General features: G+C 33.6%; 6 protein-coding genes across 7 annotated transcripts; all 6 read left to right on the forward strand.

Moving 5' to 3' along the window:
- The first annotated feature begins 15228 nt into the window (after positions 1-15228).
- Positions 15229-60576, forward strand: LOC144843826 (sodium- and chloride-dependent glycine transporter 1-like). 2 transcript variants are annotated; one of them, XM_078700782.1, is made up of 14 exons: positions 15229-15400; positions 18506-18593; positions 19840-19984; positions 23618-23749; positions 46607-46847; positions 47461-47593; positions 48204-48338; positions 51153-51256; positions 52956-53080; positions 53741-53853; positions 54162-54393; positions 54856-54962; positions 55586-55759; positions 56729-60576. In XM_078700782.1, the coding sequence occupies exons 1-14, from the start codon at positions 15348-15350 to the stop codon at positions 56852-56854; spliced, it is 1908 nt and encodes a 635-aa protein (XP_078556908.1). In that variant the 5' UTR covers positions 15229-15347; the 3' UTR covers positions 56855-60576. The 2 variants fall into 2 exon arrangements, with proteins under 2 accessions (XP_078556908.1, XP_078556909.1); XM_078700783.1 differs by lacking the exon at positions 19840-19984 and having other exon boundaries at positions 15383-15400.
- A 3560-nt stretch (positions 60577-64136) lies between these two features.
- On the forward strand, positions 64137-66248 carry LOC144842194 (arylsulfatase A-like). The gene is made up of 3 exons (XM_078698594.1): positions 64137-64814; positions 65019-65271; positions 65653-66248. The coding sequence occupies exons 1-3, from the start codon at positions 64297-64299 to the stop codon at positions 66163-66165; spliced, it is 1284 nt and encodes a 427-aa protein (XP_078554720.1). The 5' UTR covers positions 64137-64296; the 3' UTR covers positions 66166-66248.
- A 167-nt stretch (positions 66249-66415) lies between these two features.
- LOC144843284 (arylsulfatase A-like) lies at positions 66416-71084 on the forward strand. Its single transcript, XM_078700079.1, has 5 exons — positions 66416-66540; positions 67175-67446; positions 69112-69750; positions 69847-70099; positions 70519-71084. Exons 2-5 carry the CDS (start codon positions 67181-67183, stop codon positions 71035-71037), a joined length of 1677 nt encoding a protein of 558 aa, XP_078556205.1. The 5' UTR covers positions 66416-66540; positions 67175-67180; the 3' UTR covers positions 71038-71084.
- A 229-nt stretch (positions 71085-71313) lies between these two features.
- On the forward strand, positions 71314-83448 carry LOC144843287 (arylsulfatase A-like). Its single transcript, XM_078700081.1, has 7 exons — positions 71314-71412; positions 78168-78211; positions 78515-78795; positions 79427-80065; positions 80162-80414; positions 80856-81204; positions 83168-83448. The coding sequence occupies exons 3-7, from the start codon at positions 78521-78523 to the stop codon at positions 83446-83448; spliced, it is 1797 nt and encodes a 598-aa protein (XP_078556207.1). The 5' UTR covers positions 71314-71412; positions 78168-78211; positions 78515-78520.
- Positions 72053-75794, forward strand: LOC144843285 (arylsulfatase A-like). The gene is made up of 4 exons (XM_078700080.1): positions 72053-72318; positions 73852-74490; positions 74588-74840; positions 75283-75794. The coding sequence occupies exons 1-4, from the start codon at positions 72053-72055 to the stop codon at positions 75748-75750; spliced, it is 1626 nt and encodes a 541-aa protein (XP_078556206.1). The 3' UTR covers positions 75751-75794.
- LOC144843288 (arylsulfatase A-like) lies at positions 82465-86987 on the forward strand. The gene is made up of 7 exons (XM_078700082.1): positions 82465-82503; positions 83749-83792; positions 84096-84376; positions 85013-85340; positions 85436-85571; positions 85766-86001; positions 86451-86987. Exons 3-7 carry the CDS (start codon positions 84102-84104, stop codon positions 86916-86918), a joined length of 1443 nt encoding a protein of 480 aa, XP_078556208.1. The 5' UTR covers positions 82465-82503; positions 83749-83792; positions 84096-84101; the 3' UTR covers positions 86919-86987.
- Positions 86988-118449: the final 31462 nt, after the last annotated feature.

Here is a 118449-nt window from a genome sequence, read left to right on the forward strand (position 1 = left end):
TTTGTAGTTCTGAACGTTTTGAATAGGTCTACAAAAATAATAATTTAGTTATATAGATACACTCGAGTGGCTCGCTTCAGTGCAGAATGACTAATAGTAAAAAAAAGAAAAATAAATAAAAAAAATCAAACTAAAGTATGTACTGTAGTATTAAAAAGTACCGTACTGCATGTAACATATGAATGTTTATCCTTTCTGCTAAAGTGTCTTTTTACTTGGAATATATTATTACTGTAATATATATATTGTACAAGAACAAAATCACAAAATCAAAATAGATTCAGGAAAACCCAATTAATTGGTTTCCATTGGGGTTCTTAAACATTAAACATATTCGAGTTTAACAATGGTCACTATACATCAGGGAAGAGTGAAATGCATGATATAAGCAAAATTGTTTATAAATTATTACCCATTCAAGGAAAGTTCTGTACGGCATAGAATCGATTTTCGTTGCTAGGTATAAATTGATTAATAAATAAACAGCTGGCCCCTTAGCATCGTTTGGCTTATTAATAATATATAATAAAAGACAATGGTCTGAATTGAAATTACGTCTACACTACCCACAGTGTTTTTATTACTTAACTCCCACAATTGAACATTTCTTTATTAGAATATTTTTGAAATAGAAAATTAATACTGTCTTGTTTTTCCGTTCACGAATTCATGAGAAATAAAACGGTCCATACATTAATTAATTTACAGCATGTGGGCGTATGTATAGTCATGGAGGAATTATTTATATAAACAATTCCTCCATGGTATAATGAATATCCTGTCCTGCTTTAACAGTAGGCCTAAGGCCATAGGAATTATTGGTAGCAGTAGGCCTGCCCGTTCCTATCTTGCCTTCGCGACGAAGGCCTGTATGTATTGCCATTTCTCTCTATATACCGTAATAGTTTACTTTTTTGTTTGGCCTAGCGTTTTTAGTCGCGTGGACGCGACTCTATAGTTCACTATGTCGGTCGGTTGGTCGGTCTGTCTGTCTGTCTGTCTGTCTGTCTGTCTGTCTGTCTGTCGGTCTGTCTGTCTGTCTGTCTGTCTGTCTCAATGAGGCCCAGAGACTGTTACCAATCTTATCTTTTTTGGTCAAAAATGTGCATTTAGATTAATTTTATTGTGTATTGAAATAATGATAAATAAGCCATTACATAAAACAATTTTTCACTGTTTGAGATTTTGTTCTTCATAGAAATACTATTTTGGTAATGGTTATATAAACTATAGTTCTTTGATATAGCTCTCATGCAATGCCATTAAATACTTGTAAAAATATCTCCACCCCATGATTAGTTTAAACATGGAAGTTACTAAACAAATTCTACCTCAATGGTTGGAGTTTTTGGAAGAATCAGTATAATTTATGAATTATTTAGAATTTATAATCATCACACAATGTTTTATGTCTAGAAATGAATATTCAAATTCACAGAGCAGGCCTATCTCATTTAACGATTGAAATCATCAAATGTAAAAAAAAAAACTAACTAACATATTTTTCAACATAGGATTTTACAATATCTTTGAGAACAACACTTGGCCAAAATCAATTTAAAACAATAAATAAGAAAATGGTAATGGGTTTGGTTTGTTCGCGCACTGATCATAATCATTGTTATTATCATGATTGTTATTATAAAGATAGCCCTAACTGTTTGGTTATTCGTTCGATTGATGGTGCAATTGCTGGTTATACAAACTGAAGGGGATGGTTCGTCTCTGGATGTAGGCCTCGGAATTAGTACCGTATACAGTTCGACATAGTGCATCCGATGAACCGACCGTGCAATACGGAAGAATTTGTAGGCCGTAACGTACAATACAGCGCCAGATCATAGATAGTGAAAGTATATGGAAAAAGGTCGATGAATTTCAAAACAGATTTCAAATTTAAAACACACATGTACGAACCGTTAAGGGAAGGGGCCGCTAGGGTAAGAGAGAGTACCCGTGTGTTTAGCAGTCATATTTAATTAATGTTACTGAAATCATAAAGCAACTTTGAAATCGAATCATCCGATTTGCCGCATCCGGTGTTACACGCTCGTCTCAAAATCAAATAACATTTTACATGTGTGTATAAGCTAGGAATAAGGATCTAATTTGAACACATGGGAAGGCTGAATAATGTGAGTAACTCTCGAAATGAAGACTACAATGGTGTGAACCTGTGTTCCCACACAAAAATACCGTACTAACTTTCTAAACGTAGGCCTATTCTAAAGTATTTGTTAAACGTCACACAGCTGCCACACCCCGGCACACCCAGTCATATGACAGTAGCCACAGCGTACTATTTCTGTTTAAAATTAACATTAAGACTCATAATCAGTGGCGATTACATAATGTCGTAACTTGGTTGAAATAAAAAGTATTTGATTGTTTTCTAAACTTTAAAACAAACATACTTTCTAAATTTAGGCACTGAACATTTTAGTTATTTTGATAAATATTAGTTACGGTACAATCATTGGGTGTAACACCTTTTCCGTTCCACGGAAAGACGATCTTTCATTATTTAACATAACGTTCAGTTCCATGAGTGCAAAGCTGCAGGTATGAATTAGTATTCATGATTATTATATCAATAATAATCGACAGTATTGTAGAATTTCCAGTCGACTTGTATATTGAAATTTTAAAATATTAAACCTTTGACAATTACCATTCAATAAAAATAACATGGCTGCAGTCGCGTGCTTAAATTTGAGTTAGTGTTTACCGACCGATCGACCAACCTACCGACCGACTGATCGACCGACCGACCGACATGGTGAGCTGTAGAGTCGTATATATAATATTGGCTTATTCTCTACTAACGAAATTTGGGCTCTCCAAGGTGCACGGAGATTATTATTATTACAGTATTCTATATTGAATGTTATTTTATGAGAAAATTACACGTGCTGCTATAAAACATTTTTGCAAGAAAAGTAGTGCAGGCGATGACATCAAATTGACAGCACGCGTAGAACATTATAATTCTGCAGATTAATATCATAATACGTAAAATAAATTATTATGACAAGATTATACTTTTTGACATTTATGTATTATTGTCATCAAATTTGACAAAGAAGCATCAATTCCAATCAATAGTATCATCCTTCAATAATTATCGATTTTTAATCATTGTATGAGTGATATAGTATGTGTTGATCATTTTGTAGCGATATAAATACACGACGTAAGAGAAGACTGTTATTATAAAATAATGATTATGCTATGGGGAGTTTTAATTCCTCTATATACGGTATTTTCTTCTTCCTATATTTTTAGTAGACTCTATAGCTCACTATAGTCGGTCGGTCGGTTGGTCGGTCGGTCAGTAAACACTAACTCAAATTTGCGCACGCGACTGCAGCCATGTATATGGCCTTATTTATTTTAAAATTACGATTACGGAACTCACATCTTTTTTATTCATTCATTCATTCGTTCGTTCGTTCATTTTCGAACTACCATGATCACATAATAGGCCTATATTCATAGCACATAAAAAAAGCTTAATCTAAGAAATCGTTTTTTTACATATGTTTATTTGTTCAAATAAAAAATTTAGATTTTTTTTTCTTCAATCGTGATAATCCATGACTTCAATAACGAAGGGCATTCATGCTTAATAACGCTCAATAACGTTTAGTTGGCGTTACTCGGTATCACCTTGTCACTGGTATCCACTTTTCGCCGTGGCATCTCCTTGCCACCATAATGAATCAGTATAGGCTACGTTTTTGTACGTTTTTTATGTTCTTGTTATATTATCGAATTTGGGTCGTGTATGTACAAATGTTAACTGTACAGTTTTGACAACATAAAGCTCTGTCTACACTATCACATTTTGATCAATGTCAATGTGATGTGCCCATGAACATGATGATGTCATATCACCGCCATATTTAAGCATATCACTGCCATATTTGGGCACTTCACACTTTTTTGTCAAACTAGTTTGATAGTGTAAACAGGGAATAGTGAAATTTCTCTATTTCCTGGTATAGACAGAGCTTAATACATGCTAATTGTGATTCTAAGTTTGAATTGTTCTAATTTTTATGTTGCGTAATTCTCCTTCAAATATTGACAATATTCTGCTCATCATTTAACATCATTTGAGAGGTCATAAATTACTTTATATATAATGTTATTATCATATCAATATTTATAATAATGTCAATATATTTGTAATTGTCCTGTCATCTTGTGCTCGTTGTTCCACGCATCGTTAATTATACACGATCAATAATATGGATTAATTAAAAGTGTTTGTTACTATTGTAGAGCAACAGAAGTGTATCAATAAAACATTAAAACATCACTATATGAGATGAGACTACAGTGCTCATGTAATCATTCATGTGCATCTGTTTAAATATAATATCTAAAATAGTGATGTTTTCTTCAATTGTAATCCATAAATAGTAACGAAGTGAGTTTATGTTAGATACTCATGCAACGTTAACGGCGTTACTGGGTTGTTCCATATTTCACTACAATTTAATTTTATTTCCACAATATAATAACCTATAGGCGAATAAATACGATGAAGTAATTATGTGGGGGAGTCATATAATTCAGAAAGACTTTAAGTTTGACCCACCCCAAGATATAGGCCTAAATAAAAGAAAACAAAGTTCATCCCGATGCGAAAGTCGCTCATGTTAATGCTAAAAGTTTTTGCGAGTAGTTCACACATAAATAGTCGAAAATTATGTTTTAAAAACAAAGTTCTGATAAAAAAATCCCAAAATTGTCTTGACCATAGGCCTAATCCTAAAATATCAACATAGGTCGGACCGACAAGAAAGAAAGAAATTTGGATCACCCGCAGCTCTGAAAACGTCTCTTATAATCTGTATTATCATACGATTGATTGTTCCAGTTCTTCAAAGCTACAACATACACATGTTACCAACCTACATTTTTTATTACATTCTTTACTAATTAAATATATTTTTTCAGTTAGCAATGGAAATATTATTGCCGTCGTGTGCCCATGGGATGTTGTTGATGCGTTTGTAAGTGGTTTGTCGACATATTTCAGTTAGATATAAAAGATTCTTACGTTGTCTTCTAAATATGAAGATTCTTAATGCACATGAGGCCTAATTTGACTTACGACCGCGTGATGTGCTTGTCTAGGCCTACTTTTGTTAAAAAGTATCTGATAAAGTTGAGTAATATGTTGCCATGTTGCCACCGACCCCTGCCTCCCACCACCGACGTACGTCATGGTTTTGATGAACATGCGCATAAACACAAATGTCGTCTGCATTATTTCCATTCGTCCCCGATGGTGATAAAATTGAAATTTCACCGCAAAGATATTAAGAAATTAAAACAAAAGAACTGCCGCCTCGCTCAACCTGGGACAGTCAACAGGTACAAAAATGGCGAGTTTAATTTAATAAATAGTTTTAATAAATTATTATTTAATTCATTATTATTTATCTGTAGTCCGTAGTTAATGGTATGCTTTTGTGTTTTTTAAGGATTTTCCAAATAAGTCAAATCAAGAGAGTTTCATACAGGTGTCTTACCCATGGAGAAATAAGTTAGGCCCCTCTGATGTTTGTTCATGGAGAATTATTTCTCAATGGTCTGCCTCTTATATTATTTTATTAATAATAATTATTACTATTAATATATTTTTGCAATTAACTTATGTCATTACTTCTTTCCACTTTACAATATCATGAACATAATTTCACCTTGATATATCAAATAAAATGATGATCTCAATTTATCAAGTCACTGTTCGTAGCTTACACAATTGGGTTGCCTTCTTCAGTAATTAATTGTGTTTGGAAAATTACATATAAAGGCAAAACTCGGATCGAGTTAGAAAATTAAGAAGAGTGAAATTACATATTCGTATTTACATTGGCGAACAAACCCAATATGCCAAATACCTATAATTGTATTGATTATTTATATAGTGACATTATTATATATACCATACTTTTTAGGAAGAATGTTACAAACGCGATATTAATCTATTTTTATTGATCCATAATAAACTATAAATTCCTTCATGGTACAAAGTAGTTTTTCTCACATTAAATTAAGAATTTGAAATGAAGTAAGTATATATACTGTAAAATGCATCATTTACATTCTGAAGAATGATAATGATACTCGAAATATAGTCATTTTGACAGATAAGACGAAAGTATGCAATTGTATAGAGTTCGTTCTTCTGTATTTTAATGGCGTTTCACTTCATTACCGGTTCGTTAGCAGTTAATGTATATTACCAAAGTATCTGTTTTAAATAAAACAAAGTATGTGTGATGCCTGAACTCAAAATATAGAGACCTTCTTTATTTTGAGTGTGAATCAAATAGCGTATGACGACATGGCTAGAATAATACATTTAATAATGTACCGTAGTGTGTTATAATACCATCAACATAATACAAACGACAGATATAATTGAGATAACATGAATGAATAATAATATTTATTGAAACTGCACCTTTACATTCACACACGGTGCGTTCTTAAAATAAATTTATAGACAACACACAGATACAAAATCAATACAACAAACAGATACACAAATACCAACCAATACACCAATACGATCGTTTCGGTTTCATGCAACGTATGTTGAATAGTTTTAATATTCTTATTGCTTGTGTTTGCAAACATATGATCCATAACTCAAACATGTAGATGGAGAAGTATCCTTTATGTTTAAGCTTAAAGTTTGTGAATTTTCTTTTTTCTTTTTCTGTTTGTACGTTTGTTGATATGGATGAAATTTGTACGAAATAAAATAAATTGAATTCAAATTGAATTGTTAATAATGGTTTGATATATTGGATATAAATGCTTTATTTTTGTTTGTAATATCGAAATACTTTATATGATCTTATCAAGAATAAAAACTAAAGATTATGCAATCTGAACTGCGAAATTGAAATATACATTATTTAGGCCTACAAATTCATACCAAATGAATGAAGACAAGACATAAACCGCTTTAATAACATTATTATAACAAAAAATATTGTATTTTATTCGCGCCCTCTATAATGTATTGTATATTTTATTTGCGCCCTCTCTAATTACAATTACGATAAACGTACCTCATTCGTAAATGTCATCATCTGAAAAATATTAGTCAAGTTGTTGTTATTGTTATTCTTTGCTACTCACAGAACATTTACATAATTTATATACAAATCTTATTCATGAGAAATAATCATCAAATTCTTGTTACGCTTTAGATTACGTCATGACACAGAAAATACGACATGGATGTTTGACTAAACAAATGTAAATGTATTGTTTGAAGGTTTGCATGGCGAAATCAAATGTTGATTTACAGTTTGCGGTACACCACGTATATTAGTTTTGAAAAGAACTGTTGAGTTTCTCGATGTTTCGATCAATATGCTTTGATCGTCCTCACTCCTGAGGACGGTCTGTAATGTAAATGATGATATAATTTATTATAATAATGACTGATGTTCTAATGATAGATCATAGATGCTCTAAAAATATTTGTTATGAAATGAGATAAAAGAATACATGAATAGCAACAATCTCTGTGAGGTGCATCAAGACAAAAATAATACTGTAATTTCCAAAAATAATACTGAACCGCTTTTTAATGATCCGTTTCCGACGAGAGAGGCCGCGCTATTTAATTTTTCTGCTCATATTGAAGATACAAATTAACTCGAGTTTTTAATAAGCTTTTGTGATGTCACCAATATATCGCGTTTTTCTGAGAATCAATATAGGGCCTATACATGGTGTGTGGTTAAAAAATCAGAATGATAACTTGAATTTTGTGAACTTTATCGTACAAACAAACAAACAAATTAGTGCATGTTGCGAATCAACCTGGTTAATGAGGTTTCGCAACCTTACGAATACGATAACGAAAACGGATACGTCACACATTTGTGAAACTTTTGAGCTGATCCCCAATTCATATTCGTAAAGCGTATTCGTGTTGACGAATATCACCAGTCATATTCGTAACTACAAAACGAGTATAGTTTTTGATAATTTTGCACATTCTGAATTTGAATCAGGAACGATTCATGATTATAATATAATTATAGATTTATTGAAAGTAATTTACTAAAGTAATTTACTAAAATGCTAGGTCAATTTTGATAAATAGCAGTTTTTAAAGTCCTCACTCGCTTTGATGTTACGCTAGGCCTAGGCAGCCAAGCACCAAGCAACACGTACACGCGCTTCGCTCAAATTTACCGCAGTCATATTTTGGACGGCGCCCTCAATATTTCGTTGCCATGCGAAACAGATTTTTTTATGGCTTACGAAAACGAATACGTGTGCGTGACGTATCCGTTTTCGTTATCGTATTCGTAAGATTGCGAAACCTCTCTAATAATATTAAATCGATGCACACTGGTTTTAAACGCAGTCTCTGATTGCTCTTTGACATGCACCAACAATTTGTCAAAGAAATATAAATAAAAATCGGAAAATGTAAATTTCACTTTTACAACCGTAAAAAAACGATTTGAAAATGTTTAGACACCTATACATTACAATTTGTTTTATGTACCCAAAAATCCGGGCGATTTCCGCTAAAGGGCACGAAATCACCAAAAAACAGCTATTTTTTTAGGTTTTTTCAATGTAACTTTGTTATTAATTGACCGATTTTTATGGCTGTTTCGACATTGTAATGCCTAATTAAGTACCTACGATGTCATGTTATTTTTAATTTGAAAAAACTTAAACGTCGTCGGCATTGATTTTTAAAGTTAGACGATTTTAAAATTGCCCTGTGTTAAAGAATAGGCTTGTTTTGCCAATTTGTTGAGATCTTTACAAAAACGTTCATAACGTTTGACCTAGTTATCCAATGATATTGGCTGTTCCACCATGCAAAAGCTAATCAATCAAGCTTTCTAATGACCTAAAGTAAAATGTGATTGGTTCAGATACTTCGTCGGCACAGCCCCTTTTTTGAAGCAGTGTTTTGGTTTGTCAGTGACCGGCTAGTGTTAAAGGATAGGCGAAAATTTTCGAAGTCGTCCAACCTTTCCTGAGCAGTCAGAACGTAACGTTAAAACTAAAATTACAGTTGTAGACCGGCAGCCCAGAGACATTTGGTTAGATGAGCTAGGTACCAATATCTGACTATTTAAGTGTGTTGGGGGGTCACTTGAAGTCAATGAAAATGGGAGTCTGCCGGGTACCCCCTGCTGCGTCTAGACCAGGGGGACCCCGAAATGTGCTAAAAATTCGGAACCGGTTAGATGAGAGAGATACCACCTAATTTTACCACCGCGGGATGCCCATTGGCATCCTTATACCAGTATCACAAACGACAGACTTTTTGTCTGCTGCAATAGGCCCGCCAGACCCTCCGAGGGAGGGCCTAAAATGGGGCTAGCATAGATGAGTGAGGTACCACTCAAAATTAATGCCAAATGAACAAGTTGTGTTCATACAATACGAAATGGATAACAACAGACTAATTGTCTGCTGCACCGCAAGTGCCAGACTCCCTAAAGTTAGACTAGAGACCCCCCTTCCCCCAACTAGCCCAGCCTAGATATTGTAGATACCACCACCAGCAACCAATTTTATATGATTTAGCACAATGTAAGCAATACCAAATGACCTATTACAGACTATCTGTACACTGCCTTGGCCCTGGCAGACCCCTCCAAAGGTAGACTAGAGACCCCCCTTTCCCCAACTAGCCCAGCTTAGATATTGTAGATACCACCAGCAACCAATGTTATATGACTTAGCACATTGTAAGCAATACCAAATGACCTATTACAGACTATCTGTACACTGCCTTGGCCCTGGCAGACTCCTCTAAAGTTCGACTAGAGACCCCATTTACCCCAAGTATAGCCTACCTTAGATATTGTAGATACCACCAGCAGCAAAAAAACCCAAAACAACATGTTTAATTTAATAAAGTTTAACTTTAATCGAACTAACACAAAACAATTGAAAATATATCCCATCAATGACGATAAAATGACCATTACCATTCTAAAGGGAAAAATAGTTTAAGAGTTTCACTTAAAACTTATATAAGCCAAATAATAAAAACTTTTCAACGTATGATATGGTTGGAATCTACCTAAAACATATTTTACTGACTAAACGCTGTAGTTTTTTTTGCTGCTGGTGGTATCTACACTATCTAAGGTAGGCTATACTTGGGGTAAATGGGGTCTCTAGTCGAACTTTAGAGGGGTCTGTCAGGGCCAAGGCCAGGGCACATAACATTCATAATAAATGGCACCTCTAATTGGCCGGAAAAACACTGTCATGCAGCATGCTACCATTGAACAAAACGATCGTACTTTTTATCATTGTTGAATGTTTTGATATTAGCCTAATTGTTAAAACGACCTTCACAACCAAAATATTTCTTTGTAATAACATTTATTTTAAATGGAACGCTATAAAAATAATCCTCTGCTTCATCAGAGCATGAATACCTATCAATCCATTTTCATATCACGCAATCCATTTTTCAACAATATAGTAGTATAACAATAACATTTTGATTGAATAGTGAGGGATTAGTTACAGTTTGACTTTGAATAAACCATTGGTAATTTACTGAAAATCCAAAATGAACTTGTGTTATAATACAAACAATATTATTCAATCAAAGAAACGCTCTACTACACATGAGAAATAGATGTCGGTCGATAAACTTCTGACGACGACTAAAACAACGACAATCAGTTAATGTTAGTGATTTTATTTCATCTCTGGCTTGTTACATTTTTCATGACACATTACCGGACTTCCCCCTCCTCTCGCAATGAACTACAGTACAGATCTTCCCTATCTAGGCTTGTGTATGTAGCATACTACGCTATTCACAAATTACCCACGCATAGCAGTGTTACTAGAGCCATCACAGATTACCTCTAATGGATCAATCATTCACACATGAATTCAAAAATTCATCGACAAACGAAATATAGCCTATATTCATTCCTTTTAAATATTAGGCATATTGCCAAGGCTAATAATCGATTTGTCCATAATTATTGCGTTTTGCCGGGGGTTTTTCATAATCTAAGGCCAATTTTTAGGCCAAATCATAATTGTGCGTATAGTTTTGTATTTCCGATGCGTGTAGTACCCTATTTATCTTCATTTCCGTACGTTCGTAAATATTAGGCCGAATTTCCGTAGTAATTTATAGACGTTCCGAAATTTGAACCGTGTTATACCGGTAGCAGAGCAAAGTTTGCTTCTTTCTGCAAATGTCCTATCATTATTTTCTTTGTTTTATTTGGAGTGTGGTTTAAAACAACACTTTTGTAAAGTTTATAGTGGATAAATAAAAATGAATTTTGGGAAATTGTGGTTTTAACATCTGAATTCCAAATTATACAATTTAACCTTTTGCTCAATATATTTATAGCAACAGCTTCATATTTTTTGTATAACTTTTTAAAATTATTAATTGATAATTAATTTACATTAATTGAGTACAGTTATTAGAATGTATTACCGTACCAAAAGTACCTTCATCGGGGACTTCCATGTGACGTTCGCATTGAACGAAAACAAACTTATCATGAATTTTACGTGCGAGAGTACCATTTGCGGCCATCTAGGGGTGTCATTTAACAATTTGCTTGCTCAAATACTCAGTGTCTACAGCCCTGGAGTCTTTGAGCAACCCTCTTAAAATAGTCCTGCGACTGCCCCTGATAGCTCTATCTATATTTATTTACAGCAATTTGTTGAGGAAACTAAATATATCAATGTAAATAGGTGGTATTGATACAGTTGAGTAGGCCTACGTATCGGCTGGTGGTCTAGAAAAAAATAATCGAATGCTATAGGCCTAATGTAAACTACAGTACATGATACCATAGATATTATAGTGTAATATATTAAATTCACTATAATCCTCTATGATGATGATACACTATACTTCATAGTCACACATAAATATTGTAGGTAACTGTAACCGCAGCGTTCCATTTTTTGAAGGCTATATACTTTATACATGCTGACTGCCAGTGATAAACAATAGGTACGCGTTTGTCTAGACGGTATGAATTATTCACAACGAGTTTACGAATTTTTCAATTTACAAATAACCTTTTGTATTGTGGGGCACGCATTTGGAGGATTTTCAGAGATGAGGGTGGTGAGGTATTGGGGATGTCGGGGATGGGGGTTCGCAGTCGGTTAAGGGCGGGGGGGGGGTCGCTGTAAAGGGGGGTTCGCCCGAACCATACCCCCACCCCCTGACTACGGGCCTGCAGTGTACAGATAGTCTGTAATAGGTCATTTGGTATTACTTACAATGTGCTAAGTCATATAACATTGGTTGCTGGTGGTATCTACAATATCTAAGCTGGGCTAGTTGGGGGAAGGGGGATCTCTAGTCTAACTTTAGGGTGTCTGGTACTTGCGGTGCAGCAGACAATTAGTCTGTTGTTATCCATTTAGTATTGTATGAACACAACTTGTTCATTTGGCATTAATTTTGAGTGGTACCTCACTCATCTATGCTAGCCCCATTTTAGGCCCTCCCTCGGGGGGTCTGGCGGGCCTATTGCAGCAGACAAAAAGTCTGTCGTTTGTGATACTGGTATAAGGATGCCAATGGGCATCCCATGGTGGTAAAATTAGGTGGTATCTCTCTCATCTAACCGGTGCCGATTTTTTAGCACCTTTCGGAGTCCCCTCGGTCTAGACGCAGCAGGGGGTACCCGGCAGACTCCCATTTTCATTGACTTCAAGTGACCCCCAACACACTTAAATATTGGTACCTAGCTCATCTAACCAAATGTCTCTGGGCTGCCTGTCTTTATTGCTGAAAAACTACTTATCCAAAACGCTTTATTTTTTCACGAAAGTTAAGAGTTATTATCCCTTATTTGTAATATTTAAATGTATTTAAGATAAAGGAACAGGATTTTTTATATAGTAGTTTTAAAACACTTGGTTTATTTGAAAACCACCAGCGTGGTTTTGCCGTATTGGCGGACTCGTCCATTTTACTAATAGGAAAAGGATTGTAGCACAAAACGTTGAATTTGACCTATATGGTTTCCATTTCTGTTTTCTAATGTCAAATTAATATTATATTATTAGTATCTCTATGTAATATATAATATATTCATATTGTACTAGTTAGCATCTACATACCGTTATACTGCACTTTAAATTTGTTTTGGTGATTTTTCAATGATTTGTATACACAGGGAGTTGGTATACCCGTTCTACTAAAATTATTATTACTTTTATTTGTTTGTGCAATATTTGAAGATTGCTACAAAAATAGAAATAATTTAAATATAATATATTTAACAGATTAAGTGTACGCACTATGCCTATGGAACAGATTACCTATCGGGCGTAGTTCAGTATGATATTCTATTATTACCTTCTGTATCAGCCTCCGCCCTTTTGGGCTTTTTTTTTCTACACAATACTTATTGTTAATGTACCATAGTTATTAAGGGGAGTAGTCTCCTAATAAATAGTTCTTAGCACTCTAACCTTGTTCTTTTGTACCTATTGTATTGTTTTCTTTTCTTTTATTAAAAACTGTTGTTAACTGTCTGAAAGTTACCTCCGAACGACCCAACATGGTTCATTAAACACCACTGTGTTAGGGAGCAGATTGAGATCAACTGATAAGAGCCCGACGCACTAAAATTAAATAGGCCCAAAAAACAAAACAAATTGTAATGTATTTGATTTTCTATAATTGTGGCATAGGTTATATTAATGTATTTGATCATACTGTCTAAACTGGTTTGATAAAAAAAAGTGTGATGTGCCCAAAATGATAGTAATGATTATGAGATTATCACACTTTTTTTTCACTCCTATTTTTCACATCAAGTTTGATAGTATACTGAGCTTTTGTCGTGCAGTGTACACACATGTGTGCAAAGTGAAACGGTCTATTTTCTGAACATTATGGCAAGAGACATTGTACCATACGTCCGAATTTAGGCTTGGTTCCAGACGGAGTTTGGACTTAATATTAGTAAAAAGATAAATATTTTGGCACATATGGCGTTTCATACGTATACTACTTGAGCCAAGATAGTGTACAGTAGTATCTTTGCTTGAGCGCGGTAAAGGCCCGTTTACACTATGATGATCGACTATAAATAGATATTTTTCATACATAAAACAAAAGAAATCTAAAAAAGTTTTTATCCTAGAACGTCCAATCAAATAACGTCGTGATTAGTAAGAGCAATAATATCGTGACAATACAACGATTTTGTTATTTTTATTGATCATGACATCATTTTTGATTAGATTTTTAAAAATATTTCAAGATTGTATTGTCCCCCTGAAAAAATATTTCTTTAAAAAATTTTTGTTGAATATTCCATTTTAATGTAACATAATAGTTATCCACTTTGACCAAAAATTGGATCGAACAAAAATGTATTTATCTGAAAAAATGTAATTTAAAGCAAAAAATGTTCAAATTGGCTGCCAGTCAATGGATTTTTGGTTGAATTTTAACATTTATTTTGTCATTTTATAAGTGAAAGCATGATTTGTTTTCGTTTTTTTTCTATTGAAGTGATTAACTTTATTAAAACTACAAAATAACATATTCAAAGTCTGATTTAATTAATCTTAATTTTTCATGTTTTTGAGGGACAATACATCTTTAATTATCAAAGACAGGATTATATGATTATCATATAGTGCTAGAAGGAAAAATTTCCAATTGATTTTGTTTTATATAGAAAAATATATGTTTATCTATTTATCGTCGATAGTCCTGGTGTAAACGGGCCTTTCAGGTTCAGACAAACATCGAAATAACTACCACTTGGGGAAAGCCTAGTCCGAGTTTTATGCAAATCTCTAAACGGCGAGTTCATTACAAAACATACAAATACAGAATATTAAAATGAATATTATTTGATTTTCTATCTAGTAGTAGTAATATAGGCCTAATTTGGCCATTTTTTGATGGGAAAAAACCTATTTCTATAGTAGGAATAATAAAGAGCATATAGAGCAAAGATTATTTATTTTATATATATTACAGGTCACTTTCTTTTCTTTTAGACAAAATTAGTAATAAACCGCGGGGGTTAAAATTAACGTGAAGGAAAATTACTAACAAAAACCCCATGAAATAATAGAGTAGCCCAAATCGCCGTCTCAACCAATAAGAATCGCGAGTTCTTACACAGGGGAGATGGAATTTACATTCCGTCTTTTTAGCTGATATGAGCTTGAGATTGGATGTGGTACCATATCATTAGCGAATATTTAGTATTTTTATAAAGTCATTTTTAAATACAACATCTAGAAGTAGGAATTTCTTTTCAACGTTGTTTAGAATATTTAAAATGACCACTGATAAGCAAGAAAAGGTGGGAAAGGACGTCGGAGATTATCAAAGGTTTGTAAGCCTCTCTTCGTTTGTGAAATGGGATACCGTTTTGGACATTCTTAAGACGTGATGATGTGAGAAAGCTAGGCTAGCAGCATGATATTGTGGTCTCCTCGTGGTACTTGACAACGCGATCCGGTCGAGCATGGCAGTGTGTGCGGAGGGATAATCTATTCGTTTTTTCTCTTTGTTCGCCCAATATTTTCCATTCGTTATTGTAGAATTAATTCATTTGTAATACAATTTAGCCAGCTTGATTGAATTGGAGCATGTTTTTCCTCTATCTATAGTCTAGCATGTCATGAATATTATGTTTTATTTTACTACAATTTATTGATAAAATTAATATTTTTACCAAAAAAGGAGGAAACGTTTTCTGTTTTGACTATTCCGTTGGAAAGGTCAGATGTAAATTCAATTGTTGACTCATTATTTATTATACAAACTGTTCTTTGTCACTTACCAAGCCCTAGCTAGTAGGTGGTATTGTTTTAATGTAATGATTACTGCTGCAGAAATAATAACAAACCCCTCATCACAATTTTGCAATAATAGGTAAATAAACCCTACTGTACTACTCTACTGTGATGCCTCATTATGTCAAATTTTATTTTAAAGTGGAGCTCCACCCAGAAAATTGCTATTTTTCATACATTTCAACTATTCTTTAAAAATATCATCCCTCATACTTCATATTTTTTTGACAATTTTTTCAATGAGTATGATTTTCTTGAAAATCACGCCTTTTTGCGTTTTGGGGGGATACCTTGTAATTTCCTATTCTTTTACATGCAAAAGGGGGGTATATTTGAATATTCCTAAAAAATTAATTTCTTCACTAAAAAAAAAATGTAAAATGTTTTTATATGTAATTTTTCCAGATCTTTTTATTTCTGGTATTGTTATTGCGTATACATTGCGCAATTTCGCGTAAATAGACACTTTTCCCCGTTGGGTCCAATTGGGTTTTTTACTTTGCTAGGGAGTATGATCACGTGACATTTCTCACGACATTTTTCACACTGCAGCTGGCGATCTGTTATTGTCACGATGTTATTTTTGACGGGCGAAAAGTATATTAAAACATTCTGGATGTGACCCTATCATGTTTCACAGTGTAATAAGTGATTATGAGATTATTACTAAAATGTCAAATTTAACGAGATTTGAGAAAGACGTGGCTATATATTCAATAAAGCTAGGCCTACTAGAGTCTAGGTATGTAACGATGCTGCTTGGCCTCTAGCTGGCTGCCCGATAGCCTTACAGCAGTGAAGTTTGTTCTGGCACCCAATCTCGGCCTACCCATGGGCCATGATAGGGTGCCTGAATAGTTGCTTTTCAGTCAGACATAAGCTTCCACATCCGTTACTATTCTTTACTATTCTGAGCAATACCAGTCTTGTTTTGTAGAGAATTTTGTGTTTCACAATTCTTAATGTGCGAGAAAACCCAGGAACGATAAATGGGACGAAACGACCAAGCATTTTCGAACCCATGACTACAGTCCTACCTAGACATGAATTCAAGCCTAGCTAGCTAGGCTGAGTAGACGATTTAGCTAGGCCTAGCTTAAAATTAATAAGTAATTTGATTAAGATTATTATGCTGTTGTTGTTGTACAGTGCAAATCATGATGTTACATGTAAATTATGCTGACATTTTTATATTACTTGGGCCTAAACAAATCGTATTAATTGTGTGTATAAACAGGGAGTTGTAAAAATTATTTTACAACTCCCTGGTATAAAATTGATTCGCCATTTTCCAACACATAATTTACCAAAGGGGAGAAATTTCACCAACGCGTTCACCGGCGACTAAAACGCGTCAGTCGCTAAGTGTAACGCGTTTTGCGACGTATTGTAAACTAATAACCCCTAAGTTACTGGAAAAGTGTAATGTAGTCAAAAAAACTATTTTCTGACCGATTTTTTAGAAATTAGTTTTTGGAAAATGTTGCCATATCTTCCCTGTTTTTTATATGTAATCACTTTCAATTAAACATACTTAAACATAATATAAGCTGAGAAAGTCTGAGTGTAGCTCCACTTTAAAGCACAATAATGATGTACATGTTGTTAAGCTGTACACTAAAAAATCCTAATAATTCCTAAGTACCCCATAAACCTCAAACTGTTCTAATTTTAGACATTATTATCATCTACTGTGTTGACATCGTATTGCCCAGAATGCAGTTCATTGAGGTCAAACAAAGTGATAGTAATAATCCATTTTATCGATGTGTATTTTTAAGATATACATTTTTTTTGTCGCATAAAGTTTGATAGTGTAGACAGAGCTTCACACCATTTTGAATACTGGTTGGAGCCAATTTAAACCGGCAAATCACAATAGTACATGTCTTATACATTGGCAACATAGAAAATACTGGTATTTCAGTCTCGGTTATGGGTGCGTCTTATTATTATACATATGTGCAACTTGTTCACCAATATATACGGTTTATGCTTAATAATTTAAATTGAGAGTGGTTGCGAGGAATAAAGTGCATTTTCGGTTAGTTGCATGTGGTGTTTAGTAGTACCCAACGTACTCACAAATATTAATGCAAAATAGTTGAATAGAAGTATACGGTAGTAGCTATACAGTATTGTCAGCAACTATATGATAATTAACATATTGTAAACCATGCCAATGTGCTAATTTACTACTACTGTATACCTTAATAATGATTAGGTGGCAGAGTACAAAAAGAATGTGGAAAATAAGTTACAGTATTTGAAGCTGTTGACAAAGCAATATAGTTAATAGTGTCTGTAGCAACGACGAAGAACCAAACAAAGAAATTAATTATTGATTTTTACAGTGTTGGATATCTTAATACTGTACACATGTTAATATATCCTTTTACCTTCATTCCTCAAGCGCCTTTCTTTCCGTTTATGATCTAGGAACATACTGTATAGGCAGACTTGTGGTAATGATTTTGTATTGTACAATAGCAATGTTTATGATGATCAGAATTACGCAGCTATCTAGTAATGTACAATTATTGTGTTGTGTTTCTGTGTACACGAGAGAATGGCTGTTGGTTATGTACACTGTTGAAAATATACCGTTGACTTTCATATTTATGTATTTTGATTTCAGGGTACCGTCTGCAGAGAAGACTCCTTTGTCTGAAGGGAATTTTGATAAGATGGAAGCAGAGAAAGTTCCAGTAAAAGATACTCATATGGTATGATACAGTACTACTTTAATTTAAAGATTGTATTTGTAGAAACTAAATCCCTCTTAACATCTCAAAAATGTGTTTAGAACTATCTCTTGACCAGGACTCTTGACCCCTGGACCGGAGGTAATAGTACAATTTAGTAAATAATGTAGTCCGATACTTCTGGTTCTTGTACTATGGAAGTTAAAATATACATTATTATGGATTGTGGATTTCACTATCTTCTCTAAACATGATGATGCCAATTCACATGTATTCATGATCTTCTTCCCTATTGGTTTACTATACATATCGCCTTTAAACAGTTCTTGATTCGTAAATCTAAAAATAAATGAGCTATATTACTTTAAAACAATAAAGTATTCTTCGAGTTTAATACCAAGAAACAATAACGACAAAATAGCTTAAATACAGGTTAGTCCCACAGGAAGTAATTATGCAAACATACACTGTAAGTTGCATCTGACTTCCTGTTTAACCTTGAATATCAATGGGCTCTAATCTAAAGTGGTCATCAACAGATGAAAATAATAATAAAATTATTATATACACTGAAAGTGGAACTCAATAGCGCACATTAAAAACTGTGTTACAATTGCTTCCTTGTATTATCAGAATATTGTAAAGTAATTAGCTTTAGGTGCAATTTCCAAGAACTTGTTTGTTTTTTAGTATCTTTTTCACAGGTCCCTCTGATTGAATATCCAGAGACATTAAGTATCCGGAGACTTTATAAACATAAACGCTAATAATTTGTTTTAAAAAATCCATATAAAAAAAAACATTATCTACTGTATATGTTTCCAGGCGTCGCAGATGTTGATGTGTATTATGGAAAATCTTATTTAGTTGTCACCAAAATTGGCCTAGAGTAGCTAGCAGTAGATTCTAAATAGTTTAATGCACTCATTTTGTGTATTAAACCAATCGGGAGAAATTGTGCCTTTAAACTTGGTTCCCACATGGACTCAACACAAGGACGTTCAGTGATTCAAATTGTCAGTTGTCATTGGTCAACTTACTCAAGTTGCGTCTACCTCCTTGCGCTGCGTCTTAGACTCCAGATCAAAATGTTGGGAAACTTGGTTATTTGAAAGAACTCCCAGAAAGTACTAAATGTGGTGTGTTTCTTTTCTTACATTTTGTATAACTAACTTGTTTCCAAAGTCTATATAAATCATAATTTGTTGTTTGATAGGTGACACATAAAAATTAGAATAACAAAGTCATTATTTTTATCTTTTAATAGAATAATGAGATGGTGGGAACGTCGAAAGTAGAAAGCCGCGGTTCATGGGGCTCGCAAGTAGACTTTCTTCTAGCTTGCATAGGCTATGCAGTAGGACTTGGAAACATTTGGCGCTTCCCGTACTTGTGTTATAGAAATGGTGGAGGTAAGTGCTTATCTGGCCAATAGCAAAAGAAAATCCCAACTGTTTAAAAAAAGAACTTGATTATTATAACCGTTTATAAAACATTCTGTGGAATATTTTTTGTAACTGCAAATTGTAGACTCAATATGGTTTATTTCTAGTATAAATTTTATTTCTTAAATCTCTGAGATATTACATCAGAACCTGCACCGCACGTCCGTGAAATCATAAAATAATTGATTAAATTTTAAACGTTAATTCTCATTTAATCTTTCTAATGGTACAATATGATATATTTAACAAACTACAAAACCCAGTTTTAAGGATTTGTCGTTTTTATGGAGTTTACAATATGGCCCAACGTCATCGAGAGAATTGTATGTAAATTTTTGTATATTTGGGTGAAGCTGTCCTAATTTATATATTTATGCTGGTTGACTAGTTTTATGACTAGACAACTTTTATCATAAAACAAACTATTGTATTGGTTCTTTTTAATAAAATTTATTATCTTAATCACATGTTTAAATTTCATAATCTAAAAATGAGTGATATATTGAGAATTGTAATCTTTTACTGTGATGTGAATCTTGGAATAGTTCCAGATTTTCTGAAACTTATCTGTGGTCTTGTTTAATTTTAAGCTTCTGAACTGTTTCAACAAAGACAAAATATTTGATTATTTTATATGTTTAATCATTAAACACATACCTGTAAAGTTAGGCAGCAGAATCAACATTTCACTTAATAAAATACAGTAGAACCTTCGTTTTACGTACCCTGATTTTACGTTCCCTTGATTTTGCGTACGCTTAAAATGACCGATGACGTCATCATTTTCTTACATTGAGGGCGCAATTTAACAACAACAAAGCACAAAGCCATGGCTGTGTGAGGAACTCATGTGGATTCCCCTACAGCAGCGACTGTTTTTATTGATAGAAAATACAACATTGATATTTTTATTTACAACACTTTATTTAAACTAAATCGCAAAGCCTGTAATACTGTAATTTTCTAGGCCTCGCATCTTACTAGGCCTGCTAGCCTGGCCTAGATTAGTCTAGGAAGGGCCTAGGCCTAGCTAAGCTGGTGACCACCTACATGCTGTAGGCAAACACGGCAGCCTTTTTAGCTACGATCTACGTATTTGGGGGTCAATTTAAGGTCAACCTTGATTTTATGAATCCCTTGTTTTACGTACGCCTTTCGGTCCCGTACCGTACATAAAATGGAGGTTCTACTGTAGTGCAAATGTTTTGTTACTAAGTTGCAAAACCTATACAAGTTTTTTTTTTCATTTAAACACCATAAATAAATTTAAAATGGTCAAGACAAATTAAATCAGTCCATCAAGAAAAGGGCAGGAGAGCACTAAATTGCTCTCCTTGTGTTTTCGTGAGAGCATTTTGCTCTCCTAACAAAATTATCCATGGGTCTCTCTGTGGAGCTCAACCAACATACTGTACTACAGTCGTACGATTTTTTAAAATAAATAAATCAGGCCATGGCCTAACTTGGCTGGGAGTCAACTAGGTCTACTTGACCTGGCTGGGCTAGCCTATTATTTTAGCCCTAGGCTTAGCCTAACTATCTAGGGGCTAGTCCTAAAAATTGGACAGAAATTGTTATTTACCTGCATTTCACAAAGTAATACAATTCTAACCAGTAATAGTCAACAAAATATTGATAATAAGTTACTAAGTATCATTTTAACTATAATATTGTGCCTTTAAAAAAGGTTATTTGATTGTCAATTGGCTGTGTTTACATACAGCGATCACACATATACTGTACGAATGCTGGCCAAGATAGAGCAGCAGCTGCTGGAAGGAAGGCTGACAGCACATTTAGTAACCAAAATGGTTGACATTTTTTTTTGCGGGAAAAAATTCATCTAAAAATAAAGACATAAGTGAAGAATCTTTCTCCAAATAATAAACATGTATTAAAACCTACTATTAAATATTGTTTTTATTAACTATATTTTTTACATAAAAATTGCTTTGTTTAATAAAAGAAACCATTTGGTTGGTACTTGTTCTGCTTGCTCTAGAGGAGGCGTTTCTGTGACACCGCATTGGACACACTGTGTGAGGTAATGGAAGTAAATTCGCAGGCAGGGGAATCCCCTTTTTGGCGATGCTGATTGCTGATTTAAGGAGCATGATTATTTGCTCTCCTTAGAGATCAATAAGGAGCGCAGAGGAACGCGATCGCGCAGAAGCTCCTTAAAAATGATATACTGTTAAATACAAAAAATTAAAAAAGAATCTGTTATTTCTTGCCTGTACAGTACAATTAGGTCTACATTTTTTCACAATTGACGCACTTGCGTAGTTGAGTAGCACGACTTTAAAAACCAAGAAGCGCCCTCATTATATCTGAGTTCAACAAACTTGTCTGATTACTGTAATTAATAAGATTAGGAATGACATTTTCTGTTGTATGGTATACAAAGCTGAAATTATAAGCTAACCTAACCCAATAATCAATTGTGTACTGCAATGAGTATAAAGGTTAATCCTTATTATTAACTGGAAGGAAGTCCAATTAATTAAACAATAAAATTATCTGTCAGCAGTCTATTGTATGTTGGTTATTATTGTAAAAATAAAATTAATAAACAAACATTTGTCAGAATAGACAAATTTTCCAATTATGTACCAGGTTTTCTTTTCCTTGCTCATGTGCAATTACAATGTATAAGCTAGACTAATTTGTGTTGTACCAAAAGATCAAATAACACATTAAGTATGATCAGTTATAAAACACAGCAATTGCATAAATAATATAGATGGACATATTCGGTCAAAAAATCGACTATATATTTGTTTAGCTTTTTTTAAACTTGGGTGTACACTTGGAACAGTACTACTAGTACTAGCCGGACTGTGCGCCTTAAATTGCGGGTAAATGGAATGCAGTTATGTGGGTTTTTTTTTATGTTTATGGATTCGTTTACTTGGTTTTTTTACATATTGGTGGATATGTGCACTCAACAAATTTTATTATTTTTTAATAATATTATTAAACATGAAACATACAGGTTGCATGTTGTACCTATGCAAATGCTACAAGATTTGTATGCGTCCAAATAAAGTCTACATGTCCAGATGTTTGTTTTGATGGTGATTAATAATAAATGATATAGCCATGTTCTATAATTATTTGTGGTACTGTACATCGTGGCCTATTGTTAATTAAACAATATATGGGCTTATTCTATCAACAATAAGCCCCTATGCACACTCTGTTATCTTACAGTTAGCACAGTGTTGTCTCTGTTAGCTTTTTAAATATTCAATTGAGAGAACATGGCCATAGGCATTTTTGGCAGGCTGTAATACAAGTTATTGATCTTTGCACATTTTACAATGGTTACCAACTCTTCATAAAATTATTAAATATCGATGAAATTCAATTCATATGAAATTAAGTGAAACCTATCAATTATTATCAATATAATTAGTATTGGAAGGTTGACTTTACAATACATGTCAATATTTGGAAATTTTGTGACTTATCAATTCATATTGAAAATATTTGCATTTTCAATTCATATCAATAGTTATTGACAATGAAATGTTTGACTGGTTATACATATCAATATTATTGAATAATTTGTAAAAATGTTCATTTTCTATTCTACAGGTGCATTTCTGATTCCTTATTTTCTGATGATGGTAATTGTTGGCATGCCCTTGTTTTTTATGGAGTTGGCATTTGGCCAGTATGCTAGAGAAGGCCCCATCACTATTTGGAAGGCTGCTCCACTATTCAAAGGTAAACCTACTGTTGTTGGTGATTGTATATTTTTTTTCAGGTCTCTACTAATTTAAGATGATATGAGGGAGCTGAATTTGACAACCGTGATGTCGTCGTTCGTTGCCTGGACCCAGAAAACACCAAAATGGTTTGCATTCACTCAATGAATTAACATGACCTAACTCAACCTAGGTCGAAGGTCATAGAAAGAAATCTTCCAATTTAAGATAGTACTGTAATTGACCATTATTTAGGGGTAGGTGGTAGGTGTTTTTAATAAATTATTAGGCAAGGTGAAAAGACCTTAAATAACATAAAGGTGGGTGGAAGATTATGATACATCCATGTTTTGTAATACAGGAATCTTCTGACTGTAAGTAATGTTATCAACATTTAATTACGTTTGAAACATTACTTTGCAAGTTAATTGATAATTCATGTGCATTTTTAAATGTCGCTCTGTTACCATCACACAAATGGAATGGTAAACAAATCTATTCAATTGAGTATTTAACATGTGTGGTAAAGTAATCAATTATTTCTACATGTTGAAGAAGCTTATGCTGGTGTCAAAGGTTAAGGTTAACTTTTTTTTTATATACATAATCTGTCCACATTACTTACAGTATTTAAAGTTTAAGTACCAGCAAAGTTATAATGTGTACAATTGATGTAAATGTTTTGTTTTAAAACTAAATATTGATTTGTTTTTTTATTATGTTTGCACGTTTAATTCACTAAATTAAAGAGGTAGGCGTTACTGTATTCTTCATTATTCAATTCTGAATGAATTAATTTTAACAATTAGTGAATAATTCAACATTTATGAAAATCATAGACCAGTCAGTAGGCCTATTAGTACTGTATAATTTGTACTAATTAATTGTGCAATTTATAACTTGAAAAACAAATGTACAAATTGGTCTAGGGTGGGATTTTAATATGACCTTCTGAAGAATGCTACTTGGCAACAGATGGCAGAACATGCATAACTATAATCTAGCTATTTAATGTGTTCTCTTTGTCTTTAGTTCATATAAATTATATTTATTTCGGCCTTAGTTTTGTCTCAGTTTAGTTATTTCACTACATCTATTGCACAACTTTATATGATATTCAATAACTACTCCATTCAACTCTTGCGTCATTGAGAGTGCCATTTTGATATATTGCGAGTGCCATTTCGATATATTGCGAGTGCCATTTTGGTATATTGCGAGTGCAACTTCTTGTTACACAGAGAGCAACCGGAACGTGCAACATGAGGCTAGGTTGACGCTCGAAAATTAAGATGTAGTGTGCTGCTGTGCGTTGTCATCTTGTTATGTACTCCGTGTCCAAAATTGGAGCGATGCCTTTTCGAATGGTTTTAGGTGCCTCATTTAAAAGTAGGTTTGTTGTAAATATAAAATATAACCTTTCATCTTTCACCTCATGAAAGTATTTGTACCAGTACTATCATAAACATTTATCATTTGTATACTTTGTGGTTATTCTTAGGAAATCAGTTATTTACTTAAAAATTAATGATATGATAATGAAACGAAAAGTCATAAAACAAACTAATTACCAAGTCAAATAATTAAGTAACTGGTAACTCATTTTACAGTCCAAGGCTTTTCATAATGAGTCGTACAGTAGCGTGATGGAAATTTTAACTGTGTATTTAACTGTTATATTGCCATTTAAACCGGCTACTGAAAATTAGTTTCTACTGCCGAGAAATAAGGGTTAATTTATTGCAGCAGAAACAAGACCGTAGTGGTGCACTTTTTATCTATCGGCATTGTAGAGCCTGTTGGTGGGTCCTAAATGCCTCAATCATCTTCAGTCCGACAATTAATTTACATCCGTTTATAAAAAGTACAATCTATAAATGCTTTACTTTGCTTATTTCAAGTTACACAAACATTGTGAGAGATATCTTGTAGCACTGATAATTGTTGTTTGACTGTATGAATAGCTGATAGCAAGTGTAAGTGTTTATATCCGGTGCGTTAACCTATTTGGAAGGTCCAGGTCCAAAACTATAACTCTAAGGGCCTGTTTCTGCTGCATTAATCAAGAACTGTTTATTTTGAAATTGATTAAAATAGATAATTTTTATATTGACAAAAAGTCCCAGTTTATATCAGTGATTGTTCTTAGTATGAAAAAGAATTCATTACCCAAAATGCAATACACTCCTGCATTCATTCAAACGTTGAACATATTATTATTCTATTATGTTAGTTTCCTTAAAAGTTTCCTTTTGTCATCCAACTGACATGATCATGGTCAGGGATTTTGACCAATGACCAATGATGACAAAACTTCTATTTTAAACATTAGGTGTTGAATACCTTGACTTTTAATGCCACAGATTATAATATTCCTTGCTTTTACTGACATAAACACTGAGTCAGAAAATAACCTTTAAATCAACTGGGCTGGTGATGTTGTTAGTGCTTTAGATTATTAAACCATGTCATTCCTTGTCCTAAATGTATGTCATATTATGATAAAAAAAACAACAATGTTTTACCTGGTAGCTTGCATCGAATGTCCTCTTATGCACTGTCGTAGGCCAAGCCTAGCTAGGCTTAGTTTTGTAGGCCTAGCTTTTTACCGTTTAAAGACGAAAAAAAAAACCATCGCAATAGTTTTTGATGTACAGGGAAAGTCTTAAATATGAATATGTAATACATATTATACAAAGATCACAAAAGGCTATAACTAGAATCGGATAATATTGATGATGACAATGTATGCAAAATAGATCCATTTTACACATTTTTTTGACTAAATAAACAATGTAGGACATACAGTAGTAAATAGTTAGAAATACTGCAATTTGCCTGATGTTTAGTATGCAAAGAGCACACATTTTGTTCAGGTGGAAATAAGCAATACAGATTTACTTAAAAATGACCTAGATTTAAATAAGAAACCTCACCTTTTCCTGTCTACAAGGACACCATTAAGTCGATGTTGGCATCAATAGGTTCTTTCAGCTTGGATTAATAGGATATTCAAAGCACAATATGTTATCTTCTGCCTTAACATGGCTCTCTTCCTGTTACCTTAATTTTTGTTGCATGCAAGGCAAAAGCAGATCTAAGGTTTTCAAACGTGAAAGCACTATTAACTTATCAATAGTTTGTGAAAATTAATTATTAATTTGTGCATACCAAGCAAATCCCTGTCAATGCACTCCTGCAAGGAGCGATGGGTTAATTATCATTGGCGATATTTCTTTCTGATCTGCTTTCCTCTTCAACCTGATTACCCTGGCTGGGGAGGCACCCCAAATATGATTAGGCTTTTTGAAAAATTTGTTTCCTTCCGAAGATTAAATTATTACCATTTCAAATATCGCAAAGGTATAAAGCATAATCGACCTTTTAGAAATAATTTCCTTCCACATAGATTATATTTATATTATTATTAGAAAATAATATTGTTCATAGCAAAATCCATTATCATACTGTACTTGTAACAAGTTGTAACATATTTTGAGATTTTTTACACATTCGCAAACCTTGAAAAAATATAGTTTGGGAGCTGTTTGATTATGCATCTTCTGCGATATGCGCAGATCAACTGCAAAAACACACCTCTCGCTAGTGTATTTTTCTTCCTTGATTTTACATGGTTGCCCTGATTATAAAATGTCCTTTTTGTGCTTTTTATTTTGTAAATCATTGATAGAAACTTTTGATGGGCAACTGGTGCTAAAGTACAATATAAGTGACACAATGGATTAGTTGACTCTAGTTTGCTGAGTGATTAAGGCCGACATATCCCAACCTACTGTATACCTATAAATCGACACCGTTTAATTTTACATTATATAGCGGGCGCTATATAAGCTAATATTAAGTTTAAAAGATCCCGAGCTTACATCATCTGGGGATATCCAATACCAAATTGCTACCTGCCTATGTTCATTAATAAACAATTGGTAATGCCATACGCATTTTTAAAGCGTAGTATAGCCTAGTCCCCCAGACCTATGGTAATTTTGTTAATAAAGTAGTCTTTCAATAAAGAAGTTTTTCACCTACAGTATGTTTGCATATAAAAAATCTTTTAAAGCAAGTCCTTTTTCACCTGATGGGTGGACACCGCCCGACTCGCGCATTGTTGTTACATGTGACACCAATACAACAAAACAATGTGTACTTGGCTTTGGCAGATGGCTGTTAATTCGTGAAATAAAGACCTAAGAAATGCTTTTGTTTAAATACTGGGTGTGTCATAAACAGTTCCACAGGAGTGTTAATTTTGAAATAACATGTCTGTAGCCCTTTGTTCTTGGAGGGTTTCTTTTGTGCGAGTTGCGAGTTGCAAGTAGAAAAATGCGAGTTGCGAGTCGGAAAATGCGAGTTGCGGGTCGGAAAATGCGAGTTGCGAGTCGGAAAGTGCGAGTTGCGAGTCGGAAAGTGTGAGTTGCGAGTCGGAAAGTGCGAGTTGCGAGTCGGAAAATGCGAGTAGCGGGTCGGAAAATGCGAGTTGCGGGTCGGAAAATGCGAGTTGCGGGTCGGAATGTGCGAGTTGCGAGTCGGAAAATGCGAGTTGCGAGTCGGAAAGTGCGAGTTGCGAGTCGGAAAATGCGAGTTGCGGGTTGGAAAATGCGAGTTGCGGGTCGGAAAATGCGAGTTGCGGGTTGGAAAATGCAAAAACTTGTTCACTAAAATTCATTTTTCAAGGAGGTCGTATCATTAAAAAACAATTATATACTGTACAGATACAGGAACCAAACAATCAGTAAATAAATTACAATTTAAATTTAGTTTTTAATGATTTATTAAGGGTATTATTAGAGTGTTTTTTTCATATATGACCGGTTTAAGCACCTGTTTAACAATTACAGACTAGTGATTGTTTTATTTAACATGGATGTTTAAGAATTGTTGAAATGAACTTATTTTGTATTTCAACACAAAAAAATAATGTTACTTTATATTTTGAAATAATATAATTGTAAATATAGTAGATTAAAGTTATTATTTAAACTTTTGCCTTGTTAAATGAGAAAATAATAATAGATTGGTAAGAAAAACTCACATTAATTGTACAGTTAGTATTGTTTACAGTATTTAGTCAAGAAGGCAAGATGGTTAATGATGATTATAAACAGGCATGATTTAAAAAGCAGATCCCATAAATAGGGCAAGGAAACACATACCATACCTACAGATAATGGTCAAATTTTCAAAGCTATATAATTTTGTTACAATAATAGTCAATTCTTTATGTTTATAATCATTTTTTTTAAACTTTTATTTCAGACAAATTGTCCATAGACACATATAAATACAAAAGAGAAGATATACACAGTATTATGTGTAACACCCATCAGCAAATCATAGAGAGAAGACTAATTGATTAATCTGTTGAATTATAGTGCCTCTCTCCAATTAAAATACATTCTGGAATACATACAATGTAACATTTTGTTTGCTTTTCAAGTTTTCATAATTTTGGAAAGAAAACTGTAAATTTTCAACCTCCAAAATTCATAAGAAGATGGAATATTGTTTTCCACAAATAATTTTCTCTCACTTAGATATCTGAGTTGACAACAACAACATGCGGAATAAACACAAATACATGCTTTGGTATGTTCAAGTACACACACAGTGCAGTAGGCATCTGTCAGATGTATTATATGTTACTATTTAAAGTAACTTTAGCAGGGTACAGATTTAAATACAGTACATTCAAATCACTGGTTAAATATAACTTATAACTAAAATAATTCAAATTTACAATTAAATTGTTGAATTTAGGTAAAAATAATCATTAATCTGGGCCCACAATTACATAGGAGAAGGAATTATTATTACTTATACAGTATTGTTTGATGAAATGTGTGATACAGTAGGTGAAGTTGTATTTTAGTTGTTGTTCAACTCGATGATAAAATATAACAAACTAAGAATGTAAAATTAAACTGTACAATTTGTATTGCAAGTGAAAAGATGCAGTAGTCTAGAGTCGCATATAAAAAAACACTTGATCCTCAAATAAATGAATACACAGAATACATTAGAAACTACTGGAATCAACACAGTGTTGCTTGCTTATGAATTGATTAAACTGACTGATTAAATGAGGACAATGCACCCTTATTTATATTATCTTACGGGTATATGGGGGTGCCAATTATAACCTCATCGCATAACTTTGAGATGAGCATAGTTAGTAAGTTTTTAGATGAAACTTAAATGACATCACCATCTTAAGAAGAAATTATAGATGACATCATACCAACTTTAAGTCAGAGTCCCTTATTTGATATAGCACACAACAAGTGTCCATGACAGGTGAAAATAATTGTACAAACAATAAAGTTAAAAGTAAAGTATAAAATTAAAATGCATTAAAAATCATGTGGTGGGCTAAACTGTCAGACTTCTTATATTTATTAGTAGGTATCAGACACAAATCTACAATGTGGACCTTTATCAAAAGTCATTAATTGTTTTAGTAAAAGATACCTGTCCCAGGGTGGAAGTTAATTGCTTCATGGAGACCATGGTTGCAGTGATTGAAATCACAGGCTTAATCCTTCACAGAAAAATTAATATTGATATCCATTATCTCTTAAAACTACCACCAATTCCCCATCTCAGCTCCTCCTCCCAACCAAGATCCACCCATACATCCCCTGAGATGGTTTAAATGTAGTAAACTTTAAATCAGATTATTTGATACAACATTACCTCTAAATGCCAGTATTTCCTTATACATGAACATTCAAACTAACAAAATATGAGAGTTAAAAAAATATCTGCGAGTTCAAAAAAATATGCGAGTTAAACAAAAATCTGCGAGTTTAAAAAAAAATCTGCGAGGTAAAAAAAGTCTGCGAGTTAAAAAAATCTGCGAGTTAGAAAAAAATCTGCGAGTTTAAAAAAAATCTGCGAGTTAAAAAAAATCTGCGAGTTAAAAAAAAATCTGCGAGTTAGAAAAAAATCTGCGAGTTAAAAAAAAATCTGCGAGTTGGAAAAAAATCTGCGAGTTAAAAAAAAAATCTGCGAGTTAAAAAAAAATCTGCGAGTTAAAAAAAATCTGCGAGTTAAAAAAAAATCTGCGAGTTAGAAAAAAATCTGCGAGTTAGAAAAAAATCTGCGAGTTAGAAAAAAATCTGCGAGTTAAAAAAAAATCTGCGAGTTAGAAAAAAATCTGCGAGTTAAAAAAAAATCTGCAAGTTAAAAAAAATCTGCGAGTTAAAAAAAAATCTGCGAGCTAGAAAAAAATCTGCGAGTTACAAAAAATAAATCTGGCAGTTACAAAACAAATACTATTTATCAATTATAATTGGATAACCCTTCTCATTTACCATTTTGGTGAGCCACTTGAGTGATTCATTTCGCTTTTTAATCTTTTGGATTTTGAACTCTTACTTTTGTTTTGTTTTTTTCTGAAGTAATAAATGAAAAAATATATATATATATACTCTGTATATATTGTTTTTAATTCTGTACATTCTATTTTTATGAAAGGTTTTAGAATTTAATATTGTCTAGAAAACAATTCTTTTTTAAGGGATTTACAGTACAATTATGTCAGGGATACAAATTTAAACTTTCATGATCTTAAAATATTACTTAAGAGGGTAAATCTATCACTAACCGGAATGCGGAGGGTGGAAGATGGTCCTTGTATCAGGGAATACATTTTTTTTTCTTTCAGCATGCTTTAATATCTAGTATTTTATGAAATTATCTTTAAATTAGTGCATTAACTGTGTACAGCACTGTACTATCAGCATTATCTTGTAGTAGGGCCGAGGTGGTAAAAATTACTGTAACTACTGTAATGCCTACAATCCCATACAGGGATAAGGAATAAGAAAGTTTGTTTAGTTCATGCTAGCTTTTCTTTTCTTGTGTTCTACAATGCAGTGCAGTGACAATGTTCAAATATTTGAATGTGGTCAACTATTTAGTCATGATCGTTATGTTAAAAGTTAGGTTTTACCTAACCCTTTGAAGACATTGAGTGACTGTGACTTTCTTTTTGGTAGTGATACATACTACAGTATACTACAGTACTATGTGTTTACCAATTTGGTATGGATGACGTGGGTTGAAATTAACATGAAGGGGTCACTTTTAGGTAGTCTGACATGACATTTCAGACCTAATATTTTGTCAGTTTTTTTTTCTTATTTACTCACATACCGTACCACTATGTTTTGACAACATTTAGTTCCTGGATAAAGGGGGCTGACATGACCTTTCCAACCTGATATTTTGTCAGTTTTTGTTTTTTTTTGTTATGTCCTCGCACACTTCTACTAGCTGTGGTATTCACAATAAGTTACTTAACAAGTTTGGAGTCAAAAGGAAGTCGAAATAAAAACAGGTGCAGAACGGAACTGGGTCGTATGGGGTAAAATCATATGTTACGGGCTCTTGGCCTATACTCATCTGGTGGAGTTTTTACCTGAGAAACAGTGGCTCTTCACCGAATGAGTCTAATCAAGTGTACCTCTAGTGCTTAGCCTAGAACTGTAGACTAAAATAAAACAAGTTGAGCATTCAGAAACAAACAATGCTAAAGTGAATAATAAAACAATATTGTAAGTTAAGACAATAATTTAATGTCATATATGCCACAAAAGGTTAATTTTGGTGATCATCCTATGTACAGAGTCTACATTACCTGGGTGGGTTGCATCATGTCAGACTGGTCGCACATATGTGAGCAAAAATGCAGATCAAATTTAATTATTAATTATGTCATCATATCACATGCTCGAGGAATTTCCAAAAACAATTTGGTTCTAACATCCATAATACAACCCACTTTATTTTGTTAAGGTAGGACTGGCCTCATTTTCCGACCCGCAACTCGCATTTTCCGACCCGCAACTCGCATTTTTCGACCCGCAACTCGCATTTTCCGACCCGCAACTCGCATTTTTCGACTCGTAACTCGCATTTTTCGACTCACAACTCGCATTTTTCGACTCACAACTCGCATTTTTCGACTCGCAACTCGCATTTTTCGACTCGTAACTCGCATTTTCTGACTCGTAACTCGCATTTTCTGACTCGCAACTCGCATTTTTCGACTCGCAACTCGCATTTTCCGACTCGCAACTCGCATTTTCCGACTCGCAACTCGCATTTTCTGACTCGCAACTCGCAACTTGCATTGAAGTAACACTCTTGTTCTTGATAATAAAATTCTACCTAGACACACACCTTGAAAGTAATGACTCATCTGTTAAAGATTGTAGTTATAATTAACATATTGTATGCTACAGATCCAGATTATCATGAAGGAACAACTTAATTATTGTGAAGATGAACGGCATTTAAACGGGGAAAATCCAAGATTTCTAAATATATTTAAAGATTATTATTTTTGGCAAAAGGTTTTAGTGTGCCAATGGAGTGGAAAATAATGCCAGAGTTGAATATTTTAAAATGGCTGATGCAGTAATAAAAATGAACATTTTGTTTCACCTAGAAATCAGAAGATACATTTTTTTTATTTCATTTTTTTTTCATTGCAGTTACATTTGGTGCTATGCCAAATTAAAGATCCATATTTTTGCAGCTAATTTGCTGTCGATCAATTCTAGAATAATTTTATTTTATTAACTTATCTATAAATTTACAAGATCAGTTCCTGTTTTTATACTGTACACAGAACATTACATTTAACTATCGGTAGAACCCCTTACATGGCAGTGACTTGATATTTATAATCTCTATTACTATTATTATTTTGTACTTCTATTTATTGATACAATTTTTAAATTTTAGTTGAAATATTAGTTAAATTGTGGACATTTTTTTAAAGAGTGTATTGCTGCCCGTTCAAAATTGTATCTTCCATTCCATCCAAATAAATTATAACTGTTGAGAGAGGCACAAGAATATTGTACACTAATTTGGAAAATATAATGCAAATTCTGCTGTTTATTGCTAACAGTTGTCTTTATATGTTGTTGGAATGACTATTTAATTTATTACTTGAGGCTATAATAAGCTAAATGAAAAACCTCTTAACGTAGTCATATATCTGTTTAGAATATGTGTCAACGTATCATCATAACGTCATCGTTTTGCATAAAAGGAAAAATATTTCTTGTAAAAACATCAGACGCTTTTACGAATTTGACGAAAGTAACAAAATATTTATAAACTTAAAATTATTTCCGCGGCTTAAAAGCTTATTTTCTGTATCGTAAATTTTACTTCTTTCAGGATTTTTAGATTGAGAACTTTTTCTTTTATGTTATCCCTTTTATGGATGTGTAAAATATTGTGAATTTCAGATGAATATTTTAAAGACTAATTTCTCTAGGCTCCGATGTTTTGAATAGTTTTTATTCTTTAATGTTTGGATACATTATAATAATTTCGATGCTTTCATTAAAATATTAAATAATTTTCTATTTTTACATGAATTTGATAACATTTATGAATAGTTTTTATTCTTTAATGTTTGGATACACTATAATAATGTAGATTATTCATTAAAATATTAAATAATTTTATATTTTTACATGAATTTGATAACAAAATGAATTAATAATAAATAAATATTTGTTTAGTTGTACCATGGAGGTACCTCCATGGTTGTACAGTACTACTTTTGGTGGTTAGAATAGAAGGATCTTTAAAAAAGTTGCTCTCCCATCTCCAGACCACCCAGCATATTAGTCCTTCAAATTCTGTCCTCCAGGCCTCAAATTTTCAAATTTTACTCTCCAGGCCTCAAAATTTACAACAGCCAGTGCCCTAGATGCTCAGTTGGCCTTAATGCCTTTGAAATTGACAAAAAAATAACCATGGCCACTACCTGCCTTTTATTTGATTTGATAAACCTTGCATGAACATAAACTTTTGTTTTCTTTTACCTTGTTACTTGGCCTTGTTGCCACTTAAATAAAATTCGAAGGCCATCCTTAAACCCCTCAAATTTAAGGCCTGTGTTACTGAGGAAAATATGTTATTTATAACTTCTTGAGCTGTGCAAGACCGAATGCTGTAACGTGTGTATTTGAACTCGGCTTTGCGTAATAATTCTTTATTAGTAATCAATGTAGGATTTTTTCTAAATTGACAAATATAATCATTAATGGCTGTCAGATGACAGAACCCGTGAATCTCCACAAATTACATTCCATAATATTACTATAATCTGTCATGTTACTTGTAATAATTGGTGACATATATCATCAAATGGTGACATATTCTTTAATAGATCCACAAATACTAGGTATTAATAACCATTTGTCATGATCAGGCAGACAATCCACCTGTTAGTGTTGCCGCCTAAATTTGCCTCGTAAAATGTATTAAAATTGATATTCAATTTCATCTCAACATTTTTCCATCATATTGCAATGTCAATGACTCGAGATGTGGACATTTTTGTTGTGAAAATTTCACATTCCTGAATGTACATTTTTTATAAAGTGAGCAGATTAATTTCTCTTAAAAAAAGTACAAAAACAATATTTTATTTGCAAATTTCAAAGTTTCAGATTAACTAAAGTGTCACATATTTGGGCAAACATCTGGTATGCAAGAGTAAATCTTAAATTTCGTATTGTAAGCGTTGTTCACTAATCTTGTACCTTGAGCTCTTGTAACGAACATTAGTGTTCCACTAATCTTTTCCTGGTTCAGACCTATGAAGTTATACGCTGCGTGCGATACGAAGGCATATCTTCGTACTGTACAGTAGGTCTGAACAGGCCCTAACTGTAACATTTGGAGTTCCGTAAAACACAGATCTTTCTATGTCTACTCTACAGTATAAATGCTGCAAGATCTAAATCACGAAGTAGTGACACAATAAAACTAGGTTATTGTGACTTCAGATACCATACTGTACAGTATGCCAAAAAATAATAGCGTATTAATATTGTATGTGGCAAGGCTTAATATGAAATTATATGCTATGGAGCTCCTATTAGATATGGTATTGGGTCCAATATCAAATTTCCTATCTTGAAATAAATACCAGATGTTGTGTACTTATTAACTCATTTTATTAATGCCTGGTGAAATATTTGAATCTAATTTTCACTGATTTTATGCAAAGTGACCAAGACTAAGTAATATATTCACCTAGAGATTGTGTTGTTGTTGTTTTGAAGTGACCAAAAGATAATAATTTTCTTTAAAAAAGAATAATATTAGTTGTTGACATTATGAGGATATTTTACAGTAGGTAGGCGTACTATATGGCAACCTGAACTGAAAGCAACTCAACTCAGCGGCAAGGAACTAATTACACAAGCGCTCGCTTATGTCACCTTCGAGCAACTGCACGGAACTGAAAGAAACCAATGCGAGTGCTTATGTCAAAATATTGAACTGATGGCGATTAGTTGTGGTTACCCATGCCGCGTGCAATGTAAAGTAGGAGCCGATAATGAACTGATCGCTACTGGTCGCTTTACCCACACCGCATTGTCATACATGACACGATTAGAAGTTTTCAGTTACATTTAGTTCTTTTATTTCTAGTTCTGCAAAAGTAGAACATGTTCAACCCAACACAGCTCAACATAACAGAGCCATTTTTCATGTAAACTGTTCGTTGCTTTGAGTCAGTTTAGTTGCTCAGAGAACTTGTGTCGATACAGTTGTGTTCCATGTAAAGTGTAGCATAAGCACAAGTTTTATGATCTCAAATGATTTTGAGTACGATGTGTCGTTCCACCAGTAAGCATCCATCTACAACAGGTTGGAAATATCACAGATGCCCTTGGTGTACCAATTGAAAATCGAGAGCTCCCAAATTAAGAAGCAAAATTTATCATTCATTATATATTTACTTGTTTAATGAGTATGATAATTGAAGGTGTACTGTACAGAGTGGTATAGTTCTGTGGCTTGCCCAGTCTTTCTGTAAAATTCTGTCCTTTCTAACAATCTTGGAAGAACTACGAAGACTGAACTCTCCAGAATAGATGATTGAACCAGTTCATTTTGTGAACTCTTTCTTTCAGAATTCTCTTCTTTGTTTTACATAAGCAAGCATACAGTATTTCACTCATACTGTAGTAGGATGTTTTCTTTTCTCCTAAAATGTTTTATGAGGCAAGAGTTGTATTGAGACTGCGAAAGATTCATTCTGTGACAGCTGTGAAAAGATGTTATTTTTTTTTCACTAAGAATATCTGATGTGTTGATATGTACCGGTTCAATAGGTTCCTGGAGAATTAATAAATTATCTTACATTTTCCTATGTGCTGTGCAATATGTGCTATATATTAATGTGTGATGCATAGTGCCAACTGCAAGCATGTATTGTTGCCAGAATATTAATGTTGACCTTGTAACGTGTAAAGGTTAATTATAATACCTTGCCAATGTTATTATGTTGTCAAACTTTTCTGTTGCAATCATTACATTTTAGTGCGTTATAGTGTTTTTAAAAACACTTCAAGCGACTGTTAAAGGATAAAATATTCATTAGACATAACATTTCCAGACTCACCCTGCTGCATTTCCCTGTGTGTTACTGTACTATACAAGAGTTTTAAATAATTGTAATAATAGTTGTGCTCCTGTCTTTACATATTATATTATATGTGTGACGTGTCATTCCAATCAGTACATGTGTGACATGTCATTCCAATCTTTTTTACATGTTTACAATATTTTGTGGCATGTCATTCCAATCAATACACATACTGTACGCGTGTGACATGTCCTTCCAGTCCGTACATAGTGTGACGTGTCATTCCAATCCCTACATAGTGTGACGTGTCATTCCAATCCCTACATAGTGTGACGTGTCATTCCAATCCGTACATAGTGTTACGTGTCATTCCAATCCGTACATAGTGTGACGTGTCATTCCAATCCGTACATAGTGTGACGTGTCATTCCAATCCGTACATAGTGTGACGTGTCATTCCAATCCGTACATAGTGTGACGTGTCATTCCAATCCGTACATAGTGTGACGTGTCATTCCAATCCGTACATAGTGTGACGTGTCATTCCAATCCGTACATAGTGTGACGTGTCATTCCAATCCGTACATAGTGTGACGTGTCATTCCAATCAATACACATACTGTACGCGTGTGACATGTTCTTCCAATCTGTACATGTGTGACATGCCATTCCAATAGTCTCTACATATGTGGCATGTCCTTCCATTCCATACATGTGTGATGTGTCATTCCAATTTTCTTTCCATGTGACATGTCATTGAAATTCATACGTGTGACGTGTCATTCTAATCGTTAATGTGTTACTTGTCCTTCCAATCCGTAAATGTGTGACATGTCATCCCAATCCATACGTGTGACGTGTCATCCCAATCCATATATGTGTGACGTGTCATTACAATTCCGTACATGTGTGACGTGTCATTACAATTCATATGTGTGACGTGTCATTACAATTCATATGTGTGACGTGTCATTACAATTCATATGTGTGACGTGTCATTACAATTCATATGTGTGACGTGTCATTACAATTCATATGTGTGACGTGTCATTACAATTCATATGTGTGACGTGTCATTACAATTCATGTGTGTGACGTGTCATTACAATTCATGTGTGTGACGTGTCCTTACAATTCATGTGTGTGACGTGTCCTTACAATTCATGTGTGTGACGTGTCCTTACAATTCATGTGTGTGACGTGTCCTTACAATTCATGTGTGTGACGTGTCCTTACAATTCATGTGTGTGACGTGTCCTTACAATTCATATGTGTGACGTGTCCTTACAATTCATATGTGTGACGTGTCCTTACAATTCCGTACATGTGTGACGTGTCATACCAAAACATGAATGGAAGTGCTTTAACAATAGGAAGATAATGTAATTTAATGTTGTGTTGACACAATTTTAATAGGTTTATTAAACATGGTCTAGGCTAATTATATGAGCATATAAAGTGTGTTGTGTTTTTATTATAAAATTATTACTTTGGCTATTTTCCATAAATGCATTAATATTGTTTTACAAGATTGGCTCGGTTAATTCCTATTTAATGTATTAATGACAGTGGTTTTTTATGACCATGCCCTCGGCTAATTTCCATACGAGTTGGCACCAACATTTATTGAGCGTGCTCAGTTGTACAGTAACAATCGCTATTTTAAATTGGAATCTTTTGCATCTTTTGAAGATTTTATATTGATATTTAAGAATCAAATCAAATTTCTTATGCTAAAATTGGTAAATAAAATAAATTAAATAAACTTGTGTTGAATATTGATACACTTAATAGAATTATCATTTATTAATAAAAATAACTACATTTGTCAAAATTTACTTTAAAAAAATCGGTGCAAATGCTACTGTACAGTACGTTAAAATATGAGCTTGAGTAAAAACATAAGTTTAAGTATGACTTAATTCAAGTATTGTACCTTTATCAATACTATACAGATATCCAGATGAACCTTTCACTAAAGTTATGAAAATATGATTGATATGGTGAATTAACAAAAATCGGTTGAGTGATCACGCTGAGAAGCTTATCATCATGGCCAAGTTTTATTATGAGAAAGTTATTGGGAAAATTTGAAAATCATTGATGTTGAAAATTTTTTAGATAATCGGTAAACAAAAATCTGTACATAAAGAAATAAAAAGGTTTTGCACAATCACAATAGCTGATCTTTAAAATTAAAATTATTTATTTGTAAAAAATACTTAGTAACAGCAGCACACAAAATCAACATGCTTTAACAACTTAATTGGCTTCTACCAATTATACCGGACACTCCCAAAACAAGGTTGAGGTTCAAAAGGTACCAAATCATTTTTTTACAATTAAAAACACATTCAGAATTTCCAGAGAATCAGACAAAATTAGGCATGCCCAATGGTGTCTGGTATTGGGAGAGTTGACTGTATTCTTTTTCATGATGTGTTGCAGACCTTTTCTTTTGAGGTGAGCGAATGTGATCACTGACCTAACACACTCCTAAACTGCCCTTGAGGAGTGTTATTTACAACACACTTTAATTTGGTAAACTTCTACACACCAAAATACAAATGGCACACCTACAGCACCCCTGAATGTATTGACAGTGCAATTTGTAGCACACCTACAATTTTTAAAAGACAAGGCCTGGTTGTGTTTTCTGTTTGCATTTCTAAACAATTCATGTTGGATTTGATGAAGAAAAGTGTGTGAAAATTTAGTGCTTTTCACTTTAAGTTTGTAACTGATATCTATATGCTGGCTTGTTTTACTATCATTTGAACTATTCAGTAATCTATGTTTTATAAATTTATTCATGAGTAAGTCTACAGTTACTGTAAATTGTTTATATTTTGTAAACTGTTTATATTTTGTAAACTATAAAATACATTCTGTTGGTGCTTTACTGTTGGACCTGTTTGATAGGCTCACTGTCGAAATGTTTTAGTATTGTGTGATTTTATTTAAAACAGTGGATTGAACTAAGGCGGCCTTTTTTTATTGAAAAATCCTAAATGAACAGTTTATGTTGGAACCTATTTTGAAAAAGATCATGTTGCAGCTAAAAATTTCTCCAAAAAAATAAAACTGGTATTTGACGATTGAGTTTAGAATTAATTTGTGTTTATTCATCCGTATTTTAAGACCTGTTTCTGTTGGCAAAACCGAAGCAGTACGCGCCAAGAGTCACATCGAAGTGCATTGCACAGAGCTTGAAAAAGTTGAATGCTTTGTGCTGCCGAAATTTTACATTAAATTACTTATAAAAAAATATTTAATTTGGAATTTTATCATTATTGATCGAGTACATATTTTCAATTTCTACTGAATGTTCCTAGTCTATTTCCAAGAGCTCAAGATTTAAACTGCTCATTCTAATGTAACTCTTTTGATATAATTAAGCTGAACTAATAGCTTCTTCATTTTGATGATTTCACTATCGGGGAAGCAGCATGTGTTAATACAATACAATTTATCTGTTCTTAAGATGTAAAATGCTGTTTGTTATTAAGTGAGAGAAAATGCATGAATACATGGATTGATTTTGTGCAAGGTAACGGATGTTGCTGAGACGCTCACCTATAGATCACATCATAATTGAGTAGTTTACCACTAATCTTGATAATCTTCCATGGCTTTCTTTTACTACTGTCAAATGTGCATCCAAAGTCCTTAAAAAAAAATTACTGGTATTGGTTCATCAATTAAATTTGTTTTTGTTTTGCTGGTTGTTCCTAATATTAACCAAAGGTTACGTATATTTTTTAAGTGTCCAACTTAAAGGCTTATAATATAAATATATGATAAAGATTAAAACTTGACTTAAAGCTAGCGCCTTTATGCCTGGTAGTCTTTCGACTTCTGCGCCTGGACTGCTTTGGCAAGGTTTCGAATGAGATCTTTTCAAGATGACCTGTTTTGTGCAATTGGTACTATCCTGAAATAAATGCTTGCTATTTAAAGTGGTATAAGCACAAGCTAACTTGCTTTACTTAAAAAAAAGACAATTTGGATGCCATTTTTTGTCTGGATTATACAATGAATGAATTCATCTCTTTTGCATCAAGCAGACTGAAACTAAGCATTAGAAAGTAGATGTTGCAGTATATTTTCTGCCACAAAGGAAAAAAGCCTTATTTCATTCATTCGAGTTGACCTGATTTTTAAAAAATATATTTCTATACAATACAGTACAATGTTTATCATCTCATAACATACACAAACTATTATGATATTTGCCTATTAATAACTGAATTACTTCCCTGATGTATTGACCATCCCTTCCCATCTTCCTATGTAATATGTTAATACAATTTCTAATACAGTGCCTTATATAGTATAAAATTTTAACCAGGTTTAAGTAAATCTTTCCTCTTAATATACTTTTTAGCCTTGGGTATAATCCCACTTCGGGTCTATTCCCACCCACTACTTTATATCTGATTTCACCCGGGTATTGGCTTTTGGTATTGATGTAGGCCTTTCTCTAGCCAGTTCAGATGAGTTTTTACAAGAAATGCTTACTAGTCCATGGGCCAGGTCCAGTTTTTTGCGAAAGCAGTATCAAATTGGTGGCAAATGCTACCATACATTTTTGGAAATCTTAATATGTCTACTTTTCAGAAATCCATGATAGCAATGCCAATTGTACAGCTTAATAGTCATTTTTTAGGATTATATAACACCGCCTACAGAAAATATGCAACACAAAATTTTGGGGTAGGGGGTAACATTTTTGCTAATAACTTGGGATTGAGTGAACATACAGTATTTGCATTTTCTTTGTGTCAGTATGTAGTGTATAGACTGCTTAAGCATAATATATTTTTATAAGTAAATCCAACAATTATTGACGCCATTAGAGGTCAGAAGGTCATTGAACTTTAATAAAAAATGAATTTTTTTCTAATATTAACTTATAACTTTCAGTTTTTAACAAAAAAAATACAATAGATGTTATGCAAACTGATGATGAACCAGGATTCACCTCCAAAGTCGGCCCAATTCATAGGATATACGGTGTAAGTAACCGTACTACTGATAAAATACAATAGAACCTTAATAAGGGAACACCTTTGGGACCTTTAATGGGGTTCCCCCCCCCCCCCCCCCCATGAATATGGATAAAGTGTAGGAAAGTGTCCCAATAATATGGTTTTATCTTAACTGTTTGTATTGTATGGAGTGAGTGCACAATCTGTTTGGGCTTTAGCCTATTCTCATTCCTGGTTATTTTTACATTGATGACCGAATAAATAATATCATTATTATTAATAGGGATGACCCAAAAAGTTGGTTTTACTGTATATTGTTTGACTTGCACTAACTTTTTTCCGTATGTCTCCAGTTTGTTTGGTGATCCAATAAACGGAATTTGTTGATGATGAAAAACCAAATAAATAAAAAATGTTTTTTTGTTCCATAAAAAGCATACTGTATTTTGTGCAGAGAAAGTTATTAACCCTATGTTAATTTCAGTAAAAGGTGTATTTTTAAATGTGGATGTTTTGAAATCTCAAGTGAGTTTTCCATCAAGTGCTTGTTTCGGAAGCACGGCATAGTAACATCTGCACTCCTTAATCCATGATCCATTGTTTAGTTATTTATTTAGTATTTAGCCTGTTTAACCATTCTGTTATCTTGGATACGCTATTCTGCCAAGTGTACTGTAAGTGATCTAATAGAATCTAATATTGATTAGGACTTGTACAGCAAGTAGAAGCATTCTTATAAATATTGGTTCTGTGTGAATACATTTTACATAACAATGGGAAATGTGTAAATAACAAGGAATACATTATTAATAAGGTTTGTTTAAGTCTCCCATATTGGTTAAAACAATTCCCTGCCAAGTATTATGTTCCCAATGGAGAATAGGAACGTTCCATTTACATTTTAGGTAATAATATAAAGAATAATAATACTCAACTACAGTGCACACTTCCTGTTTAGTTTGAAATTTGAGAGGAGGAAATTTGAAAGCTTATAATACCAATTTATGTCCATATTTATACTGACAAAAATCTGTTTTGATTAATTTTGTAACTGCAAAGTCTCAACACTATATCATGATTCATTATGACCTTGTGTACAATATGACATTATATTTCTATATATTATTTTGTGATGGTAAAGTAGTAACCATGGAACTATAATATAATAATATTAATAGTTCTATGTAGTAACAAAGTCTCAACACTATAATTATTATCACGCTGCTGCTCTAGCCCGCTACGTCCCATTAGGACTACTCAATCAGAAGCTAAAGCAAGCAGCAGTTATAGTATCTAAGGACGACAGAAATGCGAAAATGTAAACTCCACTATAATTTATAGATTCCAGCTGCTAGACCCAAAAAACGTCTGGGAAAAGAGTCTATTAGGACATGTCATGCTAAAATTACAAATCCCAAAGCATTTCTTGTATTTATGAGTCCCATTTGACTATAATACTGACTTTTGACTGTAATTTACTGTCAGTGTCAGATATTCATTGAATTATTATCAAAACAGTCAATTAAAGTTTGTGTTTTTTAATAGGATACTTCACACTTGAAATATCTAGGGTGATGAAGTGACCCCCAGACTTGACCTTCAAAAAAATTAACTAAAGTGACAGAAATTGAGTATTCACTTCTGTAACCAAAAAATAATATTTATTCACATATAAAAAGAGAAAAGAAACCCAAAAACCATTGTCTGACAGACAATTTAAGTATTTGTTGCTTTAAATTACATTTTTTCAGGTAAAATAACTATTATGTGACAATAAAATGACACATTCAAAAACAAATTTGAAATAAAAAATATTTTTCAATAAGCGAGCACCGTTTTTTGTAAGAAATATTTCTTGTTTAATATGACCATCTGTATGATATGTCTAAAAGTCTGTAAAGTAATTCTAAACAAACCTTAAACACAGTTTCCATACATTGTTCTCAAGGATGTTTATACAGTTAACTAATTATCTGTTATCTGATATAATTCAATTTGTGTTATGAATTTGATGATGCGCAAGAAACGTTGCGTTGGTAACATTAAGTTCCATCTGAAATGTCAAGCCTCCATTTAACAAAGTCTTTGAGTACGCATCTTTAATGTGCTAACTGTAGGTGTTACAACGGTAGTAACAAACACATTAGATGATTATATAAACTGGAAAAATTGTTCCAAATTTGGACTCTTAAAATTCCCAGATTTTACAAAAATTGTTTGACTAAAAAAGATTGACTAACCCCATTTTTTTTTCAAAGGGAAATATTGCTTTAAGTAGATTGACTATAGCGACATTTTTTTCCCTCCATTTTTGGCCCAGTAGTAGGTCAGGTTTGCTGTCTTGGTTTTGTTTGTACATTATCTTAGAGTATGTACACTTCCAGTTTCATTGTATACAAGCCTACACTATGACATTATCATGTAAATTTAACATTACACATGCTGTACAGTATGGCTGTCTATAGAGGTTCTCTGAATGTCAAAAAACATGATTCAGACAGATTTCTGACTGAAATTTTTTGTTTTCCTGTTTTTCTTCATTTTAACACCTTACTATCTCTAACATTAACAAACATAATTTTAACACGATTATTAACATTGTCATTTTGATATTATGTTAACCAAGATTTCAAACCATCACGGACGACAGTAACTCGTTATTATATAAAGTCAATCTAAAATTGGTTTATGTTACAAGTTGGTTGCCTAAATTCCTACGCATGTCTTGGTAAATTACATTAAATGCGTTTTAAAGATATTAGTTGACCGTATTTTAGGTCAGGAATGCTATGTGTTAATTTTCTTTTGCGTCATTTACTACTACAGTACATTGAGAACATCAAGCACTCTGTGGTGTGTCTTCCTAATTTATTTGTTGATAATCTGCTTCAGAGATGAAGTGCTTCCTAAATAAGTATGTGCAATACAGTAGAAGGGGACACCTAGAATAGCCAATCAAATTTTCAAAAATAAGTAGATAATAATCTCCGTAAACTATTCAAAATATTTGCAGAGTGAGAAACAATTTAATGTCGTAGAAACGATATCTCTTTAAAAAGTCATTATCACGCTGATGCTCTATCATTTTGTGTAGGCTTGATATATTGTTGTCTAATTAACATTAGTATACACTAATGTTCAATATTGTGTGCAATTGACATGGTGAATTTTGAATGAAACATTTTCCTTAAATCGACTAGAAGTGCAGTAAATCATGTTTTATAAAGTATAAATCAATTTTATGGTAGCCTTGGAAAATATTTGTTCAAACCTAAATAAAATAACTTTATTGCATGGTTTTGCTTTTTTTTAATTGACATTGTGAATTTTGAATGAAAGATTTTCCTTAATTGACTATATAAGTGCAGTAAATCGTGATTCAAAAGTATAAATCAATTTTATGGTCGCCTTGGAAAATATTTGTTGAAACCTATTAAATAAAATAACTTTATTCCACGGTTTTGCTTTATTTTTTTAAGGAAGATTAAAAATTTGATTATTTTAAATTATGTTTTTCTTGTAATTATATTTTTCAATACCAAAAAAAGACAATGACAATTTTGTTTTTTTAAAAGTTTGTTTTCCTTTTAGTTAATTTTTTTTTCAAGCAGAAATAGGCCAAATAAACACATAACATTTCCCAATTGTTTACTGTACTGTGCAATTACTATAGCAAACCGTTTATCTTTCTTTTAATTTATTTCAAAAGGTTCCTGAATAAGGGATTTTCATTGGAAAATGCTAATTAATTTGAAATATGAGATTGTATTGTCATGAATTATTGTGGTTGCTTTGGTTAAATTGATCGTAATGATAATAATAATCTCCATATGTCCTGGTGCCTAATAATAATAACTTAGTAAAGATCAGAATGTGAGATACTGAATCTTATCTGATTATATTAGCAGTGAGTAACCAATTATTAGAAGATGCTTTACTAAATGCATTTCAATTTTTGAAAAAGTCCTAATGGACCGTCACTCAGAATTTCAGTATAAGTATGTCATCATAAAATCTTCCAGCGCCCGTTTTATTGATAAATCTTCGATGTTATGATTAGCCGTAATGTTTTAACTGTCTATTTTTTCATAAACATTATTTAATTATATTTCATTCATTACTAAAAGGTAAAAATATGATTGAAAAAAGAAAGATTTCTGTTTGTATTAAGTAGTTTTCGAATTGCGACATGTCATGTTTGTGCGCATGCAGGGATATTGGGATGCGTCACAGGTTAAATGATTTCTAGGTCCAGGCGATGACCGTCATCGCAAAGTCATATCTACTGTAGGTTCTTGTTTTTTTAAACATTTTATAAAAAGCTTTTTATAAAAAGCTTTTATTAATTTACTGTATTATAACAAATAAAAGGGGTTAATTAATACAAAGACATCTTATTATTCTATAAGTTTTAGTATGTAATTAATATCAATATCTATCTGTTTTCTTGCAGGAATTGGATATGCAATGGTGTGTATCTCCGGCATTGTTACCGTATATTACAATCTGGTTCTAGCCTGGGCGTTATTTTACTTCTTTAAATCTTTCACAAAAGATTTGCCGTGGAAGGGCTGTGAAAACATTTGGAACACAGATGCCTGTGGGTATGCTAATGGCACCAATGGTATCAACTCTGACAATGAAACGGTGTTGATTTCAAATGTATCGACCATTCCTGCTGAAGAATATTGGAAGTAAGTAAATTAATATACGATTATCGTCCAAATTCATTAAATTCAAGATTTATATTTTCCGTTGTAATTTCTATTACACATTTTTAACATACAGTATGTAGAGTACCTTTAATACTATCTGAAATTCATGCCTGTAGCCAAGCTTAAGTACAAACTGTAAGAGTATCGGTGTTCATTAAACAGCCAGGCAGATTCATGTTTGCGTAGTATTCTTCTAAAAGATAATACCCCAAACTTTATGGAAAAATGTGGAGTAACTCAATATGAAATGCTCGTGAGTAAGTGCGTAAGTAGCTGCTTGTGAGTAACTGCTCGTGAGTAGCCCCTCATGAGTAACTGCTTGTGTGTAACTGCACGTGAGTAACTCTTTGGAGCAGCAGCTCGTAAGTAACTGCTTGTAAGTAGCTGCTCGTGAGTAACTGCTTGTGAGTAACTACTTATGAGTAATCCTCCTTAACTCAAAAGTGACTTGAGCAGCTCCTCATGCTATACTCCTCTGCATAGACTACATGAAAACCTTTTATTTTTAATTTACTGTGATGGTTTAATTGGACCACCATATTGATTTATGACAGATTCTATTTTTCCTAAAACCTCTTTTTTTCACTTTAAGGAATGAAGTTTTGCAAGTTAGTCCTGGTATTGATGATATGGGGAGTATGAGGTGGCAGTTAGCAGCCTGTCTTTTCTTGGCCTGGGTGATTGTCTATTGCTGTATATTTAAAGGCGTTAAATCTTCAGGAAAGGTAAATTGTCGGGTTTTTTTTACCATTATTGTGGAATTATTATGTTTTTATAAACTGAAATGAACTATGCCGTACATAATCAAATTCGCAAATTAGCTCTAGGAAGCAAATCCTTAAGATTGTCAACTATCACAAACAAACAAAAAAATTCATCAATTGAATGAATTGTTTACAGAGCACACTGTAGGCTCATCAGTTCAGTAAATATTATTGCAGATTGTTTAACGTACAGAAAAATGTCTTAAACATTTATAAGAACTTGTTTCTTGTGGTTTCCATAACAAAGTTATAGTGATGGAGTTTTATTTAGTCCACACTATCCAAATGATTGTGCTCTCTGTAATCTTAATAACTTTGTATGTAGATTTAAGTCATATTTTTAAAATTCTCAACAACATGTATTATTATATAGTTTTTTATTCATTTTTATGGATTGTACTTCTACATAATGTCGTAAATTTTAGGCTGGGACTTCTGGCTCACAAGCTTCATTATCTCTTTAGAAGCCCCAGACGTTTTCAAATAAATGAAATGGAATGTGAATGCATAATCTTTTCTACACAACCAAGTTAGATTGTATGTATTGAAAGTATATGTTTAATCTTGACAGGTTGTGTATTTCACTGCAACATTTCCATATGTTGTGCTTACGATTCTTCTGATACGTGGACTGACACTGGAAGGCGCATGGGATGGAATCTACTTTTATTTGAAACCAAACTGGGAAACTTTAAAAGATGCAAAGGTTTGTTGTTTCTCTACAAGGTATCACAATGAAAGCACATGGAGGGGTGTCACTTTTGGAATATTAAAAAAATTTGAATAAAGTAGTATGACTTTGATGGAAGAAATCGTATCCACTCATAATTAATACTTACAAAATTTATATTGTTTGAAAGTACTAATTTCAATTTGCGATTTTAAAACGGTTCTAAAATCTTGTCGTAGATTTCCGCATGTTGAAAACCTCATCGTAAAAATCTCATACATATTTTTGTTGTATGTTGTCAAACTTTAAATGAGCTTCAATTTGATACGTAAATCGTCTTCTATAAATAAGTTTTTCGTTATGCTTTGAATCACCGTTTATAGAAAAATATTATGGATTTTTAATATGGTTGATCCATCAGAAATTCCTTTGATCACTTCATGTATTGTGAAAATGCCTGGTCAGTAAGCCATCCTTTGAGTTCATAGTGTCCCTACACAAGGCAATATGTGCCTTCCTGTGTCCCTGTTATATAAGCTGTCATGAGACTTGGGGACAAAATCTAGGCTGTTGCAGTTTATAAGCCAGGGATGAAAACCTATCCATGGGAACAATGCAAAATAGCACATCAGTCAACATGCATGAATGAAGACTTTATACAGCACAGCCAAATCACAGTGGGTGCTATAATTTTTAACAAATACATCCAAACATAGAGGGCGTTATTTAAAAAAATGAATTGCTTATGAACTGAGCGAAATACTTAACAAAATGCAGAGCGATAGAGGGTGTGCTAAATAATATTTCACCTCGTATATTGGGTTTCTACTTTTATAAGCTGTACTTCTGAGATTCCCCTTTTCCATTCTTTTTTTTCCTCTTGGTATTATGCTTATTTATGTATGTTTAATAATTAATAATGAGTGTTTATGAATGGCAATAAAGAAAGAAAGAAAGAGGTACCTTTTAATATAATAAACATTTGTGAGGACACCAATATACCAATTTTCCTGAATATCGGGCATGCTGTGTAAGTATAAAAAAAAGGAAAAAACAAGTACTATATGGCAACATTATGTTTCAGCAAGTAAAAAATCTCTAGTGCCTTTATGGGGTAAGCTAGGCATTAGCCAATGTCTGTGTGGAAATGTGTGGCATTATTATTTTTGGCCTTTTTTAGTTTTACAGTAACCAAAAGGGGCATTAGTACTAGATTCTCAACGATAAATTTATAAATACAATATAATAGCGGGTAGTGCACATAAATTATACAGCTTCAAGCTAATTTCTTGCCTGAGGATTTTTTTTATGCTTAATTTTTAGGGAATTCTTTATTTTTCAAAAATTTGATTTATAATATCATGACTCGGATGTGTGCATAATAACAGATGTGTTGACATTATTTTGTTTTGTGCATAGCATACACCATTGGTAACCAATTGAATTTACTTCCCGTCATTTAGTTACTGGAACGTTCCACAACTAGTTCTACCCAGTTCTTTTCAGTTCTTTCCTCATTTTGTTTGTCAAAGTTGACACAACCTCTTTTGGAAATCAGGTGTTATCTTTTTGTCATGAAAATGTTAGTTAGTGTTTGTGATTACCTGGGGTTCTGGCACAATTGAGTTCAGGTGCGTGCATTCCTAGTGTCCAATCATATGTTGCCAATTTCCACATTATTACAACATCTTAGCCTGTGCTAACCTGAAAGCACTAAATTTAGATATTGTCACCCTCTGTTTTCTCAGTTTCTGTTCTTTTTAAACATAGGATTTCCGCTTTAGATTAAGTATTTTCTAAATTAATATGGGAAAACTTGAATTTGAAGAGAAAATAGGACTTTAGAAGAAGATTAACCAAACCCAACATAAATTGTAGAAAATACAGGTTTTTCTCGGGTGGAACCAATGTTTAGATTTAAAATATAGACTTTATACGTATACGATTATGAACTACTTTTTAATATCTATTTTTGTCTATTAATATTGTTAAGCTCTGTCTACACTATCAAACTTTATGTGACAAAAAAATGTGATGTGCACATACTATATGGACATGATGTCGTATCACTACCATATTTGGGCATATCACTACCATATTTACTTTTGTTGTCAAACTAGTTTGATAGTGTAGACAAAGCTTTAAAATGTTTGTTTGTTCAATCCAGGATCCACCCCTGCTACCCTGAATCTGGGGACTGTGGGTCCAACACACACAACATAACCTACAATCGTTTCTGATTAATATGATAATTTTAAGTTGGAACTTGAACCCCTTTAAACCTAAATGAGAATTGACAGTCATGTAGTTTGTTATTGAGCAACATGGCTCCAAAGAGTCGAAGCAGTAAAGCATAGCGACCTATCGGAGCATGCTTAAAAACCAATCTAATTATTTTTTTAAATTGTATTATTTAAGGTTGAAAACATTGCCTAGACAAGTACTTCTACAAATAAATAGATTTAGTATTATTATTATATTATTTTTGCTGGTGCTGTCATCAAGATTGTTTATAAAATCTATACATTTCTTTGGTTTTTTAAAAATATAAAATCACAACCTTGTATCCAATCTCCACAGCCTCCCTCCACAGCCTTTATAAAAGAGCCTGGGGTATTTATTTTTTCCTTGAATGAACGCCCTGCCACATTTATATACTGTTCTGTATTATGACACATTTCTATTTTTTGTAAAATTTATTGGCTGCATTTTACTAAACATATCCATGCCCTACCCTGCTGAAAATCACCCTGAACAATAAATGTCCAGGGGAATTTATTCTAATAAATATGGTTGTGTATTTTGAAATATTTTTAAAATAATGATCATTTCTCTGTTTTTGTTGTTTAGGTTTGGAATGACGCTGCCACGCAGATATTTTATTCGCTCGGACCGGCTTGGGGAGGCATTCTGACATTCGCAAGTTTCAACAAGTTCCACCACAATTGCTATAGGTGTGTTACGTTTCTCGGGGTTTACATTGATTTAGGGATGGGAATTTTAAGTAATGCCTTATGAACTTAGTTTATTATAATATTATAAGACAATAATGTACATTTAATGAATTAGCCAATACATTTTTTTTGTATATTGTTAGTACAGTGTTTGTACACTCCTGAACTGTGTTGTAATTAATTAAGTTTATTATCTGATTATCTTTTGTCATCCAATAGTTTGCTCATCTGCATGGCACAATTTGTATGATATATTTCGCTTTAGCCCTTCCATTTGCATTTCGTTCCATGTATAAGTGAACAATTTGAATTTTTACTGCACATAAATCTAAATTAAAAATGCTTTTTATTCATTATTTTATTTATTCAATTAAATTCAAAATTATTTTTGCTGTGTCCATTTCAAAGCTTTTACAGAGGCAATTTATTATCTATAAAATTTTAAATTTAATTACGTTATTCCATATTAAATCTAATATAAGCAAAACTTTTCCCTCCAATTTAAATACAATTTTTTTTGTAATGAATATGGCCTGTACACTGCATACCTAGACATCTTTTTAGTGACTCTTAATAGTATCATCAGTTTTGCATGATAATTCGTAGCTTTTATGCATGATACAGATTTATTGCTTGTTATTATGAAATTGCTATATTGCTGTTTTATGATTTCCATATTCACCAATTTTATCTTTATTCACTCCTTGTTTGTTGTCTTTCATACCCCCTAAAAACAAAGCTTAAATGCACAATTGCCAAAAAATAAAATAAATGAAATTATCGTAGTACCCCACCCTTCCAACCTTCCCATTGTCAGCGTCTCATCCCAATTACTAAAATATAAAAAATAAAATTAAGACTCCTTAAAAAAAAATTGTAAAGAGTTAGCAACAAAAGCATGTTGCTTTATGTCTACTAACGTTTTGAAATAGTGCATATTTTCATTTTCTAGTCACCGTCATAATAACCATAAACATAGTAATTTGAAATTGTTAAAAAATTGTTTGTATTATAATATTGATTGATAATTGACATTTTTTCCAGTGGAGACTTGGACAATGTTGCGGCAGATACTCTGTTTAATTCTTCATGAATGTATATTTTTTTCATTTACTCTTTCTTTATCCTAATAATTAAATTAAAAGATTAAAAGACAAAATTTTCCATCAAAATTCACCGACACATTTCAATTACATTTCTTCACCATTTTATATCGACTATGTTAATCCTTTTAAACAAATAAATTTTATCAAAGTAAACTAAAAAAAAAGATTGACAAATAATACAAATTAATAATCAACTAAGTTAAAATAATTGTTTAAAATAGTTTTAATACATTTTACATATTAACTAAAACAAGTTTGAAACCATTTACAATTTTAAATAAACCAAATTTAAAATGTTACTTGTTGGAATAGTAATAAATTATTGATATAATCTTTTAAAAAAGAGAAAAATAATTTTCTTTAAAAATTAAATTATTTTAAGAAACATTTGTAATTTAGGAAAAATAGAAATTCTCTTAAATTTTGCCGATTTTTCTCATGTCTTGCGTAAATTATATATTAATTTAAAATACGTAATGGGGAAAAAATTTGTCAAAATGTGACAGCCAGCCATCGCCTCTGGGCTAGCCATCACCTCTGGGCCAGCGCCCATCTTTGCCTTCCAGGTAGATTACATTTCTTCTTCCTTACAGAGATGCGCTGGTAGTTCCATTGATCAACTGTTTTACGAGTTTCTACGCTGGATTCGTTGTGTTCTCAACACTAGGTTTTATGTCTTACAAGACTGGCATTCCCATCCAGAATGTCTCTACAACGGGTGCGTGTGCCACGTTATGCTTGATTGATTCCAGCTTGGGTTAAAGCGTGGCAGACAATCGGTCGCCGCCGCAATTGAAAAATCCCATGGAGTCAGCAAGTTCAACATTCGTTCATTATGAGTTTTAAAAGCCCTTTATCTCTGTTTATTGGTAACAATTACTGAAGGAATACATTTCTAAATGCATTCTTTCAGTATAGTAGTTTATAGTTCATAATATTCCCAGTTTGCCTTTAAATACAAAAACCAAAAAAAAAAGGGGTAATTTACTCAATTTGATGAGGATGTGTGTGTTGTGTTTTTCCCTTGATTTTCCACCAAATCATCGCCATTAGAATACAGTTACGTTTGCTTTGTGGGAAGGGGTTTTGATAGAACACCAACGTCGTCGATGAAGATCAACGCCCATCATCGCCTGATAACAATAATTTATTTAATTAGTAAACTAGGCTATTTATAATAATCTGTATAGTATATATATTATGACAAATTGTAATTTAATAAAGTTTAGTTTTACTAATAATATTGTATATTATATTATTATTTTGTCTGTTTATCAGTACCAGAAAAATGTAAGTATTTTATTTATATATATTAAATTTTGCTGTCTAGTTGAAACATTTGTTCATTTGGAATCTTTGTTTTTTCGATTTTTTGCAGGGCCTGATCTGGTCTTTATCACTTATCCTGAGGCTATTGCCCAGATGCCTGTGGCTCCACTCTGGGCATTCCTTTTCTTTTTCATGCTGTTCCTTGTTGGTTTAGATACGCAGGTAAATGTTTTATTTTTGCTTTTATCTATGTTACACATCAAAGAGTATAAAGCCTTGTTTACACTAGCACCTCAAGTTTGTCATTTTTCTTTCTGAGAAAAGAAAAAAACTAGTCTTTTTCCCACCTGCAGAATCACATGACTGTAGAGAGTGATTTGATTGGCTCAAACTTCGGCAAATTAGTTGAGTGCCGAAGTTAATCAACTGGTCTACATTAGCAAACTTTTCTTGCCAAACGCGTGTTCAATCAAATGCCAAAGGTACACTCAGGTTTGTTATAATATCTACTATTTATCTTATTCTTCCAGTTTGGTATGTCGGAGACATTTATCTGTGGAATTGTTGACGAGTTCCCCAAGTACCTGCGTCCACACAAGTCCTTGTTTTCGCTGGCCGTGTGCGTGATGTGTTTTCTGCTCGGTCTGCCGTTGTGTATGGAAGGAGGGATCTACGTATTTGAGCTGATTAACTGGTACTGTTGTTGGCTGTCCTTGATGCTGGTTGGAATGTTCGAATGTCTGGTGATAGGATGGATATATGGTACGTAGTATTCAACATTATTTATGTACTACTTGGAGGTCAGCAAGATGCTGATATGAGGCACTGTGTCCATGCCCACATATGTAAAAATAAAAAATACTCTTATGACAACATTGTCTTATGTTTAAACTATCAAACTAGTTGGACAAAAAAGTGTGATGTGCCCAAATATAGTAGTGATATGACATTATCATGTCCATATATGGGTACATCACATTTTTTTGTCACAAAGTTTGATAGTGTAGACCTCTCTTTATTTGATTTAAATTGCGGTCTATCTATCTAGTTACTTTGCCATTTAGCCTGTTCTGCATTGAAACGCAAAAATACATACTTTAAACTTACTTACAGTTAAATCTGATCTGAATCCTATTGGAGTTATATCCAGTACATCAAAGTTAACTGATCGCTTGAGAACTTATTAAATATTGAACACTTTCCTGTTAATTTTTCATTTTTTAGGTGCTGATAGACTTTTGAGCAACACTAGGGAAATGATAGGCTTTATGCCGTCAATTTGGGCACTATACAAAGCGTCCTGGTGTGTTCTTACTCCAGCCGTCATTTTTGTAAGTACATAAAACGAAGCAAACCTGTTTTAACATTGCAAATCTGTGTCTGTAGATCTATCTATACTTGAAAACAATACAGTATAGAGATTCAGGTGAACCTTATATTCTTTCATATTAAAATTTGTAATCTCGAAATCTAGGTTCTAAACAATTTGACTTAATATTTGTAAAAAGAAAAACATTTTGGCACACATGGCGTGTTATACTTAAACATTTTATGCCACATGCTTAGGGCATTCATTTCAAGGTATAAGCATAAATCATCAGGTGACTCGCTTGAAAACCGGAAACTCTCCCAAAACCAGACTTTTTCTCAAGCTACAAAAGGTCCCAAATTCGTATTTACCATTAAAAACACATTCCGAATGCCAGACTTTTCCATAAAATATTAAGCCAGTCAGAATGTATTCGGTATTGAGGGAGTTGACTGTTACAGTCCAAGCTAATACTTTAACAAAATCTTCACCTCTACCTTATTCTACGCCAGATGTAACATACTCCCGGAGACCATCCAGCATAAGTTAGCAATAGTAAATAAAAATCATCTTTAAAATGAAATAATAACTTGTATACCTAACATGCATTATTTTGATGATTGAATAATTTTCATTGTAAAACAGTGTATTGCGGTGTTTAGCATGACGCAGTATAGTCCGGTCACCTATGGTTCGTATGAGTATCCTGGCTGGGCAGAATGTATAGGTTGGATACTAACGTTTTCCTCGCTTGTACCTATTCCAGTCATGATGGTGTATCAATATTTTTGCTATGGTGAAGGCGATACACCGTTGGAGGTATGATAGGTTCTTTTTATATCCATATATTGTGGCCTTTAACCCTTTTCACACCAGATACGGTTCGTGTATGTATGAAAACGTGTAATAAATTGGAAGATCAAACCTAGTTACAACTTGTTGCAATTTATCCTGATGTGAAAAGGATATAAATTGCCTTCCTTACTAGATGGTCATAGATTGGTATATACCAGAGAAGTGTAATAAGCTGAAGGCTAGAGAGCGTACTCCAGACTGAAAAGTGATTCCAATTCCAACAAGATGGCAGAAATGTGTTCAAAAACATTATTTAATATAAAAAATAATAATCTAATACAATACATTAAGACCACATAAATTACAGTTCACATATTCTTGTCAAAGCACAGTGAAGTTTTTATAAAATTAAATATATTGTTTATCGCAATGGAATGAATAATTTCTTGGTAATCTAGCATTTTTTGTAAATGAGGACCATATAGAATGCATTCGTTTTTATACTCTTAACATGCTGTGTTGCGAATCATTCTCGCGCAGATAGGCTCAACACAGTATAGTTGTGCGTATTGCGTAGGGCATATCTGATTGGTCGATTGCAGCCGCCATCTTGTTGGTTCCTTCTCCATGGAGAATCACTTTTTGAAGTGCGATAATATTGCAGTTTGCTATCTAGCCTTCGGCTATATAAAATATTTAGTATATACCGATTCTACTGTATCTACGGTATGCATGGCGCCATTTTTAAAGTATGGTGGGTAATTTCTGTGATAAAGTCACAGTACTGTCTTGTCAAATCACCAAAGTTAACCCTTTCACTGACCAGTGTTAATCCCATCTCTGTATGTAATTTTTGTTTTTGTAACTTACAATGAAAAATGGTGATTTAAAAAAATACTAAACATGTTTTTTTTAAATTGTTATGAAAAAGAGGTTGGTCTGATGGGGGAGACGAACAAAAATTGATAATTTTTTTAAATTTAATTTTTGTAGAAAATTTCAAGCTTGCTAAAACCTACATCAGATTGGGAGAAGGGAGATGGCATTGAAGTGAGTGATGATGACTACGTTATGAAATCCGTTAACAGCAATGGCCTCCCAGATCCAGCCCCTGTCTGAACAAGAAGAAAATGTCAAAATGTGGAGAAACTCTTGCCTTTGTCTTTTTAATTTTTCGTATAAAACTAGGATAAACTGGTTCTTTCAGTTGAGATTGTCCAGCAGTAGTAATTAGCATGTAGCTCAAATATAATGCAACTTTTTCTGTGAATATTGTACATATTGCAGGCTTGGTTTAGGAAGCCTTCCATGGAAATATTGAGTCACAATTTATGAAAAATTAGTTAATAACCTGGCTATTATAGTTTAATTGAATGAGGTAATATACAACATTGGGTTTTATCCAACACTTAGTCTTGTATACAATAATGTTGTTTTCATTTCATTCATGCATTTTGGACATATACAATAAAAACATTTCCACAAAAACAGCAAACATCTGTTAACAAACATGTTTAAAAATTGAAAACTTTTGTTCATATTGTTTAAATTCTGAATTTCATTTAATAAAATTCATTATTCCTAACTTTTCATAAAATGTGAGTTTTCCACTGAGTCGATATTTAAAGAGAACAATGATTGTTGTCTTGGATATGGTCTTGTTAGCCAAGAAGAAATCTCATTATAGCTTGCACTTACTGCTTTTTGTATTTAAGTTCTCGATTTTAATTTGTATATATTGATATATTTTTCTGTCGTGATGTGGTACACTTTATTTCATTTTCGAAATAAATGAATTATGCTCGTGGAAATAAGTTGATTTAGTAGTCTTATTTCTTCAGGCGCCATATGATGAACAATTATCTAAGTATGTGTTTTTATTTTAGATACAATACTGACTAGAAAATGTTTGTAATTAAATAATATAGTGTATAAGTTCAAAGTTCCTTATTTATTTTGTAAGCAATTTTTGATTAAATTTTATTGACCTTTTCTAGCTACATACTTTTTTGTATCAATGTTATTCAAATTCTATTTATTGTTAGTCCCTAAATATTTAAAGTCTACTGCACATCATCCTAAAGCGTGTTTTAGCAACACAACATGTTCACAAAACCTTTAGAAAAATTAAAGATGCTCCCCAAAAACCTCTATTAAGGGGACACCTTCAAAGTGTCCCTGAATATTTTCCTTTGTTTTTTTCACAATAAGTGCTTAATAGAGGTGTTCCCCAAAAGATAAGTTATACTGTACTGTACTTGCTTTTACATTCAAACTGTAGGCCTAGAGATTGGAGCACTCAAACTGAATATCCACGTATATATTTTGTTTTATTGAAACCAAATTTTAAGTAACTATAGTTAAGTAAAAACCCATCGAAATTAGAAGCAGTTCTGTTTCATAATTTATATATTAGTTCCATTTTGTGATAAATTTTACAATATTTATCAGCGTCAAGGATTTTACAAAGAACACTATATCCGCTACCCTCTAAATAATTCAGTTTATTGTTGCTGGTAGAGTCACCACCAGAACAAAGCACTAATAATCCATAATTATACTGTTGAATTTTAGTGTTGATTTGATCCATATAACAGCACGACATAAAAACAACTCCGTTACTGATAATTAGTTATAAGGTTTTACTTGATACCCAGGTACTTTAAATTCAGTACTAAATCTACTAAAACAATATTTTTTTACAATCCATTTTATCAGAATGATTCAATTTGTTTCTGATGAAACTATAGACTCTGGTGATTATACTACTGTATTAATAATAATTGCATTTAAAATGTATGTATTAACTTAGTTTTAATTTTAGAAATGGTGTATATAGAAAATAATATGTTAATACATATTTTCTACACATATCTATCTATGAATTCTTTTAAGGTAGGTTTATATTATATTGTTATTTATGCAAACTGTTAAACATATAATATTGGTAAAAATAATTTTTGTTTTGTTGATTTTCAGATAATAATATTTAATACGAATTTAATAAGAAATATGTTATTGAGAAATTGATAAGATTATATCTTCAAACGAAATGTTAAGATCATCTAAGCATGTGGCTACAAACCAATATGTTTCATCGCTCCTGTGAATTTATGAAGGTGCATGCACAAATGACTTTGAACTTACAGTACTGTCGTGTTGTGCGTTTATATTATGTTAATTCATAATGTTTAACTAAACTACCAGTATATTTCCGTAATGAATGCATTCATTTTACTACCATTTTCGTATATTTTGTTTACATATATGCATAACAAAACAAATACAAAACCATACCGCAGACCAAGAGTCGAGACAAAAAATTACTTTTTAACTAAGCGCACACAATTATTTATTTAAAATGTTAATATGAATTTGGTCTGTGCTACATAAGAGATGGATTGAATAAAGTCTCTTCCCGTCCAATAGAATAAACTGTTGTAAGGATATTATAAAAGTATGCGTCTGTAAAATGTAACATTTATAATAGTAATATAAGAAATATCAAGTGTACTTTAAATTGTAGGTGTATGCAAATTAAAAATATTCTGGTTTTACCTAAATTGAGCAGAAATAATGTAGTTAGAAAGGTGTATACTGTACAGTAACTGTAGTTAGCGTTTGTGCCTGTACGTAACTAATTGACAAATGTACGCCGAATTCCTCTATGGAGTATGTTATCGTTCAAATTCCCAATTTTCTGATGTAAATTTAGTGTTGCATCTACACAGAAAATAAACCAAATAGGACTTATTGTGCTATATTTATTTATTTTGTTTAAATTGGTCAAATATTGTTGCCTTGCTGAGGTTTTTTTCCCATGGCCAGTACGCTTTAACTCTGTGATTTGTTTATAATTTTTCATTTGTCTAATATATGGATATACAAGCAATAAAGGCATTGCATATTTATTTTGTGTGTTGGTAGTTTTGCGTTTTAGGGAGACTATATTTGTAAACATACAGCATGCTATAATGTCCGAACTTAAACAATGCATAGTAATGTTAAGGATAAAATAAGACATATTTTTGGAATTTTGCTAATTTTATTTGTATGTAAGTAAATGTAGTTTGACGCTTTAAAAAAAACAGGTTATTTCTGTTTTCTATCAAAAAATGTTCATCTCAATTGAATAACGTGAGAATCGAATAATACTGTATTGTAATGATCAATAGTTTTGTTTACCCTCATGGCCATTTTGTTCGAATCCTGAAATAGTCCAAACATTTAGTTATTACCTAATATTGTTAAAATCTACATATTCAATTTGTGCAGCAGGTCCCTCGTTTAATTTTTACTTCACCGGACTACATTCTAGAATTGGAAACACGTTTCTCTATTATATTGTACACCATTTACCTTTTTAGTGTGCAATAACTGCTAACTACAGATTTTACTATTTTTGCTGATGCGAACTTCGTCTACATGTTACCAGGCTGTACACGCGGTTTATGTACTTGGCATGTACCCTGTATTTACTCAGTACTGTATAATTGAATTAAAACCATATTCCACTAAAATAAAAAGGAACTTATCTAACAAACACCACGCCCTGCCTCGCTATTAATGATATCGCTGTACAGTATTGCAAAAGTGATTTAAATATATAAACGGTCAAATAGTGCAAACGTTGTCCGGTCGGTATTGTAATGATCGACCATCTTAGTGTACTGTATGTGTTGAGCATGTTGTGTGTAAACGGGTTAAATTCGTTTAAACCATGCAAGGTTAAACAGGGTAGGCCTATTACCTATGTAATTATTCTAATATATTGGAACGTTAAACTATAATGACGTTATTTTTGTTGTTGTTTTAGTTCAATAAATTTGACATAGAAGTAATGTTTTGTTGTTGTTAAATTTTGTTTTACTTCAATCAAGCAGGCGTTACATTACATCAAATTTCAACAATGTACATTTGGTCCAAACCGCGGCTTCTTTTCCATGCTTCCAGAGAGCCCTCTGGAAAAAAAGAAATTAGGAATAAACTTTTCGACACCTAGTATTGCTTCATGTTTAGTGTCTCTATCCTCCCCTGGCCCAGTCGAGTTATACTGTTGTATAAATAATCTTGTTCATTTTTCTGAACTTTAACCGACAATCCATGTACAACCCTTATTATCACAATAACCAATCTTTTCTCCCTTGAATTAGCTGTGGCTTTGTATACTGCTATTTTGGCCACTTCATCCGACCGCTTAAAAGGCTTATTTTAGGTATATAAAAACATTTTACGTCATTATGGTAAACAGTTAATTGATTTATTTACTTGATCTTATGTACATAATTATGGATGTTTAGTATTTGTGAGGGTATGTATTGGCATTTTTGTATTACAGTATTGTAGTAACCTACACTGCGAACCGTATAGTACAGAGGAGGACTTGAAAACTACACACAAGTAACGCTCGGGTAATGTATTGTATTGTATTCTTTTATTAGGCCAGGCCCATTCCCTCCGTAATTTCGTAAACAAATATTTAATAGGTCTTATTAGTAAATTTCAAACACATTTTGTTCCAATTTGAACTTAGAAATTAATTAGCAATTGAATTGAAGGGTGTTAGAGAAGCAAAGCTACTGAACAAATTTATACTACGCATGCCCAGTATGAAAATTCGACGGCCAAATTATTTAATTATAAATTATTAAATTTAATAGAATAATTACAACAACAACCAGAAACCTTGGTATAATATGGAATATTTCAGATTCTGATAAATGTGAGTTTTGTAACAATGGCGAAGTACAAAATGAATTGTGTTCTGTTATTGTACAAATGTAAAAGTTCTCTGGAACCACATTAAGCGTGTTCTTAATATGTGAAACGCTTCTCAATGCTCAGTAAGGACACACAGCAACAACCCTTGGCTGTTGCATGTACAAACACTTACAAACGAAAAATAATTAAAATGTTAAAAACAATAAACTGCTCCATTAATTAATAATAGCGATCATACCCGGCCCAGAGCGGTTTCAAATTTAGTTCAAACGAGATTAATTTATCCAAGAGTAATTCGAAAATGTTTAGATTTAACTTTGATGACCGTAACAAACTTGTTCTCTTTCCTCTACTGAGCTGCACCTGCGGCCCACCAAGTTTGAAGACTCGATATCAGATTCATTCTCCACCTTTCAGCTCGATCAGAGAAATTTAAACATTTTGACATTTGACCTTGACGACCCAACGAACGCAAACCTTTTCTCTTTGATATTAAGCTGCATCCGTCCACCAAGTTTGAAGACTTTTCCAGGTTTCAGGTCGATCGCGCAAAAATAAGTTTGAAAACTTTTCCCAAGTTTTAGCTCGATCGGAGCAATTTTTAAATTTTACCTTGACATCGATGACCTTAAGTGGCACCCTCCTCGATATCGGATTCATATTCAACCTATCCTCAGAATTATTTTTCATAAGTTTCAGTTTCATCCGAGCAATTGGAAAATGTTGAGATTTGACTTTAACCTTAGACCCTGACGACGACCTAACGAACGCAAACTTCCCCATACCGAGCTGCCTACCATTTTGAAGACTGTATGACAATTATACTTTAATAAACCCGGACAGACAGACAGACAGGCAGGTGAACACAATTCATTTTGTACTTCGCCACTTTTACAAAACTCACATTTATCATAATCTGAAATATTCCATATTATACCAAGGTTTCAGGCAGACAGGCAGAATGCAATATTTTATCGTATAAGTTACATTGTGTTTAAAATTGTTTATAATAATATGAATATTTACGGTAATTCATATTTTTAAAATAATATTATTACTAAAGGTGAACATTATGTGTATGAATGTATGTTTACATGTGTGTATGTGCAGGTTCATACTTGAGACTATTAGTGTACACCATTTAATGCAGGTAGTTTAAATAAATAAAATCAGTTTATGAGTTAACAATTTGTTTGTAATTTTATTTAATATTAATATACAATTGGTATTGTAAAAAAAAAAAAAATGAATGTTCAGAGTAAGTAAGTAATTAATATTGTGTATTGATGTTTAGTAACTATCCAGAAAACAATACAAACAGATGTTTTAACAAAAAATTAATGTTAAGCGAAATATAAATGAATGTAATTTAACAAAAATATTGTTCAGTATTATACTAGATTAAAATTATAAATTATATTAAAGAGGAAAAAACAGAAAATAACAAAAAAAGGTATACCATTTTATGTTATACAATCATTATTATTATTATGGTGAGTGAACCATAAACGATAGAAAAAAAGGAAAGGTATCGTCGATATAGTTATGGTAAAATACCGATAATTACCAATACAATAAACAATAACAAATGTTTTGTAATAGACCGTTAGAAAGACTACATTAGGAATGAATATTATTTTTGTACCATCCATTTGGAAATGTAGACACATAGCTTTACACTTATTTAATTATAGGTCTATTTAATTTAATGTAAACATATTTAAGTAGGCCATACTTATGTACAGGACAACAAGTATTTTTAAATATAGAACTGTTTTTCCTCACACCAAAACAATAATGTAGGCCTAACTGCTTTCTCTTTTCAACGCAGAATCGGAAATGTGGTTCGAGTTGTTTAAATCGGGAAGATCTTTGAACGTCACAAATTTGATTAAACTCGTCATTTTTCTGTTGGTGATTAAAGTTGATCTTTATCATTGCAAGTCTCCAAACATTGTTATCTTCTTGGCCGATGACGTCGGTTATGGTGATTTACAGTCGTTCGGAAATCCACTGGCATCGACACCTAATATTGATGCCCTTGTCAGAGAAGGAAAAAGGTTTACTCAGTTTTACAGTGCTTCTCCCGTATGCAGTCCAGCAAGGCAAGTTGTTTATGTGGTTCTGTTTGCAATAGTAAACCTAGTCAATACCTTTGTTTGAGAAGCTTAGAATTCTGTCTAGTCTTACACTAGCAAACATTGGAACACTTGTAACAACAAACTCCGAGTTTGCTAGAGTTTACAAACTAAACTTGGTAGCATAGGGGACAAGTTATCCGAAACAAATCTGTCTGAGGACATTGTAATTATGTCAAATATTTTTTGTGCATTTTTGGATTTTCTACCACATATTTGTGTAGAAGTAGAATTATAACAATTAAATATAGTAACACGACATATTCTATTCAACTTCACCTAGAGGTTCATTATGTTGAGTGCAGTTCGAGATTGAATCTTTGGTGTATTGTTTCTTTTTCTCTTTATCCCCTTCTTTTTTCCTGTTTATTTCTATTTTCTATCTTATTCTTTTCTCTTTTGTATATTGTGTTTTTCTGTTTCCTCTTGTTTTCTGTTAATTGTTCTCTGTTATTTTTACTTTTTCTTCTTCCTTGTTTAAGTTTGCAAAGACAAGCTAGGGATACTCTTATTTCTTGATATGCTATACATCAGAATCTGAATAATTAGAAAGTAAAATAATAAATAAAATATTTTAACAGGGCTTCACTTCTAACTGGCCGCTATCCGGTACGTACAGGTGTATGGAATGATATAGACCCAGCTGTGTTTCTTCAAGAGAACATCTATGGCCTACGCCATGAAGAAATAACAATTCCAGAAATGCTTGCCAGTAATGGTTACAAATCAGGTCTTGTTGGAAAGTGGCATCTTGGTGTTGGTAAAAAGAAAGAATTTCTACCCTTAAATCATGGCTTCGATTTCTTTTTTGGACTTCCCAATACACTTGCTGATTGTCCAAACTTCAAATGTTATTATCCGGATGATGAGTGTGAAGGAGTAGATGAAGCTCCTGATAAGGCACCCTGTACACTAGTCTTTAACAGTGACATTATAGAACAACCAATAGACTTGATAACGTTGGCAGAAAGACAGATAAGAGCTGCTAAAAGCTTCATCCAGACCAATGCTTGTGATGGGACACCATTCTTTCTTATTTACTCTTCATTGCATACCCATAAACCACAGTTTGCAGGACGTCGCTATAGGAACACGACGCTTGGAGGACCGTATACGGACTCACTGGCAGAACTCGATGGTGAGGTTGGAGACATTATGCAAGAACTTCGAGAGAGTGGGGTTCTTGAAAACACACTGGTGATTTTTACTTCAGACAACGGGTAAATATTTTCATTATATGTGATAACGATTCATATATTACGCATTGACTATTATAGATGTACGCACGTAGCAATCAAATGTTAACGTGCAGTAGTAATACTGAGAACGTCGAATGTACATAATTTAATCATCCAATTAGATAGTAGAATACACTCACTCGTGTTGACAATGAAATGTTTGCACTCATTTTATTATTTTATTAGGCCCGACCGTCGTGAGGGTATTTTGGGAGGATTTAACGGAATATTTCGATGCGGGAAATCAACAACTTTTGAAGGTGGTATTCGTGTTCCAACCGTTATATACTGGCAAGGACGCATCAGCCCTGGGATATCAACCGAGTTGCTTAGCCATCTTGATATATGGCCAACAATTAGAAGTATAACTGGGTCGTCAACAGATGATATTATATTAGATGGGATGGACTTCTCCGATGTGTTATTTCAGAATGGAGAGGTAATTTATATAGTTTTGTTTTGTTTATTTTACCAGTATCGAGTTTTGTACTCTTTTTCTTTAGTTAACCCTAAATTTTCGTATCGTTTCACCTGGATGACATAATAATTCGGTTATATTTTAGTTATAAACCTAATAAACATTATTAGATATGAAGTTTTTGTATGGTTTAATTGCGAGATGGATGTGTGTAGCCAATGAGAGAATTCTTTTAAAATGATTGCAGATGTTTGTCTTGAATTATGTAATATCATCACCAATACAATTGTTTCTTTGATGATTAGTTTGGAGAATAATGTGTGAAATTATTATTATTATTATTACTCACAAATACTCACATCGTTTGGTATTTTAATACATATTCTAAATGTGTCTTTGCAGAGCCCGGTACAATCTTTGTTGATTTATGACATAACACCGTCTCCAGTCGAAGGACCATTTGCGCTTCGGACATCGCAATATAAAGCACATTATTTCACAGAATGTACTGACCGATGTGAAGCTGACGCCATTGATTATATGTGCAGTGCAAATGCAACCTTCCAATCGTATGACCCTCCGATTATATACGATATATTGCTAGATCCAGAAGAAAGAGATGACATCAGTAATACTAGTTATAGCTTGGTTGATGAACTGGCAGAACTATTAGCGATGGAAACGGCAAAGATAAGCTTTTCTCCAAGTTCAATGAAAGATATAGATTGGAAATCTCAGTTATGCTGTAACCCCGAGTGCACTCCTTATCCACACTGTTGCAATTGTCCATCTAATTATACAAATACTATCCTACCATTATACGACGATTGTGAACTACTACCTGTAAATAATCGTCATTTGTATCGTAAAAAGAACTGTAAAGATTCTGATAAAAGATACAAAGAAAAGAAATAATGTATTATAGCAATTGCAATTAATTATAGTGCAATGTATATTTGTCGGTCATAAAGTGGTAGCTTATTTTTAACTAGGTTTGAACTTGACGTTATACACAACCCCTCTTTTATTCAAAACTTGAACCATGACGTAATCAAATTCGTGATGTACTTGTACTTTATTCATTACCGGTACACGAAACGATAGGCAACATAATTTTATTACCTTGAACATACGTTAATACAGTCTATCATATAAAATAATAGCGACATCTTATCATTCGTTTGTGAGAGTAGTTAGTATAGTACAGGCCTGGTATATGAGTTATAATCATTGTGACTACAGATAAGAGAGAAGAAACTACGTTTAAAAACTGAGCTAAACTACAAATTGGTAATATACAATTTTATAAAACTTTAATTAATGTTTAAAAGAGAAGTAGAATAATATAAAACACAAATGAGGCATTGACATGAATCTCAGTAACACGTGTTAAAAACCGACTGAAATCGTTTATAGACTTGTTTTCAATATTCAGTAGCCTAGTTGTTTTGTACAAACAAAATTGCAATTTAAAGAAGTTGATGATTCCTAGTTTATGTAGAGTCAATACAATTGAAGCTATATTATATAGAGTGACGACTATATTTTATTTGTGGATAGTAAGAAGTGTTAGTTTATATTCATTGTGCAGTACAGGTACGAGAGAAGAAACCACGTTTGGCAACAAAAGTGATATAATAATAAATAATATAATAATATACTATCTTTTACTTGTTAAAAAAATAAAATACAAATGAGACATATACCTAAATCGCAGTAACACTTGATCTAATACACTTATTAATTAATATTTATTTTTTAATGTAATCTATCATAATGATTTTGTTCATACATTCTTTCAACCAATTATAGTTTCATGTAATATTATTTTATGCAAAAGTCGATGGTCCATTAGTTTACAAGGACTGAGTAAAAAGCCTCTACCTAATCATAGTCAATAAAATGTTTTCTTTGTCCGATGAAGGAAATAATGGGATTTGAGTGTTGTAAATTGGGACATGTCACCGGGTTGATTAAACTTATTATCTGTCTGTTGGTGGTTGAAGTTGATCTTCTTCATTGCAATACCAACAAATCTCCAAACATCGTTATCTTTTTGGCCGATGACGTCGGTTATGGTGATTTACAGTCATTTGGAAATCCACTGGCATCTACACCTAATATTGATGCTCTTTTTAGAGAAGGAAAAAAGTTTACTCAGTTTTACAGTGCTTCTTCACTTTGCAGTCCAGCAAGGTACATAATCTAATTTATTTATCTTATTTTGTTTAAGATGATCTATCTATACTTAATATTTACCAGCTATAGCTATCGGTCAACTGAGTACCTATGTTTGTACGGAACTTAACTAGTCCAAGTAACACTAAACTCGTCCTAGTCACACTTAATACGTCCAAGTGACACTTTTACTCGTCCAAGTGACACTTAACTAGTCCAAGTCGAACTTAACTAGTAAAAGTCATACTTAACTAAGTCTAAGTCACACTTAACTCGTCCAAGTCACATTTAACTGGTCCAAGTCACACTAAACTCGTCCTAGTCACACTTAATACGTCCAAGTGACACGTTTACTCGTCCAAGTGACACTTAACTAGTCCAAGTCGAACTTAACTAGTAAAAGTCACACTTAACTAAGTCTAAGTCACACTTAACTAGTACAAGTCACACTTAACTAAGTCTAAGGTACACTTAACTAAGTCCAAGTCATACTTAACTAAGTTCAAGCCACATTGAACTAAAGTCCAAGTCACACTTAACTAAGTCCAAGTCACACTTAACTAAGTCCAAGTATCACTTAAGCCCCTTTCTCACAGAGCTGTGTGCCAGGAATATTGCGTGAATATACCATTACCATGCCGGTATGGTTTTCTGTGAGAACGGGTCGTCTTGGCATCATGCCGGCATCGACATGACCTGCTTTAGACCTAGTAATATTCTAGGGATATTCCCCGCAATGCCAGACGGGCATTCTGTGAGAACGTAACGCCGTTATATTCCGGGGTTCCCGGCGCGCCCGTCGAGGCTTTGACACCTTGCGCGGTCAAGTGTATCACTTTGGCGCCGATTCAATTCAATTAACAATAATAATGTCGAACTGGAAGGATAATGAGATAAGAGAGCTGCTTAAAATAAGGGGACAAGAAGAAATTTGTAGCATAATCTATAGGCCTATAGGTCATAGCTCTTTGTTTGTTGGTGCCTGACCCTTCGTCGCCTTGTAAATTGTACAGCCTTCTAAGGTGTTTTACAGATTGCCGATGACGGCTAATAAATTGCTGTACCTGTATAATATAAGCACAATATACTGTACATAGCATGTATTGCATAAATATGCTATAAAGGAAGATATTAATCTGTAACTTAAAATTCGCCGCCATACATCGCTAGACAAAAATAATAACAATAAAGGACGCCCTCAATAATTATTTTGTCAGAGACTTTTTATTGGCCGAATATGCCCGACTCCTTTCTCCCGATAGTCCGATGAGAATGGGTATATGCCGGTAACGATACCGGCACGACGCCAGCACTGTACCGGTATATTGCAGGCACATCTGTGAGAAATCTGTGACACTGAACTAAGTCCAAGGCACACGTAACTAGTCCAAGTGACACTTTACTCGTCCAAGTGACACTGAACTAAGTCCAAGGCACACGTAACTAGTCCAAGTGACACTTTACTCGTCCAAGTGACACTGAACTAAGTCCAAGGCACACGTAACTAGTCCAAGTCACACTTAACTTGTCAAATTGACACTTAACTCATCCATTTGACACTTAACGTATCCAATTGACACTTAAATCATCCAAGTTAAGCGTTTACTGCTTATGATTTTTCCTTGGTGATTTTTCGCTTATTTATGTTATATACATACGTATATTTGTTATATATTAAAACAGGGCTTCACTTCTGACTGGCCGATATCCCGTACGTACAGGTATATGGAATGATATAGATCCGGTTCTGATTTTTCAAGACAACATCGGTGGCCTACGCCATGAAGAAATAACAATTCCAGAAATGCTTGCCAACAAAAGTTACAAATCAGGTCTTGTTGGAAAGTGGCATCTTGGTGTTGGGAAAAACAGAGAATTTTTACCCTTAACCCATGGCTTCGATTTTTTTTTTGGTGCTCCCAATACACTTGGTGATTGCCCAAACTTTAAATGTTATTACCCGGATGATGATTGTGAAGGAGTTGAACATTCTCCTGATACCGCACCCTGTACACTAGTCTTTAACAGTGACATTATAGAACAACCAATAGACTTGATAACATTGGCAGAAAGACAGATAAGAGCTGCTAAAAGCTTCATCCAGACCAATGCTTGTGATGGGACACCATTCTTTCTTCTTTACTCTTCATTGCATGCCCACACACCACAGTTTGCTGGACGTCGCTATAGGAACACGACGCTTGGGGGACCGTATACGGACTCACTGGCAGAACTCGATGGTGAGGTTGGAGACATTATGCAAGAACTTCGAGAGAGCGGGCTTCTCGAAAACACATTGGTGATTTTTACTTCAGACAACGGGTAAATATAATTTTTGTTGTACAGAAATTGAATAAATCGATGCAAATCAGATGAACCGAACGTTACCATTTTTTTATTGTATACAAATTTTATTAGGCCCGACCGTCGTGAGGGTATTTTGGGAGGATTTAACGGAATATTTCGATGCGGGAAATTTACAACTTTTGAAGGTGGTATCCGTGTACCAACCGTCATATACTGGCAAGGACGCATCAGCCCTGGGGTATCAACCGAGTTGCTTAGCCATCTTGATATATGGCCAACAATTAGAAGGATAACTGAGTCGTCAACAGATGATATTATATTAGATGGATTTGACTTCTCAGATGTGTTATTTCGGGATAAAGAGGTATTTAGTAGTTTTCTCTTATACATTGTAATACTGAGCCCCCAATGTAGGGAAATTATAAGCTGACATTGGGAGTCGGAAATTGAATCCGCGTCTTTCTGTCAAGAACTACTCTATGTATGTATAACATCAGACATATAGAATATTATGACGCTGGTTTTAAACATGTTCACACAATTGAGTTCATTCATCAATGCTTCTGTGTTGGCCATTAATTATTTGGCATAATTAAAACAGAATGCACATCGTCTTAATCGACGCATATAAGTGCGCGATATGTCATTTTGAGATTGACTGTTTTGCCTTTAAATTGTCCAAAACTGCGTATTATACAATAAAAATACAGGATTCCGTTCACAGGTCGGTTTTTTTACTTTACCAATATATTGCTGTAGACCTATTGTTTTTTTTCTTTACAGAGCCGAAGACAATCTATCTTAATTTATGACTTATCACCGTCTCCAGTCGAAGGACCATTTGCGATTCGAACAACTAAACATAAAGCACATTATTACACCGAAATCAGTATCTACTGTGAACCTGATGGTATTGACATAATGTGTAGGTGTAATCCAAATTCAACCATTCAATCGCATGACCCCCCGATTATATACGATATATTGCTAGATCCGGAAGAAAGAGATGACATCAGTAATACTAGTTATAGCTTAGTTAATGAACTGGCAGAACTATTAGCGGTAGAAACGGCAAAGATAAGCTTTTCTCCAAGTTCAATGAAAGATACAGATTGGAAATCTCAGTTATGCTGTAACCCCGAGTGCACTCCTTATCCACACTGTTGCAATTGTCCATCTAATTATACAAATACTATCCTACCATTATACGACGATTGTGAACTACTACCTGTAAATAATCGTCATTTGTATCGTAAAAAGAACTGTAAAGATTCTGATAAAAGATACAAAGAAAAGAAATAATGTATTATAGCAATTGCAATTAATTATAGTGCAATGTATATTTGTCGGTCATAAAGTGGTAGCTTATTTTTAACTAGGTTTGAACTTGACGTTATACACAACTCCTCTTTTATTCAAAACTTGAACCATGACGTAATCAAATTCGTGATGTACTTGTACTTTATTCATTACCGGTACACGAAACGATAGGCAACATAATTTTATTACCTTGATCATACGTTAATACAGTCTATCATATAAAATAATAGCGACATCTTATCATTCGTTTGTGAGAGTAGTTAGTATAGTGTAGGCCTGGTATATGAGTTATAATCATTGTGACTACAGATAAGAGAGAAGAAACTACGTTTAAAAACTGAGCTAAACTACAAATTGGTAATATACAATTTTATAAAACTTTAATTAATGTTTAAAAGAGAAGTAGAATAATATAAAACACAAATGAGGCATTGACATGAATCTCAGTAACACGTGTTAAATACAAACTGAAATCGTTTATAGAGTTTTTTTCAATATTCAGTAGCCTAGTTGTTTTGTACAAACAAAATTGCAATTTAAAGAAGTTGATGATTCCTAGTTTATGTAGAGTCAATACAATTGAAGCTATATTATATAGAGTGACGACTATATTTTATTTGTGGATAGTAAGAAGTGTTAGTTTATATTCATTGTGCAGTACAGGTACGAGAGAAGAAACCACGTTTGGCAACAAAAGTGATATAATAATAAATAATATAATAATATACTATCTTTTACTTGTTAAAAAAATAAAATACAAATGAGACATATACCTAAATCGCAGTAACACTTGAGCTAATACACTTATTAATTAATATTTATTTTTTAATGTAATCTATCATAATGATTTTGTTCATACATTCTTTCAACCAATTATAGTTTCATGTAATATTATTTTATGCAAAAGTCAATGGTCCATTAGTTTACAAGGACTGAGTAAAAAGCCTCTACCTAATCATAGTCAATAAAATGTTTTCTTTGTCCGATGAAGGAAATAATGGGATTTGAGTGTTGTAAATTGGGACATGTCACCGGGTTGATTAAACTTATTATCTGTCTGTTGGTGGTTGAAGTTGATCTTCTTCATTGCAATACCAACAAATCTCCAAACATCGTTATCTTTTTGGCCGATGACGTCGGTTATGGTGATTTACAGTCATTTGGAAATCCACTGGCATCTACACCTAATATTGATGCTCTTTTTAGAGAAGGAAAAAAGTTTACTCAGTTTTACAGTGCTTCTTCACTTTGCAGTCCAGCAAGGTACATAATCTAATTTATTTATCTTATTTTGTTTAAGATGATCTATCTATACTTAATATTTACCAGCTATAGCTATCGGTCAACTGAGTACCTATGTTTGTACGGAACTTAACTAGTCCAAGTAACACTAAACTCGTCCTAGTCACACTTAATACGTCCAAGTGACACTTTTACTCGTCCAAGTGACACTTAACTAGTCCAAGTCGAACTTAACTAGTAAAAGTCATACTTAACTAAGTCTAAGTCACACTTAACTCGTCCAAGTCACATTTAACTGGTCCAAGTCACACTAAACTCGTCCTAGTCACACTTAATACGTCCAAGTGACACGTTTACTCGTCCAAGTGACACTTAACTAGTCCAAGTCGAACTTAACTAGTAAAAGTCACACTTAACTAAGTCTAAGTCACACTTAACTAGTACAAGTCACACTTAACTAAGTCTAAGGTACACTTAACTAAGTCCAAGTCATACTTAACTAAGTTCAAGCCACATTGAACTAAAGTCCAAGTCACACTTAACTAAGTCCAAGTCACACTTAACTAAGTCCAAGTATCACTTAAGCCCCTTTCTCACAGAGCTGTGTGCCAGGAATATTGCGTGAATATACCATTACCATGCCGGTATGGTTTTCTGTGAGAACGGGTCGTCTTGGCATCATGCCGGCATCGACATGACCTGCTTTAGACCTAGTAATATTCTAGGGATATTCCCCGCAATGCCAGACGGGCATTCTGTGAGAACGTAACGCCGTTATATTCCGGGGTTCCCGGCGCGCCCGTCGAGGCTTTGACACCTTGCGCGGTCAAGTGGCGCCGATTCAATTCAATTAACAATAATAATGTCGAACTGGAGGGATAATGAGATAAGAGAGCTGCTTAAAATAAGGGGACAAGAAGAAATTTGTAGCATAATCTATAGGCCTATAGGTCATAGCTCTTTGTTTGTTGGTGCCTGACCCTTCGTCGCCTTGTAAATTGTACAGCCTTCTAAGGTGTTTTACAGATTGCCGATGACGGCTAATAAATTGCTGTACCTGTATAATATAAGCACAATATACTGTACATAGCATGTATTGCATAAATATGCTATAAAGGAAGATATTAATCTGTAACTTAAAATTCGCCGCCATACATCGCTAGACAAAAATAATAACAATAAAGGACGCCCTCAATAATTATTTTGTCAGAGACTTTTTATTGGCCGAATATGCCCGACTCCTTTCTCCCGATAGTCCGATGAGAATGGGTATATGCCGGTAACGATACCGGCACGACGCCAGCACTGTACCGGTATATTGCAGGCACATCTGTGAGAAATCTGTGACACTGAACTAAGTCCAAGGCACACGTAACTAGTCCAAGTCACACTTAACTTGTCAAATTGACACTTAACTCATCCATTTGACACTTAACGTATCCAATTGACACTTAAATCATCCAAGTTACGCGTTTACTGCTTATGATTTTTCCTTGGTGATTTTTCGCTTATTTATGTTATATACATACGTATATTTGTTATATATTAAAACAGGGCTTCACTTCTGACTGGCCGATATCCCGTACGTACAGGTATATGGAATGATATAGATCCGGTTCTGATTTTTCAAGACAACATCGGTGGCCTACGCCATGAAGAAATAACAATTCCAGAAATGCTTGCCAACAAAAGTTACAAATCAGGTCTTGTTGGAAAGTGGCATCTTGGTGTTGGGAAAAACAGAGAATTTTTACCCTTAACCCATGGCTTCGATTTTTTTTTTGGTGCTCCCAATACACTTGGTGATTGCCCAAACTTTAAATGTTATTACCCGGATGATGATTGTGAAGGAGTTGAACATTCTCCTGATACCGCACCCTGTACACTAGTCTTTAACAGTGACATTATAGAACAACCAATAGACTTGATAACATTGACAGAAAGACAGATAAGAGCTGCTAAAAGCTTCATCCAGACCAATGCTTGTGATGGGACACCATTCTTTCTTCTTTACTCTTCATTGCATGCCCACACACCACAGTTTGCTGGACGTCGCTATAGGAACACGACGCTTGGGGGACCGTATACGGACTCACTGGCAGAACTCGATGGTGAGGTTGGAGACATTATGCAAGAACTTCGAGAGAGCGGGCTTCTCGAAAACACATTGGTGATTTTTACTTCAGACAACGGGTAAATATAATTTTTGTTGTACAGAAATTGAATAAATCGATGCAAATCAGATGAACCGAACGTTACCATTTTTTTTATTGTATACAAATTTTATTAGGCCCGACCGTCGTGAGGGTATTTTGGGAGGATTTAACGGAATATTTCGATGCGGGAAATTTACAACTTTTGAAGGTGGTATCCGTGTACCAACCGTCATATACTGGCAAGGACGCATCAGCCCTGGGGTATCAACCGAGTTGCTTAGCCATCTTGATATATGGCCAACAATTAGAAGGATAACTGAGTCGTCAACAGATGATATTATATTAGATGGATTTGACTTCTCAGATGTGTTATTTCGGGATAAAGAGGTATTTAGTAGTTTTCTCTTATACATTGTAATACTGAGCCCCCAATGTAGGGAAATTATAAGCTGACATTGGGAGTCAGAAATTGAATCCGCGTCTTTCTGTCAAGAACTACTCTATGTATGTATAACATCAGACATATAGAATATTATGACGCTGGTTTTAAACATCTTCACACAATTGAGTTCATCCATCAATCCTTCTGTGTTGGCCATTAATTATTTGGCATAATTAAAACAGAATGCACATCGTCTTAATCGACGCATATAAGTGCGAGATATATCGAGAATTGCGTCGTTACATTTTGTGATTAAATGTTTTGCCTTCAAATTGTCCAAAACTGTAGCCTATATTATACAATAAAAATACAGGATTCCGTTCACAGGTCGTTTTTTTTTACTTTACCAATATATTGCTGTAGACCTATTGTTTTTTTTCTTTGCAGAGCCCAAGACAATCTATCTTAATTTATGACTTATCACCGTCTCCAGTCGAAGGACCATTTGCGATTCGAACAATTAAACATAAAGCACATTATTACACCGAAATCAGTATCTACTGTGAATCTGATGGTATTGACATAATGTGTAGGTGTAATCCAAATTCAACCATTCAATCGCATGACCCTCCGATTATATACGATATATTGCTAGATCCAGAAGAAAGATATGACATCAGTAATACTAGTTATAGCTTGGTTGATGAACTGGCCGAACTATTAGCGATAGAAACGGCAAAGATAAGCTTTTCTCCAAGTTCAATGAAAGATACAGATTGGAAATCTCAGTTATGCTGTAACCCCGGGTGCACTCCGTATCCATACTGTTGCAATTGTCCGTCTAATTATACAAATATCCTTCTACCATTATATGACGATTGCAAATTATTACCTAAACAAATTCGTAATTTCTGAAGTAAAACGCGAAATTGCAAAATAATAAAAAAATATAATAAACAGAAATAATAGTGATTGCAATGAACTATAATAGTGTAACGTATATTTGCCGATCATGAAGTATTAAAGAATTTAATTTAACTAGATTTTAATCTCGTTTTTAATCTCGTTACCGGTCAGACTAACTAGCCATGGCGCACCGTGACGAGTTAGTTGATCTGTGCTAACTTTGAGAAGTTAAGAACCTCCACAATATTTTAACACCCCACCCAACCGTTATCGACAACAGCTAGCCTCAGTGCTCCTCTTTTATGTTTCGCTGAAATAAATATATGTTTACGTGAATATCGTTTAATTTGCGGTCGTCATTTCAAAGTTGTTTTCGAGGCTAATGATTCTATAATATGAATTTGGCCATTATATTTTATTTGTGAGGGTACGGTAAAACCTTGAATATTGTTCCGTAATTTTCAATTCAATTTCTCCATGTCAGGCCCGTCGAATCGACGTTTTTCAACGGAGGTTTGTACGATTCCTGTCTTATAACTGTGTTAATTTTGCCTTTTCCATTGATTCTGTCATCAATCGTGGAACGATATCTGATTTTTTGTTTATATAATATCTTAAATTCTAAATATGACTGTTCATTATTTAGCTATTTAGTTTAAATGCCCCTGGTCGTACATGTAATAGACATTTATTGCATATTCCTTTTAGCCGTGTCAACTGTACCAGAAGGGGAATTTTTCATAGACTAACATATACATCATTTAATAATCTAAATTATAATCATATTGATATTTTTACTGATATGCTTGGTTATTTTAAGAGAAAGATTATGTCTTCACTTCTTGAACAGCCTGCATAACCTCTTTAATACATAAAATGGTAGCTTATTTTTAACTAGGTATTAACTTGACGTTATACACAACTCCTCTTTTATTCAAAACTTGAACCATGATTCATGATTCAAATTCGTGATGTACTGTACTTTATTCATGACGGGTACACGAAACGATAGGCAACATAATTGTATTACCTTGATAATTATTAATACAGTTTATCATATCAAATTATAGTGACATCCTACAATTCGTTTTTGAGGGTAGTTAGAATAGTACAGGCCTGGTATATGAGTTATAATCATTGTGACCACAGATACGAGAGAAGAAACTACGTTTTAAAACTGAGCTAAACTACAAATTGGTAATTTACAATTCTTTTTAACTTTAATTAATGTTTAAAATAGAAGCAAAGAGAATAATATTAAAAACAAATGAGGCATTGACACGTGGTTTTTCCACCACTCATTGTCTTATTGAAATGTTAGATAAACTTTATAAAGGGCTAGATAAAAATTATTCAGGAAATATGGTAATTACTGACTTTACTAAAGCTTTCGATTGTATCGACCTGTTAACAGACCTTGGGGTTAGAAATGAAATTATTCCATGGATCATTGATTTCTTACACTCTCGTCGCCAAAGAGTGAAGTACAGCCTTCTCGAGTTGGGAACCTCTTTCCTGTGGAGTCCCACAGGGAACTAAATTAGGCCCGCTTATATTTTTATGTGTTATCACGTAGCTTTACACGAATCTAAATGTGATCGTTTCAAATATGTCGACGATATTACTCTAGTTGACACTTCTAATCCTAGCAACTTTAATTGTATAGTTAATGATGTAGCTAACCTTGAAAATTTGAGCAAAAATAACTTTATCAAACTTAACTGCAAGGTTATGCAAGTTTGTTTAAAAAAATAACCACACTTACCACCTGAAATTGTAATTAACAATAACAAGCTAGAAAATGTCAGTGAAACAAAAAATTGTTTGTCTTTGTATTCAAGCTAACCTTAAGTGGGATACTATGGTTAATAATGTAGTTTCTAAGAGTAGTAAACGTTTACACATCTTGTATAGACTTAAAGGTTTTGGTGTTCCTACCACTGACCTTGTGTCAGTTTGCATTGGGTATATCAGGCCAGCTTTGGAGTACGCCGCTCCTGTTTGGCATTCTGGAATAACAGAAACTCAGAATTCTAAAATTGAGCGAATTAAAAAACGAGCCTTGCGAGTTATTCTCGGTAAACATTATGAAAGTTACAATAATGCCCTAATACTGACTGGTCTAAAAACCCTCTGTGCGTTAAATTTGCAAAATCGTGCTCGAAATCTCCTACCTAGATTTTCTGAATGGTTCGAATAAAAAAAAAACACGTATTAAATACCGACTGAAATCGTTTATAGAGTTTTTTGTTCAATATTCAGTAGCCTAATTGTTTTGTACAAACATAATTTACAGAAGTCAGTGATTCCCAATTTATGTCGAGTCATACGTTAATAAAATTGATGCATATAAATTATATAGAGTAACGACCATATTTTATTTGTGGATAGTAAGGAGTGTTAGTTTATACTAACTGTGAGTACAGGAGGTACGAGAGAAGAAACTACGTTTGGAAACAAAAGTGATTGGGTAATATACTATATTTTACTTGTTAAAATAATAAAATACAAATGACAAATATACCTAAATCTCAGTAACACTTTTGAGATAATACACTTATTGATTATTATTTATTTATTTTTAATGTAATCTATTATAACGATCTTTTTCATACATTCTTTCGACCAATTATAGTTTCATGTAATACTGTTTTATTGCATGTTATATTTATATTTAAAATGTAAAAAAGTCGATGGTCTATAGTTTACAAGGACTGAGCAAAGAGCCTCTACCTAATCATATTCAATGAAATATTTTCTTTTTTCGATGAAGGAAATAATGAGGTTTGAGTGTTGTAAATTGGGCACAGCTTTACATGTCACCGGTTTGATTAAACTTATCATTTGTCTGTTGGTGGTTGAAGTTGATCTTCTTCATTGCAATACCAACAAATCTCCAAATATCGTTATCTTTTTGGCCGATGACCTCGGTTATGGTGATTTACAGTCATTTGGAAATCCACTGGCATCTACACCTAATATTGATGCTCTTTTTAGAGAAGGAAAAAAGTTTACTCAGTTTTACAGTGCTTCTCCACTCTGCAGTCCAGCAAGGTACATAATCTAATTTATTTATGTTATTTTGTTTCAGATGATCTATCTATACTTAATATTTACCAGCTATAGCTATCGGTCAACTGAGTACATATGTTTGTACGAAACTTAACTAGTCCAAGTAACACTTAACTTGTTTAGGTGACACTTAACTAGTCCAAGTCGCACTTAACTGGTCCAAGTCACACTTAACTTGTCCATGTCACACTTAATTCGTCCATGTCACACTTAACTAGTCCAAGTCACACTTAACTAAGTCCAAGTCACAGTTACCTAAGTCCAAGTCACAGTTAACTAAGTCCAAGTCACACTGAACTAAGTATTTACTGTAACTCATCCAAAATTAACTCGTCCAATTGACATTTAACCAGTCCAAGTGACACTTAACTCGTCCAAGTGACACTTAACTAGTCCAAGTGACATTTAACTAGTCCAAGTGACACTTAACTAGTTCATATCACACTTACTGTAACTCGTCCAAACTCTAAGTGACACTTAACTCGTCCAAGTGATACTGAACTAAGTCCAAGTGACACTAAACTAAGTCCAAGTCACACTTAACTTGTCAAATTGACACTTAACTCATACAATTTACACTTAACTTAACTGGTGATTATATATATTAAAACAGGGCTTCAATTCTGACTGGCCGATATCCTGTACGTACAGGTATATGGAATGATATAGATCCGGTTTTGATTTTTCAAGAACACATCGGTGGCCTACGCCATGAAGAAATATCAATTCCAGAAATGCTTGCCAACAAAGGTTACAAATCAGGTCTTGTTGGGAAGTGGCATCTTGGTGTTGGTAAAAACAGGGAATTTTTACCCTTAACTCATGGCTTCGATTTTTTTTTTGGTGCTCCCAATACACTTGGTCATTGTCCAAACTTTAAATGTTATTATCCCGATGATGATTGTGAAGGAGTTGAATATTCTCCTGATACCGCACCCTGTACACTAGTCTTTAACAGTGACATTATAGAACAACCAATAGACTTGATAACGTTGGCAGAAAGACAGATAAGAGCTGCTAAAAGCTTCATCCAGACCAATGCTTGTGATGGGACACCATTCTTTCTTCTTTACTCTTCATTGCATGCCCACACACCACAGTTTGCTGGACGTCGCTATAGGAACACGACGCTTGGGGGACCGTATACGGACTCACTGGCAGAACTCGATGGTGAGGTTGGAGACATTATGCAAGAACTTCGAGAGAGCGGGCTTCTCGAAAACACATTGGTGATTTTTACTTCAGACAACGGGTAAATATAATTTTTGTTGTACAGAAATTGAATAAATCGATGCAAATCAGATGAACGGAACGTTACAATTTTTTTATTGTATACAAATTTTATTAGGCCCGACCGTCGTGAGGGTATTTTGGGAGGATTTAACGGAATATTTCGATGCGGGAAATTTACAACTTTTGAAGGTGGTATCCGTGTACCAACCGTCATATACTGGCAAGGACGCATCAGCCCTGGGGTATCAACCGAGTTGCTTAGCCATCTTGATATATGGCCAACAATTAGAAGGATAACTGAGTCGTCAACAGATGATATTATATTAGATGGATTTGACTTCTCAGATGTGTTATTTCGGGATAAAGAGGTATTTAGTTGTTTTCTCTTATACATTGTAATACTGAGCCCCGAATGTAGGGAAATTATAAGCTGACATTGGGAGTCGGAAATTGAATCCGCGTCTTTCTGTCAAGAACTACTCTATGTATGTATAACATCAGACATATAGAATATTATGACGCTGGTTTTAAACATCTTCACACAATTGAGTTCATCCATCAATGCTTCTGTGTTGGCCATTAATTATTTGGCATAATTAAAACATCCACATCGTCTTAATCGACGCATATATGTGCGAGATATATCTTCGAGAATTGCGTCGTTACATTTTGTGATTAAATGTTTTGCCTTCAAATTGTCCAAAACTGTAGGCTATTATACAATAAAAATACAGGATTCCGTTCACAGGTCGGTTTTTTTTACTTTACCAATATATTGTTGTAGACCTATTGTTTTTTTTTCTTTGCAGAGCCCAAGACAATCTATCTTAATTTATGACTTATCACCGTCTCCAGTCGAAGGACCATTTGCGATTCGAACAACTAAACATAAAGCACATTATTACACCGAAATCAGTATCTACTGTGAACCTGATAGTATTGACATAATGTGTAGGTGTAATCCAAATTCAACCATTCAATCGCATGACCCTCCTATTATATACGATATATTGCTAGATCCAGAAGAAAGAGATGACATCAGTAATACTAGTTATAGCTTGGTTGATGAACTGGCAGAACTATTAGCGATGGAAACGGCAAAGATAAGCTTTTCTCCAAGTTCAATGAAAGATACAGATTGGAAATCTCAGTTATGCTGTAACCCCGGGTGCACTCCGTATCCATACTGTTGCAATTGTCCATCTAATTATACAAATATCCTTCTACCATTATATGACGATTGCAAATTATTACCTAAACAAATTCGTAATTTCTGACGTAAAACGCGAAATTGCAAATAATAAAAAAATATAATAAACAGAAATAATAGTGATTGCAATGAACTATAATAGTGTAACGTATATTTGCCGATCATGAAGTATTAAAGAATTAAATTTAACTAGATTTTAATCTCGTTTTTAATCTCGTTACCGGTCAGACTAACTCGCCATGGTGCACCGTGACGAGTTAGTTGATCTGTGCTAACTTTGAGAAGTTAAGAACCTCCACAATATTTTAACACCCCATCCAACCGTTGTCGACAACAGCCTCAGTGCTCCTCTTTTATGTTTTGATGAAATAAATATATGTTTACGTGAATATCGTTTAATTTGCGGTCGTCATTTCAAAGTTGTTTTCGAGGCTAATGATTCTATAATATGAATTTGGCCATTATATTTTATTTGTGAGGGTACGGTAAAACCTTGAATATTGTTCCGTAATTTTCAATTCAATTTCTCCATGTCAGGCCCGTCGAATCGACGTTTTTCAACGGAGGTTTGTACGATTCCTGTCTTATAACTGTGTTAATTTTGCCCTTTCCATTGATTCTGTCATCAATCGTGGAACGATATCTGATTTTTTGTTTATATAATATCTTAAATTCTAAATATGACTGTTCATTATTTAGCTATTTAGTTTTAATGCCCCTGGTCGTACATGTAATAGACATTTATTGCATATTCCTTTTAGCCGTGTCAACTGTACCAGAAGGGGAATTTTTCATAGACTAACATATACATCATTTAATAATCTAAATTATAATCATATTGATATTTTTACTGATATGCTTGGTTATTTTAAGAGGAAGATTATGTCTTCACTTCTTGAACAGCCTGCATAACCTCTTTAATACATAAAATGGTAGCTTATTTTTAACTAGGTATGAACTTGACGTTATACACAACCCCTCTTTTATTCAAAACTTGAACCATGACGTAATCAAATTCGTGATGTACTGTACTTTATTCATGACGGGTACACGAAACGATAGGCAACATAATTGTATTACCTTGATAATTATTAATACAGTTTATCATATCAAATTATAGTGACATCTTACAATTCGTTTTTGAGGGTAGTTAGAATAGTACAGGCCTGGTATATGAGTTATAATCATTGTGACCACAGATACGAGAGAAGAAACTACGTTTTAAAACTGAGCTAAACTACAAATTGGTAATTTACAATTCTTTTTAACTTTAATTAATGTTTAAAATAGAAGTAAAGAGAATAATATTAAAAACAAATGAGGCATTGACATGAATCTCAGTAACACGTGGTTTTTCCACCACTCATTGTCTTATTGAAATGTTAGATAAACTTTATAAAGGGCTAGATAAAAATTATTCAATAGGAAATATGGTAATTACTGACTTTACTAAAGCTTTCGATTGTATCGACCTGTTAACAGACCTTGGGGTTAGAAATGAAATTATTCCATGGATCATTGATTTCTTACACTCTCGTCGCCAAAGAGTAAAGTACAGCCTTCTCGAGTTGGGAACCTCTTTCCTGTGGAGTCCCACAGGGAACTAAATTAGGCCCGCTTATATTTTTATGTGTTATCACGTAGCTTTACACGAATCTAAATGTGATCGTTTCAAATATGTCGACGATATTACTCTAGTTGACACTTTTAATCCTAGCAACTTTAATTGTATAGTTAATGATGTAGCTAACCTTGAAAATTTGAGCAAAAATAACTTTATCAAACTTAACTGCAAGGTTATGCAAGTTTGTTTAAAAAAATAACCACACTTTTACCACCTGAAATTGTAATTAACAATAACAAGCTAGAAAATGTCAGTGAAACAAAAAATTGTTTGTCTTTTTATTCAAGCTAACCTTAAGTGGGATACTATGGTTAATAATGTAGTTTCTAAGAGTAGTAAACGTTTACACATCTTGTATAGACTTAAAGGTTTTGGTGTTCCTACCACTGACCTTGTGTCAGTTTGCATTGGGTATATCAGGCCAGCTTTGGCGTACGCCGCTCCTGTTTGGCATTCTGGAATAACAGAAACTCAGAATTCTCAAATTGAGCGAATTAAAAAACGAGCCTTGCGAGTTATTCTCGGTAAACATTATGAAAGTTACAATAATGCCCTAATACTGGTCTAAAAACCCTCTGTGCGTTAAATTTGCAAAATCGTGCTCGAAATCTCCTACCTAGATTTTCTGAATGGTTCGAATAAAAAAAAACCACGTATTAAATACCGACTGAAATCGTTTATAGAGTTTTTTGTTCAATATTCAGTAGCCTAATTGTTTTGTACAAACATAATTTACAGAAGTCAGTGATTCCCAATTTATGTCGAGTCATACGTTAATAAAATTGATGCATATAAATTATATAGAGTAACGACCATATTTTATTTGTGGATAGTAAGGAGTGTTAGTTTATACTAACTGTGAGTACAGGAGGTACGAGAGAAGAAACTACGTTTGGAAACAAAAGTGATTGGGTAATATACTATATTTTACTTGTTAAAATAATAAAATACAAATGACAAATATACCTAAATCTCAGTAACACTTTTGAGATAATACACTTATTGATTATTATTTATTTATTTTTAATGTAATCTATTATAACGATCTTTTTCATACATTCTTTCGACCAATTATAGTTTTATGTAATACTGTTTTATTGCATGTTATATTTATATTTAAAATGTAAAAAAGTCGATGGTCTATAGTTTACAAGGACTGAGCAAAGAGCCTCTACCTAATCATATTCAATGAAATATTTTCTTTTTTCGATGAAGGAAATAATGAGGTTTGAGTGTTGTAAATTGGGCACAGCTTTACATGTCACCGGTTTGATTAAACTTATCATTTGTCTGTTGGTGGTTGAAGTTGATCTTCTTCATTGCAATACCAACAAATCTCCAAATATCGTTATCTTTTTGGCCGATGACCTCGGTTATGGTGATTTACAGTCATTTGGAAATCCACTGGCATCTACACCTAATATTGATGCTCTTTTTAGAGAAGGAAAAAAGTTTACTCAGTTTTACAGTGCTTCTCCACTCTGCAGTCCAGCAAGGTACATAATCTAATTTATTTATGTTATTTTGTTTCAGATGATCTATCTATACTTAATATTTACCAGCTATAGCTATCGGTCAACTGAGTACATATGTTTGTACGAAACTTAACTAGTCCAAGTAACACTTAACTTGTTTAGGTGACACTTAGCCTAACTAGTCCAAGTCGCACTTAACTGGTCCAAGTCACACTTAACTTGTCCATGTCACACTTAATTCGTCCATGTCACACTTAACTAGTCCAAGTCACACTTAACTAAGTCTAAGTCACAGGTACCTAAGTCCAAGTCACAGTTAACTAAGTCCAAGTCACACTGAACTAAGTATTTACTGTAACTCATCCAAAATTAACTCGTCTAATTGACATTTAACCAGTCCAAGTGACACTTAACTCGTCCAAGTGACACTTAACTAGTCCAAGTGACATTTAACTAGTCCAAGTGACACTTAACTAGTTCATATCACACTTACTGTAACTCGTCCAAACTCTAAGTGACACTTAACTCGTCCAAGTGATACTAAACTAAGTCCAAGTGACACTAAACTAAGTCCAAGTCACACTTAACTTGTCAAATTGACACTTAACTCATACAATTTACACTTAACTTAACTGGTGATTATATATATTAAAACAGGGCTTCAATTCTGACTGGCCGATATCCTGTACGTACAGGTATATGGAATGATATAGATCCGGTTTTTATTTTTCAAGAACACATCGGTGGCCTACGCCATGAAGAAATATCAATTCCAGAAATGCTTGCCAACAAAGGTTACAAATCAGGTCTTGTTGGGAAGTGGCATCTTGGTGTTGGTAAAAACAGGGAATTTTTACCCTTAACTCATGGCTTCGATTTTTTTTTTTTGGTGCTCCCAATACACTTGGTCATTGTCCAAACTTTAAATGTTATTATCCCGATGATGATTGTGAAGGAGTTGAATATTCTCCTGATACCGCACCCTGTACACTAGTCTTTAACAGTGACATTATAGAACAACCAATAGACTTGATAACGTTGGCAGAAAGACAGATAAGAGTTGCTAAAAGCTTCATCCAGACCAATGCTTGTGATGGGACACCATTCTTTCTTCTTTACTCTTCATTGCATGCCCACACACCACAGTTTGCTGGACGTCGCTATAGGAACACGACGCTTGGGGGACCGTATACGGACTCACTGGCAGAACTCGATGGTGAGGTTGGAGACATTATGCAAGAACTTCGAGAGAGCGGGCTTCTCGAAAACACATTGGTGATTTTTACTTCAGACAACGGGTAAATATAATTTTTGTTGTACAGAAATTGAATAAATCGATGCAAATCAGATGAACGGAACGTTACAATTTTTTTATTGTATACAAATTTTATTAGGCCCGACCGTCGTGAGGTATTTTGGGAGGATTTAACGGAATATTTCGATGCGGGAAATTTACAACTTTTGAAGGTGGTATCCGTGTACCAACCGTCATATACTGGCAAGGACGCATCAGCCCTGGGGTATCAACCGAGTTGCTTAGCCATCTTGATATATGGCCAACAATTAGAAGGATAACTGAGTCGTCAACAGATGATATTATATTAGATGGATTTGACTTCTCAGATGTGTTATTTCGGGATAAAGAGGTATTTAGTTGTTTTCTCTTATACATTGTAATACTGAGCCTCGAATGTAGGGAAATTATAAGCTGACATTGGGAGTCGGAAATTGAATCCGCGTCTTTCTGTCAAGAACTACTCTATGTATGTATAACATCAGACATATAGAATATTATGACGCTGGTTTTAAACATCTTCACACAATTGAGTTCATCCATCAATGCTTCTGTGTTGGCCATTAATTATTTGGCATAATTAAAACAGAATCCACATCGTCTTAATCGACGCATATACAGTAAGTGCGAGATATATCTTCGAGAATTGCGTCGTTACATTTTGTGATTAAATGTTTTGCCTTCAAATTGTCCAAAACTGTAGGCTATTATACAATAAAAATACAGGATTCCGTTCACAGGTCGGTTTTTTTTACTTTACCAATATATTGTTGTAGACCTATTATTTTTTTTTCTTTGCAGAGCCCAAGACAATCTATCTTAATTTATGACTTATCACCGTCTCCAGTCGAAGGACCATTTGCGATTCGAACAACTAAACATAAAGCACATTATTACACCGAAATCAGTATCTACTGTGAACCTGATGGTATTGACATAATGTGTAGGTGTAATCCAAATTCAACCATTCAATCGCATGACCCTCCGATTATATACGATATATTGCTAGATCCAGAAGAAAGAGATGACATCAGTAATACTAGTTATAGCTTGGTTGATGAACTGGCAGAACTATTAGCGATGGAAACGGCAAAGATAAGCTTTTCTCCAAGTTCAATGAAAGATACAGATTGGAAATCTCAGTTATGCTGTAACCCCGGGTGCACTCCGTATCCATACTGTTGCAATTGCCCATCTAATTATACAAATACCCTTGTACCATTATATGACGATTGCAAATTATTACCTAAACAAATTCGTAATTTCTGACGTAAAAAGCGAAACTGAAAATAATAATAAAAATTTAATAAATATAAATAATAGTGATTGCAATGAACTATAATAGTGTAACGTATATTTGCCGATCATGAAGTATTAAAGAATTAAATTTAACTTGATTTTAATCTCGTTACCGGTCAGACTAACTCGTCATGGAGTTAGTTGATCCGTGCAAACTTTTAGAAGTTAAGAACCTCCACAATTGTTTAACACCCCATCCAACCGTTATCGACAACAGCTAGCCTCAGTGCTCCTCTTTTATGTTTTAATGAAATAAATATATGTTTACGTGAATGTTTAATTTGCGGTCGTCATTTCAAAGTTGTTTTCAAGGCTAATGATTCTATAATATGAAATTAATAATACTAATAATAGTACGAATTTGTAACGCGCCAATTCCAGCAGTAAGTGATCAAAGGCGCGGTGTAAGAGAGAGCTCAATCTGAAGAAAAAGATGAGTTTTCAAGGCAGATTTAAAGGCGATAGTAGACGAACATGATCTAATAGAGGCAGGTAGGTCATTCCATAAGCGAGAGGCAGCAGAAGTGAAGGTGAAGTGAAATTGACCATTATAATTTATTTGTGAGGGTACGGTGAAACCTAGGCCCTGTTCAGACCCATGGCGTTAGACCGTTTTAGCGTACGACGCTAAAAGAATGTGTGTCTGAACAGTTGGGGATTAGCGTACAACGCGTTGTACAACGGTTGTAGCGTTGTAGTGGAAAACGGTTGATAGTACCGTTTTAGCGTACGACGCTACTATAAGTTGAACAAAAGTGAACGTCGTTTTGATCGTTCTGAACCGCAGGCTCACGAGCCGATAACGACCCTTACGTAAAGTTGACTTTTTTAACTTCAAGCGCTTACGGTCGTCTTATGATCGTTACGTAAAGTTGAAATTTTTTCTTACGCTTCTGTGTTTGCTCGATCGATGGTTGCCCATCAGGCAATTGTTTTTCAGGTAGGTAGCCTGGCTTAGAAAGGCATACATGCTGTGTGGCATATACTGTACATAGGCCTAGCTACATAAAACGGAACATGCCTAGGCCCAGGCCTACATCATAACCACTACTATTTTACTGTAATATAGGCAAGAGGCCTGTACTAAAAATGTCCTAGACCGTAGCCTTCTTGTAGGCCTAGCCTAGGCCTACTTAGTAATAGGCCTACTAGGCCTAGGCTAGCCTACTACTAAAAGCCTTTTTTAGGCCTACCTCAGGCCTGGCCTACCTACTATATAGCCTAGGCCCCTAGTACTAGTAGTAGTAGTAGGCCTCCTATACTAGCCTACTAGGCTAGGAGGCCCTACAAAACAAGTACTAGGCCTATCCTAATTAAGTGGACCACCATCTGTAGGCCTAGGCTAGCTTTGGAATTAGGCATAAATCTCTTTTTTTTTTAGTGTGACTTTATTTTATATGATAGGCCAAATTAAAAAAAAACCATTTTAAAATTTTAATGTATTGGATGTTGGATCTACACACTCTACACAATAATTCCAACTTCTAAACTGCAACAAAAATGATCTACAGTGAAACTTCTCTTTTACAGGCCCTTTGGTTAGAATGTGTTTAAAAACTAAATGTTTGTAACTAAAAATGTTATCTATACTGTACACATAACTATAACTAATAACAGTAGTTCAGCTGCTTAACAGAAAAATGCTATAAAATTAAAATTTGTAGTCATTAACTTAAGAAAAACAAGTGAAAAACACTTTAAATATGTTTAATTATTTTTCTTTGATTTAAAATAATTATTGAAAAGCTTCAACACACTAGTTTTAAAATGTTAAATATTTTTACAGAGCAAATTTTAAACACAAAATGAGGCCTATAATGATTCCAAAGTAAATACTGCCCAGTACATAGGAAATATCACACTTATTTATTATTAACATTTTTACATGTGAACAGAAAGTCTGCTTCTATTACCACTGAAAATTAAACAAAACATTGATATTAACATTGATAATGTATCAACATTGAAAGTGTATGTGTTGCATTTACAAATTGTTTTGCTTTATTAAATAGATATACAAGAATGACACCAGAAAGATTGAATCAACTTGTGTCCTTAATTCAGCCCCATCTGAAAGAGAGAAATTACAGTACAGTGTACCACAGTTTCAGAGTTTAAAAATATGTTTATAGTTTTAGTATTCAACTTTTTAGATTTATTTAAAGGTTTAATTTCCTGTATCATATATATTGTGTGACACAGTGTATGCAAAGAAAGTTACTGTAGGGCCTATATCACTTAAGGTAATCAGTAAAAGTGTTTGTGTTTGCTTTTTAAAAATGTATTTAGTTAATAAGTAAGTAATTAGTATTTAGTTAAAGGTTTGATTTTCGGTATTATATATTCTGTATGCCATGGTGTATGCATCTATTATTTTTGAGAATTTATATAAATGGCCTAATCCATAAAATAGTATTGTGCCGAATGTATTTGTAAATAAATTTATTTAACAAGTATTTACTGTATGCTTCTTATTATTAAGTGTGGAGGGATATTGAATGGCAATATTATTTAATAAATTTATTATTATTATTATTATTATTATTAATTGTTATTAAATATCTTACCTTCTGTATTTAATATTACATCTACTGCATCAGAGTCTAATAGCATGCTTCTTATAACACCACAAACAACAAAAACATTGATTAGAAAAACTCAGATGGAGCAAATAGTGCCGGTTTAAATTGTTTAAAAACATCGAATCATTTCTCCTAATAAAAGAATAGTTAATGAACTTAGTTATTACCGGAAGGAGAATATGTCAACAAAATAAAGAAAAGTGTGAATAGAAAGAACTTTAATATAATTGTACGTTTTTAATATAGGGCTAATTTTTATCCTTTTTAGGTAAAGAGGTGTTGTAAAAAAGCTGCTTTTATTAATGAAATTCGTATTTTCGTATCTATTAAAAATAGGCCTATCCTTTTCCATTGTATATCTTGCGCTTACGACTCTTACGCTTACGTAAAGTTGAAAGAACGTTTCCTGTTATGACGCGAAACAAGGTTTGACCTAGGCTGACATCTTGTATCGTCAATGTGTGAGAGATGGATTTCAACAACAAAAAGGCCAGAATAAATAAGGCCTAACTAGGCTACAAATACAACTGTTAAAAAAAACACTAGGCTACAAACTACATGTATCAACTGATTACCATTATATTTTCTAACAAATGACATAAATAAATGCACCTTGTATATAAGCATATAGTGTCTACCATCCCGTTCCCTTTTAGGCCTTGGCCTAGCTAAGAGCCATTCACGCATTTCATTCAAGCTAAAAACTAGCGTGGTGGGACATCAAGTCACTCATTCATATACAGTATGAGGCAGACTAGACTGGACAAGTTTAAAACTCCTAAAAAATTCAGTAAACAAACAAGGGGGAGCTGTGTCATTTTTATTAGCAAGTTAAGGGTTTTTTTTTAACTGACTGGTCTGGACAAATCACAATCGTTTTTTCCACCCATGTGCATGCAGTCCATGTGATTAACACAATCTCCATCTTCATCATTAGAAGGCCTGCTTTATTTTCGTAACACAAGAGCCTGGGCAAATGTTTTTTACTACAAAATAAAACAATAGAAACAGAAATTTGGCTTTACTATATTTTTCTTAAATAAAATGCTGAGGTATGTTTTATTTACGGCAAATGTCATAATTGTAGGGCTGAGATCTAGGCCTATCTACAGTGGAAATAATGATGAAAACACGTGGGTAACAGCACATGAATATGCAACTAGAACCAACCTAAATGACGCACTTCCGTTGTAACGATAATCGTACGCTATTTATAGGTCTGAACACCTCATTTTTTTCTCTGCGGTTTGTAATGTGACCTTGCTAGTAACGTTGTACGCTAAAACGGTCTAACGCCATGGGTCTGAACATAGCCTTAATTTCTCCATGTCAGCCCGTCGAACCGACGCTGTTCAACAGAAGTTTGTACGATTTCTGTCAATCGTCAATAATTTATTATCTAACTCAACTTAATTAGTAGGCCTAATGGTTTTCAATTGCTGGTACAATTTAGTACGAAAAGTATGAACCCACTTTCTAAAGCATTGAGAAAAATGTCAAGCGTGATTTACTGAATGTCCTTAATACGAATACGATTTAAACTAAATACGTCCTATAAAAACCTACGTCCTTAGTAAATGTAGGCCTATACATACGCGCTTGCAATTGCCCAGATGGCTTTCGAATACAGGAACTTTGGTGATAATAACTGGAAATTGTAAAAATGAACACAGAGCGAATATAGTCAAACACGATGTAATCTGTAACCAAATATAATTGCCATCATGAGAATTTTAAAATGAAAAAAAAAAACAACTTTGGACTTGAATTGTCTGTAGGCCTATTGCATGGTATCGGCCTGGCACATTCCTGTCTCATTATTATGATGGAGTGGTATTTTCATATTTATAAAATTCGTATCTTACAACAACGTCTTGCAATAGTATATATAATATATATTTGTACACCACTGTACATCTACATTTATATATAGATGACTGTTCATTAATTTCGCTATTTAGTTTAAGTGTCCCTGGTCGTACACGTAATAGACATTTATTGCATATTCCTTTTAGCCGTGTCGACTGTACCAGGTGGGGAATTTTATTTTTATTTTTTATTTTATTCCATCAAAACCAACAGCGATAAATACCGCCACTAACAGGTTTGAAACATAAAACAATACAACATCAAAAACGGTTAACAATAAAATACAGATATAAATATATAAATATATAGGCCTATAATAACATAGATCAGCATGCCATAAACAGTTTCAATTTAAAATGTATATTGTTCAAACAGGTTATGCAGGCTGTTCAAGAAGTGAACACATAATCTTCCTCTTAAAATAAATAAGCCTATCATTGAAAATATTAATATGATTGCAATTTAGATTATCAAATGTATATGGTAAAATTCCCCTCCTGGTACAGTCGACATGGCTAAAAGGAATATGCAATAAATGTCTATTACGTGTACGACCAGGGAAATTTAAACTAAATAGTGAAATTAATGAACATATTTAGAATTTAAAATATTATATAAAAAAAACATATCAGATATCGTTCGACGATTGCTGACAGAATCAATGGAAAAGGCAAAATTAACACAGTTATAAGACAGAACTCGCACAAACTTCCGTTGAACAGCGTCGATTCGACGGGCCTGACATGGAGAAATTGAATTGAAAATTACGGAACAATATTCAAGGTGAGGACGTATAATAGATTTTTATAAAGATAAAAGTGCCCTGCCGTCATTGATAAACCTACAGTTTCTCCATATCAAGCCCATCATTCTGTTAGCTTTTGACAACACATGATTAATGTGAACAAAAATTTAATTTACTATCAATAAAAATACCTAAATCTTTCTGTACATAAACCATCTCAAGATCATGTCCATTCAAATTATAATTGAATAGCACAGGCCTTTTTTTAAGTGTTATAGATAAATATTTGCATTTATTAGCATTAAGTTTTAGCTTCCACGAGACCATCACCACCATAGCTTTTGAACCATCTGAAAAGTGAACCGGATAAACCAAATTTTGAAAGTTTAAAAAGAAGCAAATCATGAGAAGCGGAATCAAAAGCCTTAGAGAAATCGATGTAAATCACATCGCACTGCTTCTAGCTGTTAATTGCATCGTATGATGTAGCAAGAAGCAGTGCGAGGTTGGTTTGACATGATCTCCCCGAGACAAATCCATGCTGCCTAGGATCGACTTAAAGCATTAGAAACATGTGATGACAAACCATCATGCACAATGCGCTAAAAAATCTTAGACATAGTAGGCAATAACGAAATAGGATGATAGTTACAGATTATGACAATTACCTTAAGATTAATTTTAATAAAACTAAAGAAATTATTGGGATTTTAGGAAAAAGAAAAATGAAAAAATTATCTGATAGTTAATGATCAGAAAATTGAACGTGTTCATGAAAACAAATATCTTGGTACACATATTGATGATCAACTTAGCTTTGAAAAAAATACCCCCGAGATAATTAAGAAAGGTCACCAAAGGTTATATTTCCTCAGAAAGCTAAATAAATGTAATGTTAGCTGTTGTACTTTGAAATTATTCTATGAAACAGTTATTCAATCAGTACTAGTTTTCGCTTTTATTGCTTGGTTCGGTAATTTAAATGAAACACACAAGAAAGGTCTCATTAGAATTACTAAGATAGCATCAAATATAATTGGTTGTACGGTTAATGATTTAAAATATCTTTATGAAAAACAGGTCCTAAGTAAATTAAGTAAAATTTTAGAAGATAAGAAACATCCATTTACATATGAGATTTTATAAGAACAAGTCAGGCCGGCTACGGGCTCCTAGAGCTGATACGTCAAGAAACCGACTGTCTTTTGTACCAAATTCAACTCATTTTTTTAACTCAAAGATTGTTAGATCATAATAGCGCACATGCAATATATATTTAGTTTTACAGTTGATGGATGTTTTAATTAATGTTTTTAAATTGTAAATTTGTTCTATGTATGATGTAATTGTGAATGTTTTAATATATTTTTGTCGAGGAAAACAATTTTTCCATGTACATTTTCTATATATGGAACGAATAAAGATTTGATTTGATTTGATTGATTTGATTTGATTAGTTTTTTGGGACCACTCTTGTGAATTGGGACAATATTAGCATGTTTCCAAGATGAAGGAAAACCCCCAGAATTAATAGATAGCTGAAACAATTTGCAAAGTGGATAAGAGAGTGAGGAGGAGGCACCTTTTAAGACAACGTTACTAATCTGATCAATGTCAGTAGCTTTATTGATATTAATGTCACTAAGTCAGAATTGCAGGACCGTTCTCATCACCACCCTTTAAAAACTTCAGAATTTCTCCGTTAGGGGTAATTCCAAAATCGGAACCAGGTAAATTTAGAATCATACACGATTTATCTTATCCGAAAGGTAATTCCGTCAATGACACGATTCCTACCGGGGAAAAAATTGTACAATACGACAACATAGACACAATTGTCAAACAAGTTTTAAAGTTTGGGGTGGGCAGTCTCATGGCAAAAACGGATATCGAAGAGGCTTTTCGGATTATCCCGATCACACCCAAAGATTATTGGCTTTTAGGTTTTTCATGGGAAGGTAGTTTTTACTATGATAAGTGCCTACCCATGGGGGCATCAAGTTCTTGCAATCGCTTTGGTTTGTTCAGCGACGGATTAACGTGGATCATGCGAAACAAGTTCCAAACCCAGGGCATATCACATTTATTAGATGATTTTTGGTTCATAGGGGAAGCCGATTCCAATACCTGTTTAAATTCCCTGACTAATTTTATGTTTCTTTGTTCACAAGTAGGGGTCCCGATCAAGTACAGTAAAACGGTTACGCCAAGAACATGCTTGACCATATATGGGATAGAAGTGGATACACTGTCTATGGAATGTAGACTTCCTATAGAAAAAGTATTAAAAATTCGGGAAAAACTATCCTATTTTATGTCTAGGCAAAAAGTCACCTTAAAAGAATTACAATCTCTGTTAGGTCTCCTCAACTTTGCTTGTTGTGTAGTCGTTCCGGGCCGCCCATTTCTACGCCGATTAATAAATTTAACAGCAGGAAAACAATCTAATTCAAGAAAACCCCTAGCCACCGATTTCCGTACTTTAACTAGCGAGACCAAGGAGGAAGACATAAACACTTGGTTAGAATTTGCCAATAACTTTAATGGGAAGGCCATGATATTAGAGGAAATTTGGTTATCTTCTTCAACCCTCAATTTATTTACTGATGCATCGGGCTCAATCGGGTGCGCAGGGGTTCTCAATGAAAAGTGGTTTGCGATTCGTTGGCCAATTCACATGCAACATCACTCAATCGCCGCGAAAGAAATGTTTCCCATTGTTTTAGCTCTCGAATTATGGGGCCATCGGCTATCAAATAAATTCATCCTATTTCAGTCCGACAATCTAACGGTGGTGTATATCATAAATAAGCAGTTGGAAAATTTTTCATCTGTCGTACCCTCCTCGTTTATTTATATTTAATTTAATTTAAATTTTTCTCCTTTTACAAATAGTTATCCACTTTTTATTCATAGGGCCTTCAACAAGGGAAGATGACATATTTTGGCCATCACGTGCTGACAACTTGTCACAATCAGCTCGTCAATTAATCAAAGCGTCCTTGTCAACTTCATCTCGTAAGGCTTATTCACGAAGTTGGGAATTACTCAATAGGTGGTCGGTAGATAAAAAGACTCTACCACTACTTCCAACCCATCTCTGTAACTTTATTGCATTTTTATTTGAGAAGGGATACGCTCCAAGCACTATTCATTCTCACGTTTCGGCTATTTGTTTCATTCACAAAATTCACAGCTTTCCTGACCCTTCCGATTCTTTTCTGGTTAAGAAAACTCTCCGCGGCATGCATGCTTCGTCAAATACAAAAGACACACGCTTGCCTATTACAATTGACATCCTTAGAAAATTAATCAGGGCCCTAGATACTACTGTTACGTCAAAAAAAATGAGAATGCTGTTGTCAGCATTTTTCTTAGTAGCATTTCAGGGTTTCATGCGAGTGGGCGAATTAGCGGCCCGTTCGGGTATGGAAGCAAAAGTGCTCCAACGCGATGATATTTCATTCACTTCCACGGGTATGAACTTAACATTACGCCATTCTAAGACATCTACGGGAAAACCTCCGATCATTGTAAATATTACATCACAAACAAATAAGGCGTTTTGCCCTGTACACCACCTTCGGGTGTATTTGGACTCCTTCGGTCATACGCACGGTCCTCTATTCCAACACATGAACGGTAAACCAGTGACACCACAATTCGTATCATCGTGCATTAAGACAGCAATTTCTTTTATTGGGTTAAACACTATTTATACAAGGGCCATAGTTTTAGAATAGGAGCGGCTACGCATGCCGCAGGACTTGAGCTGTCAGAACATATAATTCAAAAGATGGGGCGTTGGTCCTCCGATGCCTTTAAAACCTATATAGCCTACGGATGAGGGTTTCTTTTCTGCGAGTTGCAAGTTGCGAGTCGGAAAATGCGAGTTGCGAGTCGGAAAATGCGAGTTGCGAGTCGGAAAATGCGAGTTGCGGGTCGGAAAATGCGAGTTGCGAGTCGGAAAATGCGAGTCGGAAAATGCGAGTTGCGAGTCGGAAAATGCGAGATGCGAGTCGGAAAATGCAAGTTGCGAGTCGAAAAATGCGAGTTGCGGGTCGAAAAATGCGAGTTGCGGGCCGAAAAACGCGAGTTGTGAGTCGGAAAACGCAAGTTGCGGGTAGGAAAATGCGAGTTGCGGGTCGAAAAATGCGAGTTGCGGGTCGAAAAATGCGAGTTGCGGGTCGGAAAATGCGAGTTGCTGGTCGGAAAATGCCACCAGTCCTACCCTAAACAAAATAAAGTGGGTTATATTGTGGATGTTAGAACCAAATTGTCTTTGCAAATTCCTCGAGCATGTAATATGATACAATTAATCATTATATTTGATCTGCATTTTTGCTCGCATATGTGCGACCAGTTGGACATGATACAACCCACCCAGGTGTGTAGACTCTGTACATAGTGTAGGATGATCACCAAAATTAACTTATTGTGGCATATATGACAATGGCAAGAAATTTAATTATTTTCTTAACACTGCTTACAATATTGTTTTATTATTCATTTTAGCATTATTTGTTTCTGAATGCTCAACTTGTTTATATTTTAGTTAAGTCTACAGTTCTAGGCTAAGCACTGGAGGCCTAGATTAGTCTCACTTGGTGAAGAGCCACTGTTTCTCAGGCAAAAACTCCACGAGATGAGTATAGGCCAAGAGCCCGTAACATATGATTTAACCCCATACAACCCAGAAGGTTTGACCAATTAATGTTAATACTATACCAAAAACATTTTAAAAAAAATTTGCCAGCCTGACCCCGGGGGGTCGGGTCTGGTCTCCAGACCTCCTCGAAAACCCCCAAAAAATGGTTTATTTCACTCCATCCCATCCATGAACCAAAATTTGTACAAACATAGAAGTGTGTGAGGACATAACAAAAAAACAAAAACTGATAAAATATCAGGTCGGAAATGTCATGTCAGGCCAGGACCCAGGACCCCTTAAAGGGCCCCCCTTCATGTTAATTTCAACCCACGCCATCCATACCAAATTGGTAAAAACATAGTACTGTACTGTAGTATAGTACGTATCACATACCAAAAAGAAAAAAGAAAGTTAAACCTATTAAAAATACTTTATTTAGCCTCAGTCACTTGTGTCTTCAAAGGGTTAAGTAAAACCTAACTTTTAAACATAACGATCATTACTAAATAGTTGACCACATTCAAATATTTGAACATTGTCACTGCACCAATGTAGAACACAAGAAATGAAAACCGAACATGAACTAAACAACCTTTCTTATTCCTTGATAAAACTAATTACTGTATGGGTCATAGACTGTATGCACAATCTGGTGGCGGTGTAGGCGTTACAGTAGTTATTACAGTAATTTTTACAACCTCAACCCTACAACAAGATAATTCTGATAGTACAGTGCTGTACACAGTTAATGCATAAATTCATAAAATACTAAATTCATAAAATACTAGATACTAAAGCATGCTGAAAGAAAAAATAACATTATAAAATAACATAATATCTCCCACCTTCCCCATTCCTGTCAAGGACAATTTTACAATCTTAAGTCACATTTTAAGATCAACATGTAAATTTATATCTGTAGATCCCTGACATACTTAAATGGTAAATCCGATTTAAACCCTTTTCACAGCGTTTCATAAAAACATAAATAATGTACCTGAAAATGGTAAAAAAAAGAGTACTGTAAATCCCTTAAAAAAGAATTGTTTTCTAGACAATATTGAATTCTAAAACCTTTCTTAAAAATAAAAATGTACAGAATTAAAAACAATATTTAAGTTTATGGTTATTTAAACCTTGTCTTTCAAAGCACTGTGTATTACAAGATAGAACGAACGAATGAACGATACCTAAGTTACTGTTTATGAAGAACTTGTTTGTTATAATTCTGTAACTAAAGATAATAAGGAATATGTTTGCTTTAGGATATGTTCAGACTCATGGCGTTAAGGTGGCATTATGTAAGCGGCGTACATCGCATTTTCCGACCCGCAACTCGCATTTTCCGACCCGCAACTCGCACTTTCCGACTCGCAACTCGCACTTTCCGACTCGCAACTCGCACTTTCCGACTCGCAACTCGCACTTTCCAACTCGCACATTCCGACTCGCAACTCGCACTTTCCGACTCGCAACTCGCAACTTGCATTGAAGTAACACTCTATACGGATACATTCCTTCAAAATCTAGTTTACCACATAAAACACGGCGTTTGGCCGAACATACCGAGCGTATGGCTCTTGATAATGAGCTTGTGGCTCAAAAGTATAGGTCTTTTACATTAAATAGATAGTTTGGTAGTTAACTAAGTACTGTACTAGTACTGGTATGTTAGATGATAATGTTTCGTTTTAAATTTCCTTGTCTTTTTTTTTTTCTTTCTTGGTTTTGTTTGGGTGCTCCCATTTACAATGGGTTCTGGCCTTTTGGCACCCACGATTATAAGCATGTATCATTATATCATTATATTTTTTTAAATATTAATTTAAACTACTGTGTTAACTACAGTTTTGATTTCAATGTTTTTGTTTCTATTCGATCAATTATTATTATACATGTTTAACCTGTAATTTAAGGGCAGAGAGTGGACCCACATTTCGTAGGGAAGATCAATTCTCTCGTAATTTTTATTGCTTCCCTACTTTGCGTCATTATCAAATAAAATGGCATTTGACACTAACTTTGTTTCGTATTTTTGTGAGAGCCAGTTGTCACAAAATAATTTCTTCCGAGTCAAAATACCAAAGGAAGAATCGTTTGTGTCAATGGGTTTCTCTCTATGTTTAGTTTATCGGTCAGTTTCCCATGGCTTATGTAAACTGTTTAGATGGGATGACCATGAAGCTACCGATTTATGTTATCCTCAGGGTAGAATGGTATTCAGAGTATGACTGGTAAACTCATTTAATTCTAGGCGTGTGGTTTAATTCTGAAGCAGGACATTCGCTTCATATCCGTCTCCGGACAAACATCACTTTTATTAAGTTCGCTGTATAAAATAATTTCCCGCCTCCACCCCTTACTCCACCGGTGTTATTGTACGGTGTTTTATAAGTTTTGCCTTTTTGGCACCCACGATTATAAGCATGTATCATTATATCATTATATTTTTTTAAATATTAATTTAAACTACTGTGTTAACTACAGTTTTGATTTCAATGTTTTTGTTTCTATTCGATCAATTATTATTATACATGTTTAACCTGTAATTTAAGGGCAGAGAGTGAACCCACATTTCGTAGGGAAGATCAATTCTCTCGTAATTTTTATTGCTTCCCTACTTTGCGTCATTATCAAATAAAATGGCATTTGACACTAACTTTGTTTCGTATTTTTGTGAGAGCCAGTTGTCACAAACACTGTTTTATGGAATGTTCAACTTATGATGATGATAAATCTCATTTATTCAACTTTATTAGCCGGCTCAACCCATCCTTTTCAGATCTAACAAATTTAGAAAAATTCAAATGTTTAATGTTGTGATGGCAACCACTGTTCTACAGTTGCTAAATTTGCTTACAAATTGCTCTCCTTACGCCAGTCCATTGTTTCTAACAAGTAATTTTTAAAATATTTATTTACATATACAGTATTTTTTGTTTGTTTTTTCCTTCTACTAAGTAAAAGAGAAAAAAGAAGGTTTGGTGTCTATTTATAATTGTTATTTTATATATTCACTCATAAGCCAGAATTGGCTGGTTTTGTATTTCACAGGAGTGTGATTAAATAAATAAATAAAATATATATATATATTTTATTTTATTAAATCAAAACCAACAGCGATAATTACCGCCACTAACATATATATATATATATATTTGTAATTTATTGTTTTTGATGTTGTATTGTTTTATGTTTCAAACCTGTTAGTGGCGGTAATTATCGCGGTCGGTCGGTAAACACTAACTCAAATTTGTGCACGCGACTGCAGCCATGTATATGGCCTTGTTTTTTTATATCAACGGTATTGACTGCAAGATTAATTTTTGGTACTAATGTAAAATGTTTTCTATAGATTATATAGATTTAGTGTTATATGCTAGAGATTTTTTCATTTTTCAATCTTTTATTTGGGAATCTCTGGTCCATACAATGTAAAACTACGTATAAATGAATTAAAAATAAACAAGACTGTACTAATTACTAGTTTCGATTGATTAAGTCATTCATACATAGTACAATGATAATTGTTTTCTTGGCAGAAAAACACAAGCAAAACAATACACACAAAATATTTACATCCATGATCAACATGAAACTAACAACTGATCAAGAAATATAAAATACAACTAGACATGAAACTCGTCACTTTGACGAGTTAGTTATCCGCACAACGACAAACGCCACGTGCACGTCATACGTTGGAATATTGCACACAGATAAAGATTATGGCATTATGACAAGAACTGAAGAATATGATATGCTGTTAGTGCTGAATTCTGTCAATTTGTGTCATATAGTATATACATGCAAAGAGTATAATCTGTATACATATTACATACAGTGTAGAATAGGTGAAATTACGGGACCCGCCATTTATTCCAATTTTTAACATGGCGACGGTATCAAAATGAAACACTTAAATAGCAATTTCTGGAGGAAATTATCTCAGGAACAACATATTAACGTGTAGAAGAAATTTGAATACGTAAAATATAGATGCGCACCCTTTTAAATGTGATGAACTATTACGCAAAATATGAAAATACGACTTTTTTTATTCAACTGGCCATATGATGACGTCACAACATCCGATTGGCAAAATGTTTACATGAATTCGTATCTACAATCCAATAGCCTCCAGAAAACGTTTTAATCGTGATTATCACATTTTATTCTTACGAGCTATTACAGATTAAAATTTACTGTAAAGATGAAATTAATGACCCACGTAATTAAAATTTTTAGGCATGATGACGTCATAAAAATTAAAATATTTTTATCTCATGCTAAAGAAAGTTGATTGACCTACACAATATATAAATTTAGGAGAAAAAGGAATACAGATAAGCATGATGCGCTCCATTGAATGTGATGAGCAATAACGAAAGAGACAAAAATCCTATATTTTACATTCGTGTGGCCATACGATGACGTCACAATGTTTTTTTAGCCTTATCGATGCATGATCCGATATCTACAACTCATCAACTTCTAGATTTTGTAATAAAAATAAACGGTTCACGGTTTACTTTAGAAACTATGACTGTTTAAAAAAATACATAATTTTGACGATTTTTTAAGCTTTTTCATAAAAAACGCGCACGAATTGTCTAATTCAACGTGTTCGTATGGCGTTATTTAAACTGGAAAAGGTCTAAATTGTTTTCAAAATTACTAGGAAAGACTTGAAAAATATAAATTGCGCGCCCGTGGGAATTTTTGACATGCTCAAAATGACAAGAAACGCATAAAAAGTTGATTAGAAATTAATTTTGCGCATTTTGAAATTTTAAATGCGCGTGCGCGCGTAACTTCTTGTGAAACATGCCATTTTTAATCCGTAGAAAGTTTGCCCCTGATATGACTTAAATTTTGTCAAAGTGTCAATACTAAATGACTTTTGGTTTTTAATCTATAATCAATCATTGAAATTCATAAAATTGCGCGTAAGTCACGTTGCGCAACTATGACGTCATTCAAAAATAGGAGGTGCACAACTTCACGTAAATGCCCATATGTTGTCAAAGTTATGAAATGTTATGTTTACACATTTTAGAGAAACGTGACTCACAAAAAGGAAGGAAGGATCCAAGAATAATACAGAAAAAAACTATTGATCCCATACAATAACAAGGAGTTATCCGCTTGGTATACCAAGCGGATAACTAAAAAGACCTAATGACCTACCGTATCTTTGTTGTGTAGTCCAATAGCGCTAGGTAAGAATGAAAATTGATGTCTATTTGTTTTAACTGGAATTGTTGTTAATCTTCGAGATAAGATAAGATAAGATAAATCTTTATTGTCATGAACAGAACAAGGCGAACATGAAATTGGTTTTCCTTGATGCTTAAAAACACATACAATATATAAAACATTAAAAATATCAATACAATACATTAAAACTATATACAGTAGTAAACAAGTAAACAAACTATCTTTGAAATGAACAAATGATTTCCTACATCGAGTGGTATTGCACATTAAAGGACGAATTCTACCTGATTTATTAACAACATATTTATCATTCAATGGGTGTGAGTTATCTTCCATTATTTTCTTAACTTGGCTAATAACATCGCGCCTGTAAACTGCGTCGATAACATTGACATTCTTTCCTATTATTTTACTAGCAGTTTTCATAGTTCGGTCAAGTTTCTTTTTATCATTAGCACTCAGATTGTTGTACCAAACAACACAGTTGAAAGTTACAACACTAAGAATAACACTCTGGTGAAACATAAAACGTACATCATTATTCACTCTGAAAGAGTTCAGCTTTCTGAGAAGGTACAGCCGTTGATTAGATTTTTTAACAATATTTACAGTATTTGCATTCCAATTTAATTCACAATCTACCGTTGTTCCTAAATATTTATGTTCTTTTACAGTTTCTATCTTTTGGTCGTTTAATACAATATTATCAATAACACTTTTCTTCCTTCTGAAATCAAAAATTAATTCTTTAGTCTTATCCGATCTGGTAACTACTAACTTATGGTTGAGAATATGAGATTCATCAGCTAAAATACTATTTAATTTAGATATCATTACACGTTTGTGTGATATCTTTAATCTCGACACCAGTAAATTTGCTTGCATTCCTAAATATTTTAAGTTGTTTAACTTACTGAAATTTTTCTTTGTTAGACCACTTACCCAAGTAACACAGCAAAAGCTTAATACTGATTGAATAACACTTTGATAAAAAATAAATAAAGAATCACGGCCTATATTATATTGTTTCACCTTTTAGCATACACTTTGCACGAATGTGTATCCCAACTTAGATTCGTATTTATCCAAACCCCTAAATATTTATGAGACTCTGGATTTTCAACATAATTTCCGTCAATAGTGGAATGTGATTAACATTTTTTCTGAAGTCAAATATAAGTTCTTTGGGTTTTTTTAGAATGAATACACACATAATTACGATTACACCAATCTAAAACCCTTGATACTTCTTCTCTATATACAAATTCTGAGGAAGAAAAAAGGACTCAATCATAAAATCTAGCTGGCAATATCAGCGTCTCATACCCGTTCCTGTGAGTGTGTGGCAAGCTGAAATATGAGTGAACACCTAAGTCATGTTTTTAGATAAAATACATTTATTTATAGTATTTAACTTACTTATATGTATTATGGGATATTCTTTTAGCCATAAACAGCTTAAAACAGCATCATAGGCCTAGTAATTCAATCACAATCGACAGAAGAAAAGCCCGGACCGATTTTGGCAGTGGCGGACTGCTTTTGGCCACAAATTTAGAGCCAAAACTGGTCCGGCCGGACCGATTTTGGCCCCGGACCATATTAATTTTGTCGTGACAGGCCCTCTATTGGTAAGAATAGAGATCTCTATGGAGACAAAACAAAATGAAAAGCGCGCGTATTTAGAACACGAATGTGAAACGCATGCGTCTCAGTGTATTGTGTTTATGACGTAATCCTCTGCACGCACCCAAAACTTGTATAAAAGGCCGGAATGTAGGCCTAGGCCGGAAAAAAGTAACTTGTAAACATTTATTTTATTTCACTTGTGATTTCTTGAATTTTAGCTATAACTACAAACTTTGATTTTATCAACAATGAATAGGCCTAACGATTCTAAATGGTACGTGTTTATTTTTTTAAAACTCTGTCTGGCTGCAGCAGCAATTATTTGGTGGCCTAATGAAAATGTAATCCTAAGCTTAAGGTTAAGTAGTAAGTAGGCCTAGGCTAGGCTAGGCTAGCCTAGGCTACGCTATCCTCCTAGCATATGCCTATATTATATTAGGCCTAAAGGCTGGAGGCCTAGAGGCCGATTTTCTAGTTTCTAGTTTTTCTAGGTAGTATATATTATATGAGACTAACATAATGCCTACTTTTTATTATATATAGCCTTAACTACCTAGTAGGCCTTGTTGGCTAGGCCTACTTTTTACTACTAGGCCTAGGCCTGGGCATAATTAAATAGGCAAGGGCCTACTAGCCTACGTACTACTACTACTAGCTAGGTCCTACCTACAGTTAAATAAATACAAATATATGTACCTTAGGCCTAGCCTACCTAGGCCTAGTTAGTCTAGGAGGCCTATCTATAATCTACTACTAGCCTACTACTAGGACTAGGCCTATGCCTGTCTAGCATAGGCTTAGGCTAAGCCTAGCCTAGGCCTAATTATTACTACTACTTTTTATTAGTTGTCATGTGTTGCGACTCTTTTTTAGACTCTACTAGGCCTAGCCTAGAAGAGTTTAAACATGTTTTATATTATTAGTAATATCATCATCATCATCATCATCATCATCATCATCATCATCATCATCATCATCATCATCATTATAATTATTAAGTAATACATTTTAATGAGGAATACTAAAAAATAGCTTTCAATTTTCAATATTTGTTTTCTTTCTAAAACTATAAGTATAAGGACTAACTTCCTGAGAGTAGGGATGGCAAACTTTACAACTTTAGATAGAGTCTATAAGAAGTCTCTAACAGGATCAACCCTACCAAATGCTACACTTTCGGCATCAAAGATAGATTATCTTGATCCAAGCAAATTGCTTTTTATGCATACAATGGATGGGAACAAGGTTTGGAAATATTTTTATACTGAATCAACTTTAAATGCCACTTGTAAATAATTATATAGGACTGATATTCTGGCCAAAACAATAGCTGCTCATCATCTTGTCATCTTGTCATCTGCCAATTGGCAGGTCCATGACAGTCATTTTCTTCCACTCTTCTCTATTTAATGCTTTGTCCTTTAGTTGGTAATATTTGTTTCCATTTTTAAGTCTATCCAGTAGCATTTTTCTCTTCCTTCCTCTACCTGCTTTTCCATCGTATCTACCCTGCATCACTATTTTCAATAATCCTCCATTTCTAATACTGTGACCAATCCATTTCTTCTGCTGTTCATTAATGCGTTTCATTAGTTGTCTTTCTTCTCTTATTTCATTCAAAATGTCATCATTCATTCTCTGCTCTGTGTATTGAATTTTTAGCATTTTTCTCCAACACCACATTTCAAATGCATCTATTCTGTTTATTTCCCCTTTTTTTAATGTCCATGTTTCGCATCCGTATAATGCAACACTCCATACTAATGCTTTAACCATTTCTTTTCTTGTTTCAATACTTGCTTTACTTGTTAAGAATTTCCTGTTTGTTAGGAATTTCCCCTTTGCCATTCCTATTCTCCTTAGAATCTCACTCTTACATCTGCCATCTGTTGTTATTTTTGTTCCCAGGTAGCAAAAGGAATCAACTTGTTCAATAATTTCCCCATCAACATATATTTCCATTTGTACATTTGCTCTTTTTAGTCGCGTGGACGCGACTCTATAGTTCACTATGTCGGTCGGTCGGTCTGTCGGTCTGTCTGTCGGTCCGGTATCACTATGCGTTTTATCGCTTTCTGACCTTTTCTTGATAGCGTGGACGCGACTCTATAGTTCACTATGTCGGTCGGTCGGTCTGTCTGGCGGTCTGTCTGTCGGTCTGTCTGTCGGTCCGGTATCACTATGCGTTTTATCGCTTTCTGACCTTATCTTGATATCAGTTTAATCTAGCTAAGTCAATTTTTCACAGTATATTCCTTATGGCCAGGAATCGATGCGCAATAAAAAATTACGCGGTGTACGCACGATCTAACGAAATCACGTTTGTAATCATATCTTTACAACCATGAATCACAATAAATAAAAATTGGTACTCATAAATTTCTGGGCATAAATCATCATATGGCAATACAATTACTTGCGTAGCGCATGTAACGCATGCGTACGCGCGCTTAAAATTTTCAAAATTTATTTTCGATGAAATAAGAGTACGTTTCAGGCAATTTTAAGCGTTTACAAAATTGCCATGAGTGCGCAGATTTTTGCGCGCGCACTGCGCGTTAAATGTTATTGCGCACTCTTTTTGCCCGATTTCTGTTTTCTTGACTTACTTTTCAACTCGAAATTACGTTATACGAGCACGTCAAAAGTGACAGGCTACGCACGTGGAAATTAAAAAAATATATATCGTTTTTAAACATTTCAACATTTAATTGGTAGGTTGGTCGGTCGGTCGGTAAACACTAATGAGCACGCGACTGCAGCCATCTATATGGCCTTGTTGTAATGCACATTACTTTAGGTTTTCTGGTGTTTATCTTCATTCCATATTCTTTCCCTGCTTCATTAATTTTCGTTAATATTCTTTGGAGACCGACATTAGAGTTATCCATCACAGCCTTATCATCAGCAAACCGTACAGTTGAGATTCTGTGACCACCAACTTTGACTCCATCACTACAGTCTGTAAGTGCTTCTGAAAGTAGAAATTCTTCATAAATGTTGTAGAAGTTAGTTGACAGTATTCCTCCTTGTCTGACACCTTTACCTATCTGTGCTGGTTCAGATAACTGCCCGTCTATTATAATTGATGCAGATTGATTGATATACAGCTTCCATATTAACCGTCTGTCCCGATAGTCAACACCAATTCTATACAAGATGTCCATCAATTTGATACAATTAATCCTGTCGAATGCTTTTTCATAATCCACAAAGCATATATACAATTCGTTACCATATTCTAGGGATTTTTCTCCCATCACTCTCAGCACAGCAATCGCATCTCTGGTGCTTCTTCCTTTTACAAAACCAAATTGATCCTTTCCAATATACTCTGCAAGTTTTGATGCCAATCTGTCATTTAATGCCTTAAGTGTTATCTTAGATGTATGCGTTATGAGACTTATCGTTCGGTGTTCATCACATCGTTGGGTGTTTACTTTCTTCTCCAAGGGTATTACTACAGATTTAGTGAAATCCGCTGGCCATTTTCCTTGTGTGTAGATTTTGTTAGAAAGTTTGGTAAGTTCCAAGGTTGCTACTTCTCCTAGTTGTTTTAACATCTCTGCAGGTATCTCATCTATGCCTTCAGCTTTTCTTTCATGTAGTCTTTTAATTCCTTTTGTAATTTCATCTTTCTGAAATATTGGTCCCAGACTTTCTTCATTTGACTTTTGTTCATCTTCAAGCGGACACACTATTGGCTTTAGATCTGCAGCATATAACTCTTCCAGATATTCTTTCCATCTTTGTCTTATTTCATTATTATCAGTTAGTAATTTATCTTCTTTATTTAATACTGCTTGTGTACCCTTACGTCTTTTAGTGTTAATTCCTGATAGTTCCTGTATTACTTTATATGATATGTCACTCCGTCCAGCCTTCTGTAGATTATCTATTTCCTTACATTTATTACTAATCCACTCTTCTTTTGCCTTATCTGTTGTTCTTCTTAGTTGATTATTTAGTCTTCTGTATTCCTTTCTTCCTTCTTCTGTATTTATAATTTTCCTTTTCCTCCTTTGTTCCATTTGTGTTATCATCTCATCTGTGATCCATGGTTTTGTTGGTCTTTTCCCCCTTCTATTTTTGACATGTTTGTTTGCACTGTCAATAATCACTTTCTTTATCTGTAACCATCTTTTTTCAACATCTGCATCTGCATTATTAACTATATCTATATCTATTTGATCTCTAAATAGTTCCTGTACATTGTTGTTATTTTGTAGGGCTTGAAGATTCCATCTATTCCTTGCTTTCCCAATTTTTATTTTCTTGAATTTTATATCCTTCATCATCATTGCAACAAGATTATGGTCTGAACCAATATCAGCTCCCGGAAAAGCATGACCATTCTTAACAGCATTTCTATATCTTTCCCTGACCAATATGTAATCAAGTTGGTATCTTCCTGTTGCTCCTGGTGACACCCATGTGTATCTTCGTCGTAAAGGTTGCTTGAAGAGAGTGTTACAAATTACAAAATTGTGGTTATTTCCAAATGTTATGAGTTTATATCCTCTATCATTTTGTTGTCCTAGTCCAAATTTTCCAGTACTTTTTTCTTCCTCAATTTGTTCACCTACTACAGCATTGAAGTCCCCCATCAGAATAATATTCTCATTCCTACAACAATCTAGTAAGCTTTCAATTGCTTCATAAATATTATCCACCTCTTCTTCTTCACTATTTGTTGTAGGCATATACACTTGTATAACCACTAGATTAACAGGAAGTGCTTCAATTTTGATCATCATTAGTCTTTCATTTATACAGTTGATTTCTATAACTTTCTTTCCAAACTCTTTATCTAAGAGGATTCCAACTCCATGCTGTCCTTGTTTATCAGCACCAGAGTATATCAGTCTAAAACCTTCAACATCTATATCTCCATACTTAGCTAGTCTTGTTTCACAAAGACCTAATATGTTAAGATTCTCCCTTTCCATTTCCATCTTTACATTTTCTTTTTTCTCATGTCTTAATAGTGTTCGCACATTCCATGTGCCTATCTTAGTATGAGGTTTTCGCTGGTTGACGACCTGGTCATCCTCATTTATAACCCTGCCGGACGCGACTTTCAGTACTAGATCTTCCTGAATTCCGTTAACGTCGTTATCGATTTCTCCTATATTGACTGCCATAATTCAAGGGAATATTTAACATTGAGGTGGTTTCCCGTTGCCTTCCTCGCTGTATACTAGCAGTAATGTTTAAAACTTGGACATCTCTAGATCGGTAACACGATGGCCATTTTACACTATGTGTCATGTCCTTTGCTGTCATGTTACAACAACACCTTTTCTGTCAGGGATTGGACCCTTAGCCTGTGGTTTTCCGTTTCCTCTCCGCAAGGCAGCGTAAATTATTTTCAACCATTCCTCACTATATTCTATCTTTTCAACAGTAATAATCCATATTTGATGTTCATCAGTCATTTAAGTTATTACTTAGACTTCTCTATGGTCGGTAACACGATGGCCATTCTACACTACAGTATGTGTCATGCCCTTTGCTGTCATGTTACAACACCTTTTCTGTCAGGGATTGGACCCTTAGCCTTTGGTTTTCCGTATCCTCTCCGCAAGGCAGCGTAAATTATTTTCAGTCTACTTTACTATATTGTATTATTTCCAATAGTAATAATTCATTTAATGACCATCTTCTTCAACTAATTATTTGTTTTCACCTCAATCAATTGCGATCCAATGCAAATAATATATTACATCTTAAAATAATTCAACTCTGTATAATAATCACAATGGATCATAATTTAAAGTGAACATTGCTCTTCAAAATTTATGTTTGTAACAATAAAATTGTTTCTGCTATAGCAATACTTGCAAAATAACTATTGTGTCAATATTAACAAATTTCTGGTGCGATCCTGGCGTTGTCTGATCTTATAATATCAACATAATGTTAATTTTCTCTGTAATATTTTCTTCTAAAAAATTAGATTCAACTAATTATTTGTTTTCACCTCAATTAATTGCGATCCAATGCAAATAATATATTACATCTTAAAATAATTCAACTCTGTATAATAATCACATGGATTATAATTTAAAGTGAACATTGCTCTTCAAAATTTATGTTTGTAAAAATAAAATTGTGTCTGCTATACCAATAGTTGCAAAATAATTATTGTGTCAATATTAACAAATTTCTGGTGCGATCCTGGCGTTGTCTGATCATATAATATCAACATACTGTTAATTTTCTCTGTAATATTTTCTTCTAAAAAATTAGAATTTCTGTTTTCTTTGCAGTCTTCTCGTGTAAAATATTACTCATGCATTGTTTGCATTTGTTTTTCTTGGCTTCGTAATTTCTCATCTTTTCTTTTTATAATTTTTAAATTCTTTATTTGCAATCCTACCTCCTCTGCTTCCTCTCTGTGTTTTATTTCCTCTCTTAGATTCGAGAACTTATCTCTCTCTGCTTTAGATCTGTCTCTTGATAAACCCTTCTTATCTCAAAACCGCTTCCATCTCATGCACGTCATAAAACACAACTTTAATCGGTCTGTTCTTTCCGTCATGCCTTTTACCTATTCTTAAAATCATTCTTATTTTTGTGGTTTCGATTACATAACCTGCTCTCTTAAAAAGTTCTTGAACTCTCTGCCAGTCTTCTTCTTTCCTTTGTATTCCACTTTCCTCTTTTGACTCATTTATGTCATATATAATTATATTAGTTTTCCTCCTCTCCTTATCCTCAAGTTCTTTTACGCTTTCTTCTATCTTTTTAACAACTATTTGTTAAAACTTTCTATCACTCTTCTTTATCTCTTCCAATACTATCTGGTTAGAAGTCTGTTCTTGATCTTTCTGTTTTTTCTCAAGTTTGTTCATTCTTTTTTCTATTTCCTTTACTTCCTCACAAGTGTGTTTACTTTCATCTATCATATTTTCTACCTTCGTCATTCTTTTCTCTATTTCAGTCATACGTTTTTCGATGTTCATATTTAAATTATTTATTCTTTGTTCCAAGTCTTTGTTCTTTGTTATAAGTTTTTCTTCCATTTCTTCAATTCTATCTAGTATAGTACTACCCCATGATACCTCGTTGTCACTAGTACTGCTCTTTGGCCTGGGACGTTTGGGTTTTGGTGCAGTATGTCTACCATCCCGATCCTCAGGAATATCATTAGTATCCTCCGACATAAGCTGTGGTTTTGATTTACTATCCATAGAATGTTGTATATTCGTCTGTGCCATACCTTGTTGTTGATTTGTAAAGCTTGAACGCAATTTCAAACACAGGCAGAAAAACTCACGAGCATCAAAATAAAATGTGTGTTAGGTAGTCCACACTATTCCTTATAGCTGCTAGAAACCATATATTATTCATTTAAAAAAAATGTATTGTAGGCCTAATGTTTAAATGTATGCAATTGCATGGTAGGTACATATAAATGATAAAAAGTTAAAGGACCCGTACATGCATGTTTCTTAAGCTTCTTTTGGTATTTTATCAGATCATCATGGGTTCCTTCCTTCAACATATTTATGACAAAATGGACGATATCTCACAACTTAATGAACATGCGAATATTGCACTGAGTTCCGAGAGAAATGACCGACAGTTAATGGAAAGAGGAACTCAACGATTGAAAGAAAAATATGAAGAAGAAATTAGAAAGCTTAAGGAGCAATTGGTTAATAAAGAAAACGTATATAGAAGGTAAGAAATCATTGATTATACGCATGTGTACAAGGTAAAGTAGTAGATAAATTGTATGTCCCTAAAAAAAGGATTCGGTACAATACTTAGAGCAGCCTTAAACCTACGTCCTACATGTCCTCCTAACACGTTCTCTTAATAAAGGTAGATTGTTTCTAATACAAAGTACTTTTCTTTGTAGAATAAATCAGAAATGTGTCGATTTAAAAAGCGTTATAATTAAAAGTAAATGTGAATTCACAGCATCAAAGAAAGAGTTTAAGAGAGAATGCGATATTTTGAATGAAGAATTGGAGAATTTGAAGAAAGAATTGTACGAAGCCAGAAAGAAGCAATATGAAGCAGAAGATAAACAAGACCTCTGCAAACAGCAAGCGTCAGTGTATATTAATTTTGAAAGAAAAAGGCAATTTAATTAATTTACGTTTTATCGTTTCCAATATTATTACAGAATTTACAATACAATATTTTTATATTAAAAAAAACTTGTCCAATGTTATTAAGTTTATATAACCTCTTAGTCTTATAATAATGTTTATTTAATTATACTTTGTTTTCACTTTATGATTCAGGTTGAACAATTAAAGAAAGCAAGAGATGAAATAAAGAAAGTAATTGATGAGAAAAAAGAACTAATGACAGAATTTGAAATGTACAAGCAAGAATCTTTGGATCGATTGGAAACAGAAAACACAAAGTAGGTAGAAAACTACATTTGATAACTGGTAATCATGTTGATATGTACTAATTTCTATGTTAATAATTAATGAAAATGACATAATAACCTTTTATAATAATGTTTATTTGATTTTACGTTGTTTTAACTTTAAAATTCAGGTTGAATAAGAAATGGTGTGAAGTAATGAAAGAAAAGAAAGCCTGTGAAAAACTGATGGAACAGTTAAAGAAAGCAAGAGATGAAATAAAGAAAGTAATTGATGAGAAAAAAGAACTGATGACAGAATTTGAAATTTACAAGCAGGAATCTTTGGATCGATTGGAAACAGAAAACATAAAGTAGGTAGAAAACTACGATTAATAACAGTTGATCCTGTTGCTATGGACTTTATATGAGAAAATGACATTTCATTTAGCATTAGAAGGCAACCTACAATTGTGATTAAAAGCCCAGCTCTATAACCATCAGAAACTATTAGTAGGCCTAGTAACATAAAACTTTGAGCTCCTCACTAGACTCTATCTAATTTATATCCATATGACAATGAATATTGCTGTATTTCAGATTCAATGGGAAAAGCACCGAACTGAATGAAAACAAAAACATCTGTGAATTGATAACAGAGAAACTTAAAACACAGGGGAAGAAAGTACTAGCAATGGAAAAGGATGGATTACTGAATCATGAAACTTCCGAAATTGGAGATAACCAGTATGTACAACTTGTATATGAATAATCAACCATTATTGTCATCCTCATCATTTTCATAATTGATAATACAGATTCTTCTGGATGCGCCGCACGATTATGCAACTGTCGAGTCAAAAAGTCATTCCAATGAACAGAATGACTGTTAAACTCAAAAGATGCATCGTTGCGTGAAATAGTCAATGTTATCAGCTCCACTCCTAAAGGCTATTTTAAGATTGTTTACTGTATTTGTGTTTGTCATGATTACCACCTTTAGGCCTAAGGATAAATAACAAATTTGCATATGGTCACCCTTTGCAATGTGCCTAGATATAAATTTAAATGTAATGTCAAATACAAATAATAAAATGTATTGTATTTTTCATAGCTCCATTCGGCAAACAGCAGGATTAGAATTACCAACGAATGTGACAAATTTTGGTGACATTTACCGACCTAAGAAGTTCCGTGAAGTTGGATCATCACTTCCAACATCGGGAATATATTGTTGCCACGAAGACAAACCCATAATTAGAAGAAGAAGCAATCGGGAGCCTTACAAACAATTTTGAAAGAACATTATATTACGTAAGTCTGAAATAACAAAACTATAGAAGTAGTACTAAATTTTTATACAATAATTAATGTACTATTACATTATTATAATATTAATAGTACAGTAAATGCCTAGGCCTACGGTAGAAAATACTTAACTTTAAGGCACTGTAGCCTGAAATAAAATATTTGCATACTAATTTAAACACATTTTGTGTTTTTTTTCACTTTCAGATTCCTCGACGTTCATGGTGTTTGCTAAATTATAATAATAATAATAATCGTGCAATATTGTCATTTTTTAAACTTTTCAATAATAAATAAATACTGTATATGGCATATACAGTATTTTGATAACAAATACATATTTTATCTCTTATAAAATACGGATATCTTGATGTTTATATTGTCTCTATTCTCCAACTATTAGGGTTTGTTTGTTTGTTTTATTTGATTTCCATAAATAATACATAAAATATTTTATTATAAATAATAATTATATATATATTTTTTTATATATTTTATATGTTACGATATATATTTTTTATATTCTTGTCTTTTTGATGTTTATTCGTATTTTTATTAGATCTTGCATTTTTGTATTCATGACTTTTTATATATTTTTAATTAATTGTTTGAGAGCTTGTTAACGAAACGAATTTCCTTTTGGACCAATAAATTTCTGTATTCTGTATTCTGTATTAGTTAAGTATAAATGTGGATGGTGGTCAAAATAAGTCTAAATAGATTTTAAGCAGGGACCACCATTAACAAAATAGAAATACATTGAGGTTATAGAACAATAATTAATTAGATAAAATAGATAAATGAAATAAATAAGTTAATAAATCAATAAAATAAAAGGTAGAGTGGATTATAATACCAAATCTTTGGTGGCTGTAGGCTACATGTCATATATCAGATGAGTACGGAAAAGGGGGATACGAATGAAGCCCGAATTTCGCCTTATGAGATACTGCATCAATTATTGTTATAATTTGCCAGTTGCTATATTAATCAAACCTCCATCTGGCAGTTCCATTCTCTTAACCACTATCTACAGACCTCCTAGTGCTCCAGTTGAGAAATCAAGTAATTTAATTGCAATTGGTGACTTTAACATTAACACTCAAACTCGATCAACTAACCATAACTATCTTAATGATATTATGGATATTTTTGGTCTTAAACAGTTAATTTTAACTCCTATAAGGATCACTGAAACTTCTGAATCAACAATTGATCTTATTTTAACAAACTGTGAGTATTTACATCTTCACACTTCTGTCTTTCCTTGTGGCTTTAGTGATCACGAATATGTATACACCTGCTTATCATCAAAAACACCAAAGATGAATCACTACACCAAAACGTTTAGATCTTTCAAGAACTTCAACGAAATCAATTTTTTAAATGAGCTTCAACATCAGAATTGGCAAGATCTCTACAACTTAACGAATGTCGATGCTGCACTCACGTTTTGGACCTCCAAATTCTCACATATTTGCGACAAGTTTGCCCCTTATGTCACTAGACGTTTTAAAAGGACATTGCCGAAATGGCTCAATAATAGACATGACATTTTTGATATGTTTCACCAAAGAGATGCTTTAAAAGTCAAAGCTTATAAAACCAAAAATGATATTGACTTTAAAAACTACCGTAAAATTAGAAATTCTGTAACTAAACTATGTCGAGATGCTAAAGCAATGTACTATAAGTCTTTCTTAAATAACAACAAAGGTAATACTAAAAAAATCTGGACTGGCCTGAAAGATCTTCTTCCTTCTAAATCTAATACCTTCCCTCCGTCTTTTTCAATTAATGGCTCAGACATCTCTGATCATTTAATTATTGCCGACTCTTTCAACTCTTTCTTCACTAACAATGCTGTTAAGCTTTCTTCTCTTATTGATGCCTCTAATTGTCCTGACCCGTCTTCTTATCTGTCATTTTGTAACTCTTTCTTTTCTCTGAGCTGCATCGATGAAGACTTTGTCCAAACTGAATTAACATCCATCAATCCCAATACTTCTACCGGACCTGATTTAATTGATGGTAAATTTCTTAAAGCTGCTTCTGCAATTATTGCTCCTCATCTTACCTTTATCTTTAATCTTTCTATCAATTCTAATTGCTTTCCCTCTGCCTGGAAAACGTCTAAAGTTATTCCTATCTTTAAATCAGGCAAAAGAAATGACCTTAAAGTGGAGCTCCACCCAGAAAATTGCTATTTTTCATACATTTCAACTATTCTTTAAAAATATCATCCCTCATACTTCATATTTTTTTGAAAATTTTTTCAATGAGTATGATTTTCTTGAAAATCACGCCTTTTTGCGTTTTGGGGGGATACCTTGTAATTTCCTATTATTTTACATGCAAAAGGGGGGTATATTTGAATATTCCTAAAAAATTAATTTCTTCACTAAAAAAAAAAAGTAAAATGTTTTTATATGTAATTTTTCCAGATCTTTTTATTTCTGGTATTGTTATTGCGTATACATTGCGCAATTTCGCGTAAATAGACACTTTCCCCCGTGGGGTCCAATTGGGTTTTTTACTTTGCTAGGGAGTATGATCACGTGACATTTCTCACGACATTTTTCACATTGCAGCTGGCGATCTGTTATTGTCGCGATGTTATTTTTGACGGGCGAAAAGTATATTAAAACATTCTGGATGTGACCCTATCATGTTTCACAGTGTAATAAGTGATTATGACATTATTACTAAAATGTCAAATTTAACGAGATTTGAGAAAGACGTGGCTATATATTCAATAAAGCTAGGCCTAGGCCTACTAGAGTCTAGGTATGTAACGATGCTGCTTGGCCTCTAGCTGGCTGCCTGATAGCCTTACACTACAGCAGTGAAGTTTGTTCTGGTACCCAATCTCGGCCTACCCATGGGCCATGATAGGGTGCCTGAATAGTTGCTTTTCAGTCAGACATAAGCTTCCACATCCGTTACTATTCTTTACTATTCTGAGCAATACCAGTCTTGTTTTGTAGAGAATTTTGTGTTTCACAATTCTTAATGTGCGAGAAAACCCAGGAACGATAAATGGGACGAAACGACCAAGCATTTTCGAACCCATGACTACAGTCCTACCTAGACATGAATTCAAGGCTAGCTAGCTAGGCTGAGCAGACTATTTAGCTAGGCCTAGCTTAAAATTAATAAGCAATTTGATTTAGATTATTATGCTGTATTATGCTGTACAGTGCAAATCATGATGTTACATGTAAATTATGCTGACATTTTTATCGGAAATATTACTTGGGCCTAAACAAATCGTATTAATTGTGTGTATAAACAGGGAGTTGTAAAAATTATTTTACAACTCCCTGGTATAAAATTGATTCGCCATTTTCCCAACACATAATTTACCAAAAGGGAGACATTTCACCAACGCGTTCACCGGCGACTAAAACGCGTCAGTCGCTAACTGTAACGCGTTTTGCGACGTATTGTAAACTAATAACCCCTAAGTTACTGAAAAAGTGTAATGTAGTAAAAAACACTATTTTCTGACCGATTTTTTAGAAATTAGTTTTTGGAAAATATTGCCATATCTTCCCTGTTTTTTGTATGTAATCACTTTCAATTAAACATACTTAAACATAATATAAGCTGAGAAAGTCTGAGTGTAGCTCCACTTTAACAACTACCGGCCTATCTCTATCCTTCCCCTTTGCTCCAAAATTATTGAAAAATCTATTTCCCAACAAATCTATTCTTACCTTGACTCTAATAACTTAATATCTACTTCTCAATCTGGATTTCGTCCCCAACATTCTACCCTTACTGCTCTTACCAACACATATGATAACTGGCTTCACAATATCAATAATAAGAAACTTACTGGCACTATCTTTATCGATCTCAAAAAAGCTTTCGACACTATTGACCATAATATTCTTCTTGCTAAATTACCCTACTATGGATTTTCTCCTTCAACTATCTCTTGGCTCCGATCTTATCTTTCTAATCGCTCTCAACAAGTTTTTTTTGAAAAAAATCTTTCTTCCTCTGGTTTTCTTTCTTCTGGAGTTCCTCAAGGCTCCACTCTTGGTCCTCTTCTCTTTTCCATCTACATTAACGACCTTTCATCTTCTCTAATCTCTCATAACTCTACATGTTGACATGTATGCTGACGATACCATCATCTACTATTCTAACTCCTCTTCTAAACTTATTGAACAGAATCTTAATAATGCTCTAATTCATCTCTCTACCTGGCTAAAATCTAACAGACTAACACTCAATATCTCAAAAACTAAATCTATGCTCATTGGCTCTTCTCAAAAACTTCAATCTAACTCTATCACCCTTACTCTTAATGATTCTCCAATTCAATCTGTTACTTCTCACAAACACCTTGGAATCATAATTGACAATACTCTAACCTGGAAATCTCACATATCTTCCCTCTGTAAAAAACTCAATTCTATTATCTACTTACTCAAACGTACCTCTAAATTTACAAACAAATCTTCTCTTCATCTTCTGTACAATTCACTTTTCCTTTCTAGACTTGACTACTGCTGCTCTGTCTGGGGTTCTAAACCTTCTTCTACCACTAAACTTAAAAAAATCCAGAATAAAGCTATCCGTCTACTACTCGATCTATCTCCCACTACACATCTCTCTCCTCATCACTTTTCCAGTGCTAAGACTCTCCCCTTCCATGAATGATACCTCTTTCAGCTTGCATGTCTATCTTTCAAAGCTCTACATCACTCTGCTCCACTTACTATCTGTCAGCTTTTAACTAAAGTAACTTCCAACGGCCGTATGAACACTAGGCAAATTACTAAAGGAGATCTTCTTATCCCTCGTCCTTACCTTGAAATCTTTAAACTTTCTTTTAGTTTCAATATATCTTTGTTAATTTTGTGTTTTTATAGTTTATTTTGTATTTACTGTTTGTATTGTTTGAGGGTCCCTAATGATCAGCTGATGCTGGATGGACCACCCTCATAAAATATTGTTGAAATAAAATAAATAAAAAAATTATTTGACAACTCGATTTCACTGTTCGACCTTTCTTGTTAATCATGTATCTAGCTGTTGTATGGCAACAAGTTACAACGGTAGTAGTGGCTAACTCCATACGCTGTAGGACCTACCATCAATGTACACGGTCGACACTATAGACCTAATTGGTAGTTTACGCCGGTCAAAAG

The sequence above is a fragment of the Antedon bifida genome, chromosome 5, assembly GCF_963402885.1.
Source record: "Antedon bifida chromosome 5, ecAntBifi1.1, whole genome shotgun sequence".
NCBI classification, from domain to species: domain Eukaryota; kingdom Metazoa; phylum Echinodermata; class Crinoidea; order Comatulida; family Antedonidae; genus Antedon; species Antedon bifida.

Coding starts and splice junctions, on each gene's coding strand:
- LOC144843826 (XM_078700782.1), top strand. CDS start 15,348: ATGACCACTGATAAGCAAGAAAAGGTGGGAAAGGACGTCGGAGATTAT. Junction 19,985..23,617: donor GTGTTATAGAAATGGTGGAG/GTAAGTGCTTAT, acceptor TCTATTCTACAG/GTGCATTTCTGATTCCTTAT. Junction 54,963..55,585: donor TTACTCCAGCCGTCATTTTT/GTAAGTACATAA, acceptor ATTGTAAAACAG/TGTATTGCGGTGTTTAGCAT.
- LOC144842194 (XM_078698594.1), top strand. CDS start 64,297: ATGCTTGCCAGTAATGGTTACAAATCAGGTCTTGTTGGAAAGTGGCAT. Junction 64,815..65,018: donor ATTTTTACTTCAGACAACGG/GTAAATATTTTC, acceptor TTATTTTATTAG/GCCCGACCGTCGTGAGGGTA. Junction 65,272..65,652: donor TGTTATTTCAGAATGGAGAG/GTAATTTATATA, acceptor GTGTCTTTGCAG/AGCCCGGTACAATCTTTGTT.
- LOC144843284 (XM_078700079.1), top strand. CDS start 67,181: ATGGGATTTGAGTGTTGTAAATTGGGACATGTCACCGGGTTGATTAAA. Junction 67,447..69,111: donor TCACTTTGCAGTCCAGCAAG/GTACATAATCTA, acceptor ATATTAAAACAG/GGCTTCACTTCTGACTGGCC. Junction 69,751..69,846: donor ATTTTTACTTCAGACAACGG/GTAAATATAATT, acceptor AAATTTTATTAG/GCCCGACCGTCGTGAGGGTA.
- LOC144843285 (XM_078700080.1), top strand. CDS start 72,053: ATGGGATTTGAGTGTTGTAAATTGGGACATGTCACCGGGTTGATTAAA. Junction 74,491..74,587: donor ATTTTTACTTCAGACAACGG/GTAAATATAATT, acceptor AAATTTTATTAG/GCCCGACCGTCGTGAGGGTA. Junction 74,841..75,282: donor TGTTATTTCGGGATAAAGAG/GTATTTAGTAGT, acceptor TTTTCTTTGCAG/AGCCCAAGACAATCTATCTT.
- LOC144843287 (XM_078700081.1), top strand. CDS start 78,521: ATGAGGTTTGAGTGTTGTAAATTGGGCACAGCTTTACATGTCACCGGT. Junction 80,066..80,161: donor ATTTTTACTTCAGACAACGG/GTAAATATAATT, acceptor AAATTTTATTAG/GCCCGACCGTCGTGAGGGTA. Junction 81,205..83,167: donor TTGGAAATCTCAGTTATGCT/GTAACCCCGGGT, acceptor TTTTTATTCAAG/CTAACCTTAAGTGGGATACT.
- LOC144843288 (XM_078700082.1), top strand. CDS start 84,102: ATGAGGTTTGAGTGTTGTAAATTGGGCACAGCTTTACATGTCACCGGT. Junction 84,377..85,012: donor CCACTCTGCAGTCCAGCAAG/GTACATAATCTA, acceptor ATATTAAAACAG/GGCTTCAATTCTGACTGGCC. Junction 86,002..86,450: donor TGTTATTTCGGGATAAAGAG/GTATTTAGTTGT, acceptor TTTTCTTTGCAG/AGCCCAAGACAATCTATCTT.